This window comes from Stigmatopora argus, chromosome 18 (assembly GCF_051989625.1).
Source record: "Stigmatopora argus isolate UIUO_Sarg chromosome 18, RoL_Sarg_1.0, whole genome shotgun sequence".
Taxonomy (NCBI): Eukaryota; Metazoa; Chordata; class Actinopteri; order Syngnathiformes; family Syngnathidae; genus Stigmatopora; species Stigmatopora argus.
In genome coordinates this window covers 9,197,116-9,321,985 of record NC_135404.1, presented here as the reverse complement: position 1 = coordinate 9,321,985, position 124,870 = coordinate 9,197,116, and the positions used below count along the sequence as shown (strand labels likewise).

At 40.2% G+C, this 124,870-nt stretch overlaps 4 protein-coding genes across 8 annotated transcripts; 3 read left to right on the top strand and 1 right to left on the bottom strand.

The window, feature by feature from the left end:
- Positions 1–32,788: 32,788 nt before the first annotated feature.
- On the bottom strand, positions 32,789–109,378 carry fbxl15 (F-box and leucine-rich repeat protein 15). Of its 3 annotated transcripts, XR_013306200.1 has the most exons (8): positions 109,161–109,228; positions 108,768–108,921; positions 107,800–108,302; positions 107,405–107,582; positions 92,965–93,131; positions 72,528–72,713; positions 44,890–45,032; positions 32,789–32,932 (listed from the first exon to the last, which is right to left on the bottom strand). XR_013306200.1 is itself a non-coding variant. In XM_077626314.1 (5 exons), the coding sequence occupies exons 1-5, from the start codon at positions 109,214–109,216 to the stop codon at positions 95,591–95,593; spliced, it is 1,110 nt and encodes a 369-aa protein (XP_077482440.1). In that variant the 5' UTR covers positions 109,217–109,228; the 3' UTR covers positions 95,316–95,590. The 3 variants fall into 3 exon arrangements, 2 of the variants coding, with proteins under 2 accessions (XP_077482440.1, XP_077482441.1); XM_077626314.1 differs by lacking the exons at positions 32,789–32,932; positions 44,890–45,032; positions 72,528–72,713; positions 92,965–93,131 and adding an exon at positions 95,316–95,809; XM_077626315.1 differs by lacking the exons at positions 32,789–32,932; positions 44,890–45,032; positions 72,528–72,713; positions 92,965–93,131 and adding an exon at positions 95,329–95,809 and having other exon boundaries at positions 109,224–109,378.
- Positions 60,021–84,359, top strand: LOC144093053 (paired box protein Pax-2a-like). 2 transcript variants are annotated; one of them, XM_077626311.1, is made up of 10 exons: positions 60,021–60,472; positions 61,169–61,334; positions 61,999–62,196; positions 65,184–65,263; positions 65,385–65,504; positions 72,567–72,742; positions 75,240–75,354; positions 81,352–81,453; positions 82,252–82,338; positions 82,966–84,359. In XM_077626311.1, the coding sequence occupies exons 1-10, from the start codon at positions 60,430–60,432 to the stop codon at positions 83,076–83,078; spliced, it is 1,200 nt and encodes a 399-aa protein (XP_077482437.1). In that variant the 5' UTR covers positions 60,021–60,429; the 3' UTR covers positions 83,079–84,359. The 2 variants fall into 2 exon arrangements, with proteins under 2 accessions (XP_077482437.1, XP_077482438.1); XM_077626312.1 differs by having other exon boundaries at positions 82,947–84,359.
- Positions 109,379–110,062: 684 nt separating the features above from the next.
- Positions 110,063–113,627, top strand: LOC144093247 (putative phosphatase phospho1). 2 transcript variants are annotated; one of them, XM_077626597.1, is made up of 3 exons: positions 110,063–110,202; positions 110,385–110,457; positions 111,628–113,627. In XM_077626597.1, the coding sequence occupies exons 2-3, from the start codon at positions 110,438–110,440 to the stop codon at positions 112,388–112,390; spliced, it is 783 nt and encodes a 260-aa protein (XP_077482723.1). In that variant the 5' UTR covers positions 110,063–110,202; positions 110,385–110,437; the 3' UTR covers positions 112,391–113,627. The 2 variants fall into 2 exon arrangements, with proteins under 2 accessions (XP_077482723.1, XP_077482724.1); XM_077626598.1 differs by having other exon boundaries at positions 110,185–110,202; positions 111,633–113,627.
- A 585-nt stretch (positions 113,628–114,212) lies between these two features.
- LOC144093035 (rho-related GTP-binding protein RhoN-like) lies at positions 114,213–124,254 on the top strand. Its single transcript, XM_077626292.1, has 5 exons — positions 114,213–114,522; positions 115,144–115,231; positions 119,017–119,126; positions 121,138–121,272; positions 123,650–124,254. Exons 1-5 carry the CDS (start codon positions 114,418–114,420, stop codon positions 123,902–123,904), a joined length of 693 nt encoding a protein of 230 aa, XP_077482418.1. The 5' UTR covers positions 114,213–114,417; the 3' UTR covers positions 123,905–124,254.
- The last annotated feature ends 616 nt before the right edge of the window (positions 124,255–124,870 follow it).

The window sequence follows — 124,870 nt, the reverse complement described above, 5'->3', positions numbered from 1 at the left end:
AGCGCGGTGCAGCTCGGCAAAATGCGGCCATGAAAAGCTCCAATAGCCTGCTGTGACATTTTTCTTCTTCTCCATTCGCACATGTGACGCACGATTAAGCAAAGCTGGCAATTTCAAAGTATGCAAAAATGGAGCGCTACCTTGACTTACGAGGTTATTTGCTTCCATTACCAAACTTGCAACTCAATTCATCACAGATCAGTCATATTGTATAAACAACCGTTTGAGTAATCTCATTCGGCAGTGGAAAATAAAGCTGTTTTCTAAAAGCAAGATATTTGAAATGTTAGATAATCTTAAACTGCTATTTGACCCTTGGATTGTGTTCAGGTCAAAATTGTCCCGTTGTTAAAATCAATGGTACTTTAAAATGGTTTGATCTAGACCACCTGTGTCAAAGTGGCGGCCCGGGGGCCAAATCTGGCCCGCCGCATCATTTTGTGTGGCCCGGGAAAGTAAATCATGAGTGCCGACTTTCTGTTTTAGGATCAAATTAAAATGAAGAGTATAGATGTATAATAAATTTCCTGATTTTCCCTCTTTTAAATCAATAATTGTAATTTTTTAATCCATTTTTTCTGTGTTTTTCGTTCAAAAATCATTTTGTAAAATCTAAAAATATAAAAAAAAGCTCAAATAAACATTGTTTTAGATCTATAAAAAACAAATATTCAGGGCTTTTAATCCAGTTCTTGTAATCTATTTATAAAAAAATATATAAATATTTTATCTAAAATGGTCCGGCCCACGTGAAATCAAGTTGACGTTAAAGCGGCCCGCAAACCAACCCGAGTCTGACACCCCTGATCTAGACCTTAACACAATAGCAAAGTATTTTTAGCCTGTGTTAAATAAGTGATCAAATTTGATGCACTACCAAAAATGTGGGCTGATTTTTAACCCAATTCGTCCCGAGTTTAAGTCGCACAAGCCAAAGAGTGTACAATGAAAGAGGAAAAAAATGGTTGCACTAGAACATAAATGGCATTTTTTACGAGCATAAAAAAATAGAAACGAAGAACAAACGTATGTTGATGTAACAGTAAAATGAAGAACAACAGGTTAAATAGGTATATGCTAACATAACAGTTTTTTTCAGACAACTATAGCTTAAAATATACATAAAAGGCAGTCAGTGGTTAGATAGAAGAAAAAAAGTCGCACATGAGTATCTGTGATGAAAAGATGAAAAAAGTGTGACTTATAGTCCGGAAAATACGCTACTCCCTAAATGATTTTACATGACTTTCAAATAAGCGCTATACTATTTGAAAAAGCTCATTTTTACATTAAGTATCATTAGAAAGTGCTGGCGTAGATAATTGAATCAGATAAATGTTATTGTAGTTAAAATATAAATGAACATATTGTTGTATTTGGGGGAAAGACAGCATCCTTTTTAAATATGATGATCAATCACACATTTGGACATCTGAGTGGAGACAAAGCGGAATTTATCGGGCAGGAAAAAAAAATGGAGTCATCCTCACTCTCTAATATCTATTTTCTACATTTTAACGGCCAACGTTACAGTGCTCATCATTCATCGAAGTGTGCCGAGAAGCGCACTTTTTTCTCTTTTTTTCAAATTTTATGAGATCTGAAGCAAATTTTGCTGGGGGGATCCTATAGGCCATTAAGCTGGGAGTAATTTTATCCTTGTTTCCTTAATGATGCCATAATGGCGAGTGAATTTCTTAACTAAAGACCAGAGAACATTGTGAAGGTCAGCTTCATCTGTAGACTCCCTCATGCGCTTCTCCCAGAGATTGGAAAAGTCGGGCGTTTTTTGAGGAGTCATTAATAACGCTAAAGCTGAAGGCCTATTTGCGTCCTCGCTTTCTACCTTTTAATGCCACTCTCTCGCTTTCTCTCGCCTCTCAAGCAGAGAGAATGAAGAAAGAGGGGGAAAATGGCAGCTCACTGACATATAGATCCCAGACGGCGAGCCGCAGTGATTTAGACGCCTTGCCTTTGTTATCACTTTCATCATTTTGCCTTATTGCTTTTATTTCGCCGATGGACGAAACACTTGATGGGACAAAATGCCAACTGGAACTTTTTTCTTCCTTCTTCTCAAAGTCTAATGAGAATTACGATCTCGCTGAGCCTTGAAATGCTCGGTGCTTTGTCCTGATCGCCTTAGATATTGTTCCAAGTCAGTCATTTGTCACAGCAAGGCATGCTGGGACGGTAGGCCGCTAATCAACGCCGCAGTCTGCCGGCGACTACGTTTTTTTTTTCTTCTTTTTTCTTTTCTGCCTTGATAGCAACTTTGGCCCAAGAAGGGCTGCGGGCTGACGAGTGACGAGACTGACGGTAAATACTCGCAATGTCTTCCAAAGCTAAAGTTTTGGGTGTGTGGAGGAATTTTGCCAAGAAATTCTAAACACGTGCGACCCAAATGCCAAAGGAATTTAAAATGAATACAAAATCAAGCTGTTTTAATAGGCTTGAGATGTAATGGCCAGTCCAAAATAATGACTTTGTAAAAGATACTGTTCATTGATTTAGAAGCCACATTTACATTTAAGCTTAAACTTCCTGACTCAACTCTTGAGCTGTATTTAAAAAAAAATATGGCCATCAAATGAGAATGATGTACAAGATTTGACACAAACTTGCACAGATGACGAAACATTAGCAGATTAGCCGTGACCGGACGTTCGGCCGAATGAACGTTCGGCAAAACGTCCATTCGGCGACCTGTCCGTCCGTCAAACGTCCGTCGGCGAAACCTCTTTAGGCGAATCATCCGGTCACGAGGTAAAATGCATAGAAAACTGAGCCAGGAAAAAGCCAAGGATTTTTTTCTGGTTCTTCTCCCAGCCGCAAGTTTAATTGGCACAAAGTGGAATTCGCTTCAGGGTGAAAAAAAAAACTGAAAAAGAATTAAATCGGTGTGACAAGATGATCGATCACCTGTAAGTCCACCTGACACAGAAATTAGAGTTTTTTAATGATGGCTTGCCTCTTCCTGGATGTTAAATTCAAACGCTGGCACCGAGTCTACCTTTCAGACATCACCCAAACGCAAGCACTTTGTCTTTGTCACCGCCACGGACGACATTGTTATTAGCCGTGTGCTTTTCTATTAAGCAATCCCTTTCCACTACGAGGAACATCTCAATGCACGGGTTTACCGCGACACCTTCTTCTTCTATTGAATATTTTTATGCATTATATATGAGCTATTTTTAAAACCGAGCGGCAACAAGGAGACGGGAAGATGTTCCTTCCTATTTATTTAATATATTTTTACATTAAATTAACCACCCATGAATGAGTGCTAATTTACACTTCATAAAATTCCCATTTCTCATTTATGAGTGCAAGATACGCTTATTGTGACAATTTCTTTTCTCAAAGTGGAGGTGGTGCAGGTGCTGTTCACTCCCCCTGCAGGACCCCCTCCCCGGTGGTCCACACGACTGGGTGTATTGATCCGGTTATCATGCTCACATCATCACTACATGGACACGAGAGAGAGGTGTAATGGACTGACTGGAGTGGAAACATCACAACGTGATGTCTCGACTCGAGAATAATTGATCAGATGAAGATGTTTTGGATAAAAATGGCCACATGGTGGAATCGACTCAAAAAGGACAAACTCGATATTGCATTATTTCAAGATGGAATTTGTAATATTGAAGGATGAAAGGGCTGTCATGACGAAAAAATGAGAGGAAAAAAGTCTTAATGTTGAAACAAAAGCCGAGAAAATCTAGAAAATATTGGGGGAAACTTACAATTATCATGGTGGAGTTCACATAAAAAGGGCTAATGTTTTGAGAATAACGCCGTAATATTGTATCCTCAAAGTATTAGGAAACATAAGCTCTAACCTTATGGGGATAACCGTGAAATTGGGATTAAAAAAATGTGTAAAATTGCGATAAAGGTTTCTTTTTGGAACAAATTTTAACAGAAAAATAATTGGAACATGTCAAGATGTAAGAAAAAACCCCTGAACAGGTTAAGAAAAATCGACTTATGCATGTTATGTCTACTTTTTATGTCCAGTATGTGCACGTGTTCAATATTCATAGCACATATTGTATGTATGGTGCTAGTGGAGCAAGCTCCATAAAGCCCACCTCAGCTGACTGACTTCAATGCAAAAGAGCGCCGATATTTCCTTTGCTTGATCACTTTGCCCTCATCGTAATCACTTTCCGTCTGATTTATGGCCACGGGGGTCACAGTGCAGCTCTCTCCAGATGTTGGCCGCCTCCTAAGAGCTTTCTGCTCACCTGCCCCCTCCACGGGCTTTTGTCTTATTTAGAGCGCGGGAAATGTGCGACGCGACAGGCGCCGTTGCCCTCATTTGTTCTGTCGATTGCCTCGTCCACACCCACCCATACGGCTGCGCCAGTCGGTCGCACGACTTCCAGCGTCCCCCCCCAGTATCGAGATGATCAAGCGCCATTGCCTTCCAAAGCGTTGTAACGCTTAACGACAGTTGTCAGATAATATTTCGTAAAATCTAGAGCCCGCTTATGTTGGCCTGACCACCGGAAATGTTCGGAATTGAAAACAGACTTCAAACTAGCAATCAATTCCATTAAATAAAAAAAGAAATACAAAAAAATGCAAAGCAAATAATTTTGTTGCTGACGCATTTTACATATTTGAATGTAAAACCTGAAATATAGGTATATAGGAAATATTGGTAAACATATTGTAACTCATTCAATGCCATTTCAACTGGGATGGAGGTCGAATCCAATTTGACTGGGAGGGTTGGCAGCAAACATTCAATCAAACGTCTAGTGATGTCAATTTGTAAATCGATATTTTATTTGTGTATAACATTAATTACTAAAAACTTAATTGTTAGCCCCAACTATTGCATTAAAAAACAGTCGGGTTTTCTACTGTTGAGTTCATCATCCTCACGCAATTTTTCAACAATAAAGCTAGAAACGGCCGAAATTTATCATAAACATGTCTGGAATTAATCTGTAGTTTTCTTTCCACAATCCAGAATGATAAAATACTGTAATTTGCACATTGTTATCAGTTTGGCTGGGCATGCGACTTACTCTGCAAAATACGGTAAACTTCAATTCATTTATTTAAGCAACATTACTATAACACAATAATTTATTCCCACATTATATGGCTCGAAATCCAAAACTGGACATCCAAGTTTAACCCAAAAAATGCCTATTTGTCACATCAAACTGAGTCATAAAATGTGCAGCACATAAATTTCCATATAAATACCTAAATTAATGCTTAAAAAATTCTTAATTATATGCAACTATGTTGAACTTGACGGCAAAATACAATTTAACAGCTGCTAGGAAGAAATCCTTTCAAATACCAGCAGTGAACATTTCAGGAATAACATATTAATAAGTCATTTTATAGAAAAGCACCAGTATAAGTGATCCTGACCTCCCAAACTCCCTTAAATAGTTGCACGTGCAGCATTATTAATGGATTCATTACTCCAAGTACAGGTTGCCAGGGTGGGTAACAGTATTATCTTTCATGTTTTCCCTTCTCTTTTTGTCGGCGGTTGTTGGAAAGGTTAGGCAATTTGTTCTAATGTTAAAAATGCCAGACGCCACATTCACGGGCCGATTGCCTTTAAACTCTTTTAACAAGCTGCCGATGTAGCATCTTGTCGAACTTGACCCGAGAAATGAACTTTAATTGAAAGCGCGCCACCAAACAGTTTGATGGTTCCATCCAAGTGTACCTAATAAACTGGCAAGCGTATGCTCCCACCCACAGACAAAGAAAAAAAGAGAGGTGGAGGGGCTGGGCACGCTTGAGTGCATTTAAATCTTTACAAACTCTCCGCTTGACAGTGATGAATGTTACAATATGCTTAATGCACGGCGATGTTAAGTTTACGTTTCTATTCGGGAGCTGTGCTTTAGACAGAGTTTAAGAGTAGAATAGCAATATAGAAGAGGAGAAATTGTGCTTTTGCATTTTAGTCGTTTTCTGTTGGAAATCTTTATTCTAACTACATGGATAGGAAAAAATAGGGTATTTAAGTGAATGTAGTTGACTTTCCACAAGGAGTGATTAAATGCTTCTTGAAGCAAACTCACAGTACTGCCTTGATAATGCACGATATATATATTTTTTCAAGGCAAAATTATTTATTTGGGCATTTTTTAAATTCTTAATAGGTTGTAAGTTGATTAACTTAATATTTTCAGCCTTTCCTCTGTAAATTACAGTTCAATATTCAAAGTAAATCTAAGGTTACATAGTAGCGTTTTTTTTTAAATCATATGGCAAGAAAATCAATACCATAAAATAACTAAACTAAAACGAATAGTTGTCGCAATTTCAATAATGACAAACAATAAAAAAACTCAGGAAGGAACTACCATACAGTATATACATTTTTGATGATGCACTTTCAAGTTTCATAGTATGTTTTACCAAATGACATGCAAAAAATGTCAAAATGCAAAAATTGCATGTTCAACTTTTTTTTTAGTATTTATTAGCTACATCTCAACAATCTTGACAATATCTGACGGTGTGCCAAAAGGCTTTAAAGTGACATTTCTTGTCCGTAACTAAGTGAAATGTGCTTGGCGTGATTGTCCGAAGTGTATAGAAGCAACGCGTTATCTGTTCAGACTCACAAATACACGCATCCGGAACCAAACAGCCACCCACCAACACATAAACACACACACACACACACATACACACACACAAACACGGTCACTCAGGCAAAGCTTATAGATAGAGGCAAATGGTTTCCGTGTCAGCGTATCACACTTTAGAGTGCAGCACCCGACTTGACATTGACACAAATACTCTCTGGGCCATATACCATCACCTCTGCAATGCCTATGCAACAGCATAGCAAGCGTGTAAGCAGCGAGGTCAACCAATTAGATGCTTAATGCATAATAAAATCAACCCGGATGAGGGCATCATGTCGAGAAATCCAAGTCAACGACCCCGTTTTATGACCTTGATGGTGCCGGCCGGGATAACTGCACGGCGCTCGTGTATACATATGATTAAATAGCGATTGCACAATTAAATGCGTTGGTAGAGAGGAATGGAGCAAAGTTTTCAATCAAGACAAAGTTGGTTCGTTCAAGTATTGGATGTGGTTACCAGTAGATGCAGTGCAGGTCTACCTAATATTGTGAGTGGCGAGTGTATCGTTTAACCAGATGCCGCTCCGCTGACAAGCGGCTTCTTTAGTTTTATGAGCCGTGCACTGAGGCAAGGTGATGATGCTTACCCTTCAGACGAGAGGGAAGGCTGTCAAATGTAAACAGCAAGCAGAGCAAATTTACTACTCTTATAGCGGTTGGGGGGCGGGGGGTGTGGGGGTCCCAAAACCTACGAGTCCTGGGCCATAAAAGTCCCGCCGGGCAAGTCGCAAAACAGTTCATTTGAACTGGTAGGCCTGGCAGTGGCTGATCGCGTCTCAGTTGCATTGATAGTCGGGCTGCCATTAATCCACAACCTTGTCATTATCAAATGGACCAATAATTATTGCTTAATAGTGACAGTGAGAGACAGGCATTGTTGATCTAAGAATGGTCCAAATCCTCCTGCTTGAGTGTCGAAATTTTCATATTTGGTTTCAATTTGAAGTGTATTACTTTACTTATTTCAGATGATTAGATGACTAATTGCAACAATAATTCAAGGTGAATTAAAAATGATTCCTTCATGGCAGCCCTAGGTGATGAACGGCCCATCCGTTTTGACTAAGGTGGGCAGTGAAAATGCATTGGGGGTCTATCGTCAATGGCACTCAATCAGTTCATTAGACATGGTTTGTAAAAGCACAAAAGTTGACATCGGAAACCACTCCGATCATGCGTTCACTCATGATTCGTCAGGTGTGTCTCCACACTCTTTTCCCTCCTCGACTTGCAGTGACTTTGCGAGGATAACAAGACGCCATAGGTGCTCAACATCTGCTGTCACTGACGCCGGAGTCGTAATTAAAGGTTCCGAGTGAGGGAACAGTGTTAAACGTCTATCCATCTGAAGTTAAAAGAGAGCACGAGCCGTTCCCCGAGGACCGCGAAGAATAAAATGACAAATTCCATTGAAAAACAGAACGGCAACAAACAAACGAAAGGATATGCACGTGTTCCATAATGTAAAGAACATGAGTCCTTGAAATGTCCCACAAGGGGAAATAAACATTTTATACTCATTACTGATTTTAATTGTCCTTATAAGGGGACATATGTTGTGAGGTGTAGATAGGCGGGCCAAACCTGAACAGTTGGGAGGGGGTTTGGTGAATATAATCCTTAAACACAGAACATTATAATAAGGTCCTTAAAAAATAAACCATTTGAGCTAAAGTTCTTGACTTTGGAATCGAACCTTAAAACCCACCCTTGACAGCTTAATCTATTCAACGCGAACATTAAAATCAGATATTTAGAACCAAGCCATTCATTTGTTCATTTTCTGAACCGCTGATCCTCACAAGGGTCGCGGGGGGTCCTGGAGCCTATCCTAGCTAACTAAGGGCACCAGGCGGGGGACATGCTGAATTGGTGGCCAGCCAATCGCAAGTCACAGTGAGACAGATGACAACCATTCACACTTAAACTCATACCTAAGGACAATTTAGAGTACCTGTGTCAAAGTGGCGGCCCGGGGGCCAAATCTGGCCCGCCGCATCAATTTGTGTGTCCCGGGAAAGTAAATCATGAGTGCGAAATTTCGGTTTTAGGATCAAATTAAAATGAAGAGTATAGATGTATATTAAATTTCCTGATTTTCCCCCTTTTAAATCAATAATTGCAATTTTTTAATCAATTTTTTCAGTGTTTTTAGTTCAAAAATTATTTTATAAAATCTAAAAATATATATAAAAAAAGCTCAAATAAACATTGTTTTAGATCTATAAAAACTGAATATTCAGGGCTTTTAATCCAGTTCTTTTAATTCATTTATTTAAAAAAATCTAAATATTATATCTAAAATGGTCCGGCCCACACGAAATCGAGTTGACGTTAACGCGGTCCACGAACCAACCAGAGTATGACACACTTGATTTAGAGTTTTCAACCAGCCTACCTTACATGTTTTTGGGATGTGGGAGGAAACCAGACTACCCAGAGAAAACCCACGCAAGCCCATGCAAACGCCACACAGTGAGAAAAACCACACGTCCAGCCTTTTACCTGACAGATATGACAAATAATTCCTCAGAACCCTTTTTTGCATTCAAAGAAAGCAGTAAGTTAATGCGAATAAACAAAAAACAAGTCCTCATTTTGTCGCGATGACTGATCTACACTGCTGTGCACAAATTAATTGCAACGCTGACGGTTCTCATTGACAAACGCAGTAGCAACTCTTTCTCAGCAGCTTGACCTTTTTAAGAAAAATCGCAAGTGACGAATGAAGCGCAGCACATTTGTGTCAATATAAAAATGGCGTGAAAAACACAAAGGCCACTCCTACAATTGTCTGGATATTCATGTGCGAAAGTGTGACTACAGTAGAGAATTTCAAAAAGTAATTTGAAAAAGTATATATAATTAACTTAACAGCATAACTGAATAGCTTTTATAGTTGTTTTATTCCGAGTCAATGATCAATTATTTAACGGATTGGGACCCAAAGGTTTAATTTGTACTTATTAGAACTTTTTGGTGAGGAAATATACAAGAAAAAAATCCAAATAATAAGAAAAGTTGGACTTTGACAGTTCAAAGTGAATTGGACGTTTATCGCCGTCAACAAAAGTAATCTATCCCTATCATTTTTTTCCCTCCAACTGCTCCAATTACTAATTTTTCCGTTAAAACTACATTTGACAGGTGTATTTTGACAGTAACCTCACTCATTAGCCTTAATATTGTGTTTCTTTGGCCAACCCTCATCATTTTTGGGCCTCATTGACTATTTTTCCTGATAAGATATTAAGCATTCAGACCTCATTTACATCCTTATTTTTCAATTTGCTGCCGCACTAGTTTAATTTATTCCATATAATTTCTCCTTCTGAGAGGGACATTAATCATTGCCTGTTCCTTTTAGACCCTCTGGGATTTTCCCCTCCCCTCTAAATCAATAAAATAAAGGCTCTTCCTTTGCTGAATATGATAAAACAGTTTTGCCAAGGGATATCAATGTCCTACCGCTATACCCTCCTCCTTCCTCCCCCCCAGCCCCCACTTCTTGTTTTATTCATTTTAAATTCTAGGCTTGTTTATGCGTCTCTCTATGCTTGTCACACATGCACAGTATCACAGGAAGGGAGGTCAGTCCGTTCGGAGCAGCCATTCGTTTTATCATTCTCGAGCGAGTGGCCTTCTTCTCGATCATCTTCACGAGAAGGCTTTTTTTTGGGGGAACGTTTTATTTTTTAATAGCTGATATGGGATCGTCAAGTGTGGCGAAAGAGGAGGTTGTTATAGAAATTTAACTGTCCTTCACAAATTGATTCACACTCGGGCAGCACACAAGGTCCAGTAGGTAAATTACCAGGAGGGACACTATCTTAATCTTCGTGTCTTTTGTGGCCTTAAAATGGACACTTGCTTTATTAAGAACATTTCGTGATCTTACTTTTAGTGGCGGCTTGCTCATTACCACGGGACGTTAATCTATAATAAATTATTACCCGGGAAAAAAAAAATGGAAAGAAGAGGTCCTCAAGAAGAGTTCAAGTCCCTAACATCAAGTCTTAATGACATCATTCTTCTGCTGTCATTAAGGATATTAAAAATACATTAAGAGGGAAAAGTACTGCTGAGTGGCGACAAATCAGCCAGCGTTCACCCCTCAAGATTTCCAAGTACCAGAAAGTTGGGCAAGTACTTTTTAGACGCCCCCTTACACTTAAAACGCAGTTTGTGAAATTGAATTGGGTTTTGGATCAAAACAAATGCATATTGCAGGAATTTTTAAGGCTTATTGAAAAAACGATATCAGATAATATTGGAATAATTAATAAGTATAAAAAATAATTGTGTACTCTTTGAGAATATTGTTCTTTTCAAGTCCAAATTATTAAGGAAAAAAGTGGTGAGGTTTTTTATGCGGTTATCATATCACGCTTGACCTTTTATTTTCCAACATTCCACCCGCTCATAAGTTGTTTTCTAATAGTCTGGCCTTACAAGAGTGAAGATTGTTCACATTCTCTCTGCTTTATAGTGTTTTATAAGCGAATACCTGCCCATAATGTGTTTGTACTTTACATCCTGCCAGTACTTAACATTTGCACTCCATTTTGTCGGTCAAGGCCCGCTGACTATGTACAACAATATCATTTGTGCTATAGAGTTTCTCTCGGCGTTTTAATGGCGTCAACTGAATACACATCTTGTTGGATGTATACGTGTATATATATAAATATATAAAAATGTGCTCACGCTACATTTTATCGATGTAAGCCTGTGTTCGGTGCCACCACGGCCCATTGCTCTATCAAATTTGCCATCAAGACGTTCTCGAAGCTTGAGCTTGTCCAATTCATCTGAAAAGTGAACCGCTATGCAAGCTGAAGCGCAGTTTCTCAGCGCGTACGCCAGTAAACAGATGCACTGTTACTCTACACTGAAAAAAAAGTAACAAAAATGAAATAAATTGAAAGTAAAATAATTCCAGAACTCACTGAATGTAAAAACAGCAGTAAAAGATTCTTGAATATTGTTTTCAAGGGATTATTTGTACATTTCTGCCAAATTTCTGTAGTATTTTATTGTTAGTAGTATTTTAATTTTGTTGTTAAATAGTTTAAATAGGTCTAGATCTGAGAATGAGATCATTGTAGTTGATAATTTGCCACAAACAGCAATTAATTTTAAGTTTAAGTTTTTTGACTACTATACAAGTACTCCTATGCTACAGCACGCTATAGGCTGAAGGTAGAGACAAAAAGTGAGCATCTATCCACTGGCTAACTTGTAACCTACAGCAACATTAAGCAATACAACTATTGAATCACCTCTGATATAGCAACAATAAATAAAAGAACAACAAAAACTTAAAAAATAGCACTCCAAAACCTCCAAAACATTTGGACATCTATTGCTCTCAAAGGACGGGAATGAGTTCTTCTGATAATAAGAATTATGGCAATAAAAGATAATTCACCGCTAGAGTAAATAAGATGTGAATGAGTAATGAGAAACTGTTGAATAACAACCAGCATATTTTGCTGAAGAGTAACACCAACCTGACAAGTTATTTCAAGCCCCCCATCGCTCCACATAAGCTGAGGCAGTAGGAAATGAAAAGGGGGAGTGGTAATGGCAGCGCGTGATGTCGGAGGCCCGCCCGGCTCAATGGGACACACGCGGCCAAACCGGCTGGGCCGAGCGCTCGTAAAACTGATGAGGTCTTAGCGGGGCGATCGGATTCTAATGTGAATTAGAGTTAAAGAGAGCGCCCCGCCAGGCTCGTCCTCAGGACAATCTCGCTCACTAGCGGGCATCCGTTGCTAATATGACATTCCCTGCCATCGCGCCTAATAATAATCACAGAGGGAGGGGTCTTTAATGGCTGCGAGGGATGGCAAGAAATGCGGCAATTCCGCCTTTTGCTTAATGCTCATCTCTTGGGAACGGCACACGGCGACGCTTTCCTAATTCTCTTTGTGGTTTGTTGACAAAGGAAATGCTGGGAAATACTCAGGCTGGGTGGGAGCTTGTCAGCTGCTAACCCTTCCTTGCCGTTATGTTACAATCGGAATGCTAATAAACAAATCATTAATCTTCACGCATGTCCTCAGGGGTGGAAAGGCTGGCAAATATGAAGGGTTTAATACCCGGTGGGTTCATTTTCTTGTACATTTTAGTGGGTGCGGCTTAAAGTGGGGAAAATCAATTTTAATTAATACAATAATCTTAACCATTTCAGTGCCACTGACAGCCATAGACATCATTTCAATCAATTTGAAATTCAAATGATTGCCATCGATGGCGTGTTTGCTAGTGAACAGTAGAGAATTGTAACAATAGTTGTTTACAGTGGCGGTCCGTGCATTTTCTCGTAGCGCCTTCAACGAATCAATCCAACCCTCAAAAACTATTTTATCGCTATAAAACCTCTACTGCAGCTACAGCTGCGACACATAAAAAATAATCAATAAATCAATGCACAAAAATGGGGTAAAATCCACTCCCTAGCAGCATTTAATGATTAAATACAAATACTGGAGCTTTTCAGATATCAGAACCCGGCCCACAATTGAAATATTATTTAGGAATATAGCCATATTTTACTCACCAAAAATAATTTTTAACTGTACACAATATCCATCCTCCTTTCTTCCTTCCTTCTTTTCTATCGCCATAGAAGCTAATCCTGAACGTCGAGCCTGTCCTGTCGTATTTCTGGCATAGTCTGTCTTGAAAATGGCTTTAAATCAACACAACAATATGTTTGCTTGTGCAGCTCGCGAGCTCAAGATACAGTTTGGTAGCTTGGCTAATCACTAGCCAATCATAGTTGGTGAAAGCAATGACGTATCCCTACGCCTGCGAGAAGGCATTGTGGTGTTGCAACTCGAAATCTGATTGGTTAAAGCAATCTTATCGACGCTTGTTTAATGCAGCAGAGCCTGCAGAACTGATTGTGAAGGCCTTGAGGCAGATTTCTGACCCTGGCAACAAATAATGGCTGAAATGTGATTGGTTAAATTCTTCAATATGAAAACACACATCTGGAAGCCTTGCAACCAGGGAGAAAAGCAGTGAAAGGAAGCTAACAGACTATTTGGAATTATTTAATAAGTATTGATGGCCAAAATATAATATATGATTCAGATATTTCTTAGGCCAGCAGAGAAGGCCTTGAAGGCCCTGACGGCCCGCCACTGGTTGTTTACATTTTCTATTTGAAAATCCAACCAGTTTCAGCATTGTTAACTGATTCTTCTGTAAGAGTTACATTTTGTTGAAGGGAAGCCACTAAATAAGCTCCCACAGGACAACTGCTTCAGTGGGTTCACACTCTTCTCCTTTTTTTTTTCTTGCCACGCCTGCCCACAGCCGGCTTAAATACAGGATTGGACATTTAAATGATTTTACTTGTGACAGGCCTGCTGTGACAGAATAACACATTCTGCTGAACAAATAGGCCGTGGAGGCTGCCGGGGGTCCCAGGAGTCATCATCCCGCGACCACCGAACCCCCCTTTCACCCGCGCCCCGGAGCTCTGTTTTTTTGTAAGACGGGCTTGTTTCAATATGGCGGCACTCGGGGAAACATATTGGCCTTGTTGCACCAGCTGAGACGTTCAATTCTCAAAGGACTTGTGACGAAAGTCTTGCAAAGAGTGCCAGCTAAAAAGTAAGAACGAGTCAATATTGCCGGTGGAGCACAGGTGGAAGTTTGTACCATTCTTACAGTCAACATCTGTCTTGCTGAGCTCCTTCTGAATCAACCTTTCTTTGTGCGCAAAGGGGACAAAAGCCATCGTTCATAGGCGGACTGTCAAAGCTGTTCTCTAATCAACCAAGCGTGGTCCTCCCCCTTAAAGAATAGCAAGACATTATTCAGCTTCCTCCTTCTGATCTGAAGGCCACAACAAACCGTGCCGAGCCATGGCTGACTGCTTAAGGCAGGGAGAAAGAATTGAGGAAAATAAAGGAGGGACACAATGCGCTCTTGTCGGTGGGCTGTAGGAGCCGAGGACGACGGGCCGGGGGAACTTCCACTACGGTGGCCCGAGACTGCCACACACATGCGTTGAAACCCAAATGTCCTGCCAGTGTAAGTCAGGGCTGGTGGGTTTTCAAAGGAGAAGATTTCAGTTATGAGAGAGGATGAGGGAAGTAAAATAAAAAAGTAGCCTTCAAAGTGTCCGTTTATGAAAAAAAAAAAACATTTGCTGAGGTGGAGATTTGATTGGGAAGCAATGATGACCAAACTTGGATTTATATCACATTATTTAGGAGGGCCGACTACAGTATATCGCCTACAAATGTCTGATTATTTCAAAATCTGTTTATATAAAACATATTTTTGTTGACTAAAATTGGACTCAATGCAAATCTATTTTTTTAGTTTCTTTTACATGTGCGATGACTTTGCTTTTGTCTTTTAACCCAATGCAGCCAAACGTATCATATTTAATACATTTTGAGCGGTGTGATTTTCCATTCTGAAAAAACGTTATGACACTTCATATTTGAAGACATTTTTGGAGTGAGAGTTAAAATTTACTTAAAGAGTTGATTGTGGGTTTGTACTTCAGGTGAAAGCACATTGATTATTCACTGATTTTGTTTTTTAAAAAAGGCCCAAATGAATTTTCTACCACATTAAGTATTATTTGTCCAAATCCAAAGACAGCTTCATATAAATGTTAAACTTTTACTATAACTGTGCTGCTTTATGGTCAAAATCCCCAAATCAACCCCCAAATATTGGATTGCTCATCACATCTATATAAATATAATGAACTATGATTTAAAAAAAAAAAGTGAAATAAGACTTTTTCCCCAAATTTCTGGTGCTACAGAGTGCAGCGCTGAATGCCCGCAGCCTCGTAGTTGAGATATGGCCCCCCTGTTACCACTTAGCCCCTATTTGGCTACTCTGGCTCGCACTCATAAACGAGCGCCGCCTGCTGTGATTATAAATGGGCCCTCAATCAATAGCGATAGAGAGGAATGAAAAGGGAGCGACGTGGCAAGCGCCGCGGGCGTAGCTCGTGGGGAAAACATGAAAGCGATAGTGGAGGAAGAAAAGAGAAAAAAGAAAAAAAACACAAAAACAAAAAGGAGCAGCTTGAAAGCGGCTTTCACTCTGACAACATTGTAATTGTCCCTCGGGGGACCGCAGCCTCTTGTTATTACAAAACAAACTCTCCCTGTTGGCCACTTGGGCTCCGCGCTGACTACCCAGCGCCCGATGAATAAACGCTTTAAAGATGTATAAATAAATGAATTAGATGCATTTGGACTGCAGATTAATGTCAACATCATTTGGCAGAAATCTCTTCTGAAAGCTCACTTGGCCGGCTATGCAAAAACATTTTAATAAAACTTTTGTCAGAATGACATTCATTTATCTTTTTAGATTAAACGGTTAAAACATTATTAGCAGAAGAGATAGGTTTGCAAAATTGTTGCATTTTTAAAGCATGCTGAGGCCTTGATTTACAAGCTACTTTCAGTTGGTTAATTATTTTTTGACTTGTGAGCTACGCTGAGTCATAAAAAGTATGAGGATTTTCTCATATAAGTTAAAACAAATAATTTGGAAGAGGAGCCTAAGTGTTTATATTAAGAAGTTTTTCCTTACTTCTAGTTAAACTTTACTTAGTAATTCATGTATACAGACCATTCAAGAAAATCCATAGGCCTATATTCTTTATCCTCTGCAAAAACAATGAATAATTTTGCACATGAAATTAAAGTAACTGAACAGCGACTTGAAATTGATTTGAGATAATATCATTACGTCCATGTTTCATTCTTCTTGAGTGGTATTCAGTGAGATTTTTTTATAATGTAAAATGTTTTAAAAAATGTTTGGGAGGTTTGAGATCTATTTGAGAAAGATTTTCTCCATCTTTTCAGTATTATTAGTACTGTTTGCAGAATTTAACTATAATATTGATGTAAATGTAAACAAAAAAAATCAATACTAAATAGAAAAAAGTATCCATTAACACAATGTGAGTTTATGTGACTAATTCGAGACATTTAAGGGCGGAAATGAGCTTCTCCATCACACGCCCCAGCTTCCATTTGCGTTTCTTCCATACGAGTCAATTTGTGTCTGCCCTGCACCATAAATCATCACCAGGGCAATACTACTTCAGTTTTACCTCCCCACATTACCCTGCCTACAACCTGGCACTTAAAAAAAAGCTAATTTTGGAATCAATTTGCTACAAAAAGAATGCCCCTTCAGCAGACTCCCATTAAAACTGTCAATTGAATGGATTTAAAAAAACAACAACAACAACAAATCAATAGCATGTGTAAAGACAAATTATGTGCGCAACTGAACAAATAAATGAACAGCAAACAGGTTCACTTCCTGTGCTTCCCACCTGTAATGGTCTGATAAAAGAGACGCGAGCCAACCAGGCAGAAAACAGTGGTGGTCAGTAAAATAGGTACAAGAGTGTGTCACATATCAGGGAATTATTGATGACCACCAACCCACACCCCCCTAGACCCACATCCACATCCACACACAGACACATGCACACGCCCTCTTTCCGCTCTCTAACTTTCTGTTTCAATCTCTGGCTCAGCAGATGAAACAAATGCTGCCGACCTGCTTTGCTCCTTCGGGTCAAATAAAGCGCCTTTTTCGCGCACGCGCTTCTGGATGGCTGTGGGGCGAGTGTGCGAGCAGCCATGCTGAAAATGTCCCCGTGTCCTCCACAAAATGATACAAGCGAGTTTGTCCGACGCCAAAACGTTATTATTTGTCTTGCGCAAAGTTGTAAAATGAAGAAAAGGAGAGTTCGATTCAATGAGCATCTGATTTCCAGGCGGAAATATCCAAAAAGGAGAAATGCTGTGGAATTTGGCAGTATTATTTCATTTGTTATTTTTTTTGAGAGACGGCGGTTGCTCCAGGTTTTTCATAAATATGCCAAAATTCTTAAACTTCTAATCATGGAGAAGATAATGTTGGAACAGCAAAAGTTTATGATAGCAATTATACTAATGCACAATGATAAACTTGAGCATAAGTGGATTTGATAATGAGTATTAGTAATAAGAGTTTTTCCTCACAGTTACACATCAGATAATACAAATTCTGTATTACTTAAATGTAATTTAAAGAAGATTATTTCCACTAGGGTGCACATAATTGTTTTGTCTTTTCCTTTAAAGGAGGAAAACCAACCACTAAAAACAAACTGCTATTACAATACAATTTTTTTCTCATGTGCAGCAGAAGGGAAAAAAAACTAAAACATTTTTCATTTTTTAGGTCATTAAAAGTCTACAAAAACAGTTGAACTCTATTGCTATTTTACAAAATATTAGTGAAATTTATATGCACACTTAATAGGGCAAACGACTATAGTTGGTCATTTAAAAAAATCTAATATTTTTATATTCATCTTTAATGATTAATATTAATAATATCACTGAAATGGATGGTTATTGCTATGAAATGAGACCCCTTTAAAGTGTTATAAACACCTATTGACGGTGACAGACGTCAAATACTTAAACCAAGTCTGAATGCAGAACATCATCAAATAGGAAAAGTCAATAATATTCTGCATTCATACAAATTTTTTTTTTTTCATTTCTTCCCGCTGTCAGAACTGATATTGGTGTCACTTTTTGAATAGCACAGGCAGGGGTGTGCACACTTTCTTCACCACTTGTGTGAGAGCATTGTGAGGACTGGGGGGTTAAAAAAAGAGAAAAAGAAGCCATGGCAAGAGAGGCCCGTCATCGTCCGACATTACCAAGACAATGGGGCCATATGGGGAACAGAAGGATGTCCCGCTCGCTTCTTTTGGGGCGCAGCTTGTTATTCCCGTCGGGCGGTCACTTTGAGGTTAGCGTTTTTAGCATAACAAGTGACGCGCGAGGGGAAAGTCATTTACGGGCACGACGTAAGGAGGAGGAGATTTATGGCCTATGAACAAAAGTCAACACGCCGACGAAGGCTCACGGCGAGATAATGGTGCGACGTTGTGTTCATCAAATCAACATTATGTCAGCGGGCCTCCAGGGGCCAACGTGTCATTCTACCATTATTCTCCCTGGACGCACAATACAGAGATACACGCAATTTTAATTTTGCAGGAGTGCAAAAAATATGTAGTTTCAGGGTGTGTGTCTTTTTCACAATATATTGTCATTTTTTGTTGTTGTTTTGTTTGTCTTTTGTGAAGGGTAAGAAACCCTGTCTCTATATTTTCATATATGTTTGGGAGTTTTGAAAAAAAGAAGATAAATACAGGTCATTGGCCATCAGTGTATGTGCTGTGGTGGTTAGTAGAAGGCAATTGCTATTGGAAAAACACTCAATAATGGCAATAGATGTTCAACATGGAAAAGCTTCTTGTAGGGGTTGCAAAAATAGGTACATGTTCAAGGTTTTTTTAATAATAATTTGTGTTTTTCATTATATACATATTTTTAATTTCTTTTTTTAACAAATTTGTGAAAAATGTTTAATTTTCAGGGCTATCGTTCCACAATTTCTTTGCGTTTTGGGCGAAAAGAAGATGAAATACAACTAACTCACTTATTTATACATGACTATGTTTAGTGAAAAAGAAAGAAGTACAATACAGTATTAACATCACTCATTATCGGCAACAAAAGCCCAAAACAGACGCCGCAATATTAGGATGTATTAACACTTGCCCTCTTCGGTTCGGACTAAACCCAAACAGTTTTTGGCGTACACCCTGTGGGCTAAGATACTAACAGACTAAATGAAGGTCAGATTTCAGCGGAGATCATTAAGAATAGCTTTAGAAGGGAAACATCTACCACAGTCTACAAAATGTGTCCTTGGATGTTACTAACAGGGCCGTAGAACCTAAAGATGTAGGACAGTCTGACTGGTTCTATTGGGTTCTGACGGGTTTTATTCCTTTTTTGCTAAAATACATTTTTAAATATGCCGTCTTGTCATTGAAATAGCTGAAAAGTTTCATGTGAGGCTATTAGCTTAAGCTCCAGTGTCAATAATTATTCTGCTATCTGCATGTAATGAATTGACCGTTCCCATAATCCGTCTCATAATGGCTTTAGGACACCAAAGGGTCCTCTAAAGAAGATGAGAGCATATTGATCCACAAGATAAATGCTCTTTGGGATGTTAATAGTCTAATTTGCCTTAATGATTTCGCCCAGTCAAGGACAGGATAATATACACTTAAAAAGGCATTCCGGGCGAGAAAGTCGAGTAAACTGGAGGCTTCCTGCATGAAAATGTAGGCCAGTGGACTCCGATGTTGGGAATTGATGGTCGTCCCCGCCATTAGTTTGTCTTTATTTGCTTCCTTCCGAGGTAATTATCCAGGATTAATGCCTTTTGTGGGGCATTGTGCAAAATAACATTAGCGGTATTCATTTCCACCATAACCTGCATAGACCTAATAAGCTTTTTTATTATTTAAATTTGGCATTATGGCTCATGCAGAACGCATTTGATGGTTTCTTGACACATTGTACAATTAAAGAGCAACTAGCGAGCACCCTTATGGTGCTTAATTGCATCTAAAATTAATTTAATGGAGTCAGAATTGAGTGGACTTAAAAATATTTGTATTTTTTTATTCTAGCAAAGCACACATTTTTTCTTCGTGTTTAATCAATGAATTATTAATATAATAATGTTAATAAGTTATATAACTATTTAATGGTGACAAGACCAATGTTCCCTCTAATTTTTTGTTTGTCTGGGCAGAAAGACAACCTCCCTGAGCACACTCAGTATTGGTGTGAGCAACATCATCATTGCTCGCTATGGGCACACACCAGTATCACACCTGCCATAAGCAGGTGCATGTCTACTATACATAAATGATTTAGTAATAATAAAATGTAATGATTAATATCTATGAATGGGCGGCCCGCCGGGTGAGTGGTTCGCGTGTCGTCCTCACAGCTAAAAAATAAAAAAAAAATAAAAAAATGGGATTTAATTTTGTGCGCTCCATATGATTTGCTGTGCGCAGAGAAGACGAGAGTAGTGCGCAATTGCGCACGCGCGCAGCTTAGAGGGAACATTGGACAAGACCATGATGCAGTCGTATAATAGTAAAAATACTATAAAGGTCCTGTATAAGCGGATTTAGTGGAAAACAAATAAATAGGTCATTTTTCGTTTTCTGACTTGTGTTCAATAAATTGCTATTGTTATGAACTTATTTAGGCTCGTTTTCTATTATTGAATGACCAACTATTATTCGGGGAACGGGAGAAAAACTAATGGCCGAAAGGTCCACGGACCGTGAACGCAAGCGCCCCGAAAAACATACAAATACATCTTTAGAAGTGAATGAGTTAAAAACACCAAAATTTGTCTTTTTTGTATTGTTTTGGGGTTTCTTCAATGTATTGATGGGCATCTCCTTTCATTCATTTCCTGAGATGATTTAGGAGCGAGTCCGTGAAATGAAGGTTTAATCTAAAAAATAAAAAAACCACTACTATAACCTACATACGCAAGCAAATGCCATTTTGACTAAAACATGCAGGGCTCCTCTTCCAGAAGATGGAAGCCTTTCAACATCTTAGGAGTAACTTAAGCAGTCCACACTCTCCCCCTTTTTACCACTGGCAATTTTGACATTTTATCATTGAAGTCAATGAGCCAATCTGCAATTGACGCCGCCGAGAGCAGGATGAGTGTATTCAGAATGCGGTCACACAGCCAATCTCCCGCTAAAGAGCAGCGATAATGTAATAATGCCGGGGCTGTAATGGTCCTGAACAGCTCCCATTCATCCCGACACTACCTGATCATTGCTTTAACGGAATAACGCATTACGCCGGCGGAAAATGGCTGCCATCCTCCGACTATATCGCGCCAATACGAGCTCCCTCCTTTTTGTTACCTCGGGTAACATTTCCTGCCGCCGTGTAATAAAAGCCAAAGCCATCAGGATGAAATGAAAAAGAGATTGAAACCCTTCTGCCGCCGTTTGAGTAGAACTGCTTTTCCCGCAAAACAACACTACGCTCTTATAAGCGTAAAGCAGCTTTGATTGAGCGTCTAGGTTTGTCAGTCCTCACCCGCCCCCTCTGACAAACGGCACGTGGTTTCCTGTCAATAGCGGCCCACCTGAATGCGCTTAAATAGGCCAATGTTATGACCGTTCATCCCGTCCGAACGACACCTCCGCCTTACGTAATTACAGGTTACCTCTCCCCCCCGCCACCGCCATAAGTGAGCAGAGGTGACGGTTAAGGACATGGGAAATATATGACAGACCAAACAAAGGTAAACGCTAATTGAGAAAAGAGAGAGGCGCAAAGAGGTGACATCCGCCATTAACCTTATATGGGGCCATTTTGTAAATCAATGTCACTCACATCTAATAACAAGTGTAATCAAAGAAATTATGCAAATTTAATTTGATGCCTCTTGCACTATGCAAATCCCCCCAGCAAAATATAATGAACGCTGACACAGCGTTGCAGCAAAGATATGTTCGCCATTGCTCGAACTTGCAATCAAAATGTTTGTATTTCTGTGGTTCCATATTCAATCTGAAAAAATTTGACGGCGATAGATGTCCAATTTCTCTGAGCTCGGAGAGGCGGGCAGCGAATGATTCATTGCCAGACCTTTTGAGCAAATCCAAAAATGACGGATTATACAGGGGAGACAAATATTGTTTTGATTGCTGTGTAACAGTATATTAATCTGGATCGATACATTTGTTGACCACAATGGAAACAAAATTGATCAAACTGCCAAAAATAAGATTAACAAGGTTATCCTTTTAGATAGGCCTTATTAATAAGAAGGGCTTTCATTAGTGTCTGAATTGTTTAAGCAACAAAATCACCCAAAACTCGAAAATGACTGCATTTTAATCCCTTTAGGATTAAAAGACTGGGACGTCTTCAATTTATAAATCACATCTTAACTCACTGGTGTCAAAGTGGCGGCCCGCGGGCCAAATGTGGCCCGCCGCATCATTTTGTGTGGCCCGAGAAAGTAAACGATGCGTGCCAATTTTCTGTTTTAGGATGAAATTCAAATGAAGATTGTCGATTATTTCATGTTTCCTTATTTTAAATCAATAATTGCAAACAATTTGTACTAATTTGAATGTCCAAAAAGTTGGAAGACATAACGGCCCTCCGGATGTAATCAAAACTACCACGTGGCCCCTGACAAAAAATGAGTTTGACACCCCTGTCTTATCTAATCACTCAAATTGAATCTGACTTTGGGAGGCTGTAATATCGTCAAATTTTGATTCGCTGTCCACAGAATCAGAATCAAATCGCATGATCATGGAGTAGATGATTTATACCACTCACTGTTCCTCGACACATTAAAAAGAACCTACAGATTGGGCAATGTGAAGTTTTATTTATCGCTCTACACTCCTTGTCTACGTGCAATAGCTTCCTTCTTCCTGACAATTGAGGAAGTCCTTTCCTGAGTCAAATAAGCATCGATCTGTCCCGGCGGTAGCCCATCAAGAGGTGGGGAGGTTAGTTGGTCGTCACGGCCATCTAGACCTCAGGCCCGGTTTGTGCGCCTGCCAGAATCAATGCTAATTATGCTGCCATCTGTGCCACTTTGACACCTGTTCACTTGCACAGAAACTTGAGTCAAGACGGGGCGACGAGGTTCGCTCGATGAGGTAGAAAACTGGGAAATTATTGACAACTATGTGGATAACCGGCAAGAAACCTTTAAGTTGTTACTCGTTTATCCTAAAAGAAACCGTTCTTCACTGAACAAGACACATTTTATTGTAACTTAAATGTTACCGAATCGAATTACAACAAGTAGCAATTGATATGATCAAGGTTTGTTCCGTATTGAGCAGAAGTCCAACAGTATGCAAGATAGCCAACCGTCGTCCAAAATGGATCAGGACAAGCGTGTACTTGGCCAAGCCCACCACGTTCAAGCAAGAGGAAACCGATAAAACGCATTTGACTGTTTGTTCACCGAGACCAAAAGTCCCGTCGATACTTTGCCCTCCTTGAAAGAGATCTGCCATTAAGGTGACATGAGAAACAAATGAGGCCAATTTCTCCTCCAATGTCCCATCTGATATGTCAATAAAAAGGCCCCGCAGCCGCAGGATGCAGCCAGATGGATTTTTCCTCACTGGGAGACAATCAGTAGAATGCATCTAACTCCACTCCGATGAGGGAGAAATCACTCGGACAAAACCGATGGACTGCTTGAGTTGACTAGCAACAACGCATCTGGTTTTGTTGAAATATATGAAGGACATTTCAGCCTAGATAAGGAAGGCAATGCATGGGGAATGGTGTTTGCACCTCTTTCATCAAATTATGGTTTTGCCACAAAGTAAACAAGATATTCTTTGCCATTTTGTCTATTTGCTGAGAAAAATTGTATTTCAAAGATACAAATCAGAAAGCGTCATTTTCTTTTTTTATTGGACACAAGCCAATATATGATATATGAAGGTAGATGTAAAAATCTCTACACAATAAATTGCCCAAAAAATAAAAACAAGCAATGTAGGCGTCTTTAAACGTAACATATTTACAGTTGCTCAGATAATTACGACACAACTTGTTCACCAAATTCTCAATATCACTCCAAATGGCTGCCGAAAGTGTCAGGACAAACCAAACAATTAGCAAAGTGCGACTTATAGTCCAGAAAGTACGGTAGTATGTTGACAAATGCCGGTCCACCCACTTTTATTAAGTTATTAAGATGGCCTGCTGCCACTAGGATACTTTCAATTCTTTATCCTCCTGCCTGGAAAAATAAGGCTGATGTGAAGCACTGAAAAATGATTTCAACGCTAATGGGGAATAAATGTCGATTGTGATCAAAGTTTGCCCACGGTGGGGAGAGCGGACCAGGATTGACGGACAGAAATGAGAGTAAATGCCAATTAGAAGCCAACATTACGAGCCCACGCTCGCACCCCGCCGATGCTTACGCATAGAATTACGGCGTCATCTGCGGGTGCGGCGCCGTCGATAGGCTCTCATTAAGTATGCCGCTCATAAAGTCAAATGTTTTTCAATAAATATCAACGGGAACGAGGCTGGAGATGACAACCGATGGCGGCATATGTTGAGGTGGATTGAGTCCTCGGGCTCCAATCTGGTTCACTCTCACTGTTTTGTCTGTGGGTCTTAGATGATGAATCACGTCGACTATTTTTTCCCATTATGTTAATCAAAACGCTCGCCATATGCATTACTATCATTGGATTGCGAGAGCAAAACAACAACGCCCGCTTGCTACGTGTGAGCTTTAATTGATGGCGAAAGGCAGTTTCGGGCACGGTGGCGGCGATTCCAACAGCTGCTCTTGTTTATGTATCTTGTTAACATGTAATATATGCGTGATGGAGGCCATGTTTGAGGACGCCGCTGAGTATAAACGGGGAGCATAAATGACAAAGGCGCTAATTTAACTTGATTTTTGGTGTGCACTGGTCCAGAGTTTGGAGAAAAACAAAGTGTTGCAGTGGATGGAAGTCAAGGCCTAGAAACTTTTAGAAGCACTATATAAGTTATCTAATTTACTGCCATTGGCAAATATACTTCTCAATTGCGTCTCATGGTAGATTTGAGGACGTTTGGAAATTGCTCAATTGGATTTCAATCTTGTAAATGTACAACAGCCAAAAGATGGCAGCAATTCATCGTTTTCAAGCAGTTTATAACTATATCGGAAAGTTTGTGAATTCTTTTTTTAGTGGAGGAAACTGCTATTATTTTGTTTTTCACTGCTCACATAGAATGTAAATAAGTACAATCTGTTGTTTTTCTTGGTGAAAGAATATATTTTTTAACTTGGCATATTTGTATCATATAATAATCTAACTAATTAGTCAAAATTGACAGAAATGCAAATAAGTAGGGGATGACTATTTTTTTAAGTCGACGTTTCATTTAATTTCGATGCCATAATGGTGGATTAACTAGTTTACGTAAATCGCAGGAAGAAAATACATGCAACAGCATTAAGAAACAGGGCCTAAGACCCCACATAGTGTCTTAAATTCCATGGTCGTCCCTGTCGGATGTCCTTGAGTGGAGCCAGACGTGAGTCTAGAACGGGCCGTTTGGCTAACAATGTCATTGTTATGGCCGTTGTCGGCTCAATTAGCAGACTGGTGCTAAAACACAAGAGCTCTAAAACAGTGACATCGGTGTTAACGTGGGACACAACGCCGCTCATAAACCGCAGCGCTCATGCCCACCGCTGACGGGGCTGTTTGCCGCTCATCCCCCTCTGCAGGTGGGGAAACACGACCCTGAGGTTCGACTAATGGCCCACTCGGCTTTTGGACTGGCATGCTTTGAATTTAAACACTCTTTGGTTACAAAGAGAGGAATCTATCTTTATGTGCGTAAAGCTTTCACACAGTCCTGCGAAAAGGCTGATGATATTTTATGGCATTTCGTGAAGAAAAAAAAGAGATATCCCACTAGGAGAAAAAGAATGGCTGGCAATAATGCAGCCGAAATGTTTGAGTAGCAACATTGTCAAAACCCTGAAGACTATTTCGTATTTTTTGCTTCAGGTGAAATGTACATAATGTTGTATTACGACAATTGAAGGCACTTGATTCTAATTGAATCGTGGCAGACTTTGTATTATCGTCAAATATAATATCATCATTCAAATTGCGGATTTATACTACTACTATGGAATATCTTAAATATAATTTAATATTAGCACTGGGGAGCAAATAACTAGGAACTCAAAGCACAAAAAATGGACAAGCTATAAATACCTGAAACAAAATAAGAGCAATTTGAATAGAAGTAAAGCAGAAAATGACAATCAGATTCAGTCTCCACATTTCAAATTCTTAGCAAAAGTACTTTTACTGCTAATTAAGTATAAACTACCAATACCTTTCCCACTTCTAACACACTGCTTGACTGACTAAAAATCTTTACAGAGCAATAATTATTCACATAACGCTGTGTGTGTGTTTAACAGTCGTTTCCATTAGTGCAAATCCTGTATCTACTTGCTCAATAACGAGAAATCTTATTTTGCAAACGCACTCAAGCAGGATTAGAAAGTAGCTAAAAATTAAGAAAAAGCCCTCATTCTACTCGTGTTGTCTTTTCTGGGTATTTTTCTCCATCCCGGTCTCTAAGTGACCTCATCAAGACGGAGAACGACGGAGAATGACGGCACCAAATGAAAAAAAAGGGCGCAAACATTTATTTATCCTCGCTGCTCGCCTCGTCTCGTTGGGGGCGTCATTAGAACAGCTCGCCGCGTCCCATTCGCCGCCATTATCTCTGCTATCAGCGGCGCACAGCGAGATTCCAGCGGGGCTATAAATACTTGGCCTGGACCGCATGCGGCTAGCACATCATCTCTAATGTCTTTTTGCACCTCTCTCTCCCTCTCGATCTGTGTTTTCTAGCAAAACAATGAAGTGAGACAACTTGCAGAAGTTGCATGTACATTTAGATGGGGATGGAGGCGGTGTTTTTAGGGGGGGGGAACTAAACAACATCCAGAAAGTGTCAGGAAATGATAGATGACAGATGTCTTGATCATCCAGTCGATTGCGTCAGGGTCACTGCCGCTGTCGCAACTTTAAAAAAAATGCAAAAAAGGGCGCTTTATCTGAATTCATTATAAAATGGATCTATATCTTATGTTTAGGGCCAAGGACACCATTTGTATCGCAATGCAAATATCTATCATTAAATGTTGACACTTCATTTTTCTCAAGCAAAGTAAGAAAAATGCTCGGCGGCGGCGTACGCCCGAGTGGATTGGCCGTCGTCGGAATTGAGCAGTTTGTCGCAATTTCCGCAGGCAAAAAAGTATCAGGGCTATTGTGAACTTTACAGGCCTGATGAATAATGCAAAATACAAGATGTAATACATGGAGGTGTTCTTTACTGTATCGACAAATTACTCATTGGTGTGTTCAAGTCAATATACAGAATAGTAATACTGCCTTTCATCCTATTTATAGAAATTAATTGTCCTATTATGCAAGTTTGCCTTTTGTACCAAAAAGAAAAGGACTATAGGTTGTGGCTCAGCAAAGTGCAACCTATTTAATTCAGAAAAGCACCTTTAAATTGACATATACTATTAAACATGCTCTATTATATCATTGCAAATATTTGAAACAAGTGACTGCAGTGTTTCAAATGTGACATTTGAACATATTTGGAGCTTTTTGAACAGATTTCACTATCTAAAAAAATTCCGGTGGTTGTATAATGCTTTTTTTGCGAAAACTGCACTTGACTCCATCTATTCGTTACAAGTGAGGCATCCATTTTACTTAGGTTACGAAACATTGTTCCCAGCACTATAAAGGTCCACAGAATGTTGCACATTGTTGCTCCCGAGCTCCCACATCAGTCAAAACCAGAGGGAAGTCAGAGGAGGTGGGGCTGGTGGGACACATTGTCGTGTCGCTATCTAAATAACGTCCGTAAAGCTGAGCTAACGGTGTGCTCAGGTGGAAAGAAGTCGACAAACAACGGCGACGGCCGCCGCTGCTCCCTGACACGGAAGGACAAAGTGAGGGCTTCATTTCCTGCCTCTAATCAGTGTTTACATCAGGCACGAAACCAACGAGTGAGCAAAGACGTGTATCAATCACGGCAAGGCAGGGAAGGAGGGGACAAGGAAAAGAGGCCAACTCTTAACTATTCTACACAAGCTCAGCAGATATGGAAGTCTTGTTAGAAATCGACTTTGCATTGTCACTTTGTTAGAAATCGACTTTACATTGTCTCTTTCTTCAGGAGGAAAAAAAAAGAAATGACCACAAGAGTCTAAGACATTCCATTTGGGAGTATTTTTTCCATTTCTGTGAATATTCAGCGAAATATTTGATCATCAAGAAGACACGGAATTGATTATGTGAATTACAAACAAACGAAAACCAATGTGTGTCAATGTAGAATTTTTGTATTTTTCTTTGTTCATCACTGCCTTGCAGTATTTTTCATTTGTTATTGTATAGTGTGTCAATTTTTTTAAGAGCTGTGTTGAAATGGTGGATATCAGTTTATTGTTGGAAAATCTGCTTATTTTGATAATTTGCGCAATATAATTCAGCAAATGAATTTTGGGGATTTTTCAGGCAATATATTTTTTAACTTTGTCAATTGCTCTTTTGCAATATGATATTTTTTTGGAGGGATCATTTAGGCTTCAAGAATTTTAATTTGTCATCAATTATTTTGTGCTTCTAAAGATTTAAAGTAGTAGAGTATTTTTACTCAAAATGTATAATACTGTATTTTACGACCTGTGTAGTCATTTTTTGTACATGTCTTATTTTGAAAACAGTTTTAATTCGTAATGTTATTTCTTACAATATACTTCAATATTAAATATGGGCAGTGTATTTTTCCCCCTCTTTAATTTATGCTCACTATAGTGTTGAGGATAAAACAAGTCTTCATCCTTAATCTATTTTGTAACCCATTTTCCGTTACATGACACTTTTATTCCAAACATCTTTGTTAGATTTATTTTTCCATTTCCGCTCCGTCTCTTGATTTGCCTCTCATTGGAAATTCCGGGACTACCTAACCTAGTGTCAGCTGAATGTTTACCTGCCTCTTCTTATAGATAATATGCCCCCTGCAAGCCCCTCCTGGAGCTCCCATAGATTGTGTTTGCTTTGCTATTGATTGCAGCCGAGGAGCTCATCATTCTCTCGGCTTCAATCCATTTACATTTAAGCACAGCTCGCCTCTACTCGGCCTAATTAGCTCCACGGCTCCATTAGTCTACATTGTGGTCCGATCCATTTGTCACTTTGCACGCACGTGGCTTCCAAAGCACGCTGCCTTGACTATTTCTAGAGGTGGATGATGGCTATAATGAAGAGGAGCGCACTAGCTGCCACCGTGCACGCTAAGGCTTCAAAGTAGCTTTGTGAGAAGGAAAGGTGAGCACTCACAAACAATAAACTGTTTGCTCATTTGAAAGACAGCATTAAAAGAGTCGTCGCTATGTGAGTGAAATGTAACAGCCAAAGGGGAAGGGAGAAAAAGAAGGACCTTTTTCTCACTTTTTATTCTTATATATGTTAGGGGGGAATTATTTAAAAGTCCAATTTTTAGTGTCTCTAAGAAGAGTGGCATTTTCAGATGTTTGCCGGGATGGGTAATATGTGATATGGAATCAAGACTATACGAGATATATCGGAAATTGAATGAATATAATAATATTGGTATTACCAGCTTAATGTAAACCGTAACCGGACGTTTCGTCAAAAGACGTTTGGTCGACCGGACGTTTGGTCGACCGGAAGTTTGGTCGCTGCGTTTGCATGCAATTGATAGATTTTAACTTTGGGTGAATAGGGATTTAATGAATATTATTTAACATTGAGTGAATAGGGTTAGGGTTAAACAAATGAAAGTCTCGTGACTCAAACCTTGGGACTGGCAAACCCGGCGACCAAACGTCCGGGGACCAAACGTCTTTCCACGAAACGTCCGAGTGCCAATGTAAGCACAAGACAAAAGTCTTAAGAAAATATACGTGTCAATGATAATATTACAACATATTCTTAACACAAAGTGTGCTACCACCAGTACAAACCACTCATGCGCATAGATTCTTTGTCCCCTTCAACGAAAATAACAACAAATATCCAAATGTGAATCTATACTGCTAAGGTGGCCAAATACCGAAAAATGGAAGTCATATTTCAAGTCCAAAGAGAGGTTTCAAAAGAACCCTTTTCTCCCATTCCACTTAACAGGAAATCTTAAGTCCTGGCTCACTTGCCTGTCAATCACTTCTCATGATTAGAAATAAAACGCCCAATTTTCACCACCTTCCTCCATTTAGGAAATGTGGAGCAAAACATCATTTATTTTGCACTTCCCAGATAATTTGCTCCCCAGCCCAGTCCCCACTTCCTCTCTCTCTCTTCCCTTTCAACGGGAATTCTCCATTTCCCTATAAAATGAAAATTCATCTAGAATTACATCTTATGTTATCATTATGTTTATTAAGCGTGGATGATGTATATGAACAGCGCCGGTTTGCCGCTGAGTGCTTAATGATGCATAAGATTAAGCCGAGGCTCTCAGCTGCGCTGCGACTCCCCTCCGGTGCACGTCGCCGCCGAGGCATGCTGGGAGTACACGCTCCCGACGGCCATCAGGTGAACGCCGACGACATCTCTCTCTTCCGCCACCCCCCTCTGGTCTATGTGAGGCTTTTCAACGCAATGGATACAACTTCCTGTCTCTTTCCTTCCCTCCTTTCTCCGACGAGAAACATTCTCATTCGACTGCTAAACAATCCAATAAAGCTTCCCCGTGGGGAGACACGGTTAACCTCTCGCGTCCCGGCCGCACCACGCCAGATTCAAATCATTACTCTCTCCGCAAGTTCTATTAGCGACGGGGACCTCGGCGGAGACCCTTCCACCAATTCCCTCTGGAGAGATCTCTGAGCCCCAAAAAAAGAAAAAAAACTAATTCTACTTTTAATAATCTGTCATCAAGACCAGAGGCAGTCATAAATTATATGCACATGCCTGCTTATATGCACAAGAGGGAATAATTGGAGACGGTGAAATCCAAAACGCAGGTTGGACAAAACTTTCCAGAGGGTAAATAATCACTGAGGTAGTATATTATAGTTCTTGGCCTTTGGTCACAGTTGAGTGCACAGTCAAGATGCTGCAATCACACGATCAAATTTAAAAAGGTAAAGCTCATCATTTGTTTCTGATTTTATCTCCTTGGCTCATTATACTCACAAACGGGCAATGAACTCTTTGTCCTCCAAAGCAAAGAAGCTCAAATAAGAAGTAAAATTGCAAGAGAAAGAGAGATGCAGACAGAGGATCAAAGTAAATAAAACTTTGACGATTTGCTAAACGCTAAGGGGTTTTGTGTCTATCAACCTTTTCATCTATTAGATGAAATGGAGCTCCTCCCCTCACTTCAACTAGTATATAAAAATAGGTGAATTTCTTCACTCCATAGGTTTGTGACATTTAACGTAAGAACATATTCATTTCATATGGCTACTTTAAGGTCAAATTACAGTGAATAGTTGCCCCCCCCGCCCCCCCCCCCAAAAGAAAATCAGTGACTAAGCAAATGATAGCTCAAAATCCAATAAGCACGAGTTAACTGTACATTTAAGAAGAATAAACAGAAACACGATGGAATTGAAAAAGGAACCTAGCAATTTCCAAAAAAATGGCTTGTTTTCTTACAATACTTCCGCAAAATAAGATTAGGTATTCTCTTATCACTATTCATGAGTGGATTATGTACATTTGACACTGTTTTCTAAAAAGAAAACTCTAGCGTATCACATTTATGGAAATTATTGACTATACACTATAGTACACTCATAGGCCACTGCGGCAAATTTAAACTCACGGTTTATATTCCAGTCAATATATTTGCTTGGCGTGTAAAACAAAGTATTCTTATAAGAAATCCCTGTTTTTGTTGATATTTCCGAGCATCTGGATCCATTTGATTAGCTTTGCATTGCAACAAAAATCTAAATTAGCTGTTTTTTTAACCATACCAACCACCAACAATAGACCCATTTAAACGCATTACAGTTCTTCAAAACCTCAGCCAGCGCGCCTGCCCGTGCTTCATGGAAGAACCTAACCAGCCACGAGGGCCTGCAACCCGTCACACTCCTTCGTCGATACCTCTGCAAACTATCGACATGCATCATAATGGTCGCCCTCTATCAAGCGCACCACTAAAGAACAATCTCCATCGGGTGACAGCTTGATGAATGCGCTCCGACCAACGGGAAGCCACGCCGTCAAATAAAGAGGCATGTTCCAACAAGTCTTGTCAAAATGCTATCGATTGAATCGTCCGCAGAAATACACGTTGCCGCTTAGTGTAGCGTGCAGACTCGTTGACGCCGCCCCTCGTTGGTTAATTTTTTTTCCCTCGCCCTTCCTCCACATCAAACGTTATTGCGAGAAAAAACATCGGCAGATTTTTCTTGGGAGACGGCGGCGTGAGTGGGCGAGCCTATACCGACCTCCCGGCTGGCCTCAGCAAAGTGCAGGGGCGATAGATAACAATAGCTCTCCATCATCTGGACACGCCAATGGCATTTCGCAGTGGCCAGGGTTGCGCTAGCCAGGGGTCCGCGAGTGTTTATTTAACGTCGGGGAGTGCGCTTCTCACCTTGGGACAAATGCATGCCGTCCTTTTGCCTCCTTGGCTGGTGTCGGGATGAACAACATGGCTGCCCTTGGAGTACAAGTTCATCAAAGCATGTGGGAGGACTCATCAGCAGATGGGGAAATAGCCCACTAGAAAGCCACCGGATCCCACCTAAAAGTCAATGTCAAAAACAAAAAAATGAATGCGTGAACTAATAATCGACGGGCATGAACCTACACTGACCTCAATCATTTTTTTCAAGATAAGGAAAGTCTCGTTTTTACCAAGTCGGAAACCCTGAATGAGAAGCTATCGCCACATAATAGTAGACTAAAACAACCAAGACACCCAACCAAACGGGAAAAAGCGTAACTGTCCGTGTTTTCAGATTCATCAAATGGAAACTGGCACAAGAGATTGACCAATCAACAACTTGGATTTTTTTGTTTGTACAAAATTCTATTAAAAAGCAGACAAGATGAAACATGTTGAAGAGGAGTTGGATAATTCAACTTTTGCAATTGGTCATATTGGAAACAGGACAGTATAAATGTACACATTTCCAGTGATAAATATATAAATATACTGTATTTTCACGACTATAAGGCGCACCGCATTATAAGGCGCACCCTCAATGAATGAAACATTTATTTTTTTTCCCCATATATAAAGCACACTGGATTATAAGGCGCCCTGTCTATTTTGGAGAAAATTTAAGACTTGGTATATATATTTTCTTTTCTTTTCTAAATGAAGCTCTTGTTTTTCAGACCTTGCTGTTTTCTGTAATGAACCACAATATGTCCCAGCGTTAGCCTCTGTGGTTGGTGTAAAAGCTTATTGTTTTCTTCGACAATTGTCATCATTTAGAAGGTTAAAGAGGCTATTACGACTAGCCCTGCACAGCCCATCTGAGCAGTGATGAGGTGAGCACAGATAAAACACGCACCCCCAAAGCACCCAGCAACCTCACGGCGGGAAGACGCAGCCGCCAGAGAGGGACGATCCCGCCCGCGGTGACCCAACCTTGACATGCGTGAGCACAATGGCTGCCGAGGCTAATACCTCATCATATTGACTTTGACTTTGAGCTTTCACGTGCTTCGCTCCCATAAAACAAAGGATAACAGTGTGGACAAACAGTCATAAACTATGACAATTAACATACAACCTCCTACCCCGGCCCCCTTCAGCTCTTTCAAGTAAACCGTGCGTTTCCTTCCATTCGCTCGGGAAAAAATAAGACAAATAAAAACAAAAAACGAATTTGATTGGAACAAAACAGGGAATTTGGTTTAGATTTGATGATGCACACACAAGTGAGGTGAAATCACACATGACCCGATTAGAGGAAGAGAAAAAGAAAAGAAATGCCCACTATTCTGGAATTAGGATATAGAGTAAGTCAACATTTCAAGCCGAGACCGAAGCGTCGGACATTACTCAATCGAGGAGGACAAGTGGCGTGTTATTTATCACCTCTGGGTCCGAAGTAAGGACAAAGACAATGAAGATGGCTACGCTGTCACAATGGGAAACGCATGAAGCGGACAACTGCAGACCTCAAAGCCTTACAGCAAACAAAATGGGATTTATTTCAAGTGACCAATGTATTCATATCGCTTTCATCTTCTTTTGTCTATTTTACGGTCATGATTTTGCCTTCATAATGTCTTCTCTGACCTGTTATATCATGAGAATTTACTAGGGAATGGGGTGGAAAAATGAAGCAAAGGATCGCAGTCATAATGTTTTTTCATCATGTTTACTAACAGAATACGAAAAATTGTGTGAGGTATTGCACAATATTTCCTGCCATGTGACTAAAAGTGTTTTCAAATAAGTATAACACTTGAAAAGCAGCTTGAAAAACACAATATTCAGCTTGAGTTAGAAAGGGAGAGTTACGAAATGTATCAAAAATTGTAAACAAGTTGCTGAGTACGAAAGAGAAGTTAGAGACAGTTAAAAAAAGTATAACTCCTAATTTAGGGATCGTAAACAAAACTGTATAAAATTTTACTAAAAGGAAGTTAGTCACTGCCTCATTCAGTAACCATAGCAAAAGTTTCAACTGCAAGTTCCACCAGAGTTGATTAGACAGTAGTGCAACATTTAAAGCCCTCGTCATCTGAACGTTAACAATGAAGCTGTGTGTATTTTGTGTCTGTGTGTGATAGCAACTTGTCAGGCTAATTAACAGCAGTGTCAGCGACGATATATTAATAGCGCTGTGCATTGCATTCATTTAGCTTAAATTGTCATTTCTTGACAAGGAATTGCAATTCAAACTACCGTGCAAAGAGTAAAAGAGTCATGGCCACCAGTGCGTAATATGTTACCATCTGGTCATTTTCATCAGTGTTAACTTGAGCTAAATGTTGAAATAATTATTTGGCACCATTTAAAAAGTCAAGCGTTTTCAACTCTAAATGGTGCGCTGTTCTTTGGAAATTGCCAAAATGAAATAAACAGAAAACAAAGGTGCGTAATTGCGTCCGTCCGCATGCTTTGTTTCACCTGACGTGCAATTATTTTTCCCATTAAATACGCAAGGCGCACTTTGGCTTAATTCTTCTCCGACGAAATTTCCATCGGAGGCCATTTACTTGTCGCCGAGAAAGTTTGAGAAAATAACAAGGAAAATAATGCTCTGTCAATGCGAGAATAGTCATTTGCGAGAGGCAAGTGATGCATTATGTTCAAGTGTCACCAGGCGTGTGGAGAGGAGAAGAAGGAGGGGCGGCAAGGTAAATTAATAGCGTTCTGCTATAAGCATTGTGTGATAAATATGATTACATACATTACATACTTGCATACATCATTCTGCTCTTGAGCAGCTGTCTGCAGCGAGCACCACACCAAAAGGAACATTTGTTTACTTGAAGGGCTTCAGATCTCTTTAGTTTTTTTTCCTTCTTTAGTACAGCGTGGGTGTTAAAAATGTATCTATCTCAAAAAATTAAAAAAAAACCTTACACATAATACTCAAGTATTGGGAGCAGGCCCACGTAAACTATACAAAAGTGCGACTAATAGTCCAGAAAATACGGTAAACCTGATTCCCTCTTTCTGACAGTCATTTTGAAAATGAAAAATGACTTATTGGGTAAAATAGCACTTTATGAAGTATTTAATATTGGCTACTTTAAGCTGCTCAATGCAGTGAGCACTCACGAACAGACTGAGGCGCGTTGCATCATGACCGGACGTTTGGTCGACCGGACGTTTGGTCGACCGGAGGTTTGGTCGACCGGAGGTTTGGTCGACCGGACGTTTGGTCGACCGGACGTTTGGTCGACCGGACGTTTGGTAGAACGGACGTTTGGTCACCGGGTTGTTACTGTTGAAACCAGGTCTCAAAATTATAATCATGAGAGAGAGAGAGAGAGAGTTTAATATCTAAATATCTAATATCAAAATATCAACAGTAAACTCTGTCATAATTTGACAGCGAGCGAACCCGGCGAACAAACGTCCGTTCTACCAAACGTCCGATCGAACAAACGTCTGGGGACCAAACGTCTTCCGACAAAACGTCCGAGTACCGTGTTGCATTCAGGTGGAACTGCAAGTGGAAGAAAAATAAGTGTCCTTCCTGCTCGTGGCTGCATAAGAAAGCCTTTAAATTAAGGACAGTTCTGCATAAAACCAGATGTATAGTCCCCCTATTAAATGGCAGCCAATTAGTTAATACACAAGTGTCAAGATTTTGTGTTTCTATTTTTCTTTCTTTATCTTTGTGAATCAAGTACTTGCGCAAAAGCATAAGGGAATTTGTTTATCGTGCTTTAACGGCAGGATGTTGTACGAGCCGAAAAATAGTGAACCCTCTCAGATGAAGTGACTGAGCATCCGCTTCTCCCTTTTCAGTGAATTCCACTCGAGCCATTTATCAAGTCCGCCGTGTACTCTGAGGGACCGCTACACTGTGGGGAAAGAAGGGAGGCAGGGCGGGGGACGCAAAATGTGCATTTGAGGCCTCTGGTGAGCTGGACAAAAAGTGCTGATGCGCTGGCCGCTGCTACGTTTGATGGATTTGTTGTTGGCATTTGCTTCGCGACAAAACAAAGGCAATCATTGACTCCTTTGTGCTTTTAAGATGGAGACGGGAGGCGGTGAAAAATGCAAAGCGGGGTACAGCTGGGGGTCAGACAGAGCATTTTACTCTCCAGAACGGGGCGTCCAACACGCATGGACGGTCGGGCACAGAGGACCGATTACATTGTGATTTAAGAGGCCGCATCGTTTACAACTTTCACCCTGCGCGTTGGCCAATGTGTGCTCTGTCATTATGGGGCGTCATCACCATGACGAGCTTGTGCCGGAGAGCAAGTGGGCAGTTCACTGTGCTAACAACCGTGTTCAAGTGAATTGAGTTACTTGTGAGAGGATGACGATATATTGTTTGATATGTTCTGCTTCAAATCAAAGCAATGTGGACTCACCTTAGGAAAGGTTCACATACATATATAATAAACACAGTGTAAACATGAACGGAGTCCACCATGCCATATGTTCTATCGTAAACTTGATAATCTGGAATTGCCTCTTGCACTTTTGTCAAAAAAATAAAAAATACACCTGTCACAGTAAATGATGATGTACAGACTTTTACTTTTCCGCTCACAGACAGCTTTTTGCTTTTCATGTCGGTTCGACATCTAACTAGTATAAATGTAGTTTTGAAACTGAAACTGAACGTGGACACTCACTGCTCCCACCGATCTCTGAGATTACGCAAACTAATCAATCTAAACAAATGTCAACTTCAAATCAGGTGAGACCAAAATGTGACAGGGTTGGCATTGAGATACTGCAAAGCCTCCTGGGAAAATAGGGAGCGTTTGCCAAGTATGACCTTTGTTTTGTGAGTGTGCATGTGTGTGTGTGTGTGTGGATGTGTGTAGAGTAACATGAATCATGTTACATGTGGTTAAGGCTAGCCAGTCATGAAGTCCCAAGATTTACCTGCTCAAGGGAGAGTGGACGATCAAGACAAATCCTCCCTTCTTCTGCGTCAAGTCTGAGATGAAATACAAATTGAGATGGTGGCGGCGGGCTGCCGTGCGGTTACAGGAGGTGTAGTGGGGCACGGGTGTGATTGAGTGTGTGTTGGGAGCGCTCAGGGCCGAGGACTAACAGTAGCGTTACAATGACAAGGACGTCGTTGCGGGGAGGGAGTGAGACAGAAAACGGCTTCGGCGCGTAATCCCAGAATTCCGGAGGAAAGCTGCCGCAAAATGGATTCAAGTTGCTTGGGAGTAACATCAAGGTGAGACGGATAAGGAGAGAGTGAAAGCAAAAAGTACAGTAAGTTGTATAGTTTTTGCAGTATACAAGCGAGTCCTTGTTGCAAAAGTGAGGCAAGACAGCAGAGTTCCCAAACTAAAGTAGTAGGCATTAATGTTAGTGTGACTACAGGTGAAAGGTGGATTTACACCCAGGACTGGTCAACAGTTGCGCTGTAAGAATAGTTGCTTTTTATATTGCCGTGATACATCGTGGATTTCCAACTATTGCTCTGTAATATACCCAATGAGAAAAACACAGTTTCACATGAGATAACAGTGGTTGAAAAAGTCTACACATGCCTGTTTAAATGCCACGATTATAAAATTAGATGAAATAAAACAGTTCAAAGGTTTTTACTGCCATTAACGTGATGCATAAGAGCTATAATCTTTGGGATGATTACAAAAATTTGCACACATTCTAATGACAGCAATATGGTGGTTCTCAGAATCAACCAATCATTTTTGGATGCATATTATTACACACACAAACACACTCTGCCCCCCCCTCCACGTACACATACATTTGATCATCTTCAGCCACTTTGACCTATTTCAAGTTCTCAAATTAGTAATAACAACATGTTACAGTTGGCTACACAAAAATATCTGATCAATATTGACTACAAGCTCCTGTTTTCCAAGTTATATCCCCACATTGTTTCCTTTTTATCATACGTTAATGATGCAAGCTTGTTTTGGAGGCGGTAATTCTTTCCATTTGTTATGTTTGGACAACTCATTAACATTATCATTTATTATCATTAGGGAGAATTTTTTAAAGGGATTTTTTTTGCTGCACTTTGTTATGGGGATATGCTGATGCTATAGAGGAAATAATAGCTCAGAAACATTAAAAAAATATTATACAAATGTTCTCATAATTTCTGTTGCTGTTGCAGAGACTTTGTTGGAGAAATATTATGCAAATAAGGTATTTGGAGTCCATAAAACATTCCGCATGTTTGTAGACAAAACAAACCCATATCAATCCCTTCCTAAAATATCAAGTGATATTTTTTTCTGTTTAAACAAGCAGTTTTAAACATTTATGTAAAAAAATACGCATTGTAAGAACTGTAAGTCCCAAAAATAGAAATTAATGATCATTCATTTATTTTCAAAAAAATAACCACTGGCTGCTGATTAATTCGTTACAAAAAAAGTAATATTAGATACAAACATTTTTTCAAATATTTTTTTGACATTGACTTAATTCAATAATGGATATTAGAGATTTGAAATGAAAATTGATTGAAACATTCAGAACCAATTGAAATATTCCATGACGCTTGTATATGCAAATGCATTGTGGGCCAGATTATGGGAACAGAGGGCCTGTATTTTACCCATGCACCATGCTTTACCCACCCCTGTTGTGGTCATTTTTTTTGTTCATCCCTCTTTGTTGAAATGCTTCCGTGCGTTACAGATTCACTGCTTTTAATCATTTTGACCCCCCAAATGTGACAAACGGACAAAATGATGACGAAACATCAGCTTTCAAACGCCCTCCTCCAAGACTCCATTTGCGTTACGATTGATATTTGGGTAATTGATTATCCCTTTGTGAGCAGCGCGTGCCACCAAAATCCTATTTCCGTGGCCATCTGGGCTCAGCAAATCGCTCCCCAGAGAGGCCGGAGTTTATAGTAAGTAATTATTCCCAAGTCATTTTGCTTCAGAGGTGCTAAGCGTTGACTTGCATTGCAGCTAAAAAGCACCCCCAGACATTTGTAGTTTGCCCCGCTGGTGATGAAATTGTATTGGGACCACAATCGGTTTTATAACAACTGAAACTACAAGTTGCATTTTTTTTAAATATTCTTTTATTCGGTGATTTTCAGTCACCCCCTGGCTGCGAGGCATTCTGTCAAATTGATTATCCACTCAACTAATTCCCAGTCTATGTTTAGCCAAAGTATGATAGACTCATTGGATCCCGTGGGGGCAATTCTCATTTGTGTGTCTGTGAGGGAGTATTTATGTCAGACAGACTGGAGTCCATCAACAAAGTGGGCCAGCAGTGCAATATTCAGCAATTGGGGACACTTCTGGGTGCATTTTGGGGGCCCACATCCAAATCCATTCCTCATTTTAGAAAATAGTCCTCCAAGGGCCATATGAAATGGATGACAAAATATGACGCGACCCTTTGGCTAAATCAATCAGATATGCTATAACAATATCTGAGGATTTGGTATACTGAAGGCAAAAATGACCCATTATGTGCTGTGCAAAAGTATTTTGTCACCTCAAGCTTTCTTGTAATGATGACCCATTTTCTGAGCCTAGTTGGTAGAGGTTAAGCAAATTAATAATCTGTGCCGCTGTCTTTTTATTGGGTTTTTAGTTGCATATTGTCCATATTGAGGTGCTTGTAATGACGTTGCCCAAAAATATGATGTAATGTTGGCTGTTAAACACTACTTTGTTTATTTAACAATATAGCTTTTTCTATCATTTAAGTCTATGCTATACTTTATTCTGAAGAAATTCATTGTCAGGACAAGTCAACCTATTTGGTAATTATTCACTGCGTCCCCTCTCAGTCCAAATGGATTGGATGTCCATTGATGTCAGAAATGAGTTAAAAATTGTTATCAAAGGTTATAGTGAAAACTAAGAGATAGTTTTTTTTTTTTTTTTAAATGCCTATAAGAAGTGCCATTGAAACATTCCTAGTTGCTTCATTGTATTTTGAAAAAGCTAACGCCCCTCAACAAAAAAACAGATGCAGCATTCCAAAGCGGATTGTATCGGCATGTTCTCCTCGATAATAAAATTCTGAGGCTAGGGAATTGAAAGTCCTCCATTTAAATGAGAGCCATTGCCCCTATCAGTGAAAGGTTAATTTGTGAAGGAAGAGAACTGAGCTTCACTGTTTTTCGCCAAGCGAATGCTCCCAAAAGCTTTCAATATTTTAATTTTCACTGAGATTTGATGTTCATTCTACAACCCTGCAGGCACAAAGCTTTCCCGTTCTGGAATAATTGTTGTTCCAGGGAGAATAACACTCAGGGGGGGAGAAGGGAGGTGAAAAAAACAGTTAAGAAGATTTGAGTAAATGACTGTGTCAGTTTCTATTTATTTGCCAGAGGCGGAACTCAGAGATGGCCATTAGGAAAGCGACGCAATAAAGACGAGCGCACGTTATCCGTTGTCGCAAAGTTAGCGCACATAATGCGGCGCAATATTATCAAAGTGTTCCCCGCGGAGCCCACCGGGGGTGGGAGCACGCCAGGAGAACCAATTATGTCGCCTTCGCAGAGGGAGGGGCCATAAATAGCTGCTATAGTTGGCCACGGTAGCTGTAGATCAGCCCTTATGGAGATGTGCTCCTCGCGTGTCATTAACACAAACGGTCTTCCTTTACATGAAGGCTATACAGTAAAAAGCGTTGAGCGTGAAAAAACACTAACAAAGTTCTAAACAAGAACGAGGAAGTGGCTAATTTCAACATGTCGTGCTGCGAGGCCTTCTAATTTCTTTTTTCCCCGAGAAGAATGGTTCTGTTGACGGCGATGGATGTCCATTTCTAACAAGGAGGGGCTGATAGAAAATCATTTCTGTAAGACCCCCCCAGTTTGATTGATTGGATGGAAATCACAGCCAGTTATTCACTAGACATAATCCTGAGAGCTCTGGTTTTTGCTGGAAAAGTGGCGGTTGGTTCTTTAAATTCAATAAGCACATTTCCAATTTTTTATGCCTCTGATAATTAAAAAAAATGTTTGACTCATTGGCTACCAATCCATTTTGACTGGGAGGGGCGAATGACAATTCATGATAGTAATTTAATAACACCGTGACCGGACGTTTGGTCGCCCGGGTGAATATAATTTTGAGATCTGGTTTCAACAGTAGATATTTAGAAATTAAACTCTCTCTCATGAATATAATTTTGAGAGCTGGTTTCAACAGTAAACTCTCTGTCATGTTGTCAAACATCCGGCGACCAAACGTCCGAGCGACCAAACGTCCGGCGACCAAACGTCCGGCGACCAAACGTCCGGCGACCAAACGTCCGAGTACCAATAACAGTGGTCTAAAGTGATTAAAAAAATAATAGGTTAAGCAACTATCAAATCGATTGAAACAGAAAACAACAATTGACTTCGATTAAAATGATTTAAAAAATTCGAATTGTTTGGTACTATTGTTGCTTTAGGTGAAATGGAAGTGTGTTAAACTTGTACAGAATTTCATATTAAATCGATTAAAGACCATTAAAATCTTGATGTGAATCTAGACGTGGCAGACTTTGTAATATTAGATACCTGTCTAATGTTAGTTTTTCAGTTTAAAAAAACATTAGGTCTTATTGGAAAAAAATGGCAAAGTTAATCATTGTGCGTAAAGTGTAGCTCAAACTGTGAAGAAATATTTAATATAAAAAAAATTTTTAGGCTCAGATGCCCACTTTAACTTGCACAAAACACGCTTATATGCGAGCGGTTTAGCGAAATGAAAAAGAGCCAAAAAAAAGTTGGCAGTTAGAGTTTTTTGGTAAACAGTGCGACTGACCTTTCTGGATGAATGTCTGTAGATCGGATATAAAGCTATGAATATTTGTAAAAGTCATCAACTGTTATTTTAATCCCTATATGGCCACTCAAACAGAGGGGAGCTGACTTTTCTTCTTTAAATCTGGGATTAAAATCAGTGGGAGGCGGCGGCGCGCACAAAGAACAGGAAGTGGCCTTGAAAAGCATTAATTAGACGCCGGCCAAAGGGCTACAGCGGAACAGACAAAGCAAGGGAGGAGAGGGATTCAATATATTTGTCGAGGCTGCCAAACAAACGGCGCTGGTCCCCGCGGGGAAGAGATTATGACGGGCTCTGTGTCTGTCAAACATGGCTAACACAAAGCTGGGAAAAGGCAGGGCGAGGGTGGGGGGGCTGTTCGGTAGAAGGGCCGCGAGGAGCTCTCCGTGGTAACTGCGGCCATGTTGAAGAATGCCTGTAATCCGCAAACCCTTTCAAATGCTTTTTGGAGGGTTGGGGTGGTTAACTGGCTTGGTGGTGGTGGGGAGGGGGGGACTAGTACTGGTGGCCGGCCTTCCCCTCTTTCAGGGTCTTGGCCTTATAAGAGTTGGCTACCATTGTCCAAAAATGACAATTGCACTTTTCTGATCTTTTGTGTACTCCTGTTGACAGTGCTTATTGACTAAGCGGTCGGACATGGAAAGGATATGACCCCCCCACCTTTCCCCACCCTGCCCCCGTTCGTGTGTTACCACTGGGAGGAGGAAGCAGGTCCGAGGTTTACATGGAGAATTAGACTTAAAAGGGCTAAGAGAGGGGCAGCGGCCTTAGAAGAAAGTTACAAGAATGAAAGCGACATTTCCTTTTCTTCTCCCCACCTCAAAACAGCACCACCCCAACCCGGCTCTCTTTTTCTTCCGCGCCTGACCGACAGATGCTGAGGGCAGATGGTGGCGAAATTAGCCGAAAATGGGCAAAGGAGAAATGAGCGCAACTACGAGAGGTCTGGGGAGGATGAATGCTACCAAATAAAGATTAAAAGTGCCATCGTGGATGATGGGGGGGCAGCAGTGGGAGGTCTGGAGGTGTCATTGCGTGGACATAATGTACGGTCATGCGACAAAAAGGCCCTGGTGTCCCACCAAAACAACTTATTAATAAAACGAGAATCATCAATTGCAAAGCGGATGCATTTTCTACAACAAGAACTGGACTAACTGACCTGGAAAAGTTATATTGATAAACATCATGATAAAAATAAATAACTAAAGGCCACACTAGCAGAGTAGAAGATAGCACATCTGCTTCCTTGGAATAGACCAGTGGTGTCAAATGTGCGGCCCTGGGGCCAGAAGTGGCCCACTAGGAGATCTGATTTGGCTCGCAGGCTTGTTCTGCCTATGGGCACTTTGTAGCTCATTCATACTGTCATTACATAATGAAATGCTTTCATTTTTCCCCTCACAAAACCAGATGTTTGTGTGTTGTGTGATAAAGTGCGTGGCCTCCTGCACCAATTTCCTATCCACAATCACATTCGTTCATTTCAAAACGGTGCCTTCCATGGCAGCTAATGAGGTAATAAGGAATTATAAAATGGAAGTGGAATAAAAATTAAGTGTGTCTTACTGTCAAAAAATATGGTTTACGTTTAAATGGGATTTCAATGTAATCGTTATTTCTTATTTGAGAGTTTTTAAATATACAGCACCCTTTTGCTCAATTCTATTGTTTATGACTTATCATAACCGTATTTTTTTAATGCCTTGTGTGTATTATGTTATTATTGCATAGTTTTATATAGTCCTTTTTTTTCCTTTCAATGACCACAAGTGCCTTGCCTAAATGAATATTTTGTATTTTGTACATTCATGTGAGTTGTCCAAATAAGTTGTTCTACAAAATATTTCATCACGGATATCCAATGTTGCCATCTCGAATCATTTTAGGTTCACGCCGTAGTTAGAATTGAAATGGTTGTGTTAAAAAAACGGTTGTATCTGCTAGTTTGAAGGCCTGACAGGAATAAAATAAAATAAAAGTATATTGAAAATAGCAGTAGATTACAAGCAGTAACTGTCTGTGCCTCGTGGATTTATCAGTGGCAGTCTGGCAGCTCATATGTACTGTCTTCACACGTAAAAATCACCATCTCAAGTGTCGCAATTCCACAGGGGTGAAAAGAAAAAAAAAATGGCCGCTTATACATTATGCTATCAAACCCCCACCACCTACCCCTTGCCCATAAGGAATATGGATAACAAATGAAATATTCCGCCACCGCCTTCTGATTTATTTCTGGTATTATCTGCAACTATCACCCTGGCAATTTAAAGGATAGCTCACCTCATTCGGGGGGCCTTTTTTTTCGCTGGGGGGCCTGACAGCATATCATCTCCTGCATGCGGCATAAACAGGTCAGGATCGGGAGAGCCTCTGTGTTATATATTCTTTAAGGTTTGCAGCTCATAGAATTTCTAAATAGGAATCTGAGGGAGGAAAGAAAAAGGGAAAAAAATGAGGACAGTCCTTTAGGGGTTGCCGTGCAAGAAATGATACATTTGCAACGTGTCCGGACAAAATGTCATCAATTCCGAACCGAGTGCAGAGCGGAACGTTACAATTTCTCAGAGTTTAAGTAATAACATGCGACCGAGGAGACTGACAGGCTTCTTTATGTTTTTATTGAGAGCAGTGAAATAATAGCGCTGTCTGTAGTGTTTTAGAACTGACCAGAAGACACACAAACAGATTTAAATGAGGAATGATGTCTTTGGGTTGCAAACATGTATCTATTGAATTACTTTTGGTGTCCTTCATGTACATGTTGAGGCTTCATGCATTAAAAAAAATAATAAAATCGGTAGTTAATAAAAAGGATTATTAGACCAACTTGTTGGCTTTTGTCATCTCTGCGTCATTATTAGAAATAACATTAACATGAATTGAAATGGGTGTGTGGAAATATTGTAAAATTTAAATGTCATATTTATTCATTTACCTACTAATAAAAAATGAATGTATGTCTATTTAGAACACAATTTGTAACATCTAACCCCTTTACACATTTTCACCATTTTATATACAATGAATATCAGTTAAAAGATTGTTATAATTTACATATATGTTTTATGATAGACTAACTTTTTAATGATCATTTGCATATTTTTTCCTCCAAAATGTGCAATAGCAAATTCACCAGATTGGATAAAACATATTCATATTCTTGTGATTTTAGTTTATGTTGTTCTATTTTCTGTTTAGATAGTTATAAATATAGCATTTTTTGATGTAAAAATATTTTACAACATTGTGAAAGGTATTTATGAACTTCAAACAATCAAAATGACAGCATTTCCAGCACATTTGCACTTTTTACAATAGTGATTATGAACAAAACTGTAACACCAAAGTTGGTATGATGACTTTCGATCTTTTTACCATGTCTTTCATATTTGCAACCACGCTGCAAATCTAAAGATAGTTCTTCCACCTTGAACCGATCTACACAGCGTCCCCCGAGAGACCCCTCCTACACTACCACAGCAATTCTGAGTGGCTAAAAAGGAGAATTGAACGGCAGTGGAGGGGAGGAGGATGGTTGGAAATGTTCAGGAAAGCTCACGTTAAATCAAGATAAAAGACTCAAATGGAAAATAATAGAGCCAACAAACCCCCGGACGGCCCCGGGGCCCCTAATGGAAACACATGGCTGACACTTGCTGGTGTTGTCAGCAGACACTGGGACATGCTTTTTTATTCTTATTTTAAATAATTTGAAATGAGAATAGAGCATATGTCATGACAAAGATGCATGATCCAGCTCGATTTTAGATATGGTGCAAAAAAAAAAAACGAAAATAGTGTCCCACAAAATTCAATTTAAGAAGAAGTGGTGCTAACCTATCACACTTCAATTCCATTTTATGAATATTTTCCTTGGGGAGCACCGCCGCCAACGTCGGTGGAAAAGATAGAAATTTAAAAAAGATAAATAGCACCATTAATCTACAACATTTCTCTTCCATTATCCCTGAAAATGGGCACTTTTTTTCCTTTCCCTTTTTCCCCCCTCTGCGTAATTAGCTCCTTGGACTTGATTCGCAAGCCAGAAAATGGCCTTGTTCGGAAAATTAAAAGTGTGTCATTAAGTGGGATTTGCCATAATATCATTTATCTTTATATATATGTAGATGACATAACAGCCCTTGGATGCTAATCACCCTTTTGTTTCAGGAGGACAAAGATATTTCATGTCGGTTGTGTTAGCAGGTAAAAAAATAAATATATTTATCCTACTAATCCAGCTGGGATTTCAATAAAGTACTTTAAATTTGTGTCAACGTGAGAAAAGAAGTAAATGCCATGCAATTTTGTCTACTTTACTGTTTTTTCAAGTACTACTTTAATAAAAAATGTCCATTCTATCACTACTTTTCCCTCATTGGGAACTAAAATGAAACATTGAGCTTAATCTTATACTGCTGCCTCAAAAAAAACCTCTTGTACTTGAATGCTTTACTGCGAGAACGTCATGACTGAGCAGGAGTTGTAATTATTCACTATTGCAGCTCTTGAAATCTTTTCCACAGAGGCAAATTAGGCGTTCATGTAGCTCGATGGAGCTTGTCACACTCACTCTGAAACTAATAAACTCATTTCATAATAATATGTGCGGCTGGCCCGCTCATAAATCATGACGAGACTCCGCAGTGCTTTCGTACGTTACTGTGCCGTTGACCTCAATCAGGCTCTCGTCGAAATTCTTTGATTAGTTTCTGTGCATTTTTAAATGATTCAAAGATATGTATAATGTTAGACTTTGGTTTCAGGTTCGGTTACGTGATCAGTGTCAGAAAAAAAAATACAGCATTGCATAGGACGCTGTTGACAAAAGTTAAGGAAAATGATCACTGTTATGTTTCATTTTTATAAATTATTAAGAGGAAAGCATAATCTGGTTTACTTTAATTGTAATAATATACTGTAGTGGAGTCAATTTAAAGCAAAATAATATTTACTTATGGAATTGCCACATGATTTTCACACAGTGTAAAAAAATTGCCAATCTATCTAGGAACATCCAATAATAAAATATGTTGGAATTTCATTTTTTTTTTTAAAGATACTAATATTTCAGTTCCCAAAAGTGTTGACAAAAAGTAGGCGTGCAACCACAATGAAAAAAAACACTTGACATTTGCATTTTGCACCAATGTGAATACTGAACAGGATTTGAATCAGTTGTGTTTTTTACCGTCTATAATTTGAACTAACAAAACGGAATGGCACATTTTAGTAAGATTTAAATCTGCCTCGCTATATCCCAAGGTCGGACATTTCTGAAGAATTCAAAGCCCAGATGCAAAGTTCTTAACTGGCTTTGCTTTTAAAAATAAAAATGCCTTTCAAAAGGTATACAAACAATTCAAGCGCATATAACTTGAATGAACCATATTTATGTTCATCACAATGAAATCCCTTTTCTTCTGCTTCATTTCCACCATCACTAATTTGCTTATTTGACATTTTCGTTCCCTACTCACAGAGCAGAAACAGTGCATTACTTTTAAACAACAGCCATGATTCTCTCATTCTCATCATCATCATGGTTTAGTAGGGGGAGCGTCCTAACTAGGATGTTAGCGCTTTAGCATAATAATCCCATTTGACAGCCAAGTCCACTGAGCACTTTTGGACACTGGCCATCAGGGAGCGCACGATAAAAGCCGGCGTGCATCCAAGATAGAGCGCATGGCGGCCAGCCGTGCGACAATGCAAAGCAGGCCATCTGATAGCGGCGAGCAGAAGGCGGCAAGGAGGCATGCGTCTGGGATGGGGGGCGGGGGGCCAGTGGGCGGCTGGGGGTCTCGTTCCAAGCCATTCAGGGACAATTTGTAAGGCCGGCTGTTGAAGTCGGGCCAAAGAGTGGCGAACAGCTGGAGCCCCTCCGTGATTGATCAGCACGGGCCTCCGAGAACTTCATTCTGATATGAATGCGGACAAAGGCGCGACAACATTGTGCCAGTGTTTAGCGCCGGCGCCATTGAACGCCGTCAAAAGCCCTCAGCTGACGCCCAATGAAAGGGAAGGGCCTCCTGCTCATTAGCAATTTTATGACAAAATCATTTGCGCTTTTTGTCAATAACATGAAATTGAAGGTTGGAAGGGAAACAGTTTTGCTTGTTTTGGGGGAAAAAGGAAAACAATGGTTTTGCACAAAGCAGCACGGAGGAATAGTTGAAGCTGCAATATGCATGCCAGGGGTGTCATGTATTTTTATGGCATGTGCGAATAAGGTTTTCCTATTTGAAAATAGCAATGTGGGAAAATGCGAGTTGCCTGTTTGTAATTTACGCATCATATTTTTTTAGCGACAAATGGTAAAGTATCACAATCCCAACCAACAAAATACAGTTCCAAAATGTGCAAAAAAAACAGTGTTTGTTTTCTTTCTCAACTTAAATTTCCTGAGAAACAGCAAAAACAGAATTACATTTCCAGTACAGAACAAACACACACAACTTAGCCTCTCAGTCTATTTAGCTTAATTCTAACAAATAATGCAAAACCCATACACAGTCTGTGTCTAACCTTTCAAACAATTGCTATTCACCAACATATGGTGGAGCAACACAAGTAGACAGACAAATATACTGTCTACATTTATCATTTGCAAATTTTATACTTTGTCAGTATAAAAACCTTTTTTGTGTATATATATATCCGTGTTTATGTTATCCAGAGCACCAGGAGTTAGTTCTACAGCCATAAATAGCAGCCAATAAACAATCGACACCTCCTAATGGCCCAAAAGAATCTGTAATGGACGAGCACTAATCAAACTACACTACAGCCAGTTTGTCACATTAATCGCGCTGTAATAGGCACGTATTGGACACGCACTGACAACAGTTTGGCGGCTTCCCCGTCCGTCACAGGGTTCTGCCGGTGTTACCGACCCACGCACGCGTCCGACGCGGGTCAACAACGAGGCGGGAGGTTGTCGCCCGCCTACGACCTGCGCACTTAGCAGGTTCACTGGCTTTTAACGCTACCTGAGACGTCTTTATCACACTAATGGGTAAATTTGGTTTTGCGCACAAAGCCCAATATATTTTTGGGATATTCCTATTGATTATGCGTCGGCGGGTTTTATCAACAATGGCCGATTCCCTCATCTGTTTCACGCAGTCAAGAGTTAAAGCATGCACATTCATCCCTGACCTATTTAATGGCTGGATAGTGGCGAAGAGCCACGTGGGGTAAATTGAAAAGTTCTCCATCATTAAAGTGACATGTGACCAGAGTCCATAAAAAAGTAAGTGGGAATTGTTCTCATTTAAAATTTCATTCTAGACACTGACTCACAGTGACAAAAGGAGAACATCCATCCCAGAATTTGCTGCCAACGTCAATGACGAACCAGTGAATATTGATGACGAACTCCGAAAGGGGTGGGAAGGAGGTGCTTTCACCTCTTTGTTTTTCTTATATATTCACAATATCACTGTTGTGTGCTCTCAAAACGTGATCAATTTCACTTTGCAGCTCACGATGGTGCACCCATTTGTTTGTGAAGGATGCGAGGCGTTTTCAAAATGACTGAGAGCATTCTTCAAAAAAGACACCCTCCACATTCATCGCTTTTGTCGGACCTGACGATCAGCCAAGCGTGATCGAGCCCTGACTAGATATTTGGATACAGAATTACAATGTAAAATAGTACAAAAGCCAAAATAGTACGGGCTTCTTAAATTTGATATGAATCTTTTTTTGTCAAATTTGGGAATGGGGGGGAAGGAAAATAATGCCAGTTTTCAAAAATATTTAATACAAACCCCTAAATGTTTTGATTGTTGGACAGTTTAATGAAAATTCTTCTTTTTAACAAAAGAAACCTAAAAGACTAACCGATAGTTTATCTTTACAACAATTTTGATTCAATTGTGCTTAAGACCAATACATCAGTTCAGATTGATTAAATTGTTACACACCTCTGGACCTCCCATATACCAAAATATTAAGATTATTAAAATATCCATTCATGGTGCATCCTAGTCTATGTAGAACAGCATTTTTTTTAAACTCTCGTTAATATTAAATTGAGGTAGACAGTAAGTGGCTACAAATTATGATTTCACAGTATATATATATTTATACAAAACGCCATACATGTCCAGTAAGGTAAAAAGTAGCTTCCTTTTACACCAAGGTTTCAAATAGATTTGTCATATAAAGATTACGGCTCATATGAGAGGGGGAAGAGGAGATTCGATTCCAGGGCATAAGACATAATTTACAAAAACTAAAGGTTTTTTTCCCCTATTTTTAATGCTACATTTATTCATTCGAATGCAATATTATAAACTTCTATTTTAACAATATTGTTACTTTATGATTTACGCTAAACACAATTAAATGAGGGTGGAAAAGTGAGTCACTAACGGTCTACCACTGACGCTGACGCACCCATTCCTTTCATTTGGGTTCGACGTCCATCACCGTCAATCACAATGGATCGTGATCATTCACTGCCAGCTCTCGCAATTCAAACGGATGGCCCCCTATTACCTGCTAACAACAATCCTTCCTTCTGGAAAACACATCCTACTGCAAAAAAAAAGTCACTGAGTGGGATTTTTCTCAGGTGGAAAAAAAACTCTCTGTGACCCCCACATTCTCAGTTTAGTACGCATCAACACTATTGATTGTCGGTGATGCTGTGGACAAAGTCCATCTGACCTCTGGAGGGTCTTAAATACATCATTGTCCCGGCCAAGAGCCCTGCTGAGACCCTTCCTACTGACTCTGCAGTGAGTAAGCACTTGGGGAAAAAAAACTTTGCTTGTTCATTGTACTTTGAGCAAAAAAGTAGTGTTGCCTTTGACAGTGCAGATTTTTGTCCCCGGTGGTCAAAAACGCAAGGAAATAAACAGGACGACTATTCCTGCTCGTATTCACGGCCTTCCTCTTTTCCCAATCACGCTTCAGCGAGACTTCTAATTGGCGTTATTAATCAGCAATCATGTCGAACACCCTCACTCGTGCGTGGCTCAGAGCTGTTGACGGAAATCCGACGAGACGTCCACTTCACCTGCCGTGAAAGTACCTCGCTTGCACAGTCGGAGGATTAATTAACATCAGAGCACTTTGGTAAACAAAATGTGCTAATTAATTCAACATGTCAAGCTTTCTGTTCCTTGGCGACCTTTTTTGGGGGCGAGTCATCAAATTCAAACAGATTTTCCTACCGGCTCATCGGTGTAAATGCATAAGCAACGAATTAACTCCTTGGTGGTGGTCGTTGATTTGGACTGGGAGAGGCTAGCAGCTAATGCCATCTCTCCTAGTCAAAGCAGATTGGACATAGTCGTTGTCAATGGAAGGCAATGAGATAAAGTAGCACCCAAAGTGCATTTTATTGGACAGCTGGGACAAAATTTAGTTGTATAGTGTTGAAAAGGCCTGTATTAAAGCACTCTGAGATACAGGGTTTTTTTTGGAAGAATTTCTTTCTGACTACCAAAAACTCTAGTCTTGAAGGGCAAACATTTTCAACATTTCCTCAAAATTACATTTTTGTTAAATTTGAGAGGGGAGCAAACTGTGATAAGTATCAAATTTTTCAGACTATAAGACAATAAGGACGGTGCAATTTTTCATTTTCTTACCTTAAATCATCAATTTCATGGCAATACGATAATATTTGAGCTGTGATTATATTCTCCGATGTGACAAAGTCTAACACATTCAATTCAAGGACCTTTGATAAAGCAGTCAAATACAATACTGTGTAAGACAAAACTTACACTTAAAGCAATAAAAACATTAATTTTGAGAAAACAGCAAGATTAAAAGGTGACGTTTCAGCGTAGTACTGCATTTGGAGCTGATTTTAATTATATCGATGGAACGTTACGCCCTTGGTTCAGCGGATTGTGTACAGGTTAAAGTACATTTCCATTTTTTGGTGGACTGGCTCACAAATAAATTTTCATGATATTAGAATTGAGGTATTGGTTGACAACTTTACCCCACTTTAAGTAACATACTAACAGATTGCAATTACGGTTTTGTAGGTCATATTTCGCTGCATTGGCGAAATCTACTCACAAGTTCTACGTTAAAGAAAGAGTCTCCACCCAGCCAGTCGTATTCCTGATTTCCATTCCCTATCTGCACCACTCGTTTTTTTGGCTCACAGCTGATGATTTTCCAATGGATTTGCCACTCGCCCCAATGAAGGTCACAAAAGGCTGAGTGGTGCGTCCAAGGCTGGCTGCTCTGGACCTGAGCTCAGCGGAGATGCTCCAAGCATGGCCGATTCGAATCATGAAGAATAATGTTTAGGCTGGCACGTGATTCGAAATGTTAATTTTTTGGAGGAGTGGGGGACCAAGACTGGCATTTTGGTGGCTTTTGGCCGCCCGGGCGATCTGGCTCAATTTGCCGGGACGCTCCTGCTCCATTTGCCTGTTAATGAGCGCTGTTGTCGGTGCACCCATGTGTGCCGTGTCGCCGCGCCCGCCCGCCCGCCCGCCACTTTCGCCTGACGCCACGACCGCCGTGGAAGATGGCAGCCGCCGTGACAGATGTTCCCCGTCCTGGGGAGAGGAGCCACGGGAGCGGCGCCATGCCACGCAGTCCGACGTGTTTGTGTGTTTGGCACGGCAACACCTGAGCCTCCTTGTTTAGCAACATCCATTATCGACTGTTGCACTCACCTGACCCGGATGCAAGTGGTCCCTAACAGTAAAATGGACATTCTTGCACCCTCACTTTTGTCAAGACGGCCTACAAATATTTTACATATTTTTCCACTGGCTGAGTGGTGAGCGCTTCCGCCTCACAGCTCTGGGATCAAGGATTCGAACCCAGGTGTGGAGTTTTCATGTTCTAACCGAGCTTGCGTGGGTTTTCTCTGAGTACTTCGGTTTCCTCCCACATCCCAAAACCATGTAGGGTAGGGTAGGTGGGTTGAACAAATCACATGTGTCAAAGTGGCGGCCTGTGGGCCAAATTTGGCCCGCAGCATCATTTTGTGTGGCCCGGGAAAGTAAATCATGAGTGCCGACTTTCTGTTTTAGGATCAAGTTAAAATGAAGAGTATAGATGTATATTAAATTTCCTGATTTCCCCCCTTTTAAATCAATAATTGTAATTTTTTTAATCCATTTTTGTCTGTGTTTTAGTTCAAAAATCATTTTGTAAAATCTAAAAACATATAGAAAGCTAAAATAAACATTGTTTTAGATCTATAAAAACGGTATATTCAGAGCTTTTAATCCAGTTCTTTTAATCCATTTATAATAAAGATAAATCTAAATATTATATGTAAAATGGTCCCGCCCACGTGAAATCAAGTTGACCTTAAAGCGGCCCGCAAACCAACCCGAGTCTGACACCCTTGCTCTAAATTGACCCTAGGTATGAGTGTGAGCATGAATGGTCGCCCATCTCCTTGTGCTCTGCGATTGGCTGGCCACCAATTTAGGGTGTCTCCTCCCTGGCGCCCATAGTTGGTTGGGAATCGCTCCAGCACCCCCCACGACCCTTGTGAGGATAAGCAGTACAGAAAATGAATGGGGGGGAAAAATACTACTCCAAAACATTATTTTTTTTAACCTCTAGGACAACAGTTCTGATCACAATTAGGACATTCTGGATTCAATCACCATCATGTTTCTAATTTCAACAATTCAACAACTTAGGCAAATTTGCTTGTCGAACAAAATGCTAAATGACAAACTCAACTCACGCAAGCTTGTTTCGGAGGAAATAATGTCCACCCCCATGTTACGAAAAGACCTTGCAGCCAATAAAGAAAGAGAAGTCCCATAAAAATAAAAAGCACAAGTGCAAATTGTAATGACAAAATCGCCGATGTGAGATGGGCACCCATAAATACGTCATTCGGGGCTCACGCCCGGTTGATCTTGAGCGTCTCTTCGGCGGCACTTTAACTAACGTGAAATCAGCCCTGATGTGCTAGCAGGTCCAAAAGCGCCTTATGGAGACAAATAGAAGCCATAACATTTCTTTTCAAACATGAATGGAATTCAATGTTAGGGCTGTTTTGGGATTGATAATGTACAGATGTAAATATGTCGCCCCCTCCAGCTTCTTTCCCATCTGCCAGACAACAGTCGAACAGTATTCTTAATCCATGAGCAGCCACGCAACATCACAAATTAAGCATGTTTGACTGTCTCTCTGTCATTTTTTTCCCCCTCATCTCTATTCTGTGGATCCCGCTGTCGTTCAAACTCCACGTTTGCCTCCTTCCTCACATTCATTAGTCGCCCCGGCGCCATCACGGCACCATATGACACCGTCATCATTTGGTAATTAAACCTTTTGCTCGTTTGAATCTCAAAAGCTGGCGAGGGTATCGTTGTAAACAACGTGGTGCAGAATTATGATGATTTTTTTTTTTGCCCACAGATGAAAATGAGAATTTGGGAGGAGAAAAACAAGAACAACTGTTGGGGAAGCTTGTTGACTTGGAAAAGTTCAGATTGGCAGATGGTGAAGAAATGAGGTGACTTTTTTATACTGAGATTGGATTTCATCACAAAATAAATGGAACTGAACTTTTGAGTTTACTTTGGAATTTTCATGTCTTGTGAAATTATTTTGGGGATATATGGGTAAAAAAAATGGTATGGTAGATTCAGCGTAGTAGGAATGTTTGGGTCTTTTCTGTCTATGTAGCGATTTTATGAATTATTTAGAATAATGGTAATGTACTAGAAACATTTCTTACATCATTTCAGAGATATGTTCTTCATGAAATATTTACATTTGTATTAATGACATACTTTATGCTTTTTTTTCTTACTGATGCACGAGTTATCAGGTAGTATTTTATCACGTCTGTCTTGTTTTTTTTGTGAAATATATATCCAAAAGCATCTCAAACGTTTTCATTGTGTAATTCTAAATATTGAATTTTAAAGATATCCAAGTATGCTACATAAAAGATTTATTTTTCAGAATGTATCATCAATATTCAATCATTTCGTAATATTAAGGACAGTATTTCAGAATGCCATTTTCAATCCTTCCCCTACCAATGAACAAAGAGTGAAATGCAAATCCTTCTCTTGAATTGGGTTTGGCAAATTATGGCGCCCTACTTATTCCACCTACGGCAGGCTAGGCTAGTAGTAGTAGTAGTATTAGTAGTAGTATCCTACTTTAGGGGATGACGCCCCACCAATTTGTAAAGGAAGAGGTCCCGACCATGTCACTTTTTCAGGCCCATGAAAGCATGGCTATTTTTTTTTATGGCTGCGGCCTTTCGAATGGAGAAGTAAGCAATGACAATAAAAGCAGTAACAGACATACAGAGGTGGCAGGCAATAACATCACAGTGGCACGGAGGGGATTTTTAAAGTTCAACCTTACATGATAAGCGCCGCACATAACATCACCGTCTCTGCGCACTAAACACCCTTATGGGACCACCAGACAATCAAATCTGCTCGCCTGGAGCATCGACAATGCACACACACACACACACATACACACAACCATACAAGAGGAGAGCTTGGTTCTAAAGTGGCGGCTTCTTTACGAGCACTAAACAATCCTCGCTCCCTTTGGTGAGGCAGCGCGCGGGAGGAGAGCCCGAGCATCAAGGTCGCCATTTTCATGATTGGGATGGCGCTGAAGGTGACAAGACGCATTTAGGGGAGTGATCAGGAGCTTTGAGCGGCTATATACTGCAACATCGTCCTCACAGGGAAGAAAAACACAGGCTGTATTGTCATAATAATGCTCTGTTTTGATTGGGAACCATCAGAAATGAAGCACTTTCTAGAATGGTGGTGATTTGACTTGGGAATTTAATCTGTTCCATATCCGAGCTAGTAATTCTGCTCATAAGATATCAAGGTTTATATTGCAAAGAAGTGGGGAAAACACCACCATTTTATTACCACGTCATTGTTTTGACCTTAATACGCTTTCTCCAGTCGAAATTTGACTTTTATAGTCCCTAATACTTGTTTTTTTTTTACTGTTTTTGCTGAAATATTTTATCTCAATTTTTATACAAGCACTGCTTCATTAAGGAAGACAAAAGGGGTCCAAAGAAAACGATAAAGACAAGAAATTGTGAAATATTAGTATGTAGTAAAACATGAAAAAGGTGTATCTCTTTTCCAAACTAACCTAAAAGTCTTCACTTGAGCTTTAAATATTTAATGACCATTCATACATTTTTCCTGTCATTTGTACCTTAGTTTTTAATGAATACTTTGTGAAATTGGATCCTAAAAATTAGATTTTCAGTGGAAAAGACGGCTTGAATTTGTACGCGATTTAATACGTTCACTACAAAATGAGAGGTTTTACTCAAAGAATTTTGGGTGGTTGAATAAAAAAAAAAGAAAATGGCAGGGACAAAGGAAGGTTAGAAATAGTGGGAACAAGTAGGAACATTTAGCCGGTTAAAAGCCCCCCTCCGTGTGTTTTATTATGCACCCACATGGACACAAGCTCCGTTTCCCATATTGCCGACATGTGACTGGAAGCTGTTGGCTGTCTGCTAGGGACACGGGCGGCTGGCGGGCGGCAGGCTGGGACACCCCCTCGGGCGGATCCACAGTGGGATGCCATTTTCCTACAGCCAGACACGACCCGCCACTGAGGGGGGCAGCTGCAGTCCTCCTGCCTCCATCTATATCATCTTTATGACTAAAAAATGTAGATGTTGGGCCTGTGTGACATTGACAAAAAAGGGGACCATCCTACAAAAGGGTGCGCAAGTTGAAACTATCCATGCGGAAAGAGATTCACCTCATGTTCCCTGCTGTATGACAAACTCCTACTGTATCTTGAGGTTTCTTTTTTTTTTTTTTTTTGACAGGAAACGGTTGTATTTTTAATCCAGCACTGCAGGGCACAATTAATAATTAGATGCAAATCTACATAATGAATTAAAGCAGGAGGGATTTGAAGTCTTTAAGGGCTTTTGAGTTGTTTCATTCATGTGCTGTAGTGAGATGGAATCCGTTTATTTTAGGTTTATCTAAACCTATGTTTTATACATTTATATAATTGTGACTGTATTTAGAGTGCAATAGGTCAAATTGTCTGTTTTATTGGGGTATTATGAGAATACTATTGTCATTTTGGGATATCAATGGCATTTGCTTTAGTGTTTTTTGGAATAAATTTACATTTTGGGGTGGAATGTTTAGAAAGTATTTATGGGATATGTACATGTCATTATTTGGCAGTATATATGTATTGTTTGGAAATGTGAAGGCAGGATACTGCATGGAAAACTATTTTTTTAGAATGTGTATTGTTCAGTTTTGGTAATGTGGCAAATTGGGATTCTTTTTAATTTGGGAATATGTTTGATATTTTGGGAATTATTTATATATCATATTGGTGAATGTTAGTGAATATTTACATATTTAAAAAAATACTGCTCGAATGTACTTTACAGTTTAATGCAAGATTTCTCTTTTATTTATTCACATTGTGTTCATATTCATATATGAGTGAATTTTTAAAGATATTAGATATGTTTAAGTATACCTGTGTTATTTTAGGGATGGTCCTGTGGTGTTTTGACACAGCCAATGCCATTTTTAAAAAAGCAAAACACCAAACAAAATGGTAAAATAATATAATAATTATTTTTGAAGGTATCCCTTTCGGACTGCCGGTCCTATGTCATGTGACATCCCCTCTGACCAATTGGTGACATCATTTACAGATACGGTGGGAGTGGGTGAGTGACTATGTAGCGGCGGGGGGTTCGTTTTTGCATTTGACCCCCCCTTTCATAGATTGTCAACAAAAAAATATATAGTAACAATAACATAAAATAGATCTTTATATCCCTTGCTCAACCAAAAAGGCAAATTTTATGGGGGTCATGCAATAGAACGGGGATCGTAAGATGGGAGGAGGGTTTGAATTAAAAAAGAAAAAAGTTGCTTTAAGGGAAATGTGCAACCGGGTGTGAAATTATAGCCTAAAGTGCAACATATTGTTCCAGGAGCTCTGTCCAAAACCACTAACAATGAAATAATAAATATACACCAAAAAAGAAAAAAAACACCCTCAAACCTCACCTGGAGGTGATAATTACACTCTATGCCCCCCTTTTATTCCTAAATAACAATCATTAAATCCCAGACAATTTCACGATTAGACATACAGTATATGCAATTCTACTTCATTGCCCTATTTATTTTTGCACATCCCTATTAATTTGCATATTAAATGACATGGAATTCATTAACTGTATCAATCGGTTCAGTTTTGAATTTAGTTCAAAATGAGGCTATGTTACATCGTTATGTTTTCATAGCTTCTTATTCATTCATTTGTATGCATCATCTTACACACATTATTAGCAAACAAATGTATATTTGACATTTTAGTATGAAATATTTATGACTTGTATACAGATGAGTGCCTCGCAAAAGAATATAGATAGCATGTAAATATACTTGTGTCTGTGTGAGATCAGTGTCTTTTCAAGTGTTAAAATTATATATTATGAAATCAGAGGAAATGCAATGAGATTCAGCTAACTTCTGACTTGTGGGAGCTGAAGAAAAAGGCTGCAAAATGAGTGCTTGTAAAACTATACAGCGCCATCTACAGAAGATTGTGAGCACTGCTACATGGAAACAACGTCATTTTAACTCCCACATCATCACAATCATCGTCATCATCATCAACTCTTCAATCATGTCACGTTAAAACAATTATACAATTCAATAATTATCATTATTTTAGGTCTTATATGAATAGCAGTATTCGTGTACTTAGTGTATTTTGAAATACATGTGTTTTATTTGGGGGGCGATATTTTAATATTAATGTTTTGTTCGTGGAACAATTTTGTAATGTTGGTTTATTTGAGGGACATTTACTGAGTGCATTTTAAGCAATTTATTTTATTATTTTATAGGATTAGGGATTGGTTACTTTGGATGATCCTAACAGACAGTAAATTACTACCACACTGAACTATTTAATGCAAGTGTATCATAACGAGTAAAAGGCATGTATATATTGGTTTAAACTTCATATTAAACGACCTATAGGCCACTAATCACACTTTAGCACCCCAAACAAATGTATCCAATCCCCTCAAATGCAACTCTTCTTCAAATAAAATGCAATTTATTTAGAGGCCCACTATTAAAAAGGTGAATATGATCATAAACTCGGTCTGATGTTCCATATTTGGACATGTACTTCCTCTAAATGAGTCAGTCCTCATCTGCACTTTTTTTTCTCTCCCTAGTGTGTGTGATGTGTTGGCATGTACTGCCTTTGTCTGACAAGTCAAGCATGGGGGGTGTGGGGGGTTGGGGGGTGCTGATGCTGGGGTGCTCAGAGAAGGTGGGAGGGGGGTACGAGAGTGTGTGTGGCTCGCCGCTTTTAGAGGCACACACCCCCCGACGCGGGCTTCATTCCCGGTGCAAAACCTCCAGGCGAGCACATCCCAGCTACACTGGGGGGGCCGGCCGCCGCGCACGGATCGTGGGGAGCTACAATCGAACCGAACCGAAGCGATCCGATCATCCGATCTTCCGATCGCTCGCCGGAGCCCTTGCCGCCCCCATCGCGATGAGCTACCCGCTCGGTCTGCAGCGCTGAAGCCGCTAAGGGCGGGGGGGTTGGGGGGCGACGCACCTGCCGGCCCCTCGAGCGGACTGCACCCCACTACCGAGGCAACTTTTGCGGTCTCTTTCGGAGGAGCGAGTGCAAAGTTGGCCCTCATTCATGCGACGCTGGTGGTGGGGGGGCGAGCCAAGCATCCCGATTTTTTTGTACTCTTTGCCATTGTAAGCAGGCGACACGGCGGCTTGGGGTGATTTGTTTTCTTTCCTTTCCTATCCGATGGATATTCACTGCAAGGCGGACCCCTTCGCGGCCATGCACCGTAAGTACCACAACACCAGTTGGACTAAAATAATTGGCACCGATGTGCGTTTGAAATGAGAAGAAGTTATATGGAGCAGATCTAAAAACGTGGGGAAAAAAAATATTAGTTTCTTATGAGCGTGGCTTGTTCAGTGGGTGATTATTATTTTAGATCATTTACGGGTCGACTCCCACGTGCAACTCGATCTGATTTTATTCGGGTGAATAATTGATGCTTTTTGGGTTTGGCTCATTCGGGAAAATAAGGTGCCCTGTAATATGAGTTATTAAGGGTGGGTTCACTATTTAACAGGTAATAGCTCTGTGTGAATGATTTTTTTTCCATTAAAAAATAGGGTATTCAATTTGCTCTAATTTACAAAAATGTGTGTTCAAAAATACAAATGTTAAATTAGAGACGAGAAATATTCAATTATGGCCAGGGACTCTACCCTAAACGTGAAGTCATAAATAAACAACGTGAAGCACAAAATATTGTTTGTCTACAATAAAATAATGTAAAAAAAAAATCTCTTTTTTTTCCTTGAAAGCAATTAAGCTCTTGCTCATCACCCCACCTTATTAATAATTACTACCTGCTATTATTGCATTGGTGCACATGTTAAAATAGGGAGAAATATGTGGTCCAAATATATATTTACGGCTTTATGTAATGTTAGGCTGTCGGTGTGTACTGTTGTTGTCTCCCACGTAGGGCACGGGGGGGTGAACCAGCTCGGCGGGGTGTTCGTCAACGGAAGACCCCTCCCGGACGTGGTGCGCCAGCGCATCGTGGAGCTGGCCCACCAGGGGGTTCGACCGTGCGACATCTCACGGCAGCTGCGCGTCAGCCACGGCTGCGTCAGCAAGATTCTCGGCAGGTAGGGACCAATTCACTAAAAAATATATTGCTACGGATTTTGCATTCAAATCTATGAGGAAAATGCACTATTTGATCATATTAATAACTCGTTTGTCTTAAAATACTAAGCAAAATTAAATGTTTTGGTCACTAGATAACGAATGAAAGGTTAGGTATTCTTTTAAAAATCACAAAGTGATGGATTTAAATAGTATTGTGATTTTGCATGCAATTTGAAGAAGAGTAATGCATCTTTGCTGGGAGGAAATTAACAAAAATGCTGGTGTATTTTTATAGAGATGTTTTGGGGGGGAAATCTCCCCAAGCTGCTGTATAGGTTACTTAAAGAAATTAGCACCGCCTAATCAGTTTCTTTGTTGTGCACGTTTTTTACCACAATTTGGAAATACTCAAAATAAACCCTGCATTTTTAGTGCTTGCGTTTTCCCCAAAATACTATGTGATGGAGCTTATTATTATTATTATTTGACAGATTAAAAAAGGGTCTTTGGTTGTCTTGACTCATCTACATTTAAATAAAACTTCAATATTGGCCATAAAATGATAATTATGAGGAAATTAATTCCAAAGCCACAAACGTAACCCTTTTCTGAAAGCTTTTTTTTAAAATTTATGTTCTATATAGATGTATATATGTTTTTTATTTGTATGTTTTTACATAGATACTATGAAACTGGCAGCATCAAACCGGGTGTAATCGGAGGGTCCAAGCCCAAAGTGGCCACGCCGAAGGTAGTGGACAAAATAGCAGACTACAAGAGGCAGAACCCCACCATGTTTGCGTGGGAGATCCGCGACAGGCTGCTGGCTGAGGGCATCTGCGACAACGACACCGTGCCCAGCGTCTCGTCAATTAACCGGTGAGGGGCCATCCACACTACGCTATTTGGGCTGGAATTAAAACTATATTACAGTATTTCTATGCAAAACATTTTGCATGCAAAAAAATAATACTAATCCACCTTTACACATTAGACACATTTTTTTCCACCCTGGTGAGCGCATTAAGGGTCAAAACATTAGGAACAGTGCACATTATCCTTATAATTCTATCAGATGACGCGAGAGACAGCATTTTTGGAGTATGCCATTTATAACGTGTCATCAGTTCAACACATATATTTTTTTTCAAAAATTATACGCATATACTGGAGCAATCAAAGCGTTGGGGAACGAGAAGAGATCAATATTCGGGTGACCACATCCCTTTTGGCACCATAAAGCAGGCCAATTGTTTTTCTGAGCATGCGTGTGGTGACACGAGGGGGCGGGGCTACCATTGCAGGCCTGTCTGGAAGATTTAAAAGAAGAAGCCAGGCTTGGCAAGATTGTCGTAAAATAAAATAACATGTAGCCTCTTTTTATGGGGGTGCATCAGGGCTTCTTTTGGAAAACAGAAACAAGCCCAAGATCATAAAACCCAGTTTTATGAAGGTATTCATTTGAAAATGTGTTCATCTAAAATACATGGGCTCTTTAATCTATTGCAAAAATATTAAGGGATTTTCTACTAATTGTATGGTCTTTTGTGGAAACAAAAGGAGGGTCAAAATATTAAGAACAGGTCTCAGTCATTCACAATTACAAACATAACACTAAATATTAAATGAGAACAGACCACTATTAATTGAATAGAATTGTTTCTTACATACGATGTCTTATACGCCCCAACAAGGGGAAACATCTAATATTATCTTTTGAAATATACAAATTGTGTATTTTAACCTAACGTCTGGGACTACAAAGTATGCAAGTTTCCAAATATGTTCATCACGATTATTCACTGCAAATATATCTACTATATTACTACAATATTTTCCTGAAACACACACACACACACACCCGCACACATCCCTGGTGGTGAACTTTGCTTAAGACGCACTGTTCCATAGAGGCATTACATTTTAATGAGCTGATGGGCGAGAGTGTGGACACACACACACATACACACACACTCTTTTGAATAAGAAAGGGCTGAAGAAAATTCATTTCATGCTCCGTGCTCGCTTAAAAAGACGAGCGACTCACGTGCATGTGCGATAAATCCAAAATGTATGTATTAATGTCGTTAAAAAAAAGACCCTTTACTACACCTTTTCAATTCCAATTAAATGCTTCTATTTGGAGCCGCTCTTTTGTTCATGTAATAAATTGAATAGAGGAGAATTTTAATTCCATCAGACGCTTTCAATTTTAATCAGGGCGCTAGGTAAGTGGTGGAATTTATTTGCAAGTACCTCTAGGTTAACATTATTTCTCTATGTAAAATACAGTAGTGTTAGTTTTCGAGCTTAGTGGTTTTTGAACTTTTTCGGAAAACAAATAAAAAATTATACACCTTGAACAAAGAGTCAAATTGTATTGGTACAATCTTCAAGTATAAAGACAATCCAAATGAGAAAGAAAAGTTTAACATATGAAAACAGCAAGCCCCCCACCACCCATTGACTCCGGACTGCAACTAAGCTGTTTTTCCACTCAAGCACTTCCAATTGTTCCCCGAAAAGTCTCCAAAATTCTTAAACAACTTTGCCCTACCCAGCCAACAAAATACTAGACAAATGATCAAAATACCAAAACCTATTTGGGTCTGAATTCAATCATAGTGATTTACAGACAATGACTATAATGGTTCATTCAGGGGCAATAGAAATTCTCACCCTAAAATTGCCTCGGTCGCCAAACAAAGTGAGCGACAAAAACAAAAACGAAAAAAAAAAACCTGATAAGTTGTTTGAGCCTTCACAAATGATGGTGACAGGCCTTTCTCCCCGGGGCTGCGGCTTAGATGGATCAAATCTAACTTGAGCTAGCGCAGAAGAAGTTCAATAAGGAACTATTGCTTTCCTGTCACTTGTAATATAAAGCTCCTCATTTGCATCTCTTTGCCCACGTGGCCTAATCCTGGACCTTTCCGATCAATACGTCCTAGTAGTCCATGCTGGGAAGAAGGGGGTGTTGGTCCTTTAAAGGTCTGAACAGGTCTCAACCCTAGGATTGGAGAATGGGGCCTTTGCCAGTGAAGGCCGGGTAATGGTAGGGATGGCGTAAAAGGGAGTCTAGTCCTGTTCACATTTTGTTTCTGCGATATAAAAAGACATCTGAATGCAATTGTGTCCTAAATTGAAAAATCTCATTTTCACGGTTCATTATTGTACTTTTGGCAAGGTTTACAAAACTGCAAAGATGTATTGAAATGAGGAAAGTAAAGATGAAAAAAAGAGAATAGTCAAAGAAGCCACAATGCAGGAATAACAAAACGTTGCCTCAAGAAGGCATCATATCTCAATTTTGAAACTGTGAGAAACATCTGCTTCAAGTATGCCAGTAAACAGCTGATCAGATAATTTGATCATTTTAGCCTCATCATCTAGACTTCCATGATAATACTATTTTTACAAGTCCTGGTGACACAACCGGTTAGTTTTATGGCATATTTCTGTCGGTCACCTTAACATGCAACAGTCGATGCAGAAAAAAAAAACACTGACAAAGAATGAAAAGGTTTTCAGTTTAAGAAAAGTTTTATTGAGGTTCACATTGTTTCACAGCACACCTGTTTTATGGGACAAACAGTTGTTTGCTACAAAGTAACTGTGAATCAATACATTACGCATATACATACTCGAGTTCGCTATTATTCAAAATATAATTGCTAGCAATTAAACTGGATCCAAAAAAGATTTGATACACGTGGCCATTATCATCCTTTCGAATTGGTTTATTTCTTCTATGCCATGTTTATCACTTTGCTCCAGCCTTTCTCCTGTGTGATGTTGAATGCCATATTCAAATCATGAAGTTTCCATCCCCGTCAAGTAACTTCTACCCTCAATTTATTTTCCAGGATCATCCGAACTAAAGTGCAGCAGCCCTTCCATCCATCGCCCGATGGCACATCCCTGTCGACACCAGGCCATACCATAGGTAGGTAACCTAAGCTCACAGCATCGCATTTACTGTCATCATTATCACTATCAGCGACATCCACAGGAGATGGAAATGGACTCGCAGCAGGTCCTGATGAGTTTTTCCTTTTTACTTTCAGTGCCAAACACAGTGTCGCCACCAGTAACCAGCGCCTCCAACGACCCAGCGGGGTCCTATTCCATTAATGGCATTCTGGGCATTCCACGATCCAACGGTGAAAAGAGGAAAAGAGACGAAGGTAGGACGTGTTTATTGAAAAAAAAAAAACTGTCTTCACACATGGATGTTTAAGCCTTTAAAATGTCTGAAAAGTTACCCCTTTGGACTACACTTGTGTCTATAACTGTATGCCTCTGGCTGGAGATTCAGCAATTTTTCCAAAATACATTGGTGCACCCTTAGGGATACAAAAGGGAATGTCACTGGGGTGATATCCTCAAAGATTCTGCTTTTATACCCTTGAATTTTCAAGCAAGCCATTCATCTTGAAAACCATACTGCTACTGCAGATCCAGCAGATTATCCCTATGGGGTAAACATAGGGTCGTTTTGATTTACTTCTACTGTAACACTAGGTATGACATTTTGCCATCAAGTTCTGGTATGGCATTTTGCCATCAAGTTCTGGTATGACATTTTGCCATCAAGTTCTGGTATGACATTTTGCCATCAAGTTCTGGTATGACATTTTGCCATCAAGTTCTGGTATGGCATTTTGCCATCAAGTTCTGGTATGGCATTTTGCCATCAAGTTCTGGTATGGCATTTTGCCATCAAGTTCTGGTATGGCATTTTGCCATCAAGTTCTGGTCTTGATTTATTGGTCCGAGAAACAGTCTAGTTGAGTAATTATCCAAATGTGCAATCGGAAATTACATCTTGCTGGACCCTCTGTTCCAGTGGAAAAAAGGGAACCTTAAAGATTCTATTTGAAGCCTTGATAATTCACATTACAAAAATGGTCCTAAAACCCATCCAGTAACATGAACACCGACTAACTACCCCTACATTTGAGCCGATTGGAGGTACAGAAATTGACTCCTCCTCTAGCTTTATTTCTACTAGTGCAGGATTGGCTAATGCCTCGGAAAAGCCAAAAAAAAAGGTGAGCATCATTCTTTATGCGCTCTGCTGAAGTTGCAACTTTGGCTCTAAAAGGCGCCACCGTTCCAGCCGATGACCCTTAATAAAACACCTGAACTCAGCTACACTGCTGTGTCAATCCGCCGAGGAGTCTTTTTGATTTGAAGGCACGACCTCCAGTGTTGTCTCCTGCAATTAATCTTTATGGAAGTGATTAAAGGGCTTTAGATAATTACATGTCAAGATGATGTAGCCGACCACCCAGGTCAGTCAAGAAAGCCGCTATAGCTTTGTTTTTTTCTCCCTTGCACGCCTGCCACAAAAGTGCCTTGCACGCCCGGCCCGGGGCTTTTTATAGATTATTGGTTCTGTAAGCAATAGGTTTCCTTAACGTCGCTACATGCATGAGCACTTGATGAGAATCGCTAAGGGGGTTCAATGGTCTTGAGAGGAGCGGTTCAAAATGATGCCGAGAGCCTTATTTCCGGAACGAGAGCTAATCGGAGCGCGCCGGTCGTTGACATAGCGTCGTCTTTGTTCTGGCGTTGGCGGAGTATCGAGGAGGCGATTGATGTTTTTATGTGCGTGTGTCGGGGTGGGGGTGGGCAAGGCAGGGATGACTAATGACCTGTCAGAGGTAGATTTCCTGGCAGAGTTATAAAAGCCAGCATGACGTGGGCACGGCAAATGACATAATCAAGGGGAGAGATGCAGTGGAGATGGCATAATGCGAGCGTCTGGTGTTTTTTCCGGGGTTCATTTGGAGCCGTCGCAGGACCCCTCGTATTCAGCGTAATGTCGCGGATGATGGAAGGTGCATATTTTCATGCAGATTGCTACTGAAGGGCACAACGATATTAAAGGGCAAAGAGAGTGAGATGCTGTGTGGAGAAAGAGTTGAGCTGTTTAGGAGAGGTCCTCCTGGTGCTTTTGTGGGCCCTGATTGATTCGCCTAATGCGATGTTTTTTTGTGTGGGTCGTCATTGCCTCCGTTTGGTAGATCTCCACTGGGTCCCATAATAGCGGACAGTTCCGTACCCTTGGACAGGGTTCTTTGCCTGGTGAAGATGGAGGTAGACACTCGGCTTTCCAATGACTGAGGACTTGTTATGAAGTTGAGGGGAAATGATGAATGCTTTGGAAATACATGGTCCTTTTGTTTTTTTTAGTAAGCAGCGCCACATTTCTCCGCGGTTCAATGTGTTGACGAATGAATTGGCATCTTGTTGTTTTGGAGATGGAAACACAAGCCTGGTTGCGTTTGCTGGTCGTATAATTTACAAGAAACATTTTACGAAAGCAGATTGTTCGTTTCGGTAGAAATATCTGAATTATCATAAAAATAAACCAGTAAATATTGCCCACAAAACCATGGCAGGAGAAGCAAGTCTGTTGTGTTGTTACACAACAGAGCATTTCATATTAAATGGCATGTTGTGGTGTTCTAAAGACCTTATTTTATAGAACAATGAGTAAAATATAGTACTAACTAATTTAATTAAATCATAACACTGGCAGCAGATATACCAAGCCTACTTTGTCAAAGAAAAATGACAAGGGAAAAAGGATTATGAAAATATTGTAGTAAAAAAATGGGGAAAATTAGTAAGCAGTACTGAAAAGGAAAACAGAAAAGGCAGAAATTTCAGCATGATAGCCATGTTTGCAAAGTGATAACTTGAAAAAACGTGAAAATGAACTTTTTTTCCAAGTGTAATGTCCTTAACCAAACAGTACAGCATGATTATTTTGAAGCAAATTGTCACGAAATGCCGCTGGTTGCTCGCCACCATGTCAGCTAATGCCTCTGCGCGGCCTCGTTTGAAACACCATCATATTGTGCACCGCTCGCTAGGCTGTACTCCACCGCCAGTAAACGCCGCGACCGCATTTCCTCGCAGCGAGGCCTCATTTAACTCGGTAAGCCGCGTGATGATTATGGCGAAAGCAGTCATTATCAAGGCTCGGGAGAAAGAAAAAAAAAAAGAAAGAAAGAAAGAAACACACAGAGGGATGAGCGGCAAAGGAGGGGGCGGTCGAGTATTTGTTCCCGTGGCGCTCGGCCAAGTAAGTTTCCCAGTCAGCAGTGCCCTTAAAAAGAAAGGGTCCCAAATTACGACGGCCATGTCGAGATAATACGCTGTGACACGCGTTTATGTACACTGGGGCTGGGCCAGAGGAGCTTCAGGGACACAGGTGTCATAAGAGCCATTATCGGCAGCCATTGTGCTGCGGCAAATTAAAAGTAGCATGTTACACTTGGCAGCCATTGTCGGAGGGGGCCGATGATGGCTCCTTGGGTGACCGCGGCCGTCCACGCGCTCTCCCGAAGTGACATGTATTAGAATGTACACCGCGGCAGAGAAAAGCTATTACCGCACACATTAACATCAATGTGCACCCCCCACTTACTGAGTTCCGTAAAGACTGAGGAGCTGCTTTCTGAAATATTTCAAGAAGCAGAGAAGTCTACCTATCTTAAGAATTTTTTATATATATATATATATATATATATATATATATATATATATATATATATATATATATATATATATATATATATATATATATATATATATATATATTCGCCCCAAAACACAAGTGGTGCCGATAACATTAATCTATTTTGATGGCATAGAAGCATAGAAATGTCATGTCATGTTCAAGTGAAATCGCATGTTGATCTTTTAATATTTAAAAGTACTAAATAGCTTAATGTAGTCATTTATAGGACAAGAAATACTTATAGTTAACATATATTCCTATATTTTTGTCCCTCAAACATTAGTGCCATACGTCTCACTTAGAAAAAATGCAGCAACATACTTTGTACAGTAGTACACTATACAGATGCATTACTTTATGTTATGGTATTTATCTAAAAACACAGACCAAACAAAAAACACTAAATTGAAAAATTGCGACTCATTTGATGAATTCTTTTTTTTAAATTAAACTATTTGATATTTATATACGGAATATTTTATTAAATTTCCTAGTTAAATCAACACTAGTCTTTAAATTTAATTATCTATTTTCATCTTTTCATCATAGTATTTTTCTTGCAATATTACAATTTAGCTCTTATAAAACTTCTGACTATTGAATTAAAACTGCAACTTTCACACGTGTAAACGACTGCAAAGTAACTTCCAGGCCAACAAACTCCTGTCAGCCACGCTTCGGCTTCTTAAATGAGTGATTTATGATCAAAATAGGGCAATAAATTTAACAAAACGATCATCCCATATTTCAATAAGTCAGCAGGCGAGTGGATGAATGAGATTCCTCGTCAGCATGCAGCGATATTCATTATTCCTCATCTGGGAGCGTCATGAGGTGCCGTGAGGAGGATGAGCGATGGAATGGAGCTGCTACTGAAAACTATTCTGTTGCCGAGGCCTTATGGAAATATTACAAATTAAATTGCAAATCAAAACACTTTTGGGGGGCCAGAAATGAGCAAGAAAAGTATCAAGTTAGGGGTTCTGATCCATGTCTGCTTTGTTATCTACCATTTATTCACATTATTTGATGTGAAGGAAAAAACGTTTTTCATTTTGTATGTTTGAACTGACATTTCTATTGAAGGTTTTTTTTTAATGAGGCACTTTGGGAAGTATGGTGTGATTTTAATAAGGTAAATTACTATTTACTTATTCTCTATGCATCTTTTCAGTTAGTAAGTGTATTTTTCTAAGCAAACTGCCATCAAAAACTATTTTGGCTTATGAAAAATGTCTTCTCAATTTTTATGTCCTGTCTAATCCATTCATTATAAATGTCCAAACGTTCATTGATGCGGAACAAAGAGATTCTGTATTTCATCCATGTTTACATCATCATCAAAAGAATCAATTAGGGTGGGGAAAAACTAACAAAAAGTCGACGCATTTAGTCTAATTTGATGCAAATGTGTTTGGATTTTTCTACTGAGGAAATGACTGTGTCGGGGGAAGGCGAGTCTATGCATGTTGACATGTTATTTAAACAAGGAAGTGGACTGTGAGGATCAGACTGTTCACCTGAGGGCAGGGGTTTTGACCTTAAGGTGGCATTTTATCGTGGAAACACTTTTACTTTGAAAGGGCTTCACTACAATGTGGGGAATTAAGCGACTATCTCAGTCTGCATCTCGTTTCTAGGTTTTTTTTAAAATACTTTTGGTGGAACAGCCCACTCAGCCCAGACCTCCTGCCGGGGGTCGTGACCGTCAGGTGGCGTACCCGCAGAGTGGCGTCTGCTGGCTGGGGGCGGTTATCAGATCTGGTGGGGGGTGGCTCCCTCACTAATATGGACGGATGTCAACTTGAATAGAAGACACTGACGCCATGATCGATAAACAGACTTTAGGTCAGAATACGTATTCATTAAGTCTTTCCAACGCGTGTAAAAAAATGGCTAAACAAGAAGAATCACCTCTTCTACTGTCACAACAGTGCAATTGGGGATTGGGATCGTGGGAGGGAAGATGTCGTGAATTCTGAGGAGCGTGGGAAGTGCGTCCCATAGTGGCAAACATGAGGGGAGGTTATTGATTTAGCAAGGTATTGGAAACAAAGGAACTAATGACACTGAACATCTTGATAGGAGAAACAAAGGCTAATAAACACCCTCTTCTATTCACATTTGTCTCCAGACGTTCAAAATGACTATTTACTGGAAAAACGAACTTAACAACCCTGGTTCTTTATGGTAAATGGTTCAGCTATCAAGGTCTTAAATCAGCCGTTAAGGACATTGCAAAAAAAATGATGGAGGTAACAATATTACAACAGAAAAATTAGCCATTTTTTACCAAGTGTTTTGGAAATTCAAGTCTACGCTAAACTAAGATAGCTTGCTGGAAGTCTAATATTGCGTCCAACCACAAAACTCAACAGGCAACAAAAAAATGCGACTCATTTACTAGTTCCTAAAAAATGTTTGTAAAAACGACATTACTATAAAGTCAAGCCCAAAATTTCAACAAATCCAGACAACAATGAATCTGCGAATCAACTGTAAATCTGCAGAGAGAGTTCGCCTATATAGTACATACTATAAAATGGATCATGTGGCTAATTGGGTTCTTTTTAGGGAGTAAAAAAAGAATACACAAGGACGTTAATTTTCCCCAACTATCAGCACATTTGGTTCACCCTCTATTCGCCGTAAAGAACCTCTAGTAATAAGCCTCCCGAATGGTAATAGCACACTGACATGATTGATCAAGCGAATTCCGTTAGGAGGGAGCAAAAAGGTGGGATTAAGTGGAGTATTATGGGCGCAATGAGTTGAGGCAGGATGTTCATTTCGAGTCCATTTCAGCTCCCTCTTGCCAGCAGATCAGACAATCAATAGAGCGCTTGCATATCATACATCACCCTTCTCTCACCGTAGGGGAGAACATAATCTACCACAAATTTAGAACAACGGGTTTGTAAAGGAGGCCGCCGCGCTTTCTAGTTAGCAAAGACCGAGAATATCAGGGCTGTAAAGTGAGGTTTTTTTTTCCAAGTACAGTACTTTACTTCCTCAAATAATGGACAAATTGGCAATTAATGGGAAGTCGGGTCGGGTAGTGAGCCCTGATAACCCTCCCAGTCAATATGGATTGGACATCTATTGCCATCGATGGGTAACCAATGAGCAAACGATTATTCATGCATCGTCATAGTCGGATTGGGTCTCTCCACAATGTTGCGTACATGTTTATAATATATGTGATTTAATACCCCTAGCTAACACAATTGAATTATTGTACAAATGGTACCTTATTGTTTTAATGTTGTGCAATTAGGTGATTTCACCAATTATTTTTGAATTACTGGTTTGAATTTCAAATGTGGTGTTGTTGCCAACTTGGTGACTTGTTGGACTTTGGTAACAATGAAAATGAAATGAAAGACATACGCGAGATCATTTTCACATTGTTTTGAACGTACATCGTTTACCAAGCGACACAAAGCAAAGGATTGACCACAAGTGATTTTCTTTCAATTCGCAAATGTTTTTCTGGAGCTGCCCTGCCTTACGGAAGAGAAAACTTGACCAATGTCATTTACTTGCTCTCTTTAAATTAGCCTACCTCGATTAACATGGGAAGTTTAAGAAACACTCATAAATAGATGTGCCCTGTCACTGTATAAGCAAACAACAATATACTGACAAAAGTGGCAAGGATTAGTTTTCTTACCGGGGCCAGCGTGTCGACTGTCGCTTTCTTTCCTTGTAGATGGTTCAGATGGTTCTGGTCCAAACAGTGATTCTCAGGGTAGTGTGGAGAGTTTACGGAAACACCTAAGGGCGGATGCCTTCACCCAGCAGCAGCTGGAAGCCCTGGACAGGGTTTTTGAACGCCCATCGTATCCAGACGTCTTTCCTACATCGGAGCACGTGAAACCAGAACAGGTTAGTCGAACTGTTTTTTTTGTTTTTATTTTTTCTTCATTGAGTTGAACACAAAATAACACATCGGTCCTTCGTACCCAGAGGCTAATTAAAGCTGGCTGAGATGGCTGCCGCAAAGAAACGGCGACAGGAGGGAATCGCCGAGGAAACTCCTACGCGCTATTGATTTTGCGATGAAAAACACATTCCTCGTACGGCTTATAATTGAGAATAACAGTACGGCAACGTGAAATTAATCAACAGCCTGCCTCTGGCCTTAATTTGCCGGCCTCGTGTGACACGGGGAATTAAGTATGATTTGCTACAAAAAGCCTTACTACTAGGCTGTTGCTTTTCGTTAATGAGTAACGGGCCTAATCATAACCCAACATTTGTTCATATTAATACATGATGGTTCTCATAACATAAAAATGAGTATTTGGGTACACAGAAAAAGGAGGGAAAAAAAACTAGCTAAAAAGCAAGGGATTAAATAACTTTGGATAATGAGACAATATTCTAAAGTTATGTTAGGATTGGAAACCACAGTTTTATGATCACAATGGAATACAATACAATTGGAATGGCCAGACAAAAAATGTTACAACGCAAGAAACTATATTAATATAATACAAGGAGAAACATCAGTATAATTTAAGTATAAAAGTAGTAATTTTCTGATTGGGTCCTAAGATTTGTACAACATTTACACCTATTTGAACATAGTGTAATTCAATCATTTCCTAAGGTTAATGTTAATATGTGACACACTGTCAAAAAAAAAAATTATTGAATGAAATCAGTCAAAAGATAATCAAATTTGAAGCAAAAATTGATAAAGCGTAATGCAAGTAGTGCAAGCATAAAAACAGGAGACAAATATTATTCTAAAAGTATAATAATCAGGCAATTGACTAATCTGTCTGTGTAACAATATAACTAAAACTCTATATCCAGCTAAAACAAGGACCTCTACGCCACTTCTCAAACTGTATTAAAACGGATAACCTTTATTTACATTCATTTAAACTACTAAACAACAAGGGACTATCTCATTTTGGTGACAAACTCCAATTCTGCGCCATAAAAAGCAAAAGCAGTGGCCTAATTGAGTTCATTTTAATTTCTCTCCGATCAGGCCGAATTAGGCAGGTGATAAATCAGGCCTCACCTCCACAAGAGGGCCTAATTTGCAGCTAATTACAAAACTGATTTCTACTGGAAGATCAATACCAAAACCAATTGGAAATGACTTGCAATCACAAAGAGCGTCGGGGAGAGTATTAAAAGGCAAGGCATGAAAAGAGAGAAGGGGGGTGCTTTGACTTAAAAAAGGAACCGTCCAGAAAAATCACTTTTAATTTAATGCCATATTAATCAGAACATTTTCCCTTTCATGGGGGCCTCTCCCTTTTTTTTTTAAAAAAAACTCTCTTCCTGTTCAAAATTTGGCCCTATTAGCCAAGTGTCTGGGTGCTGTAGCGACGCATTAAAAAGCCATTCTGGGGATGCGGCTCTCAATGGATGGAGCCCTCCCACACTTCTGCCTGCCATGTGGTCATCCTTTTCACAGCCGAGGCCTCCTATCTGCATGAGAAAACGTCTGCCGAATAGAGCGAAACATCCGACCTTGTGCCAGCGAACAGTTGTAGCAGACAATTAGAGTTTATCGGAGATAGAACCAGACAAGAGTGGGGTCACAGGCATAGAAACACACACACACACTCACACACACTGGCCCTCATGGGATAAGGGCCCGCAGAGACCCACGATCCCTAAACGCACACAAAGCTTCGGACTATCATTGTCTTGCTCCGGAAGTCTCGTTTCATTATAGATAAAAACTTGCTAACAGCTGCCATAGAGACAAAGAAGATAGTCATTAAAGATCTTAATGTAAACTGAACTCATTTATTTGTGTTTCTTCCATTTTAATGGAAGGATTTAAATGAAAAGTGTAGAAAACAATACATTTAGATTTTTAGAGTTGCATGATGAGGCAATGTTTTTAAAAATGAAAGAGTTTACTTTTGAAGATAAACCATTTATTATTCAGGCTCTTTTTCAATTTTGCTTGAAATCTACATAGGAATGTAGATGTTTCAACCCATCGGAAAAAAATGGTGGGAGGCTATTGCTATCGTTTGTGCCCTTAGGGTCCAAACTTTCTTAATCTAGCGCTTAACTTTCTACTCTACTTGCTGGTCATTTGACAAACTTAAGCGTGACCCGAGCGTTAAAAACATAACCAAACGCCGGCCACATGGCGTGGGTGCAACAAAGCGGATCTTCTCAAGACGAAGAGCGGCCAGCACAAAAGGCCAGCTGACGCCTCTGCTTCCCATGCAAATCCCGCAAAATGCCACTTCCTCTCAGACAATACCCCACATACATTCCCGATATGCTTCGATTGCAGCCTCGCTACACACAATGCTCTCACACAAACGTATACTGAAGCCGGCGCGCGCATCAAGGTATTGTGCGGTTGCGTAACCGCCCCGTTGTCTGTTCCCCTCAGGCTAATGAGTACGCGCTGCCTGGCCTGAATTCCAGCCTGGACGAAGTCAAGCCCAGTTTGTCGTCCAACGCCAACCCGGAGCTGGGCCCCAGCGTGTCGCAAAGCTACCCTGTAGGTAAGATCAACGCCCTGCGTCCACGCTGTACGGGAATGTGTGTACATTAAAACCTAAAAACAACAAGTCAAGTGTGAAGGCTTTTTTAACGAGGTCTCGCCGCTCAGAGTTTTAGCATCTGTCGTCCCAGCGTCGTTTTGCTGAGCGGACAGCTCGGAAATTGGGGCATGGTGACAAGGTCCTTTGGGTGTCACTAGATCAGATTCATCAGCGTGGGGAGCGACTGCTGGTTGGCTGCCCCTGTGATTTGTTCACTTTGTCACCTGGGGATGGGGGGATGAGGGTGCCGGCGGGTGGGGGCGGCTTACGCGTCTTGGAACACGAGTAATGCGTCTCGGTAAATACGCTCTGGCACCTCGACCGCCTCGCTCTAACACCGTGATCATTTACTTCACACTGCTGTGTCGCCCTACAAACAGCCTCCCACCACCACATCGCCACGGCACCCCCCCTTCTCCATCTTGTGGCCTACCTCTCTGCTTGTCACAGTTAATGATTGCCTCCCTAATTGAAATATTGTTTTGCCGTCACTTGCTGCTATAACCAATATGACTGGTTGTTGAGCTTACTCCAAGTTTTCACAGAGTATTTTTAGTGTCTTCCTGATCCAATACAAAGCATCTGCCTTGATAGTTTTGGAATGTCAGACAGTATCGGAGATTGGGGGGGTTGGTCCAGTATTCACTAGTGTTTGTCTGGTACAATTTTTTCCCACCTGATCCTGAATCAATCTTAATGCAATTCAATGCACTGATACAAAGCCCTTTGAAAAAAATATACTAATTAAGTTTTAACTCTGTTTGGTTACTACTTGTCACATTGCAACTGGTACCGTGTTTCGGTACCGACCTCAACACTTCTACTGTCATTCGATATTCGATATTTGTCAGAACTCGCCAATACATATGCCTGAATTTTAGTGCCATATAACGATACATACTGGTACTAGTATCGGTATAACACATTTGCTTTCAGCACCTTTGTGGTTTTTGGCTGCTGTAAATCAAACCATAGGTCAGAAATGTCCAAACAAACCCGCTCTTAAGTGTACTGTAACTGTTGAAGTTTAACTATTTAGGATTCATATAACGGTTTAATTCATTTGTTTTCAAAACCTGGTTGGCATAACAAGGTTCTGGCAACCCAATTCATTTGGTGAACCAAATAAAAAAACATACATAATACTGGCTGCATTATCATTATTGGTATAAAAAATGAAGGTATCGGATCAGTATCAGGAAAATTGGATCTAAAATCAAAAATTGGGCCATCCTTTATGCTATTGCCATAATAAGACCCAACACAGGAGATGTATGACAATATCCCCACGTCACAAATTTAACAGTGAATTTACGACTATATCAACTAGCCTTTTCAATGTTGGTCAATTTTTTGCCAAAAAAATGCCATCACACACACAATTTTAGCTTTGAGCTCATTCCCAAAACAAAGTAATAAGATGAACTAAGACAATTTGTGTTTTAGTGTAGGATTTCTGTGATTCCTGGCAGTGGAGTGAACATTTAGAGGTCAACGTAATGAAGCTCCTGTTGTGCCAAATATTAAGAATGTCTCCAATGATTTTGTGTTAGTCACGAGAGAAATACCCTTGCAGGAAAATTCCACGCCAAAAAAAAAGTAACAAAATGATGTGCAATATTTGGGCTGGTCTCCAATACGGAATTAATTGCGCATTAAAAAGAGGAAGAAAGTATTTCACATCCATCCTCGGTATGCCATCCCGATGAAAGTCATTGATCACGTTGATGTTGTCTGTGGAATTTGCATATTCTATTAGACTTGATTCATGAAGTCACGGCCAGAGTTTGGGATTGTGACGGCACTGATAGAAATCTTTTGTGTCCTCTGCTTATCCTATTAGGCGCTTGAAAGCAGCAGGCTCCACTAAGAAAGGATTTAAGGGCATTGTGCAAACCATCGAAATTCAGAGGCGAGATCTCTCTCTCTTTTTCCTGCACATTAATGTGAATTACCTGCTAAATAGTCCCCCTTTACCCCTAAAAGGCTCCATGAATATGTGGCTAGGATAATTGCATATTGTCAGTAATTTCTATTGTTGATATGGGAAGTCATTTTATTTGATGAATCCCATCTGAAGTGCTCCGTCTTCTGCTTAAAATTCAAATGGGCTCCATCAGTCAATAACTTTTTGGGTGGGGGTATTTTCAACGAGTCAATGGCGAGATGGCTTCGATAGGGCCAATTGTCCACTCGTTCTTTTGAAAGTTCTTGAGCGGAGCTGTTTTTCTTCTCGTCAATCAATGGGACTTTGGCACATTTCCGCTAATAAACTGACAAACAGAATGTGATATTCCCTGCTGAGCTTGCTAATAGAGGCCTTTAAAAGGGCCTTTCAAGCACGTGTCAACGAAACAAATTGCTCTTTAATGCAAAAGGAGGAAAAGATTGCTCAAACAAACAGCGTCATATCCAGTTTCTGCAATGGCTTTCCTTAAGAGATAAAATATTTCATATTACGAGATTTAATTGTGACTTTTTTTTTAAATTGAAAATACCACCACCTACATGACTGGAGCCTTACATTTTTACCACTAAGCGTCTCTAATCTACTGAACGTTGTCATTGCCTGACTGTCAAAGCCTTCTCATGTCTAAAAAAAAAAGTTGTTCGACTAAACACAGCGTCCTGTTGGTACACGGTCGATTGGTCGCCCGGAAGGTTATTGATAATTACCATTTAAATCGTTGCTCAAATTCCCTAAATACAAACTGCGAATTACTATTTAGTCATACTTAATGCCCCAGTAATTATTAGGCTAAAGAAAAGCTCCAAATTTCCCGGACTTTTATTGTTTTTTGTTGGAGAACTTGTTAAGACCCTGACTGACGTACCTTCTTAAAAGGGACAATGCATGTACATACAAACTCTTATACACACTCACGTCGGCTCAGTGAAACTGCTCATGGCCATTGTTGGCTTTTATTGACGCGTAGACCGTGTTGTTTTACCTTGTTTTGTCGCTGGTCTTTTGGTCGCCCGTTGTCGCGGTCGGGGCGACCAAAAGACCGGGCGACCAATCGACTGCACACGCACCTGTTGGTCTGCTGTGCTAATCGATTTTGAAGTATCTTAAGTGTCCGTGCACCATCTGAGATGAATTATGACTCCGCCATCAGAAAAGCAAAGTAACCTTTGCATGCACGCTCGATAATGAGCGACTTTCAGCCGGCGTTTGGGGATTTAAAGCAATTTGGCTCGCCAAACATTCTTTACTCCCTTGTAATTAATTAGGATGCTGGGATCCCCCCTCCTCCACTTTTTTTTGGCTTGTGAACGCCTCAAAGATGGAGGTCAAAGATTTGCGGTTGTTGCGGCGAACATGAAGGTGTCCCTGTCATGCTAGACTGCATCGAGCTAAAGAGGCAGTCGCTAATGGCCTCGCGCCTGTGCCAAATGAAGATGAAGTTTTGTTGCTACGCTTGTTGTTGTCATCATCACAAAACTTTCCGGGATTGTTTCGTCTTTGCCAAAGCAGAGGCTTAAACTTGTGGTGAATAGGGAGACACTGTCCAGTGTGTGCAGCAGTTTTAAGGTTACAATTTGGTTAGCCAATCAGCCAAGACGAGATCTGCAGTCATGTTTTTCAGAAATAACTGACCCAATTTTTTTTATGTAGTTGACAGTAAAGGCTATTTTTGTTTGGTTTTTTGACAATGCCAGATGCAATTTACTATTCAGTGTCTTGCCCAAGGAAATTGCAGTTGGGGAGTATAATTGTCCACCACGCGCTACAACTAGAAAGAAAGAATTATGAATGTATGTTTGTGAATGATGGGTTGCATTTGACGGCAATACAGTCAACAGTTGCATTCAACAATATAAAAAAAGTCCATCCTTTCCAGTAAATTTTCCACTGAGGAAACAAAAACCAGAGTTATCTTGAGTGACAAGACTCTTTTACCAAACCTCCTTGATGAACATAATCAAAAACTAAAGAAGTATTGACTTCCTCTTTTCAAACTTCAAACAAGAATCAAATTTGCCAATGAGGGGTTAACCAAGGAACGCCGTATTGACGTCCTGATCAAACTCTGGATCGGTTCCTTGGTTAGCATGGATCTGGCACCAGTTCCTAAACCTTGACCCATATCGGTCCCTGAGCTGTTATTTTACTTGAGAACATTTGCCTTTTAAAAGTATGTTATCTGCTGCATGTTAATCTGCAACCATCATATTAGGACATGGTTGTAGTTAACAAAATTTCTCAAACACACACACACAGGGCTTCACTGCTGGAGAACCAAAACAATCCACTCACAAAACTCAGGACTCCCACAGTTTCTTTCGACTTGGGCGCACTGGCTTGCGGTAAACTCATTCTTTTTGTAGGCCTCGCATTTTAATGCAACTTCAAAAGACGAGCATTTTAAATAAGCTGTTTTGTTTTCACTATTTTTTTTCCTCCATCATTTTGTTTGCTTGCTTGCACCAAAAATCTGTTTGTTTGTGCTTTTGTTTTCTCAGTACTTGAGGTTGAATTTACATAAACATGATCAGTGGCCTCCCAGAATAATGTTTGGAAATCCCTGACTGAATAGTAGAAGGACATTTTCTTTAAGTATACTAAACCAGATAAACTGCAATGTAATGGCAATTTTTGAAGCCCAAGTATAGTTAGTTACAAGCAAAACTCCAACTATGTCTTCTCTGTAAAAGGAGCAGTAGTCTCTCATTTTGAGGTAAGAAACATACCTATACATATGATTGTAATAGTACATTTAACGAATGGTATCTTGTTGGTTTCAAATGTTCTAAATGTCAACGCTTCGTAGCGAAACAACGCTTTTTTTGTGGCATCTTGTCCTCATTAAAGTTCCATCGGGAGAGCCGTTTTTTTCCTCCTTGTTCCCCCTTTTGAGCCCTTGCCACCACAATATAGCGGGGCCACTGGTCCACAATGGCGCCTGTGCCGATTGAGGTTACGTGCCGCGCTCCAAAAAACATCCCCGCGGGCCAGCGAGGACGACCCGAACCGTCACTCCCAATTACGTGGCTGAATATGTGCAGACGTGCTGGTGGCGCTCTGCAGAGGGGGCCCGTGGGCTCAGTCCCCCTGAAGGCCATGTCGGAACAACGCTGAATCAGCAAAGAGCGCAACATGATCACAAGTACAAAACGGAAAGCGTTATACGTTACGCCGCTACAATTGGGGTTTAATATTGAGGATATTTGCTTAATAATCAATTAAGAATGTCTAATTACATTTGGTGTGTACACAGCAGTGAAATGCGCATTATGCTTGTTTATTTTTGCATTTGCATTTGATTGTTATGAACTATTTTGGAACACTTTTTAGCTAGACTTTAAATTCAGCATGCTTCATGATGTTATAAAATGAGGAAATGTATTTGCATTATCAATATTAATGATACGTGTTACAAGTGGAGCCAGGGGGGTTCACTTTTACAGCTTTAACACCAAAGAACGACTTTTTGCAATTGTATGAATTTACACTAATACACTACAAAAATTGTAATGAATGAAGACTAAATTTGTCTGAGAAAAAAAATAAGAATTATGAAAACGCACCATGAAACGGGAAGATGCAATCAAAAATTTGTTTTAGGACCCCCGCAGTACCATGTTTTAGCCATTTACGCTGCATTTTTTCTGCATGAAATAAATTTACTTTTTTGCATTTGTATTGATTTATACTACTATTATGCCAAAAGTCAAATCAATACTTATTTTGTGATGGAAAAACAAAACAAAAATATTCTTATTTCCATGAAAACCTGCTGAATTCTATATGCATTTCAAACGAAAAGTAAAGCACAATTGTGGCTTCATAAAAATAAAAAAATATGCCAGTTCTTTTCATTTGTTGCTATGCAAGTAGGGTGGCAATGGAAAAGGTGCATTACATTTAATTATTTTACCAAGCAAAGTCATATTGATACAGTACTGACAAACCTTGAAAAACAATTCAACAAAGTACATCTTTTGTCTGTTCAGGTCGAGATATGGCCAACACAACCTTACCCGGATACCCCCCTCATATTCCCCCTACGGGCCAGGGCAGCTACCCAACATCCACACTTGCTGGAATGGTCCCTGGTAAGCATCGACTGCCAAGTTAACTTTTACAGTTTTAGCAATACTCCATTTAAAAGTGTGCTTACATAACTACACTAATGTTGCTATTAGTTATGGCAATTGTTAGGTGGATTAACATTGAGCTAGTGGATTTACGCAGATTTAAAAATGTCCTAAATTGAATTTCCAGGACTTTTCATGAGTGAAAATTCCTAAAGACAGATACACCTTTAACTTCCTCTAAGTTTCTTGATGTTCCAGTCTGTTCACTCTGCACACAAGAACGAGATTTAGTGGCAGGCGCCAAACACTGTTAAAAGCAAAGCCATTTCTCACGGCGTCTTATAAATTACAGCCTTTATTGTCTCGTAAAGGAAGCAAAGGTGTCGAAATGTCGCCGCCACTGCGTTAGCCGGCGCTTCCCCTTCTCCCGTGAAATTCTCTGACAAAAACACTCAAAGCCAGATTGATGGAGCGGAATCCAAAATGTATGCATGAAGCATTTTATTAATAACGCTCGCCAGTTACTAGTAGACCGGCTCAGAATTAAAAATGGGGGAAGAAGAATGGGTAGATATCCATAAATAGGTTACGGAAAAGGCGGCCTCAGTGTCACCTCCTGTATTGTTCACTATTGCATAACTTAAGCCAAATGAAAAAGAAATAAATTACGTGCCTGAACGGTCACACGTCGATGACTATCGTTTTTCCCTTCTCTCCGTTAACGCCATGAGAAATGGCGGAAGGCGTATGAAAAAAAGGATTTTTTTCCCCCTCAAGGTATTGAAATGCTAATTGATTTGTTGTCTTGTTTTGCAGGGAGTGAGTTTTCGGGGAACCCCTACAGTCATCCACAGTACACCACCTACAATGAAGCTTGGCGATTCAGCAACCCGGCGTTACTAAGTGAGTGATTACTATATTACATTTACGTTCATTTGCTGCCAATCAAGGCAAGATATGTCCAATTCTTGCCTTGCAGAATTATTATTATTATTTTTTAAACTTTCACCGTCAATAATAGCCAATGAGTTAAGCATATATGCTTCCAATTTCTACTCAGTGGCTCATTAACATTTATATATATATATATATATATATCTTTTAATGAATTCAACTCTGTTTATTATCACTAAAAGGTGTTTAAAAAATATGTCTATCACACACAATAGAGCTAAGCATAATTGTGACCAATTTTACAAATTGTCTTATTTTTAGTATTATCTGCAAAAAAAAAAATCATCAAAATATGCTTTTTGAAGGAAAAGGTTGTCAAAAAATGGTTTTGCACGTCTATTTCCATCAATAAGTTCATCACAAATGTCACCAATTTCTACTATTTGGCTAAAGTTTACTAGAAATGTGACAAAACATGTATTTTTTTTGTGTGTATTATTACAAATATACCAAAAATGTTGATCATAAATGTACCTCAACAAAAGTCTGAAGTTACAACAAAAAAAGAAGTGTGTTACTGATGGTTTCAAATGGTCCATTCTTCTGTTAACTTTCAGGTTCCCCTTATTATTATAGTGCCGCGTCGAGAGGCTCGGTCCCACCCACTGCTGCCGCTGCCTATGACCGCCACTAGTTACCATGGAAACCAAATCAACCTGCAGGATCGCCGCCTCAGCCTCCATATTTGAGCACAATGAGGACAGCAAGCTCACACAACAAAAAACACCTTTTGGGCCACGTTTGGGAAGGTTATTCAGATGTACCCCCACCCTCTATTTGAACTCCCTGAACAGTAGAGGCTTGTGGAAATTGGAGGGAGAAAAAGCAACTAAAATCAGCCATTGTGGATCAATATTGTACATTCCTTTGCTTGGCAGCTCTCAGCGGGCACTGTTCGGGGCTTAAAAATGTAGCAGCGGCCTTTTATTTTCCTATTTTTTTCCCTCTATTAACTCAAGCCGGCTGCGTTTTTATCCATCCCTTCAGCATGGCGGATGACGCGAGATGATTTGGACACTGTGAAACACAATCAAGATATTAAAAAGGAAAAAAAAAAGTACAGTGTGTCGCCATGGAAGCAAGTGGATATATTCCTAATGATATTTTGTGTTGGTTTGTTTTGGTTTTTTTTATTTTATCCCCCCAATCATTCTTAAGGACGAAAAATGTTGTGTCAGGATATGAAAGGCAACGTTTTATGTCATTTTTTTTGTTTTTGTTGTTGTTAATTTTGCACTATTTTTGGAGGTTTGCAACACTGGAGCATTGGTAAATATGCAGGAATCCTTTATGCATATGTGCTTTGGGTTCGGCACTTAAAAGCGACGCATCTTGACAACGTGCACTACTGCTGGATGTTTTGGATTTTAGTTGATCAAGTCTTTGGCATTAGATGATCCATTTTGCTCGGGACGATTCCCCCAAATAAGAATATAATTTGAAGTTGATTTTTAAAACATTAGTACTGTTGGCCATGGATTCCAAAGCAAATCTTGGCCTTAAAAATGTAAAAGAAAAATGCTTCAAAGTCATCCTATTTCCAGCTTCTTTTTTTTTGACTGAATGTAATTTACATTTGCCAAAGACTTTTTGTTGTTTATTTACAGCCCACCTATCACTGAGATCAGTGTTATTATTATTATTTTTATTATGATTATCATTATTACTGTTTTCACAAATATTAATATTATTAGGGACAAGCCACATGCTTCAGGAGGAAGTCTAAATGTATAAATTCTATGCAGTGCAGATGCTCCTCATATGCATAAACTGTTAATGGTACAGTGGGTGGAGTTTATTTAATGTTCATTTGTAGGAGCGTGTGTGTGTGTGTGTGTGTGTGTGTGTCAGTCTGTGTGTGCGTGTGACACAACATTTCATGTAAATACAGTAAGAACTGTCTTTCATGTTCATGGGTATTATCTTATTGATTAATGCTGGTCACACTTGTATAATAATAAAAAAAGTGTCTGAAATCTTTTACCAAAACATGCTCTTTTTTAGTTTATTTTTTAAATATTCTGTTTTTAGAGCATTAAATAAATATTTAGCCTGTAATTTCCATTTATTCTGTTGTTATAAGTCATACTTCGTAATAATCCTAGATAAATCTCAATATTAAGGGATAGAAATTGAACTATTAGGAGGTTAAGATTATGAGATTAAAGTCATTTTGTTGCTTATTTTTAAGTAAACTGGAAGCTCTTTGGTTTTCCAGGCTTCAACTTTTGTCTCTGTGAGCACATTACTTTTTGCGTTATATTGGGAGAAAAAGTCAAAAATTAAAATAAGGTTTTAAAAAAAAACATTGCATTGATTATTTTAACATTAGTTGAACTGAAAGCTGATATAAAAGATTTTGGAATACTTTGGTGGGGATTATTTAATTCCTGTTAATAAAACTTTGATGAAAACAACTTTATAATGTTAATATAGGTGACATAGTTTTAAATTAGAAGATTTTCAGCTAGTGATTTGCCTTGAGATTTTTTCAATGCAACAAGTGTGCCGCAGGTCAAAAAAGGTTGGGAAACACTGGTTTTGTGTTCAAAACACTGTCCATTGGTTGCTCCTTTTAACATTACAACAGTAAATTGCAGACAGGATTCATATTTTCTGGATTCAAAGTATTAATGCGTTTAAAAAAAATGCATTTATAGAAATGTCTCCTGCTAACGAGCCTGTTTAGAGACAAATGAAGCGACTTCTCAGGTGTAACCGCCATCACGTGCCTCACAGGCGGGAGCCGCGGAATGTTTTCTCCGATTTGGATCAGCGAGCAGCGCATAAAGTGTTTAACCTCTCTCTCTCACGCCGCTTTGTAAAGTTGAATTAATTTTTCTCCCTCTCTCGTCGCCTCGGAATTCAATTTGCGCTTAAGTTGCAGCCGCTAGATTTATGCGTGAAATCCCTCCTCAACCAACACCTCTTTGCCCCGCTCTCTCTCTCTCTGGGAGCTTATTTTCACTCTTTTCTCCTGGCCGTAATCCCTCCGCCTGGTATGACTTAGTTACCTTGTTATTGATTTACAGCCAGCGGACAGCGTCTCGATTAGTTGTGTGCAATTGGCGAAGGATTTGGGCGTGCGATAAAAAGACCTGGGTACATATGACAGCACGCCGGGCCCGCTTAATGGGACGTTTACCGTGTTTTCAGAAAACCCACGTACAGTAGGAGTCCGTTTCAAAGCCACACATGTAGTAAAGCTCAATGAGTCTTTCCTAATTCCCACCTATGCCTTGGTTACTGTTGCTAGGGACGTAAAACTTTCGGTAACAAATGGAATAAACATTTTGAATGTGGTCTACAGTATCATGGAAAATACACCTTGCACAAAGTAAGTTACTTTCTCTAATGAGAATAACTAAATGCTACTTACATGAAGCACACAATTGTTGAAATTAGTGTGTCAACAGCGTGGACAGTTTGCATTAAGATTACTTGCAAAACCTGGTACACGGTCGATTGGTCGCCGGTCTTTTGGTCGCCGATCTTTTGGTCGCCCGGAAGGTTATTGATAATTACCATTTAAATCATTGCTCAAATTCCCTAAATACAAACTGCGAATTACTATTTAGTCATATTTAATGCCCTAGTAATTATTAGGCTAAAGAAAAGCTCCAAATTTCCCGGACTTTTATTGTTTTTTGTTGGAGAACTTGTTAAGACCCTGACTGACGTAGCTTCTTAAAGGGACAACGCATGTACATGCAAACTCTTATACACTCACGTCAGCTCAGTGAAACTGCTCATGGCCATTGTTGGCTTTTATTGATGCGGAGACCGTGTTGTTTTACCTTGTTTTGTCGCCGGTCTTTTGGTCGCCCGTTGTCGTAGTCGGGGCGACCAAAAGACCGGCGACCAATCGACCGCACACGCCCTTGGTTACTGTTGCTAGGGACGTAAAGCTTTCGGTAACAAATGGAAAACATTTTGAATGTGGTCTACAGTATCATGGAAAATATACCTTGCACAAAGTACGTTACTTTCTCTAATGAGAATAACTAAATGCTACTTACATGAAGCACAAAATTGTTGAAATTAGTGTGTCAACAGCATGGACAGTTTGCACTAAGCTTACTTGCAAAACCTATATTACGAATTGCACTTTTATTTTTTTAGACCTGGATGGCTACATGTACGCTCTAAAGCTCGAATGAAGTTGCACTTAATGAAATCATGCAGCTTCTTTAGCAGTGTTACAATATTTAAGCATATTAAAAAGGGAGACAATTTTGATTAAGCTACCTTGTTAATTATTTCTCAGTCCCTGGTGAAGAGCCATAAATTTTTCATTTAACGAGAGGGGGATGGTCATGCAGGGATAAATAAAAAAAAGGGCTCTGAATTCCCTAAAGCAGATTTATTCTATTTAGAAACTTTTCCGTGTCTCTTTCCCGTCTAAATTGGCATCTCGCTCCTGCGAAAGCAGTAAAGTGTGAACCTGAATGTAGCTGTCAATCATGCTCAAGTTGACTGCTTCGCGCCACATGACAACAGCCATCATCCAGCGGCATATAAATAAATATACAGTATTCGGTATACTGTATAAGGCTGGACTGTTGTATTGTGAATGATCTCACACTATTTTTGTGTTTTTTTTAGTATCAAATAAACCTGGTTTAGTTGCAAAAAGGATCTTTCATTTAATTCATTTTAGTGTTTTTACTAAGGTGTGCAAGTTTGACATTTGTGCTAAATGTACCACATTTATTGGACAATAGGTCGCACTTTTTTCCATGGTTTGTGACTAATACTCTTGTGACTGTTTGTTTGTTTTTCTCTCTGACCACCCTGTTTATTTTTTTAAAAAGAAACAAAATATTACTTTAACAGGTGCCTATTTCGCCTGTTGTTCTCCATTTAAGTATTTATACTTTAAAGTATTTGTATTCTTGGTTTATGATCAAATAAAAATTGCCCTCCTTATAACTTTTTTTCCCTCTTCATTGTGCATTATTTGGCCAGTTCAACTTATTTTCCGTAAAATACAGCAACCGAAATGTGGATTTAAAAGGGCAACATGGCGCTAGGTTAAATTCACATACTCGACTCATGTAGAACAGCATCAGAACCACTGTTGACCTTTCTAACTGCTGACTGCACACGCCACGTTTGCTGGCGTACGCTGTGAATATGCTGCGATGGCCGAATGCTAATTTGGTTAGTGGCGTGTCAAATGCACAATAAATCCTCGGGATGTTATCCTTTTTTTCTCTCTCTCTAACCCGTAAATCGTGAGACACCGGCATGGAAATATGAAAATGTATTTCACATCTTCATATTCCTAGTGCGGCGGGAAGGGCGGAATGGATGTGCTGCTTTATGTGCTGTATCTAATTGAATGTGGCAATATGTAATACGATTCTCCGCAATCCATCAATCGGCGTGTTAGACCTGTTTGTACGGACGTGTCAGCGGGGCAGCCTGGCTTGTTATGATGCCTGAGCACCAATTACGAGGTGATTCTCCACTCGGTACGAGGACATCGGCGGGATACTTGAGGGGTGGTTCCTAATGAGTGAGCATTGATTGGCCGAATAAGTGCGAGAGAATAAGGAGTGGCGGTGTGGAATGATCATGTACCGGGAGCATCGACGGCGGATAATCGCTGTCAGCCCTCCCGGTCAAAATGCGAGGGGCGTCTTCTTAGCGTCGATAGAAACCAATGAGGTAATGGAAGCAAAGGCAATTGGGAAATATCGTGAGAGACAGCGTAGAGTTCGGAAGGTGGGGGTACAGAATCACCCCCACCCGTCTTTTTCCCCAGCTAACCCCAGACTTCCTCCAATAGTCACCCAGCCCCGCCCCCACCGTCCTCCGCCACGCTCACTGTCAGGCCAAACACATGATGAATTGCCCTGTCAACGCAATTCATTCGGGGACCAATTAATTCCGCAAAAATGAACTAGAGTCATCAGTCGCTGGAATACTGGCGGCGGGCAAAGCGCTTCTCGTCGGAAAGAAAGCGATACGGGCGCGTGCAATGAGAACTGGGGCGCCAGGGGAGTGCGCTGGAAGTTCGTCTGGCAGGAATTGGTCATTTAATGCTTTAGCGCACTGAAGACAGGCCCCTATCATAGAGGGAGCCATGACAGGACTCCCCTGGTACTTTATTTATTAATTATCCGGAGTGGCGAGGGGGCATTTAACTGCCTCACTTCGGGCCCGTCAACTTGACTTCTTGTCATTGAGATTCCGCAAACGGCTCCTTCAGGAAGCCAGCCGAGTCAAAGTGGGGGAAAATGTAATCATGCGCGCCCACAACAAACATTTTTGTTTGCAATCAGTTGTCACGCCAACGCCTCCCGGAACAACTCAACTAGCATGTGTCGCATCCGTTACGCTAGGACAGTATCTGTAACTTTGATTTTATTTGCCTAGTGCTCCAAATAACAGTGTGGACATTTGGGTTACTTCACCAAGAAACCAAGGATTTCTTATCAAAAGGAGTGTCGATCAAATGTATGAAAAAAACAATACAATACAAGATTTGTCGCTTTACCGTCTGCCATGAATCGATTTATTACGATTTGCACAAAATGTAACCCTAATCTCATCATTTCATCCTAAACAATAACAATTAAAGCAATTCTGATGATTTTGACAATTCTGTGGCTGAAAACTATCCTTATTTCGGTAAAATGTTAATCGCAGTATTGTCTCTCGATCAAATTGATTGGATTGTTTCTAAACCACTCGATATAACGATGAATTATGCATTGTTTTACCCTTATAACCTTACCTATTATTGTACCCGACTGTATTAGTTTCACCACGGTCTGTCAGAAAATATTTCAACTGTATACTTTTCTTTTGAGCCATGAAAGAAAAATATTTTAGGCCATTTTAGATTAAATTTCGAATTATTTTCTTTTATTATCACCAGAGTACAGTATTTACTCACAGCAATAATCTGCCTGTTTAAACTGGAAACTCGATGAGCTCGAGGCTGACCTAATCAAGTCAATCAGCTTGATCTTTTCCCGTTTGTGTTATGCCGACCAGGTCGGTAAATATTTGATGAAAGCTTTTGTTTGGCGTCTCGCGCATCCCGACGTAACAGGAGGATGCCGAGGCAGCAGCTGGGAGGCAGCTACAGTGACGTCAGGTATTCCTTTACCTACTCTTAAAAAAAAATGGACTCACGCTCTATTCCTATAGCTACACCTCTACCTATACAATAATTGCTTTTTTTTCCTGAAACAGTTACTGGAAATACTTTATCAATCACTATGAAATGGCCTTCCTTGACAAAAAATGTATATACTATATATAGCGCCAATGTTTCTTAATAATTCAACTCTATATCTATGATTAACGTCATGTTATATTCATTGAAAATGGGGCTTTACCTAATGAACTGGCTGTTTATCCAAAGACATCGCCAGCTACAGTATAAGACGACGCCCATAATTAATTAAACGCGACTAATTAGGAACATGAGAGCAGGTGCCAGGCTATGGGCTGACAGCACAGACAACAGGAGGAAGGAATGGAGGAGGAGGAGAAGTAAAAAGTGTAACGTGACGAGGAGGTGGGACAAAGCAACTTTCAAGTGTTTTGTCACATGAACCCTCTGAGGAATTGACGTGACAGAGAAACAGTAGAGCAGGAGACCATGGAAGAAAAGGGGGGATACTTGGAGAAGAGGAGGAGGAGGGATGCTGATCCTTTTGTCTGAGACTTGAATTTCCCCAATTTGACAATGATGCCAACAAGGGATTTTCCCCCTCATTATATGTGCAAGTTGGAGAGGGGGGGGGGGGGGTGTACCTCGTGAGCGTGTCTGCACTCTAGGTCACCATGTGATGCTTTTTTTGGTCATGTTTTGTATCACGACCCGTCAAGATTAAACTGAGGTTTCCTAGGTCGGGGTAATGTCAAATAGATTTTCTCTTGGGAAAAGATTTCAAAAGGTGAGACATGTCAGTTACAGTTGCAGTTTAGTTTGTCATGATTTTCATTGGTTATTGTATTGAGGTGAGCGGGTACTGTTATTAGCTAGTTTCAACTATTGTTACCTTTCTAAATGGTACTACACTGGAGTAAATATGTTTTCTTAATTTCAATGACATAGTATTTAAACTTCTTGGAGTGAGAATAAAAAAGGATAAACAATGCATATTTCATAGTTAGTGTGATCATGCAATTTCACTACAAATTGAATCTCACAAATGTACCGTTTAAGTACTACAAACAGTTCATTGCATGATGCAAATATATCTTAGGGTTGATCCTGGTGGGATATCATTTATAATATTAATACTGTTCACTGGCTGTTCATTCATAGCTTAATGCTCTTTTGAGAAAGCCGCAACCATTGAAAAGCCCACTGCCCTAAACGATGCAATAGGTAACGATAGTTTAAGATATAAAAAGAGCCCCCCTCAGGCCCTCTTCTCCCTCATTCTTGGCACTCGACATTTCACAAGTCCAGCTCAGAAGAGGTTTCAGCCTATTTCATCACAATTTGCAGGCTAACCACTTACAAATGTGGTATGTGATGATAATAACGAGGCTTGATGTCACTTAGCCTTTCAGGTGGGGGCGAGTAGAATAGCAAAGCAGGTCCACCGAGAGGTGACAGACACCTCGCTTGGAGCCAGCGCCGCCTCCTCTAACAGCATTATAAATTACAGAAGATCCGATTTGTGTCAGTGGAGCCAAGTGAGGGGAAAATTCAACATCAGCCCATTTATTCATTTACTTACGCACGCCGCTCGGCACGAGTACTTCGCCACGAAACAAATGCTTTCCTTTTCAGGGAGACGCCGGAACATTATATATTGGGAGCTGAGGTATTACAGTTTCCTAAAAACAGGTGATGGTACTGCAAGAGTTGGTCCAAGTCAATGAACTTTGAGGAAACTGATAAAAGAACGAACATAATAACTGATGGCTCTAGAATAGGACTAAACTTGCCTTAAGTGCAGCATTTCTTAAGAATTACTAATAAAACTAATGAAATTGCAGCATAGTTCTCCCAAACAGAGTTGGTCACCTCAACATTTAGACTCCATTCGAGTCTCCACTGCCTAAAACCTCAAAACAAGAGTGTCAAGTTTGCATAATCCATAACAAGTGACAGGAAATGGATTTCGGAGATGGAGATAGGTCATTTCCCAGCTAAAAGCGCTACAAGTAATTCAAAAGATCTAAGTGACTCGATTTGTTCTCCCGTGCAATTGTTAATTCGTCCAAATAAAAAAGGGAAGAAAAAAAACCTCGGCTAATACCGAAGAAGAGATGGCGCCTGGGTTTAATTATCAGGGGACGACTGTGACTGTGCATCATCATTAGTTTGACTAAATAGCGGCGGTCACTGACTCAAGTGGTGGTAAATGGCACAATTAGTGGGCCGAGCGGGGAGAGGTACATTCAATTTGAAAGCCTTCTTTCCTAATCCATCTCCGGTGATCACGAGAAGTGCTGAGCGCTGCGCTTCTTCGCTCGCTGACATTAATCAGCTTCGTTCCCAAGTAAAATGTCAACATTGTAATCAAGAACACGCCAGAGCCAGCAAAACCGACTGAGAAAAATCTCGAAAGGCTGACGGTGTCTGTCTGGCCAAAACTTTTTCAAAAACCGAGCGGTCGGTGACCAGACGACGCAAAATCTTTCAGTGCGGACATGCTCGCTTCCACACGAAGTCGGTTCTCCATGTTCCGCCTCTTTTGTTGGCGTACACGACCCCCCCACCCCCAAGTGCCCCTGCGCATAATCCCTCACTGTACTGGCTCAGTAACCCCAGCAGGTGCAGTGGGAATCCATAAACACAGCTGGTGCGCCTCAACGCCAACTCACTTGGATTTAGCCTGACTCCTCACTTTGCACCCTTACCCACTTTTTTGTCAGTTTTTTAATTTCCCCCACACAACTTTACCTATGGGTTGGATTATGTTCTACTAAAGTCCTGTAGATGGAGGTAATGTAGATCAATGGTGACCTAATACAGCTAATAGGAAAGCCAAGTTGAAAACAAGACAGCACAAGAGCTGCAATTCAACGGCCTCCATTGTGCATTCCAATTGGTATTTCTGGCAAAGGCCTCTAATGCGGATTGGCCGATTCATTACTGTTAGCAACCATCAAACAATGTCGCCGGTCAACTGCTGAATCAGAGTACTAATGCTAAAAAATGGGCCCATGATTGATGTACACTATGGCCAGGTATCGAATATTCGGTACACGGTCGATTGGTCGCCGATCTTTTGGTCGCCCGGAAGGTAAATGATAATTACCATTTAAATCGTTGCTCAAATTCCCTAAATACAAACTGTGAATTAATATTTAGTCATACTTAATGCCCTAGTAATTATTAGGCTAAAGAAAACCTCCATATTTCCCGGACTTATTGTTTTTTGTTGGAGAACTTGTTGAGACCCTGACTCACGCAGCTTCTTAAAGGCAACGCATGTACATACAAACTCTTATACACTCATGGAATGAAATAATATCTGAAAAGTGTTGAAAGGTGACGTAGCAACACCAAAATGTTTGTGTATTTTGATCTAAATAATTAGCAACATTTTTAACACTGCATTTCTTTTAACATAATAATGCATTTCTTACCTTGTGGTCAAATCTTGCTCTCAATGTTAACACATCATCCAGCGACTATGGCAGACCAGTCGCAATTCCACGTCCTCGTCGGCTTTGCATTTTGCCTCGTTAAAGCGTCATGGCCCTTCGCCTGTCTGCCGCCGTTAGTCTTGATTGGCCAGGAAATTCACTGCCTCCTGTCCGTAATGAGAGTGGACAGAGGTTAGAACAGCTCAATAAAAGAGATAACCAGTCTTTGATCCAAACAGCCATGCATAACATTCTCGCCGATAGTGGATCCGAAAATGTCCTGTCAGGAATTTTAGATTTTAAATTACACCTGATTAACCTGACGCAGAGAGACTTTGGCTGACTTGGGCAGAAAAGAAACATGTGGTGGAGTTTCTCGCGTAAACTGATAAAGCTAAGAAGGTTGAAGACTCAAATATACTTGGCATAATATCACATTCTTTTTAAATCAAAAAGGCGAGCCGTCCGTGTTGAGGGACTTTTTCATGCACCTGCCATTCAATTCCACATGATGTCATGCAGAAGTGTGAGAACAGACTTTTGGGATCGAGCTCAGTGAACAGATTCATGTCTGCAGATGTCTTCTTGCTTGTCAAGAGGGAAAGCACTGCTTGGGAGTTGTGGGGTGTTTAAAGAGAAGCACAATGCACAGCTAAACCACACAATATCTGCTAATTCTTCTTAACGTAACATTGCACTTCAGTTTACAATAAACAAGTGTGAAGTTCCAAGAACAGTATGTTGAATTTTAGTGCTCTAATTGCTTATGGCTGCCAAGGAAAAGGTAAGAACTTTAAAACAAAATAATAAAATGGCCCTGATCTTTTTTCAAAGTTAAATGGCTTTAATTTCAAGTTGAAGTTGGCATAGCAATTTGTCTGTGGAAAAGTTGTTTTTAAAGAGAAATAATTTTTGATTATCTTGTAAAACCAGCGGCGGGCCGTGAATTTCAAAGCGACGCCTTCAAAACCAACACCTGTAAATGAATAGCTTGTAAAAGCTTTGAGTTAAGCGGAAATTGTTTCGCTATCCCTGACTAATGGTGTTACATTCTATTAATCTCTTGTCCGCTCCATTCCAATTTGGAGGATGTTTCCGACATCTTCACGCATTGTCTCGAAGGCCGAGGAAATACCACCTTTGCAGCCTCAATCTTGTGGCACTCCAGTTTAAAGGGAGGCATTTCAATTAAGCAATTAAAGGTTCCATTTGTGGGGTAAAAGAAGTGTGGGGTGAGATTGAATTCATTCAAGCACAACAATGGACAGCTACTTTTTTTGTTCGTTTTTATTTTTTCAGGTCATTTGTGCACGCACATTCTTAGCTTGTCAAGGCAATGGAAAAAAATGTGTACTTAAATAGTCCTGAAGAGATCACTTCTAAATTGGGCCCTAAAAGGAGGAATGGTCCTTGAACTTGTCTGCTTAGGAGTCTGTCAAATATTGGTAAGCTCTGAGTAAATTGAGTTACATAGTTCAAATTGCAGTTCTTCAAGATGGCCAACCTTGTTTTATAAATAGTAGTTCCTGCCTTTCGCTATTAAGCTGTTCCCTTTGGTTGGTTCAGTTCTGCTTTAACCACACAAACACCTGTTTGTGAAGATCGAATATTCAGTGATCTACTGAGGTTTTAATGAGTCCAAGTTTTACATTTGCAGTTGAAACGTTTACGTTCGAAAACAAAAGGCGTGCTTGACGTTATTTTTAGCGACTGCATTTACACAAGCCAATGCGCACACAATTGGAGAAAGATTACAGTCTCGCTTAAATATTCCCGATAACTTCAATTACACTCCCTGCAGAATTTATTTAGCCGAGCAAGCTAATGTTAATCAGCATTGTATTGGGGTTAATCTAGCCGGTTATTACCAATTTGCTCAGCGCAACGGATGCGACCGTGACGAAAGAAAAAAGGCGTAAAGGGGTAGCAATCATTTCCCCAATCACGAGCGTGATGGGTTATAGACACTAAATGTTTGAGAGCAAACCATTTTCTCTCCAGCTGGCCTCTTTATAGATCATGAAAATATACTACTTAAATCAAAAGGCAGACACACAGCGGCAGCCCTGCTGTTCAATAATGACTTTTGTATTGGAGATCATCTACCGAGGCTATCAGTCATGTCGAGGCTCCACGACTCTGGGGGGAAAGCTAACAGAAAAGCGTGACATATAAACTACCTCCTACTTGTGTTTTCCCCTAATACATACAAATGGCAGTGTCATACTAGCCTGATGCTTTACACTAAAGCAAGTCAATATGGCAAATTGTTCCAAATTCACTGTCTGGCATTTTCGCAGTTGAAGACTCCCCGGTTGAGCTGGAAACGTACAATTGACCCTATCCGCCTCGCCGAGATTGGTGCAACATTAGGACCTGAGGCAACGTGTTGTCATCCAAATGAGATAAGTTTATTTCCCACCGCCCAGCGTTTGTCCCACCAGTCGGCGGGCGATAAAGCTGGAAAGGAATGGCGGCAGGGGGTCGAGCTCCACACATGTGGTCGGTCGGGAAGGCTTGGCCGCCGCCCAAATGTCTGCCCCTGCCTTCTGTGCAGGCGCAGGCAGGGAACGCGGGAGGTTGACAATATTGAGGTACAAATTTCCTCTAATCGGAGCGTGATGGTCTACAGGCTCCAGAGGGAAGGCGAGCTGCTGCAGCGCAGTGCCAACACGAGGCAAGATGGATGCAACGTCAGCAGGTGGGAGGGTGACTGGAGGTGAGGCATTACAGGGGGAAAGGAGGGGTGATTTTTCCAGGGATCCGAGACCTTTGCTGGACCGTTCATGTGTGCTCTCAGCGGGTCGGCGTTCAGCCCTGAAGGAAGGAGCCTGGCAGACAAAGGCTGCCGACCACATGGACGAGCAACTTTTACAACTTTAAAGCCTCTTATTGGACAGTGATTAATTACCTGGACAACAAATGTCAACTTCTAAAACTGACTTTGAATTTTCTATGTCCACTTGTGATAGGCTGAGGATCAAAATGTCTTTACATATACGAAAAAGGTCAAATTTGGTCTCTAGATACAAAAGAAAATCTGATGCTGGCCACCAGTATGAGCGTGACCATTTGGCCTAAAGTTTTAGCCTTGGTGTTTTGCACATTTCATGAAAAAAATGGTATTTTTATCATTTTTAAAAGGTTTTCAGGTATAGTATTGGGGATCTTAGAACAGGTTAAAATGAATAAAACAAAAAACATGTCTACTAAGGCAAAATCCAACTTAATAAATCACTTCTGGAACGAATTGATTTCGTAAGTAGTGGTACCACTATATCCAGCATCAGGAATGAAGATTGAAAAAACAACAATATGAAGATGTTCATGAGAGCAATTACTTTCACTTAATTCCCATTTTTCATATGGGATTACAGTCATGAGCGTAAAAGACTCGCGGACTCATCCGCCTGAGCGATGTACTCTGCTGGAGCGGCCTTGCGGATAAACCAATTTAAACATTCATCACATACTTGCTGTCTTGCGATGATCCTTTCATTACGCCGCCCCAAATTTGAGCCTAAGCCGGGGAATCACGGGTCAAGAGGAGGAGCATAGAGATCTCTTAACGCAAAGCTGTCAATTTAAAGTTTCAATAAACATGAAAGTTTTTTGCTCTCGTTTGTTTAGGTGTGTAAAATATTGTGTAGACACCCATACAAATATGTTTCACACTTGTTAAGTGAGGGACAACAAAGAAAGGGTCTTAATAGACGGGACGGTATTTCAATACATTTTTGGCCCGCACAATCAGAAACGAATGGGAAAGTAGGGAATTATTACCCTCCATACAAAATGGTCCATGATTGTTCGGAAACAGAAAAAAAATCTTGCTATGCACAATCAGCTGGAAAGCTTTCACTATTTGGCCAAATTGGGCACAAAAATAAATGTATGTAAATGACTCCGGATTAAACTTTGGAGGAACCAAGGATGGAACCCAGCATTCCCCAAAAATGTCAACAAATCATAGTCAGCATGTTGTTGGACAGTCTGTCACATTTTAAATATATATGCATCTCGCCAAGTGGTCCTAAACCTGAAGTGACCTCTTCATCGCCATATTTTTATTACATATATATATATATATATATATATAATTGCAGTAAGGCACACACTACTGGCATCGCATGAGAGCCCATTCTAGGAAATGTTCCAGCTCCAAATCCGAGCTAAGCATGTGAGTACACCCGAAGCCATTTTCCATGCACTTTGAAACGGGTCAGAACAACACCAAAGTTGACACGTTAACATGGAAAAGCAAGAAAGCAAGGAGGACTTGTATGGTCTCAAATGAGCAGAGTCGGGGGCATTTGCCAGGACAGGGGGTTGGATGTACAAGCACCCCCTTACGGAACAAGAGAGAGGAGAAGGAGGGGAAAGCGATATCCATAGCAACAGTCGAGTCCCCAGCTGTCATGTTTGGGTTACGATAGGTGGTGCGAGCCCAGGGACCACTTAACCTCGGCCACACTTCAACTCAGGAAGTGAGGATGCTCCTTCGAGCCTCACTTGAAATGCTAACTTTACACCCCCAAACCCCCACCTTGCATCCCAAACAGGGGTGGGGGATCTTATGAAATAACGGAGGGCGCTATGCAAAGAGGTCTGTCTTCAGAAATAATTAAGCATCAATGGCTGGGATGTCACAGAAATGATGAAAGGAAAAAAAATGATATTAAGCTAAGCATATAAACACAATGAATCCTCAGTTTATCACTGTGTGTCCTTGAGAATGTTGACATTTATTGTTGCCAGGCTCTATTTTACAACATGAATTAATATAAGATTTAAATCCATATTAAATTCATGATGCAGTGGGGGAAGCCCCTGTGTATCAAGCTGGAATGTCAAAATAAAAGGCTGCTTTGTAAATATTTCTATAAAAAGAGTAAAATTAAGCGCTTCAAATTGTCTGCATCATTTTAATTCTTCCATCTAATTACAAGCGACTTGATGCTGCATGGATGAATTGCCACAAGAAAGACACTTCATTTTCAGAATTGATAAAAAAAAAAAAAAAATTTTTTAAGTTTGCAACACAGCTCGATAATTAGTGTGTTGGATTTGGACTGACTTTTTTTTACAACAGACGTTGAAAAAAAGTCAGTGCAAAACATTAATGGAATAAAATATATATACACACTAGACCACGTGTCAAAGTGGCGGCCCGGGGGCCAAATCTGGCCCACCGCATTATTTTGTGTGGCCCGGAAAAATAAATCATGAGTGCTGACTTTCTGTTTTAGGATCAAATTAAAATGAAGAGTATAGATGTCTATTAAATTTCCTGATTTTCCCCCTTTTAAATCAATAATTGTAATTTTTTAATCAATTTTTTTCTGTTTTTAGTTCAAAAATCATTTTGTAAAATCAAAAAAATATATATAAAAAGCTAAAATAAACATTGTTTTAGATCAATAAAAAAACTGAATATTCAGGGATTTTAATCCAGTTCTTTTAATCCATTTATTAAAAAAATCTAAAGATATCTAAAATGGACCGGCCCACGTGAAATCAAGTTGACGTTGAAGCGGCCCGCGAACCAACCAGAGTTTGACACCCTTGCACTAGACTACGGACTTTTGATTAATACCAACATGGGTAAGCGTTGTGGCTAGTGTAGTTTGAAAACTGGGATTCTAATTGGCCTTAAATTCCCATGGCTTAAACCTTGTTGAGACAGTTTCTGACTTTGGGCCCATTGAGGGCTCTCTGCCAATGCAGTACAGTCAAAATGGGAGCTGTTGTTTTGCAAGTAAAACTACATAATTGTCCCTGCACGACGGTCCCCGTCTGGGCCTGAACGACCGTCTAATCAAGCTCCCAGTTTCACTGCAGCTGCTTTACAGCGAGCGGCGGTGACTCTGACCTCTGAGGGGCCCGCCTTCTGAGCCCCCCTCCCCATCCTCCCTTTGCTCCTTGGGGACCCTTCAACAAGCTTTAGAGGCCAAATGAGGTGTAAGTCTATTAAAAGGGAGTTTGTGTGTAGATCGCAGTCCCTCTGGGGGCGGCAGCTTTTTTTGCCTTGTCATTCAGGTGCAGCTAATTTCCGTCTGCTCGGCGAAGCCCCGCCCACCCTCGCACCAGAGGCCCGCTGCTAGAATTTCAAATGATGAGCGTCTCTCGGCAGAGGCAGGTGATTTATTATTAGAACACCGCGGTGACACAAAGAGACGTAGATTTAATGGCGTGGATTCTTATTCCGTTTCGTGCGGCTGGGCCGTGTGCACCGATTCATTCAAGAGACTCATAACTGGAGTGCAAATATCACCGTATGCAAATGAGGAGGGTGGCCATTTTAAAAAGTCACTGAGAATCCATACATGGATGTTACACATTTCAGTACTACCTTAACTTCAAAGCTGATTTAGTTCAGCGATTAGAACTGAATGTGTTTTTGTCAATGGGTTAAATAGTATCAAATAACATTTTTTTTAAAAGAACAAAAACAATCAACTTTAAAATGTTATTAGAGCCATAATTTTATGAACAATAATTTATCATAATGATAAATTACAACTAAAACATCTGGCAACCAATTCAAGGCGTCTTCCACCTACTGCCCATAGTTGACTGGGATAGACTCCAGCACCCCCGCCACCCTTGAGGATAAGCGGTTAGGAAAATTGATTAATTAATTAGTATTGAGAACTGGACTTCATATTTTGGGTCAAGTAGGCCATAACCGAGCCAAAATGGGATGCCCAACTGTGTGAACACCAGGTGTTAGTGTTTTTTTTTTTTTTTTAATTTATTTTTAATGACCAAAAATGGTCACTTGCCCTATGATGGAGATACAAGTGCTTTGCCTTACAGGTTTTTCAAGGAAACCTTGAAACCAGTTTCACTGCAACCTTGACATATGAATGTAGTCAAGACTAAGACTCGGAACTACAATCAAGACTGAACCAAGAATTTCCCAAAACCATAAAAGGCAAGACTTTTATGGGTGAAGGATAAGACCAAGGCCAAGGCAGATTCTTTAGAGTTGAATCCAAAAGCTTTCCAAGGCTTTTAAAATTTGGTCTCGAGTGCGCAAAAGTACTTTCACAAAATACAAATCCAATCAATTCCTACTGGTGAGACAGTTAATGGGCCATTAAGATGATTTGTCGCACACAAATAGACAGAAAAAATACAGTGGCATTTGACACTTGCATTCTTATCTGCGGGTTCCGTGGATTTCCAATAAGTTTAAAAAAAACTGCTTTTGTGAACTCAGCTACGAATGCCGCAATCTAAAAATTGAGAGTACAATTAATTCCCAATTGGCAAGAAATAGTCAGAAAAATACTTAACTGACATCCGCTTAACCAATTTTCACTATATTCTACTGAGTTCCACCCACGTTTATACCGCTTACAGCCACTCGGGGACATATTTGCTCGGTATAAGAGGATTGCTGCAATATGTTGGGATGTATCAAGCCCCTCCTTTTGGGCAGAGGAGCATCTTTTCCCGATCAAGCGCTGACAGAGTTTGTCAGAAAGAGAACGGGGTCAGCGGTGCAGCATTAACCTCGGGGAGGCCATCTCTGCGCAGTGCATTAGTCACACTGGGGATGGGGGGCCAGTAGAGGGGTGGGATGGGGGTCGTAATAGATTATTGACTGGCGGGCAGCGGCCTGCGTCGCACCATGTGGTCCTAAACCTGTAGTGACCTCTTCATCGGCAATGCGGGGAAAGGCCCACCTCCAGAAAACTCACACATAGCACACATTTAATTCTCCAAACATGGCAAATAAGACATATAAGCTTTGTTTTGCATGTTTGTTAGCAGGACCAAAATGGCATATTCACTCCTGGCTATAAAATGGCAGTCATCAAAGAGAAAAGTGCTGAGGGGAAAATACAAAAACAATTGCTTCCACAACTTAGAGGAGCTAATTAAAAAGGCAGGCAATTTCTCTCCAACAGTCACACTCAGGAACCTTAATTGAAATCAAAATAGATGGCGCTCAGAAGGAAAATACGAGCAGGTTGGCAGATGAGGGTTGCGGAGGTGTCGCCATTTTACTGGTCTGACTGGCAAATGGTGTTTTATGATAATTAGATTTGGTTTAGATTTTCTGAGAACTAAAGCAACAATTCGGGTTACTTGAATATTAGGGAAGAAAGTACAAAACATGGAAAGAAATCCGCAGGGGGGGGAAATAAATTCTGTATGACGTGTCCCAATTTTTTTGTATTTTTGTCTCATAACACGGCACTTGAACGTATGATTTCCCTTTGGCTCAGTAATTCATCTCGGAACACTAATTTACCCCCCGTTGCCAGGCCTGCATGGGCAGGATGCTGAATTTCTAATGGGCTAATTGCCCAAAAAGTAGCATAGCTATTTTCAGACCAGTTTGTTTGTCTTCCGTCAACGGTTTACCCTGTAGGGGTAGAATATCCGTATGTCGTCTTTATAACAGGGCTCCCATGAACGTCCTTGAGCTGGAAAGTCAAGCTGTTTTGAGGTCAACTGTTTCTCAATGGCTAATTATTAATCAGCTCATTCATTGCCATTGAGAGTCCAAGAAAATACATCAATAAGATTAATTTGTTTCCGAAATAGGATTATTGGCATACCATTAGAACAATATATGATATGAACTCAAATTATCGTGTGCGGTCGATTGGTCGCCGGTCTTTTAGTCGCCGTCTTTTGGTCGCCGGTCTTTTGGTCGCCCCGACCGCGACAACGGGCGACCAAAAGACCGGCGACAAAACAAGGTAAAACAACACGGTCTACGCATCAATAAAAGCCAACAATGGCCATGAGCAGTTTCAATGAGCCGACGTGTGAGTGTATAAGAGTTTGTATGTACATGCGTTGTCCCTTTAAGAAGCGACGTCAGTCAGGGTCTTAACAAGTTCTCCAACAAAAAACAATAAAAGTCCGGGAAATTTTGAGCTTTTCTTTAGCCTAATAAATACTAGGGCATTAAGTAGGACTAAATAGTAATTCGCAGTTTGTATTTAGGGAATTTGAGCAACGATTTAAATGGTAATTATCACTTACCTTCCGGGCGACCAAAAGACCGGCGACCAAAAGACCGGCAACCAAAAGATCGGCGACCAATCGACCGTGTACCCAAATTATAGCCCTGTTTATATACTAAGGTCTGACCCCACAATTTAAAAAAATGGTGTCATCCATTGCATATTGGCATCATTTAAAAAATAAACTATTATTTTAGTACATGTGTTTTGTCATTGATATGTGTCTAGCTATAAAGTCTGCCTCACCTGGAGTATAGTGAACACCTTAAAAAAATTGAAGGACGGTTAAAAATACCCCAAACTACTCTGCATATTGTTGATTAAATATGTCAAAATTGCTCACACTGATCAAGCACAAAAATGTTGACTTCAATCTTTCTTAAAATTGCCCACCTCTGGTATAAGCTATATTAACATGAGGGGGGAAGAACCGACTTTAACGATCTTAAAAATCCATGCAGTGTTCTCCAAGATGCCATGAACCTGTCAACATGGGGGTGCACAGTCTCCAAAAGAGATTGGGAATACGAGGCTATCAGTGGGTTGTACGTGACATTGACTGGTGGAGCTCTTTGCTGTTTAAATGGGGGGCTGCCTTGTGAGGTTTCCCTCCTCCACCAGCAGGCCTATAAGACTGGTAAGTGGCAGTGATGAGACACTGTCCCTTGTGCCTCTTTCGACTGCCATTCCCTTTAAATTGAAACAGAGTCCGGCAAATAAATGCCACGTTCCGAGCCGGGGAAAGGTGGTGGGTTGCGAGCTAACGCCTGGTCGGGGAATTGCCTTTAATTTGCTTTTTTTTTTCCCTTGTCTATATGATGAAGGAACAGGGTCAACGGGCGTTCATTTATATCGTGTCATAAGGCTAGGCTACTGCAGTCAAAATCGTGGAATTACGAAACTCCTCTTCAACGTCCTTCGAGTACCAACGCGCATTAGTTTTATTCCCTGCTCATTAGCTTTTAAATGGCGTCTCTCGGATTAATTGAAGCCGGGACGAGAGAAGATGGCTCCAAAAAGCGTCATGCTGTTTGTTATTCTTCTCGTCCCTTAAAAACAAACGGTAACAGTAAATTCTCCAAGTTGTTGTTAAACTGGTGCTATTACCATATGTGCGCCATTTCCATAGAGTGACATCCACCCCAACAACCCTCTGCTGGACCGAATGGGGACTATTGATCCTGCAGCACTCCATTTCAAGTTAATTGTGCTTGAAATGAGGTGCACATACTCGCAAATACCTGCAACTGGAAGGTTTTATTTATTTATATTTGTCAGGGAACCCCTGTGTCAGATAAACAGCAAATATTCAATTGGCTCACTTCTGTTAAAGGCGAAAAAAGACGGGCCGTTAACGCTAAGTTAGATCCGATTTTCTGATGTTTTCTCAAATACTGAGACTACATAAGAGTGGAAAAAAAGTCATTTTGAATTTTTGTGTGGCAACTTGTTTGGCTATCCTAATTACATTTCAAGTGAAGAAAAACATTTGCAAGGCAACATGGCTATTTTTTACAACACTATATATAAAATAAGTGGAAATGGTGTAATGGATCGCATTAAAGTGACAGCGCACACACACATGGAGGCAGGATTTAATTTGCATGCCAGATTAGCTTGCTCTCAGGTCGGACCAGTGCCTGAGGGTGGCCTGTTCATTAATAGAATCTAGTCTTTTTATATGCATTAAGTCAATTGAGTCCATGCATAATCTGACTTCAGCTACACTGTGTAAATGTTGAACTGTGCTCCCTTAGATGCACCGCTGGTGTTATTTGTAGGAGGAGCTCATCTAAGCATCCCATAAAGTGTTTTTTTTAGGTGGGGGTGGTTTCCCCTTATCGATATTTACAAAGCGTACTGTTACAGACAGGCTGGGTAGGGAGCGGAAATGCATGTTGGTTCATGTGAGCTAAATATATGTTTGGGTAAGTCTCTGATCAAAGATGAGTAGGCCTACCCCCAAAAAATAAAAATGCAAAAACAACATATCTAAATCATGCATTTGCACACTGTGCACAACTCTGCATCTAAGACAATAGAAGGGTCGACAATGGCAACAAAATATTTTGTTAAAGAACTTTTTTTTTTCATGAGGACAACCAGCCAAAAATGTGTCTCGGTTCTTGTAACAAATGGAGACACAAAAGACGAAGAAGAAAATGAAAAGGCAAAAACAAGACTGGATAATGGAGAGTCACACAAATGCCTGCAAAGGTTTCTCAGCAAAGATCTTAAGGGGCTCTACATATATATTTACATATACATGTTAATAATTGGAAGAGCTGCAAATGGAAGAAATGGGACAGACTTTGATTCAAAAGGATAAACAAGCGAGTTGACATATCCGTCACTTCTGATGTGAAGTTTTCCCAAAATACAGAATTGAAGCAAAATCCAGTCCTTAGTGGAGGATTTGGAAATGTATCCAATCCCCCAATTATATTTTACGACTCCCAAATATTCCAAAAATTTAACAGTGAACTGTCCAACACGCCGCTTTGGCATCAAGACTGTAGAAGATGCTATTTTACTTTCTGCTCGACTGAATACGGCATAATGGGGGAGTAGGGGTGTGAGGGCTGGTGGGTTTAAGGCAGTGCACGCTGTCTTGACAAAGCCCTGGTGGCCTACTGGGGAGACTGTGGTGGTTCAGAAGGCTGCCACATGAAACTTATTTTCAAAAGCAGTTGCCATGCCCTTAAAGTTGTCTAATGGAAGCCAGATTTGATGGGCAACTTATTGGCATTTGCTATTGTTAAACATTTTACAACAGCAACTACAATAAGCACTGAACTGCAGTGCTTCCCCATCCCTTGTTGAGAGAATAGTTTCACTCTAGTTTAATCCAAAACATAAAAAAGAAAGAAAAATAATCTCAAAGTGAATTTCTCATAAATTCAGGTACTCTACCATAGACTTCTACTGCAATCTTTCCTAATCATTATAAATACCATTCGACTGGATATCTGTTACAGTCAATGATAACCAGAGAGCTAAATCAATAGCCCAATTCAGCAAAAGTAAATTCCCTTTTCAATACTCCAATTACATCCAATAAATAATCTGATCACCCTCCCTATCAAAAACCATCATTGCCAGATCTTATGACTAAGGAATTTCCAAGCAGGGGCCCATCAATCTGACCTGGAGCCCACAAAGGATCCCAAATTGCCCATGTTTCTGTTCCTTTCACGATGGTGACTCACCGAGAAAATCGGTTTGTTCTACCCTGACTCAAATACAGTCAGGTATCTTGTGAACAATGATTTACTGTTCCTTCCATAGTTAATCATAAAACAACTTGCTGACAGGCCACTCTTGACCAGCCTATTACCTTCCTATTAACTTGACTTAGATTACCTTGCTACTTACCCGTGGGTGGTCCCGTTAATACAGCCATTCTTAAAATTCATTGAGCTACCCTTTAATCAGATTTCAAGATAGAGCAAAAGCCCTTTTTAGTGTAGTTTAAGATGTACGTGAGAAAGTAAGGGACCGGGGGGCATGGATGATTAGGTATCATTCAGCAAAGTTCCCCTGGCCTGGCCCCAGGACCACCTAACCTGCGGCACGGAGGCGTATTGCCTTTGAGGGGAGAGTGCTTCCCCCATACTACCGTCCCCTCGGAGACCTTTACAGTGAGCAAAAATAAAGCAAAGCTTCATCAAGCTTGCGTTCACCGGGCCCCTGAAACTATGTGAAACATGCCTACGAACAAAAGGTTATCTCTCAGGCTTAGGGGGCCGGCTCGGTGGATCTCTCTCAACAACTACAGATTGTCCCGTGTTTCTTTTCCCTTAATTGAGAGACTCACATATTGGCAAGAAGCCCCAGGTCCTTTTTAGGTGGACCACCTTTTAGAAGGAAAATCATGTAGTTCATACTATAGAGGTCTTTCATTTTGGGGTCACAGGAAAAATGGGTAAAGTAGGAGGAGGTGTTTTCGGGTTCAGGACATTGGACAGCGCCAGTCCCAAGGTCAAAGTCATATGGCTGATGCTCCAAGTTCCGTTAATTTGTAATTCCACCAAAGGTTAGTAACTAACTTCAGTCATTTCATAGGATATTAGCAAATGTGTGGTCAATCCAAACTGCTCGGCTTCTTGGGTTTAGTACCACAAGGTGAAACATCTCCAAAAAGTCCAACTGCTTTCCATCGCACCCGACAACAACTTGGTTTTCAGCACAGCCATGAAAAAAATGGAGTCGTGCAGCTTCCGTATTTCAAGTCCCAATGATCCACTCAGTCTTATCTGATGTCCAATGTTGGTGAACGGCTTTCAGGGGCTCAAATTTGTGGATGGCAGTTGATCCCCTGTGGATATTAGCGGGCTGTTGAGGGTAGGCCATCGCAGACAGCCAAATCCTTGAGCAGATGAGAGCGGAATAGAGCACTTCCTGCAGGAAGCTCTTGTGATTCAGAAAACCTTCCCTCCTCCAGAAGGATCCTCCGTAGGTATTCCATCAAGGAAACTCAAAAGCTGCTCGATCAATGAAGTGACAAAATGTTTTTTCCTTGAGAACTAATTCAGACGAGTGTGTCCTGGACCTTCTTGGCATAAAGAGATGTGTTCATTTTGTCATATCAACGACCCAGGCATGTGGATTCACGCACGGATGCATTTGTGGCCCCGCTCCACCATCATCGCGTTAATGGAAACTTTGTTAATGTCATTATTTGGACAGCCATTATGTATTGTTGATTTGTGGGTTAGCATTTCTTGGAGGTTAAATACATTTTGGGCTGCAGCCTTTCAAGTTTTCAAGTAGCTATTGCCTTGATATTTTTATGACTGTTACACTTCATTGCAAACATGAGAATTGGTCATGAGAAAGATCATGTTTAAAGTAAAATGATAGCAGCATCACTGTCATGTTACAGCTCAAGGCTGACCTCTGCTGGAAGACCGACACCAGTTCAACAGTCAAATTTCATAATTGTACAAGTTTTGATCAGTTTTAAGGCATTTTAGAGGGAACAATGCATTTTCACATACATTCTTTCATTTTCTGAACCGCTTATCCTTACAAGGGGCATAAAGGGGTGCTAGAGCCTATCCCAGCTAACTACAATAACTTAATTGAAATCACTTTTTCAAGCACAATTATGCAACTATTAATGCTCATTTTTTTGTACGTTATCAAACCCATAAGTGATACCTATTCAATGTAACGTCTTAAACCAATATTAATTCATTTTAAACACCACTTAATATAAGAGAAGCATTTCCACAGAAGGGTAAGTATTAAAAAATAACTATAGTTGTATTATTGTGACATCTTGCTATTTGTTTCGTTATATGTTTTCTCTCATTAGGAAGACATGAGCTTTTACACTTAAAAAAAAACAATTAAATAATTTCATTCTGTTTGTGCCTAAAACGTTCTAGCATGATTGTAAAACACAAAAAGCCTATCGTTTATAAATATTGGTACATTGATTATACCTGGATATTGACATAGGGCCCACAGTCCACTGCAAGAGAAAGACGGTCCCTCCTTGGTGGCGGATGTACGTCGATCAGCACTTTGCGTTTGCGTAATGGTTCCAGACTGGACTCAGTCACATGATGGCAGTGTTTCACCTTCAATGACTGCAGTTTAGGGCAGTACTCCGCAACTGTCCTGTAAATGGCAGGATGCTCTTCAAATCAGGATTTTTTTTCTTTTCAAAAGCCATAAACACATTTGCACAATTACCTGGATTCATCAATCTAAAGCGATTTGATCTCCAAATACCGTCTTTACATAAAATTAGATTGAACCAAGCTAAAATTGGTGATGATTTGACTAAAATGTGACTTGAAACATCTGGGGGGAAAAAAATGAAAAAAATTCATACCTTATGGACACGTCCCTGACCCGCAGGCAGCAAGTGAGGTCCAGATGTTCGAGGCCCCGACAGTTCTTGGCCACATCCTCCACTGACTCATCGGTGATATTTTCATTGACGGCCAAAGACAGAAAGGTTAAGCGTACACACTTCTTGGCCAGGTAGCAGATGGTGGCATCTGTCAGCCGGCAACAGCCGCTGAGGTCGAGCGATCTCAGCTCGCCGCAATGGTCGGCCAGGCTGCGCAGAGATGGGCCGTCCACAAAGTCGCAGCGGGCCACGGCGAGGTGGCGCAGATGCACGCAGGTCAAAGACACGGCTACCAGGGCATGCCGTGTCAGGCCGTTGCAGCCGCTCAAGTCAAGCGTCTGCAGACGCGGGTTCCGGCTGACGACGGGGAGCAAGTCGTTGTCCGTCAGCCAGGAGGAGCAGCTTTCAAGTAACAGCTTGCGGAGAACATTGTTGTCCTTCACTAGCGAGAAAAAGGCCACTTTTGGAACATGGTGTCCAACCTGTGCAAAATTGTGAGATTTAGAGAGGTATTTGGGTCAAAATCTGAGTCCAATTAGGTCAAGAGACCATTTTAATCACGTTCAACCAGTTCCCTTCCATGAGATACAACATCCAGTATTATATATTCAGTTATTTTCTTAAGAATTATTAAAATATTTAGTCATAATAATAAAACATTTCATTGTTCACATACTTTACTCTTGCAAACAAATGGTCAAGAGGCCATTTTACCACATTCAACCAGTTAACTTCCATGACATACTACAACATTCAGCATTTTGTATTCAGTTCTTTTCTGAAGTATTAAAACATTTCACATTCATAATAAAACATTTCATTGTACAGATATTTTAGATGCACATTTGAACTTTAATCTTGGAAACAAAAGCACATGCATAAGTTTGCCCCTGTTATGTGCGCTGCACTTATTGATGGGGGAAAAATACTTTATCATGAATACTTACGAGCTCAAAAGTTGTGCGTTTGGTGAAAAAGAGTCGGATGAGCGCACGGAATCGTTTGCTGACTCTTTGCAAGTCGAAAAGCTGCATCAACGGTAAACGTGGTAAAATATGGGCGACCAATACGTCCTCCCACGGTAAAGCCAATAGGCGACACCTGCTGGAGAAAACGTTATTAACCAGTGCATTATCAGCTTTAAACTTCTCGAAGTTGCCACTGATTTAACCAAAAATCGTCCACAGTTGCATGGAAGTGAAACAAGAAGGGGAAAAATATCAATCGAAATCGGTATTCATCGTTTTAAACACATCGGATGCTTTTCCGATGAGGCAATAATAATCGAACATAACTCAATACACGTGCGCTCATATACGGAAAAATATAGATTTAGTGACCTTTGATTGTCAAGTTGGCATGCAAAAAAGTCGTAGGAATCAATATATTTAATCATATCTTACGTCGGCGTTGGTGCGTCGTCATCCATGTTGAACTAAATTACTTTTAATCCAGCGTCTGTTTCCCGTAATTGAATTTGCACCGGCTGAAATGACTTGATGGCATTTGTTGTGTCCGTCATTCTTTTTCTTCTTCGCCTAATCGTTATTGTGGCTGTTTCGCTGCCACCTACTGTTTAAGAAATAAACTTATATTTCAATTCTGAGTGTTGAATATGTATTCAAATATCGATGCACGCTACAGTATTATGTAAATAGATGGTGCGCTTTATTACTTTGTGTTATCTAAATTCGCAATCTTTGAAAAAAACACATTGCAAAAGAGAGCACTAAGAAACTGCATACGAGAATTATAGAGAACATATACATTTATAGAAAAAGGAGGCTCACTATAGTACAGTCAGAAATACTATACTTATAAAGCACTTCAAATTTCCCAAATGAGAAAGGAAATCCTGTAAGATCGTTATGATGTTGCAAAGTACACATACTTTTTTATAGTACTAGTACGTACGTGTTTTAGTACCATGTTTTTCCTGGTGTCAGTTTATAGTCACAATAAAATCGTATAGGTATGTTAATTATATGTTTGTAGGGGGGGGCGTGCCTCAGTTGAAGTAAACGATTTAACGATGGTAAAAACTATAGAATCTGACTGACTATATTGTAGGCATTTGCTGATGAGAATGATTTTAGGGAATCTTGAGCACTGTGCTTTAACGTTCCTAACTTCTATTTACGTGTTGTTGTTGTTGTTTTTTGCGGAAGTGCTTTGACTTCGAAAGGGTGTGACGGAAGTGACTTCTATCTCGTACGTCAGCCTTGACTGGTTCCTTCAGCGCCTTCAATAGAAACAGTAGCGTACATTGACGTCACCGTCGGCGCCATACTGGATGTGGGCAATAGTGAGATGCTAATGGCTGTTTCCTCTGCTGTTTTGGTGGTGTAGCGACTCTTCACGATCCAAACCTCATCTTATCAGGTTGGCTTATTGAAAAAAAATACAAATACATTACAAGATATGGCTCAGTAAGAACGTGGGAGAATGTAGCTCACGGGCCTTAGTATGACACATCCAAGATGGTGTCCTTACTGACGTTTGGCAGCAACATGCCAATCCATTGAATGAGGCGTTTCTTTCTGTTTGCCACCGCCTTCCTCCAGTGTGCGGCTTGCTGCCGTGGTGGTGGATCTTCTCTAAGCCTGCCGTCATTGGGATGCGGTTGCTGCCTCATCGGTAAGGGCCTTTTTAGTCGTGCTTTAAGCCACTCTTGTTTTCAAAATGTCCACTTGATAACCCCATGTTTGTTGAGTTGTTTTTCTTTTCGATCCCGCATTTGGCCGACGTTTATGATGACTTTCAGCGTTGACCTCGCAAGCGAAAATAGCAGCGCTGTGTTATAATTAGAGTGTGCAGAAATGCGCAGGACATTCTTTCGGGTGTATGTTTCATATTTATGAATGAGTGCAATGCTATGAATCAAAATTAGGGGCAATATCAAAATTACAGTAGGTTATAGGGGTCCTGTGTTAACATTTTGGGTGATGTCACCCTTAGGCAATGTATTAATCCGTTATAACATTAAGACTTTTTTTTGCAATTTGAAAGAATAATCGTTTGGAAAACATTTTTAGTTGTCTTTAATAATAATAAATAGAAAGATTTAAAAATAGTTTGATGTGAGTTTAAAAAAACTATACTGTTTGCAGATTTCAACCATTGGCAAATAAGTCACTTTTTCAGATTTGAAAGATTTAAACATCACAAAAGACAAATGTTCATGAGGCATCTGCTTACCAGATACTTGAACACAATTCAAGGGTGCAAACCTTGAAGTAAACGTTTCTGAGGTGAGAATGCATTCCTAAATTAGATCATATCTCATATAGGCACTGCACATGAAGAATCTGGTTTCGTTGTAACACTTCTCAAAGAGTTGCGGTGCTGTGTTCGTGTGTCATTTGTTGAAAACCCAGAGTTAGGCCAAAGCCATTGTGTGTCCTTGGTCAAAACTTGCTTTGTTGTCATCTTGTGGCTTTTTGGAGTTGAGCTTTTTGTAATGTAACCTATGACTACATCGTTTCTTCACCTTATCTGCAAAAAACAGGTCTCAACACGGTTGCGACAAGCCCGCTCGCATACGTAAGAACATGTGCAATATCTGTTGTGTAATGTTGACAGAAGAAAGAAGCCATTCAGCATTCATAAAGTTCAGTTATGATATGCTTCCATCTCCTGTAGTCTTCCGAATTGAATGTCAGACTTTGGACCAAAGATTCATTTGGCATATTTCAAAGACAATCCCATTGGTCAATGTGATCTGAATTGGATTGGCTCAACAGAATTCTGAGTGGCTCGACCGTAACGATGTAATGGAACTGAAACGCGATCATTCACTGTCGCCAGAACAGGACCCAAAATGACCGCAGCTCCTCCTCACGAACCGCGTTTCCTGGTCTTGTTTGACTTTGACGAGACCCTGGTGAACGAGAACAGCGACGACGCCGTGTTGCGAGCTCTGCCGGGGCAGCGGCTCCCCGATTGGCTGAAGAACAGCTACCGCGAGGGCCACTACAACGAGCACATGCAGCAGATCCTCACCTACATGGCCGAGCAGGGCGTATCTCGCAACGCCGTGCGTTCGGCCGTGGAGGGCATCCCGGCCACGCCCGGCACCTTGGCGCTGCTTCACTTCCTCCAGAACCGTCAGCCCGACTTTGAGCTGGTGGTGATCTCGGACGCCAACATGTTCTTCATCGACACCTGGCTGAAGCGCGCGGGGGTGCGCCAACTCTTCCGGAAGATCTTCACCAACCCGGCCAGTTTTGACGACGGCGACGACCGCCTGGTGCTCCTCCCGTTCCACGCCCACTCGTGTCCGCGGTGCCCGGACAACATGTGCAAGCAGGTGATTCTGAGGGAATATCTGGCCCAGAGGCAACGAGAACGCGACGCGCCTTTCCAGCGGGTGTTTTACGTCGGGGACGGGGCCAACGACGTGTGCCCCTCGCTGGCCCTGGGGCCCCAGGACACGGTCTTTCCCAGGAAGGACTTCCCCATGCACAGGCTCCTCAAGTCCGAGGGGGCCAGCTTCAAGGCCAACGTCGTTCCCTGGAGCAGCGGCGAAGACGTCATGGGCTATCTTAAGAAAATCATAGAGGAAAGATGATGAGACGGAAACGACAACAGTAACTAAAAGGTGCTCTAATCCCGTAGTGTAGAATATACGATTACATAAATATTCTAAATATCTGCATTTGTGTGAAAGGAAAAAGTACTCTTACCAGCATTCTCAAACTGCCATCTGAATTTGAACATGTTCACCATTAAAATCAAACTTTTATCCAAAAGAGAAAAAAAATAATGAATTGAAAAAGGTTTCATACCTGAATTTGGAGCTTCTTTGGAATTTTTACCATCTGAGTTTGAATTTGCTGAGAGCAAAAGGTCATAAAGTTAAACTAACATTTTTTGTGTATTTTTAATAACAGAGTGGTCAAAACAATAATCTGATTTAACCAACTTTAAACGGGCTATAGTCACATGCACTATGGGTAATCAAGCAATCAATTGATTTGACTTCATCAATGTGGCATGATTAATGATCCCTTGAAACCATTCACTTGTCTTTGTTGTTCTCTCAGGGTTGTTGTAACCCATTTTGTGTTAAGTCACTCACTACTGGCAATATTGTATGAAAGTTAAGTTCAGGTAAAATGGATGGAAGAGGAGACGTGGCGCTACCTAATCTACGTACTTGTGGATGATAGGGCTACGGTAATCAACACCACTGTATAAAGTGTCTCTCTGCAGTGTTCGAATTGAAGCAAAACACATTAGTTTCCAGAACAGTTGTTTATTCTTGAAAAGTGTGCATATTTACTTTTGAAACAATAACTGCAGTATTACTTCAAGATGAGTATTTTTTTTCCACAACGCACTTTCAACAAACACATCTGAGTGTTAACCAAAGTCCATATTTGTTGTAAATGCAGAATAATGTATGAGTAGAATGATGTTTAGAAAAAGAGGATAACCAGCATATTTGTTTTAAGATTAATTCAATATCCTAAGGAAAAATGCTGCAATTATACCTTTAAAAAAAGGTTGTTGCTCCATAGGAAGATGTTTTAAGGGTAAGTCTTCAAAATGGCTTTCATTCACACCAGTCTTGTTTTAACGTGTTTGAGTTGAAATATGTGCAATAATTATACACCGCAGACGCAATACGATGTTCCGTAGGTATGGATAGGATGCTTAAGGGAAAAAATATATTCTTTCACAAATTTAGTTTTGATTCAGCAGTGTGCCTGCTCAACCTTGAACCTGACCTGCTGTATTTATATATATAATATAAAAATGTATGTAATACAACATTGTAAAGGGAATATAAAGCCATCAAGTCATCTCTTGAGTGTTTTTTCCCTGTCACATCATTTTTTTAAATTTCATTTAAAGATAACAAATGCAGTTTCAACGAATATTAAAATATTCTTGTTAAAGTTAACATCAATTCATTAAAGATACATTGGCTGGTTCGCTTAATAATTAACTACAAACCTATCAGATAACATTAAATAAACACAAATTCAGTATCAACTCACTTGGCCACAAGGTGACGCCAAACGGTCAAAAAAAATCCATGTTGAAATTTTAGCAATAATAATTAATAAATATTTAAATTTGAGTTATTTTTAGCATAAAATGTTTAAATAGTAACCCCACTCCCAATACATAAATAAAAGTGTTAAATGTGCAAATATATGATAAATTGATAAATGAACTTTATCAATTAAAAATGATGTTATTACAATTAGTATCTTAGAAGAGGGACCATTATGCTTGCAACAGTTATTTAATCAGAGCATGATCCCAAAAACCGTCCAGTTGCTACAGCCACTTATAGCAAAACGATTTTATTTTGAAAATCTAACATCACAGAAGCGGAAACACGCAAGCCAGGGAGTCTGTTTTGACATTTTTAGGTGCCACCATCCTCTCGTGGAGCTTCAGTGCGTGCGGACCGCCAAACCTGCGTCATCTCTGCTACTTAGAAACTGTTCAAGTTTGATTTTGGGGGAGATCAGAACGTTGCTACGCATTAAGTGGCCTTTGTTGTTGTTTTTCTAGCGTTGGGTGGAAGTAGGAAGGCTTAAATGACAAAAGACGCGCAGTGACATCCCCCCAGTACACGCGATGGAGGGCAAAGGACCACTCCGGTGTAAGATCGTGGTGGTCGGAGACACGCAGTGTGGAAAAACAGCTCTCCTTCACGTTTTTGCCAAAGACTCGTACCCGGAGGTAATTATAACGATACATTCCATTACATTATTATTATTTCCTCCCTCTCCAGGCGACCTAAAGTAACATTTTAGTCATTAGTCGTCGTAAATTCTATTTCTATAAATATTCAGGAAAAAAATGAACTGTCATAATATCTATACATTTTTCTTTATGTCGAACTAAAGCGACTTACATTGCATTTTAATTTGGTAATGCGTTTAGAGTCAGTGCGCTTTTACGCATGACGCACGACTGAAACAGGGTTCATTTAGTTCATTTATGCACGAGCGTTCAAAGCTTTCATAATGTCCATAATTCGCGAAAAAAACTGTATTTTCTCCGATATACATCAAATTACTAACAAATTAGTCTTAAATATCAAAGGTATTTTCAAACCAAAGTTACCTCAAGTTAATTCCATCAATTTATTATTTCTCATTGACATATAATTGTGTTTTAATTTTTTGAATTATTTTTCTTAATTTGAATTGATTTATATTTTATACAAAAGGCACATGTTGGTATTGAATAATGTTTTGGTGCTATTAATAGCGACAATTGCATTTTGAGTGGGAGGGCAAATTTCCCTTCAAAAAGGCTGAATGGCTATGTGACATCTAATTTTACCTCCATATTCAGAATTATGTACCGACGGTGTTTGAGAACTACACGGCCAGCTTTGAAATCGACAAGCAGCGCATTGAGCTCAACATGTGGGACACGTCAGGTAAGCCTTTTTGTCAACCTGAGCGTGAGATAAATTTTGTGCGTGCATGCGAGAGAAACTTTGGCGTGGAAACTAGAGCCACTACAATCGATTAATCGACAAATCGGCTTATGTATAAACATGTTATTTACCCTTACATGATTCTGGATGTTGCATGGCTCTAAATGTGTATTGGTAACAAAAAGTGCACGCTGAAAAAAGTTGAAATGTTGAAATCTAAGTATTATGTAACTATATAGATTTTCCTATGCAAAAAAACGCTTTATACTTATGTCTTATTTTGATTTATTATTAAGATAATCATTAGGTATGATCGTGGAGTTCAGAAATCTTAGAGAGAGAAAAATAGCTATACTTTTCCTATTTGTTTTATTTTTGCTATTATTTGGAAATTATAATAAAAACAAAAATATTTAGCTATAAATATAGTGGATTTTTTGCAATTTCTGGATCAACAATGTCTCAACAAATTATGATCTTAATTGTGGTGGTCTTGGTGGAGGTATACAGGGAGGGAGGGACTTTTGAGTGGGGGTGGCAGTGTATACTGGTCGGAAAAAAATGGGAATGGGAGACAGTGAATCAGTTTAACTTTGTTTATGTGACTCTTGTTTTCCACAACTATGTACTTTTACTTTTAACACTGTGTCCTTTGTAAAGCTAAACCTATTGTTGTCAAACCATTCCCTTTGACTGACTGACGTAACACACAAACGGTTCGGGGAAAAAAAAACTGGTTTCCACACAATGACAGTACAGCGTGAGCTACATTTTTGCGTGCGTGTCCAGCCAGACCAGATCGACGGGATTTGACATCAATGCTTTGGAAGCAGACATACGTGATGCAAACATTACATAATAGCACTGTCCATTTTGTTTTGTTTTTTGCTTTTTTTGGAACATTGGCCTTTAAAGTATGAGCATGCCAATTCGGTATTTTTCAACAACAGGGGTGTGCAAACCTTATATGCACGTTCTAGAAAAAAAAAGCACTTCTGCTACAACACTTATGAAAGTTAGTGGGTTTCATCCCATCATCCATCAGCGGGATCATCCCAACTACACATCCATCATTCATGAGAGGCTCCGATGACCTCCGATTGCTTCCTTGAAAGCCTCGTTCCAGATCTGCTGTGTGAGCAGCATGGGGAAATGAGCCTTTTATTTACTTTTTACAGTACTTCCACGCTGTTTGCGACAAGCTGAGAGGTTTAAAGCCAGTGAAAATAGCGACTAGACTCTGGGATACGGTGTCAAAGTAAAGCACTGTGCTCTTAAGTGCTCCGGTCGAGAAGGTTCTGATACACGGTTCCATTAGGACGGCGAGGTCACATTGGAAATCAATGAACTCGGTGCAACTAAAGTCAGTTGAGATATTCAACGCCATTGTCGGCGATAGATGTCCAATTCTGACTTCAAAACTCGAATGTGATTTGGTCCCTTTTTGTGAATAACCTTGGACTAGGTACATTTAAAAAGTTCTCACGTTAACACCATCTGTGGACCGTAAGAAAGTCAACGACAGCATAGACACTCGCAACAGGAAAGGAGAGCATAAATGTCAAGGGGAGAAGCCCAGATGTCAGTTCTGTATCGTTCCTCATTAATTTTGGGGAGTCTTGCAGGGTGGCTGCTGATTTTTGGAAAAAAACCTGCTACTGGTTTTCCTTCAAACGCAGCTGATTGAATGAATCACTGCAATGGAACATGGGATGCTTGTCAGGAACGGAATAATCCGGACAGCTAACCAACAAAATTGAAGAAATGTTTCATCTATGAACGTGTTTCCAGAGCAAAAAGTATTTTAGTATTATTTTCACCAAAAGCCTTTAACAGCCAATTACTACTAACCATTGGGTTAAGGGAGAAACCAACTTGTTTGTTATCGTCTGTTTACAGCGACATTAAACAACATTGTGCGTCTGACTAGCATTGAAAGTGTTAAATAGCAATTCTAAAGCTCATTCATGAAAACACTACAATCTGGACAATGGAAAAAAAATCCCTGAAACCACAAAAAAGTCATGAAACAAACAAGACGGCCGGAAACAAATCAAGGGACTTTGGACGTTTTAAGGCGAGACCGAACGTCATCTCCGCAGGACGTCTCGTATTGTTTACGAGCGCCGAGCAATTAGCCGCACTCCGTTTTTGTTTGTGCGTGAGTGAATAATCATATCAATGCGCAACTTCAAGCGCTAGAAAATGGATTACAAAACACAGCGGGAATGTGTAAGAAAGATGGGCCTTCAAAAAAGGACAAACACACTTTCAATATTAATGAGCATTACTGCACTGTGATGGAAGATGTCATCAGGGAGGATTAAAAGTGTATATGTGTGTCTGTGTGTCTGTGTGTGTGCGCTAGTGAATTATGCAGAGCATCACCAAAGACAAAAAGATAAACCAGACAGCCCGATTGTCTCTTATCAGTAATTTTAAAGCGTTCAGCGTCACTGACGAAAAAAATGGTGTATTTGGTGAGCGAGAGTGAGAAGATGTCGATAAGAGCGTGGAGAATTGCTAACAAGGTTTTGAATAAATGCCGAGTGTAAATATGCCTCCGGTTGTTTTTGTTTTTTGGCGTTTAAGAAGAAGTGTCTCAAGGCTCGTTAAAAGGTCGCTTCGAAATTCTGCCTCATTAAAACTTTCTTTTACTTAGCTTAACTCTTAAGTTCGCCATTACGCAATTGATGGAAAAAGATGGAAAAACGTGTGGGAAATATTTGGCAAACCGTGTGATGGCCGGATCAAAGTCGATTGCATGTTTTCAAGTGTGGAAAACTGCAGGTTTAAAATTCATAATAACAAATAATTGTTCCAAATTGGAACATTTTTCAACCTCTGATCTACAGTCACTAACGATGGAAGAAATCAAATATGCTGTGAAAAAGTATTTTCTTTAAGCATTACACTGTCAGTTCACTCAAAGGCTAAGAAAATGGCCGTTTTACATAAGTGCTCTTTAATTGTGTAACACTGGAGGAAGCTTCTAACAACAAAGTAGCTTATTTATTCATAAGTAATCTCCCAGCTGTGGTCTAATGTCCACCGACGTAGGAGAAAGGGTTAGGCGAATGACGGTGGAGGCTATTTAAGATTTTTGGGGGGGATGAAGACAGATGGGCCGAGGCTCGTTATGTCCTCGGGGGGCATCGTACTACAAGTACTACCACTACAAAGACCTGGTGAGTAGATCCAAAAAGACTTTCCGATCAATACCCATTAGTAAAGAACATTGATTCGTACAAAAGAAAAAAAACGGAAATACTTTGAGACTTCAGTTGTGTGTCTCCATTTCCACAATTATCAGTCAGTTATACTTCAATTTTTCTGATCCGCTTTGACGGGCAGAACGGTCTTCAGCTTTGACAGATTGAAAACGATAATGGTTTGATCACAGCTGTTGCTTGTCAGGGGTGTGCGCTTGTGAAATAATGTTTTTCGGTGTTGAGCGCATCTTGCGAATAATGTGCGTGCTGGAGGATGGCGAAATTTCTATGCATGGCAATATGGAATGTGATTAGAATGCCGTGTCAAAGTGCTGATGCCGAGTGTTTAGGTCACAAAGGCACAACATGTTGTGGATGAGGAGGCGAGTGCCGCTGGAATGTTGTTACAATGCCCCCGTTTCATGGCAGGCCTCCTGGGAGAATGAAATAGCGTTGTCAACTAGCGGGCGACGAGCCGTTCGTGTTACGATGCTCTGTTGGGTAATGAATGGACCCCCAAAGTGTTGGTCGCTTACCCTAATGTGATAATTTTCCTTTTTTTGCCATCTGCAGGTTCATCTTACTACGACAACGTACGGCCTTTAGCTTATCCGGACTCGGATGCCGTCCTCATCTGCTTTGACATCAGTCGTCCAGAGACGTTAGACAGTGTGGTGAAAAAGGTCAGTTTTCCTTTGAAACTTTAGGTGAAACGATTTAAATAATCCTGAATGGAACAATTACAAATCCGTTTAGTTTTCTCTCCCTAGAGCACAGGTGTCAAAGTGGCGGCCCGTGGGCCAAATCTGGCCCGCCGCATCATTTTGTGTGGCCCGAGAAAGTAAATGATGAGTGCCAACTTTCTGTTTTATGATGACATTCAAATGAAGATTGTAGATTATTTCCTGTGTTTCTTCATTTTTAATCAATGATTGCAATTTTTTTTACTAATTTGAATGTCCAAAAATGATCTATCGATTGGCACGATTGAGAAAGTGTGAATTTATGAATCGATTAATTTTGGCAGCCTAGTTGGAAGACATAACGGCCCTCCAGATGTAATTGAAACTACCACATGGCCCACGACAAAAAATGAGTTTGACACCCCTGCCCTAGAGTTACAAAATTAGCTTTTTAATATTAACTGATTCAATTTTACAATTGTGTCCTCTATTGTCTCCAAACTTAACTATCAGTATTTTGAGTATATTATTCCTTACGTTTCATTGTGGGTAAATATAATTCTCTAAATATCACATTAATACTGTGTAACCTCATTTTGGGTTTATTCGCTGTGTTAATTACTGAAGAAATTTCATGACTATTGATTATTCAGAAGTTTGATGAAAATATAAACAAGCAGGTACTTTTTGAACGTCGAATAATATTAAAAGCCGATGACAATCACTCATCAGAATGAGCAAAAAAAAGACAAAACATCACTTAAATTATTTAGAATCTTGGCGAAAGCAATGACTCGCTGCGGGAAAGGCTAAAAATAGAAGAATCTTACATACAGTATGTGTCATATAGCATGAATTCATTAACTAGCGCCGGGAGCGTTGCCAAGTGCCACAATTCGCTCGTTTCCTAAAGGGCCTCAGGCGGCGAGGGTCCTTGTGTGGGCATTCGTAAAGTGTGTCACATAGACAATCCGTTTGAACTGGGAGGGGTGACAGTGAATTATGATGCGTCCGTGTCATGGCCAAAGATATCAAATCCATTTGAACTGGGAGGGACTGGCAGTGAATGATCACTGCCAATAAAAATCTATTGAAAATTTGAATACTTGACAACTAATCAACATGATTAAATTAACTATTTAATAATTTAAAGATATTGATGGTCTTCAAATTGTCTACCTCTTCTTTTTGAGCCTTTTAATGGTGAACATTATTTTTTTTGAAACATTTTGAATGTGTTTAAACATTTAAAATAAGAAGAAAAGCTAACTAAAGAAAGGCAGACAAATGAACAAAACTTGTGGGAAAAAAGTAAATGGTTGGAGATTTTCGTAGTTTTTGAGGAAAACAGACAATTAAATCAAATTAAGATATATACAGACATCAGATTCTTCTTCGGAAATGAATGGTATAATAAAGTATGATAATTTGTGACTAACTTGCTGTATCTTACTGCATTGTTCCATTGCATATCTCCAACTAAAATATAAAGCAAAGAGTCATATAACCGTAAATAACATGATTTATATGTCAACAGACTCATCTAAAAAAAGAAAATTGCTGATTAGTCGACTAGCAAAGTAATCATTTGTGGCATTCCTACCACATTCAAGCAATGAAAAAAATGGCCTTGAAATCCATGATATAGCATCTCTATTCATACTTAACTAAGGAAGGCCTTTTTGTTCATAGTTTGACGGGCCACACTCGCAGCTGTAGCAGGGGTGTGCACACCATGCACAAAACCTTCACTAGTTTGCATTATTAGAGGCAAACAATACACCGCTTTATTCCAGCGGATCCTTTTGTGACTCAACTAAATTGCTCCCATTCACCGGTTGCTCGGTGAGCGCCGACGGATTGTCGAGATGGAGCAACAGAACGGGTGAAGTACTTGTGAGTGCTGGGATAGAAAAGACGTTCAACAGGGGGAAAAATAAAAATGTGGAACTGAAATGTTGCAATCTACGCTCGCCAAGTTACTGTTTGGTAAACACTGCTCTTTCTACAGTGGCAAGGAGAGACGCAAGAGTTCTGTCCCAAAGCCAAAGTGGTACTAGTGGGCTGCAAGTTGGATTTGAGGACTGATGTCAACGTCATGCGGGAGCTTTCCAAGCACAAACTTATTCCAGTCACCCACGAACAGGTAAAGAGGGCCTCCATTTGAAAATGTTCCGTCAACTTCAACGAACGCCGTTGATTACTCTGCGTCCCGCCGCAAGTAAACAAACTCCTGAAAAATAAATCTGAAACTTTCGCGGTGGATTTGCTTCAACAAATAGAAGAACTCGCAGAGCTGAACTAAGCGGGAAGACAAACACAAGATGCACACCAGTTCAATTGTTTTGTTTGTGTCTTGGAGGAAGGAGCATTGCCGTGCATGAATTTTAATAGCCCATTTTCATGTAAATATGAATTCCCTATCCAGTGAAGCCAACAGGTTTTTTTTTCCAATTCTCCATTAAGGCAAAAGGTAACAAGGATCCTGGCAGTAATTGCTGTATTTGGCTTTTTTCAGGGGACATCAAACGACTTCAGTTGGAATTTGGATAAACGCACGCTTCTTTTAACCTTTTTCATTCGACTTTCGGCAAGCTAACTCGGAGAGACGGCTTACCGTCGCCTGTATGAAAGGCAGCCGAGGCATATCTAAGCGAGCAAAAAGAGAAAAGGAGGACATTGTGTTTGAAAAGCTATTGTGCCAGAAAGCATTTAATCCTATCCACAAAGACAAAAGGCAGGCTACAACAGTGGCCGCACACAATTTATGTTAGAAATGGAATCATACTCCACCGCGGTGGCACTGAATGATTTCCACATTACCCTAACAAACCAAAGTCCTCGACTTAAGATTCTTTAGTCCTTTAACTTTCCTCAAAATCTTTAAGTCTACTTGATTATTCCTGAAGTAGATGCCAAACATTCCACCGTCATTGATTAAAAATACCATGGTCGTTGACCCAAGTCTTTACTCAAAACATTTGATCAAATTATTCTTGACTTAGATCTTTATCAGAAACATGTCTGTTTAGACTAAATAAGATATATATATATTTTTTATACAAAATATGTTACATTTCGATTTAGGTTTGACTGACTCCTCCCACATTCCAAAGACATGCATGGTAGGCTGATTGGACACTCTAAATTGCCCCTAGGTATGACTGTTAGCGTGAATGGTTGTTGTTTTTTCTCCTTGTTCCCTGTGATTGGCTGGCCACCAATCCAGAGTATCCCCCGCCTCTGGCCTGAAGTCAGCTGGGATAGGCTCCAGCACCCCCCGCCACCCTAGTGAGGATAAAGCGGTTCAGAAAATGAGATGAGATTTGACTGACTAGACTTTTTTTCCTAAGTATGAGCGATTTTAAGATCAAGAATGAATTAGATTGAGATAGTGTAGATCACATGTGTCAAAGTGGCGACCCGGGGGCCAAATCTGGCCCACCACATCATTTTATGTGGCCCGGGAAAGTAAATCATGAGTGCCGACTTTCTGTTTTAGGATCAAATTAAAATGAAGAGCATAGATGTATATTACATTTCCTGATTTTTCCCCTTTTAAATCAATAATTATCATTTTTTAATCAGTTTTTTCTGTGTTTTTAGTTCAAAAATCATTTTGTAAAATCTAAAAATATAGGGAAAAAAAGCTACAATAAATATTGTTTTAGATCTATACAAAACTGAATATTCAGGGCTTTTAATCCAGTTCTTTTAATCCATTTATAAAAAGTCTATCTAAGTTTATCTAAAATGATCCGGCCCACATGAAATCGAGTTGACGTTAACGCAGCCCGCGAACCAACCAGAGTCTGAAACCCTGGTGTAGATAGTACAAAAAATTATAGTTTTAAAACTTAAAGACAATATGCAAAGGTGGCTATTCTTGAGTACAGAAACTTGAGTGGTTTCCACAACTTGGTCTCAACTTGAACTCTACACCCATGAGTTGTTCCTACTGTTCTCGTTATAGAACTTTGGACGAGATTCTTTGAATCGGAGTAAGAAATACGGCCTCCTGAATACAAACAGGTTTATTGTTGGGTTATCTTCAGACTGGCTGACCATGACTTGGGATGAAAATGAACGTCGGGTTTCTTCTGTACGCCAATGTAAACTGACCCTTGAAATGAAACTCCAAGCGATTCGTTTTCCATTTTCAAAGCGTAGATAGAGATGAAAAAGGTGACCGAGACTGTGTGAAAAAGGCCAACAGAGGAGAAATTCAGTTTCAGATGTGACGAATGATCACAAGCGGAATGAGTCATGCTGCTGCTGAATTGAGGCAGCCAAAGGACAAAAACTGAGCCAAGTAGAAATACTGTACTGATTTAACTACTCAAGAAAGTAGAAGTGCATCGTTTAAATATGAAAAGAGCTCCTAAAACCCAAGAAATGTCACGCGCTTGGCACGTTAACATCCTTTGCCTCATTGTCTTGCCGTTTCATTCTTCCTCAGTTTTTTCTATCAGGGTGATTTATTTGAGGCTCACCTTGAAACAAAAACCTGTTTGTCCCCGTAGGGTACTCATCTGGCGAGACAGATCGGCGCCGCGGCGTACGCCGAGTGCACCTCCAAGTACTCGGAAAACACCGTCCGCGATGTGTTCCACGTTACCACGCTGGCGTCAGTAACGTGCGGCACCCGACCTGCGCTTAAGCGCGCCGCCTCTCGACGGGGGCTCAAGCGGGTCTCGCAGCAGCCGCCTCGGACTGATATTCACGAGCGCCCGCCCGCCATCAGGAAAGCACGCGCCAAGAGCTGCACGCTCATGTGAGCTGTATGCAAACTTAATTTATTGTGTCTCGAGTCTTTGCACTGCTTAAAAAAGGACAATTTGAGCTAAACCATCAAGTGTAGGATTTTCAACTTTTCATTCTTATTTTGGCTCAATCCAAAACATAGCACAAAACGGGCAAACACGCCATCAAACCAGATACACAAAGAGTCAACTATCAATTTCATGAAACCACAAGTGCTTTGATTATTAACATGGGTGACCACATATTAATGTTGCTGTATTTATACTGTCGTAACACTGGGGGAAGTGACTCATATAGGGGGGAGATAACTGTCATATTATTAATTGTGGCCAATAAATAAAAAACTTACAATGGGTGATTGTCAGAGAGGCCTTTTTGTTTTCTGTGATTTCAGGTATAAACTACATTCACACCAGAATTGCCATGATTGACCCTATTAAAATTGTGACCGGACGTTTGGTCGAAAGACGTTTGGTCGACCGGACGTTTGGTCGAACGGACGTTTGGTCGCCGGGTTCGCTTGCTGTCAAATTATGACAGAGTTTACTGTTGATATTTTGATATTAGATATTTAGATATTAAACTCACTCTCTCTCTCATGATTATAATTTCGAGAGCTGGTTTCAACAGTAACAACCCGGCGACCAAACGTCCGTTCTACCAAATGTCCGGTCGACCAAACGTCCGGGGACCACATGTCCGAGTACCCTTGTAACTAATCGATTTTTGCATATTAGAAATCATTTGAAAAATAGCAACAATTGATTCCTTTTAATGGACTGTTCCAAATACAGTGAGTTTTCATCTGCATTTAAAAAAGACATGGCTGATCACCAAGAACAATCTAAAACATATTTTCAATCTTCCAACCCTAATTCATGGTCCAATTTTTAGAGGATATAGATTTTGGTTCCAATGCATTTAAATGCTCAGCAGAAATTAGTAAGAGTACATTAAAAGTTGACAAATTGCAAAAGTAA

Bases quoted from the DNA above. Each gene is read 5' to 3' on its own strand.
- LOC144093053 (XM_077626311.1), top strand. From the start codon at position 60,430: ATGGATATTCACTGCAAGGCGGACCCCTTCGCGGCCATGCACC. The intron at 61,335-61,998 runs GTAGGGACCAAT...GTTTTTACATAG, and splicing joins GTCAGCAAGATTCTCGGCAG to ATACTATGAAACTGGCAGCA. The intron at 65,264-65,384 runs GTAGGTAACCTA...TTTTACTTTCAG, and splicing joins GACACCAGGCCATACCATAG to TGCCAAACACAGTGTCGCCA.
- fbxl15 (XM_077626314.1), bottom strand. From the start codon at position 109,216: ATGATTAAATATATTGATTCCTACGACTTTTTTGCATGCCAACTTGAC. The intron at 108,303-108,767 runs GTAAGTATTCAT...AATTTTGCACAG, and splicing joins AACGCACAACTTTTGAGCTC to GTTGGACACCATGTTCCAAA. The intron at 107,583-107,799 runs GTATGAATTTTT...TGCCATTTACAG, and splicing joins GTCAGGGACGTGTCCATAAG to GACAGTTGCGGAGTACTGCC.
- LOC144093247 (XM_077626597.1), top strand. From the start codon at position 110,438: ATGCGGTTGCTGCCTCATCG. The intron at 110,458-111,627 runs GTAAGGGCCTTT...CACTGTCGCCAG, and splicing joins ATGCGGTTGCTGCCTCATCG to AACAGGACCCAAAATGACCG.
- LOC144093035 (XM_077626292.1), top strand. From the start codon at position 114,418: ATGGAGGGCAAAGGACCACTCCGGTGTAAGATCGTGGTGGTCGGAGAC. The intron at 115,232-119,016 runs GTAAGCCTTTTT...TGCCATCTGCAG, and splicing joins CAACATGTGGGACACGTCAG to GTTCATCTTACTACGACAAC. The intron at 121,273-123,649 runs GTAAAGAGGGCC...TTGTCCCCGTAG, and splicing joins TTCCAGTCACCCACGAACAG to GGTACTCATCTGGCGAGACA.